Here is a 144179-nt window from a genome sequence, read left to right on the forward strand (position 1 = left end):
GCAACCAAACATGTTTTGGTTAGTTCTAAAGGGCTTGGGGAACAGACGTATTGGGTTGCCACGCCTGTTGCTCCCACATCTCCACTGTTTTCACGAGGCGTGGCCGCCTCTCAAGAAAGTGAGAAAATTTCTTAACTACACGCCTGATTTTAGCCGTGACTCCACAACAGCGTAAACCCCGCTTAAACATTGTAGTTCCAAAAGTCTGACATTGGACCCCTTTAAACCCTCTGGGGCAGAGCCCTTTTGACGTATCTGCGCCTAACTTCACACAATCCATCCTTGAATAATGCCTGAAAGTTTCATTTACTATCTGTTGAGCGTTACATACATACATACTTCCTCTTTTATACATTTTATATTATAGGCTTGACTTTCACAGTACTATTCATAAGCAGGTCAAATCGTATCAACATTCAATACCAAGAATTTATGGCTACCTAGCAAATACCACTTGTGTTTAGCTGCCGTGTTGATGTCAGACTCAAAGATCCGTAGCTACTTAGGACCAAATCACAATTCAAACCAGTTTCATTCAATCAACTAAATGTTTCAGAAACACACTTTTTTAAATTTTGTTTTCTTTGTAGATTTTTTTGCAGTTAGCATATGTTATTAGAAGTGATGGGCAGATCCAAGAAAATGTCGGTACCGGATCCGGATCTTGAAAAATTCGGATCCTGATCCAGATATACACTGTCATAAGGGCGGGTTAAAAAAACGTAATTAACAGAATGCCAATTTAAATCATTCTGTTTAAAATTAAATTGGTAATGTTTAAAGGTAAATATATCTTATGTATAGAGTAATCTCCAGTTGAGCCCATAATCCCTCATTTTTTGGGGACACTAACACTTTTCAAAATCTTAAAATGAAACTTATCTTAATGAAGTTTGCACGACCACCAAAAGGGTATCTGTGTATACTGTTTTTTTTAGGAGTAAATAAAAAAACACCCACAGGTTATTTATGTAGATATTAGCTTTAGTACTGGAGAAAATGTATAATCAATAGATACATTTTTGGAAAACTAAAATTTTGATTTAATACATATTAAGGATGAAATTTGTTAGTTACTTTTCAACCAATCGGACCTCGCCGACAAGTTTTGTAACTTGGCAAGGCCAAGCCTTTGAAATATTTTGAATAAATGTATTTCAAAGGATAGAATTGACAATTTCACTGCTCAGGGGCAAAACAGAGGAAGGTAACCAAGTTTTTTCTAGAGACCCAATATAATTATCACAGTCAATTAATTGTCATGTTAAGACAATTAACTTGGTATTGGTAACCCTGCAGCATTCTTTAAATGTAGACAGAAAGTTGATTACAACCACTTTCCTAACAATATGTTTTATACAATACCAACGGGAGCACGGAAGTAAATAAAACACCAAGTTTCTTAACTAGAATAATTTATTTCTCATGGTAGAAAAAGGAGATAGCATGCTTGCATGGACTATATATATTGTTTGCGTACAAAAAATGAATTCAACGATACAATTCTTCATTTTTTTACATTCAATATAATATAATCCTTATATAAACTGATTTATTATTGTATCTGAACGCCCAGTTGCCTCTGTATCTCGAGGCCTAGTAATAAGTCAGTTCTAAGCTATGCCAAACCAAGTCCAGGACGATGTGACAAGAAACATGCGACAGGCCAAAACATACACTTTTGAATTTCATCTCAGTTGTAGGTGGTTATAATTTTGTGTTTACTAAATGTCGATCTACAAGACACGGTCAGAAAGTTACCCTGTACCTGCACGGATAACAAGATGTAAGTTATTGTACCGTGTATAAGGCATATACTTACATATACAGTATCACACACTAGGCATACTATAATATACCGTATCAAAAATTGGTCACTAACCTTCAACTGGTTAACTTAATTAATTTAACAATCAACAAAAATTACAATAATCCGATAGGAACACTGGACCGAACAAATGTTAACAATCTTAACAACACCTCAGTCTCGCGTCGGAACCTCTCCCCTTCAACAAAACATTGTGACAAATCATTTTTATCGAGAGGATCTTTTCAAGTTCAGCGAAAATTCCCATTAACAAACCGGTCCGCGGACAACCTTGAAAAATACACTCCTTTAAGGCACGGCTGATATTTAACCTGCAATCTATAGTTTTGATACAAGATCGTTAAGCTAAAAATGATTTGTCTCTCGAAAGAAATAAAAAAATCCAGTGTTCCGATAATTTCAATACAATTCTTAAAAGAATACGATATATCATTCTATATCACATCGTCTAACTTATGAAAACATCATCCACACGGAAAACGGGTTGCAAACAAAAACATGTTGTGATTTGACGTTCCGGTGGAATCAGTTTATTAGTAATGCAGAAATGTGGTTATAGTGGGGTTGAAACGTGTGGTGGAAAACAAAACTGTTATACAGGTTATAACTTATAAGGAATGGCTTACAAAAGAAAAAGAATAAACTGTATAAATGAAACACCACTATTTTATGTTCACTACCCGATGTAACCCAAAAGTAAATATGATAATTGCCAAAATGGACCTTTTACATAACAATGAAACAAATATAATATGATCTATTTATTCTATTAACAGAACACATTGAAATCCATATAATATATATATATTTATATATTTATACCATGCATAATAAATCTTTAAATAAAATGTATTTCTTAACTGAAACGAATGCCCATTGATTTCACTAATTTAATACTTAAAAGTAAATAATTTCTCTTAACTTTTTCACAGATATCGAGGAAGGAAGTTTTCTTGTTAATGTTTTACAATCGTACACTTTTTACCTACACTAACTTCTGATTTCAACTCTTGCTATGAAATGAACAAACCTCTCAAAAGAAATAATGCCAAGGAATGTGCGCTGTTAATCTGCGATGCAAGGCAAAGAGTCGTGTAGGCAGTGTACACCTTCGGACGCATCAGTTAAAGGTACATTTTAGAGAAAGCCTCAAAAGATCTGGTTTCACCTGAGTCGTAAGTCACTAGTCCCTGAGACGTTACTTTGTACTACTGCTTTGTTGACGGGATAAGCGACTCTGCCGGTTTGTATCACTCGACCGAAGGGAACCGAGAACGTTTTGTAATGCGAAAGCTCCAGCGCTAATAAGAATACAACTTAGTAATACCCGAGGAAACCACAATTGAAAACATTTCAATGTCACAAGCTTAAACTGACTCCATGATTCATTAATGCCCTTTGATCCTTATTGTAAATAAGGCGGAAGTACCCGACGGGTACATGCTCGAATCTACTCTAAGACCAATTCTGTGAGGTAGAGGAGATATGATATCCGTTATAAAAAATAAAAAAACAAAAAACAGAACAATAAAAGGCAGCTAACAATGCGGTATAAACAATAATCCGTAGCATCGAAACAAAACACTATTAAAATCTACTATATTGTGGCTATCGTTAGTATAATGAAAACAAAATATTCTTTAAAACAACATATTGCTATGAGCCAGCAATGAAAGGCGTTTTCCGCTCCAGTGTAATATAAACAACGGGTCGAAGGACGTATGTCGGTTTACGAACAACGGCCGCAAGACCCAACGCCGCACTGAGGTAAAGAAGAACCTGTATATTGTATACTTAACTCTAACTGTGTATAACGTTAAATATATTGTACGAAAAAATAAAACATTACATATATAAAATACTCTCTGCAGCAATAACAATATGTAAAAAACAGCAAGTTGAAGGTGCGGAAGGGCCTTGAGAGCCGTTGCCCGGCGCCTGTAACAATAACACTCAGATAACCGACAAACAGCCCCACGCCCGGCACTGAGCGAAGCGAAAAACACTTAGAAAACTCAGACTATATATCTTGAGCATATTACAAGTTGTGTCAACAAAAAACAAACGTGAGAACCTCTGCACGGGTCCAGGCATCAGCAAGACGGAGTAAAGATTTGTCGGGTCGGTAAAAATACATCCCTGCCATCAAAAAAATAAAAAATCATTTCCAATGAATTACGCACACTTTTTAAAGTTCTCAATGACGTTATAAGGGCGGTTAGGAAGGGAAAATTCACAATATCGGTTTCAGTCCTAGTGCTTACATTTCAAAAAGGTTTAGTACTTAAATTGAGGGTATGCCATAGGTTACAGATGAGATCTTTAAATAGCACTCCAAGATTGTCTATGCGTAAACAGCTTATTTAGAAGGGATTTAATAAGTATTCGTACTAAATCCACCGTTCAGTTTGTTAAATTCTGACAAAGGGCTGACAGAGGCGTAAAGAGCGCAGACTAATTTATTTCACGAACGGTGTGTTAAAGTGCGAGAAATCCGAAACCGAATTCCCCGCTAATATATAATCCGATCTATTGTATTCACTTAGATAACATTCTGATAAGGAATCTCCATTTTCCACATAGCGAACAATGCTATGCGCCATATTTTAAAAAACTTTATCAATAAAATTTCATCGTAATAAAAAATCTAACAAAAAATTTAAAAATTCGACAACAATGTATCAAAAATAATCTCAAGTGGATTATCGCCACTTTTAAATAATTTTCTATAAAAGAAATGCCCTCAATTTGAAAAATTCTCTTACGATCGTTTTAATCCTAGATTACAAAATGAGATTCGGTTCGGCCGCCGCCCGATATAATCTACAACAAGTTGGGAGACGACCTAGCGATATCTCTTTGTACTTGCACTGACTGCTCCTAGCCCTAACCCACACTCCTAAGTCTTTGGTATAGGTGCGTTGCTGCGGTGTCGTGTTACTGCGGGTCTTGGCGAGGTCCTCGCGGCGTGCGACCACCCGAGCCTCCGGCCGCTACTACCATCGATCTGATGCGTCGTTGCGCCGACTGTAACAGAACAAGGAAACATTAAAACACCAACACATTAACAACAACCAATGAATTTTACCTATATAAATAATAAGTAAATAAATATATCTTACTATGTAATGGATACATTTTTGTTAGGGGTACGTTTTTGTTATTCCTATCCACGAAATTATCGAGCCTGTCGGTTACATCACGACTACAATGAACAACAATGAACGGCGTAAAACACTAGACATGTCCAGCGCTGACGTAGCGGTGGTGGGATAGAGCGGAGACCGGCCGGACAGTGAACTGAGTCAGTCGGTGATGAGCAAAAGGTTTGTCCACTACTAATCTCTCGAGACTGTGTGCATACGTTGTATGTACGCAAGCGATCGAGTATTAAATAAAACTCAAATAATTGAACAAATTCAACACGTAAGTACTGTATTAGCCTAATGCTTAAATTAGTGTACATCTATATCTAGTGCTAATATCGATATTGTGACCTTCCTCCTCTAACCTTGGCGAAATTAGATTATTTATTTCACGCAATAGAATATTTCTGAGTCCATGCTATAGTTTACTCGCCTTTTGTTCCTTATATTTTAAAACCACATTTAATTACTTCGAAGCCAAGAAGTACATGGCTTCAGACAGGAGGTCGATTAATTTTATTCCTAGGAGGTTGTATTATTTTAGTTAGTTTATTTTTCTATTTATTATTTTACTTCCCTTACAAGTGGATTCTTTTAGTTTATTCCCCGAATACCATCGTTTCATTAGCCTGAGGGATAGGCCGCGTACATTTAATTTCACAAAGAAAATTTGATTTATCAGTGTGACGGTGTGCTGACTCGGTGCGCGCAACCTAACAGTTATTGTTATTAGACTTTCATTGAAATTTGGAGTGTTAATGTGCCGACCTTCTTCGTGAGTGTGATAGTGCTAGTAGGTCGTTACCGTAACGCCACCCTAGGAGTGACAAAGATAGAGACATCACGATAGGGCCCTGGAGGTCTCGAGCTGTACGAGCGAACGGAGGTAAGTTTAGGCTAGGTAAACCTTAACACCGCACAACTAATATTACAAATGTGAAAGTTTGTGTGTTTGTTTGTTTAAAATTCAATCACACATTAACTACTGGTAGGATTGAGCAATTCCCTTGTTAACCTTATCATTATTCATATTTGAGATATATAGATTAAGAATTTTTCCAGCTGTTTCAACTACACAGGTTGGTTCTATGATATTCAATAGCATTAAAAAGTTATAGGGTTTCCCAATATAGGGTGCAGCATTATAATTTTTTTTTTTCATTTACGACAACATCTAATTTGAACCAAGCAGTAACAAAAAGCTGTGATACACAATAGGAACTGACAAAATAGGATTTTTTATAGTTATGCTTATGTTTTTGATTTATAAATAATTTGTGATATTGTGCCAATATTTGGTAATTTACTTTTTTCTGTTGTTTAGGTGCAGTGGTAGAACATTATTATGGCTATGGTAGATGTTTTATACTACCGCATACCGCAAATTAAAAGAACCAAATTTTCTTAAACCGTGTCCTTCCCCATTGCAAACACAAAGCACGAGTATAACTGCAATAAGCATTTTATACTTACATGCCAACCCAGTACGAAGGACAGGTACTCTGCTAGTAGGCCTATATATATATATAATCTAAATATGGATTTTTGGATTAGAGTCAAGTCTAACAACACTATTACACCGTACCTGGACAGAGAAGAAAGGGCCGATGATGTGGACAGTGGTCTCATCATCTTGCGAGGGTGGACTGGCCGATTGTTCCGGCAGTTTGATGATGCTGCCTGTGACTCTCTGCAGCTCACGCACATTCTGTCCTCCCTTGCCTATGATGCGGCCCACCTGACTGCTAGGTACCAGTATCTCTACTGTCAGACGCACGTCGTCACTCCCGCTCACGAACCCTTCTTCCCGCATCTTCTCAAAGATTAGGTACTGGGCCTGCACAACGCAACATATCTCTTTTACAGACTGGATCTTAATTATTCTAGGGTAATGTTTCTGTGTAAACTTGCCTAGGAATCCTCAACAAAAGAAACAGTCCTAGATGACTCAGATTGCACAGAGATATTACCATGATTGATGCTAGGCTAATAAACCAATACAGAATCAACATATCTGTGTAAAACTAACAATATTATAACAATAAAACCTCATATACAACGGGTTATTAAATAACAAGCAGAAATTATTTTTGTAAATAAATTCTCCAAACATGACTATTTCTATTTCATTATTCAAAGAACATAAAAATATTGAAACATATTCATTAAGATTTCAACAAACTAAAAAAAAATAATTGAAAATGAAACGCTAAACAGGCCTGTTTAACTAGCACATTTAAAGTATACTTCATAACTTTTCAATTGTTTAAAATTTTTTAGCTATATTTATGTATGGAAAATTGTGTATGTGAAATCTAAACTACCACACACATTTTAAATACTATACAAGAATTAATATGTACTGTAAAACTAACAATATTATAACAATAAAACCTCATATACAACGGGTTATTCAATAACAAGCAGAAATTATTTTTGTAAATAAATTCTCCAAACATGACTATTTCTATTTCATTATTCAAAGAACATAAAAATATTGAAACATATTCATTAAGATTTCAACAAACTAAAAAAAAATAATTGAAAATGAAACGCTAAACAGGCCTGTTTAACTAGCACATTTAAAGTATACTTCATAACTTTTCAATTGTTTAAAATTTTTTAGCTATATTTATGTATGGAAAATTGTGTATGTGAAATCTAAACTACCACACACATTTTAAATACTATACAAGAATTAATATGTACTGTAAAAACAAACACACAACTACCAAACACTACAGAATACTCCCTGATTTTATTAATTGCTGCTTTAATCACATTACACATTTTGAATTCTTAACCAGTTATTCTAATTTGACAATATCTTCATTCTTCACAAAGCTAATAGTTTATTCCTTTTTCATCTGCAATAACTCATTACTTTTTATTCCTCTCCCCTAAAAAAACTAAATGAAAAACAGTTAGATAACTAAGAAAACAGAGAAACACTTTTTTATAAATAAGAATAAATAAATGTAACTTAACTAAAGAAAAATGAATTTATACTTTGAAATTTAATAGTATCTGATCCTAAATACTTAAGGTAAGAACTAGAAGAAGCAATGTATTAAAGTAAAGGCCAGATAAAGGATCAGACAATAAATAAAGGGTGAAGACAAGAAAGGTAAATACAATTTAACTCAATTATCCTCAATATTTTAGTGTCTATAACATTCAACTAAAATAGACTCCCGATTACTCACAATAATGAGTAGCAGAGTGATCTAGAATAATCAATAATGCAAACCTAACCCAACTTTGATTCTGCACGCATTATTAAGCTTTAATACAAGTTTAGGTAGTAATAAACCGTTTTAAATGCAGTGTAAATAACATTCAACTAAAATAGACTCCCGATTACTCACAATAATGAGTAGCAGAGTGATCTAGAATAATCAATAATGCAAACCTAACCCAACTTTGATTCTGCACGCATTATTGAGCTTTAATACAAGTTTAGGTAGTAATAAACCGTTTTAAATGCAGTGTAAATAGCTTTTAAACTTTGTTTAACAATTGTCTAGTAACAAAATTAATAATTTTGGAGAGCTTATTTAGGCCTAACAAAAATTAAAACGCACACAAAATATTACTTTCAAACTCATTGGTTCTGTAATCACTAATCAGTGAATCATCAGTGGTCTGGCAGCTCTATAGTCTGGTTGTGAGATGATGTAGATTCTTAATCTAAACATCTAATATAGTAATAATCAGAAGTCTACTCTGCAGTATAAAGTGTTCATCCCCCCAAATTACATTGAAACTTGCTTTAGATTAGGGATGGACGGGATTGAATTTTTAGTTCGGGACGGGACGGGACGGGATTTTTATTTCCTTCCCGATTTTCGGGACGGGACGAGACGGGATTTTTTCTGTGCCTGAAAAGAAAGTACTGTATTGCAGTTACCAAAAAAGACATACGAAATCAATTTTTACCATTTGTGGCACTGATCTATAAAAACAAAAAAATGGGTAACAATTTACAGGTACCTATAGTAACTTGTAACTCGCGGATCACGGGGTGATCGTCTGTATGACTCACAGTCACGGCGCGATCGTCGTCATGACTCGCGACTCGCGGTCACGGCGCGATCGTCGGTATGACTCCGCGGTCACGGGGTTATCGTCGGTATGATTCGCGGTCACGGGGTTATCGTCGGTATGACTCGCGGTCATGGGGTTATCGTCGGTATGACTCCGCGGTCACGGGGTTATCGTCGGTATGACTCGCGGTCACGGCATGATCGTTGGTATGACTCGCGATCACGGCTCGATCGTCGACATGACTCCGCGGTCATGGCGCGATCGTCGTCATGACTCGCGGTCACGGCGCGATCGTCGTCATGACTCGCGGTCACGGGGCGATCGTCGTCATGACTCGCGGTCTCGGCGCGATCGTCGTCATGACTCGCGGTCACGGCGCGAACGTCGTCATGACTCGCGGTCACGGCGCGATCGTCGTCATGACTCGCGGTCACGGGGTTATCGTCGGTATGACTCCGCGGTCACGGGGTTATCGTCGGTATGACTCGCGGTCACGGCATGATCGTTGGTATGACTCGCGATCACGGCTCGATCGTCGGCATGACTCCGCGGTCATGGCGCGATCGTCGTCATGACTCGCGGTCACGGCGCGATCGTCGTCATGACTCGCGGTCACGGGGCGATCGTCGTCATGACTCGCGGTCTCGGCGCGATCGTCGTCATGACTCGCGGTCACGGCGCGAACGTCGTCATGACTCGCGGTCACGGCGCGATCGTCGTCATGACTCGCGGTCACGGCGCGATCGTCGGTAGGACTCCGCGGTCATGGCGCGATCGTCGGTATGACTCCGCGGTCACGGGGTTATCGTCGGTATGACTCGCGGTCACGGCAAGATCGTCGGTATGACTCGCGATCACGGCTCGGTCGTCGGTATGACTCGCGGTCACGGCGCGATCGTCGGTATGACTCACGGTCACGGCACGATCGTCGGTATGGCTCCGCGGTCACGGGGTTATCGTCGGTATGACTCGCGGTCACGGCGCGGTCGTCGGTAGGACTCCGCGGTCACGGCGCGATCGTCGGTATGACTCGCGGTCACGGCGCGATCGTCGGTAGGACTCCGCGGTCACGGCGCGATCGTCGGTATGACTTCGTCTCCTGCGTTCGTGGACCTATCGCTCGCAATAACGGCGTTATTGGCACTCGCGAAGCGGAAAAATCGCCGACGATCGGACCAAATCCCGTCCCGAAAAATTCCCGAGTCAAATGTAATCCCGTCCCGATAATCGGGAATATTTTTTTCCCGAAAAATTCCCGAAATTTCGGGACCCGTCCATCCCTACTTTAGATCTATATTTTGAAACCACTGGGTGAAATGAGACGTAGGAATTGGCTAACTCGGTTGTGTGGCGAAACTGACTAACTGTCCCAGACAGGAATTGGCTAACTCCGGAACCCGCAAACTCGAGTTTGTCCCGCGACGGAATTCGCTAACTCTGGAGTCGATTACCCGGCCGCGCCCACTGCACGGAACGTTGCCAACCTTGTACGACGAAATAATCGTACACTGCCACATTTCAAAATGACAGTGTCAATAAAGATACAGTAATAATTGTTATTGTTTTTATTATCAATTCTACTTATAACAGCTACCTAGCCTAAAGTATTTATAAGGCAATTAAAAAATCATTAAAACGTTATTTTTTGTATTTAACTGTACAACAGCCAATTAAATGTTTATGATTTAAATCTTAAATATAAATGCCAGTATTATAGGAAAATAACAGAATATGAAGAATATTGAGAATCCAGTTGTACTAATTAAACCGTTATAAAAGCTAAATACACGTATGTTCTCAAACACGGATAACAAATTGAATCGGGATGTCGTAATATACCATTGATAATACAGTCATTAACCATCGTGACATTTCATAACTAATTCATAGAATTAAAGGATCCTCGTTGATTCCTCCAACTTGTAAAAATATTACATATGTTTCATAACATTTTATAGAATAGCTGTAAACCTAGGCCTAATAGTAAAATCTAGTAGCCTAATCCTAAAACGTGTTGAATTTATGAGTAACAATGTTCCATGTTTTAATAACAGTTTTTAAGATTGTAAACCTAAGCCTACTAGTAAGTAATAGGAGAAGATATAATATTCTTATATTAAAACGTTACCTGGGGAGCGAGCTGGTCCAGTGGTTAGAGCGTGGGACTTCGGGCCCTGAGGTCCCGTGTTCAAATCCCACCAAATCACTAATGGATTTTATCTAAGTGATAATGCCGCAACCCCTAGGTCTAGCCTGAAGTAATGTGAAAACAAATCCCGGGCTCGTGCCTAGCGTCTTAGGACAAAAAAGTATGAAACGTGACAGGGTTAATTTCACGTTTCTGAATCAACCACTTGACGGATTTTCCTGATTTTCCCGGAATTTTACCCCTGTGCAGACATAGAAATTTTGAGGTTAATTAATTTTCTGATTTCTGTTGTACAATAACACAATATGCCTTTTAGTTTCTTCAGGCACAGACCATGGGTTTCCTTACAGTAGTCAACTCAACAATTGGTCGAATACTTTACCGGATGACTACAACTACATTTTACAACAGGTCTTTCGATGACCTTTTTTAGTACAAACTATCAATAGCTCATAGTTTGTGCCTGAAGAAACAATAAGGAAAATTTTGTTACTGTTACAAAACAAACGAGAGAAATTGTGTTTCCACGGTCGTAAAATAAATCGTTAAACAAATGTTCGAAACAATGATCGTTAATATGGGCTACTATGTTTGTTTACATACATATTACCCAACAGTTGGTCCCAAAAATTGAATCCCGAAACCCGAATCTCAAAATTAAAATGCAAAACCTGTTTTATTAGTTGAGGTTACAAATTCATAAAGATAGGCTACTTAATAATAACATGTTTACTTTTAAATTAAAACGAAAAATTAAATGAAAGAAGAAAATTAATTATTCTCACTAGTTTCTATATCTGGCCAGAGGGTTATTCCACCCCCCCCCCCTGAAGTATTATTGGTATTGATTAATTATTGGTGGAATTCCGGAGGGTAAAAATCCAAGCCGTACATTTTGAGCTGACCTCATGAAGGGAAAAGTCCGAGGGTAAAATGCCGGCCCGTACACTCTAGGTTTTATAATTTGACGTGTTCTGATTAAATTCACAACCGTGAAAATATACGTTTAATTCCACCTTAAATTTGTTGAACTGATGTTATGCAACTCAAAAGTTCGCTGCTGGAATTTTACCCTGGTTTGTGACGTTTTCTCAGGGGGTAAACTTTCAGGGGGATAAAATTCCGCTACCCTGATAATATAGGCCTAATATAAGTTAGGTGTATAAGTATGTGTAATAATATAAGTTTTCTGTGGGAATATGGACCCAAATTAGACATATTTTTTCAGAAAACTATCGCTTTAACTGTTTTGTAATTGATTAATCAATATTATAAGTGTTATAAGTGGTTTGCGTGTAGATAGTTCTCTTTATGTTCGAATGTCTGGTATTCCTTGCTCGATGGATACGACGTTATGGCACCGATACGATTGTAGGTACAACACTTTCGGCAACACTGGCCGACAATCTTCGTGCTTGGCTCCCCTTGGACGGAGCGCGAGGCTTCTGATTGGGAGTTAGCGAGTTCCACCGAGGGACCGAGTTAAACTTCCATAACAGGACAGAATTCGCTACCCGGATCTAGAGCGGGTTAGCGGGTTCCGGAGTTAGCCAGTTAGGGAGTTTCTCTCGTCAACAAAATTTGAAGATAAAGCATTTGACATGGGGTTTGACAAGCAAGTCCCACTGACTGTTTTGATAGGTGACGAAGAGATCTCTTCTTGCAACAATGCTAAGTTTCTTGGTTTGGTTTTAGACAGACAGCTCAACTTTCATGACCATATAGAGCTCATATCCAGATGAATTAGCACAAGAATTTTTGTGATCAGAGGTCTTTCGAGGTTTACCGATTCTCGTGTAACCTTGAGTGCCTATTATGGACTGATTTACCCATTATTGTCGTATTTGGTGGCAGTTTGGGGCTGTGAGAGCGTACGAACAAAGTTTGTCTTCCGTCTTCAGAAAAAGGCCCTAAGAGCAGCCTTCAGAATATCCCGTCGTACTTCTTGCAAGCCTCTCTTCAAGGAATACAATATCCTTACATTTCCATCCATATACATACTCAGTTGTCTATCGTTTTTAAAAAGAAATTATCATCTGTATCAACCGCAGTTCCATTCAATGCAGTACACTCTCAGACAAAAAAACAATATTAAGCTACCTAAGCACAGGACAAGTTTCTTTGAGAGACACCTATTTTATAATAGTATCAGGTTTTTCAATGTGTTGCCTGAACCCCTGAAAGAGGAGCAAGACAAAGACAAATTTGGGAGAGCGGTCAAACGCATACTCTTGGAACAAGCTCCCTACACTGTGAAAGATTTTTTAAGTTGCCGATCGAATTAAGATACTGTTCGGTTACGTTTTAGTTCTAACAGCATTTATAATTTAGTTTTATTATATAATAACATTCTTGTGACGCTATTATACAGTTTTTTTCTGTGCAAAAATAAAGATGATTTGATTTGATTTGGGTTAGTGAGTTTCAGAGTTAGCCAATTACGCGGACCCGGTGAAATTAATACATAAATATTTTTAAAAAGGGGTTGTAAGGTGGAACTAGTTTGGTTCCATCATTGTAAGACAGTTAAAATATGTGTACTACACAGCGTTTTAAAGCCTTCCCCCCCCCTTTTTTTCATTGGTTTTAGCTGTCATGCACTCCAACATTAGTTCAAAAGACATTAACAGGATTTATAACCCAAACTGATCCTACACAGACTAAATGTCCCACTTTTTCTTCTGTGATAAGCGCACCACATTTCAACCCCCTCCCACAAAGAGAAAATCACATTGAAACTACATCCACCGAAACTATTGACCAAGAAAAAAACTATTGATTTTTTACTTTAATTAGTTAACCACAGCGCTTTTTTTAGTTCCTAGTTTTTTTGTTCCTGCACAAATTTAAAACAAAGAAATACCCTTCTTTAGGTTAGTACAACATGTTAGTGTACTTCAAACCTTCTCTTGAAAAATAATCACATTGAAAATCCAAACAACAACAACATTGAATCAATTGAAACAATTGACTAAGAAAACAATTTCATCTTTTCTGCTCCGTGGTAAACCATCAAAATTTCATCAAAACTCAAACCCTCTACAGGAACATGATCGCAACACGTTTCTACACCCAACATATATTCCAAGGCAAAAAAACACAAGAATTACAAGGGCAGCTACCTTCCACTGGGATTCAGGAGATCCCACAATGGTAACCTTGCGCTCAGCCTGCTGAGAGTCCTTCTGGTTCTCATCCATCGGAGCTATCTTGACGGAGGCTCCGCTGAACCTGATCATGTTGCGGATATGCGATCCCTTGGTGCCGATGATGGCACCCACTGCATTGTTGGGGATGTAGAGGTACGTTGTCTCCTGCAACATCCACCACACAATCAACATCTCACATCCCAATCTTCTGGACAGGAATTTAAAGTGAAAGTTTAATATGAACTTGGCTGTTGTAGATTCCACGGAAGAAGAGTCTAGGTCATTGTGTGAAAGGCTCTCCATTTCTTAATATTTTGTGTTCTTGGACAGCAGAAATCAAATATAGGATACATGATATTAAAATTAACATTTATCTTACTTCAAAAATTTTTTAACCAATGAAGAACTTTATTTTACGACACAGTAGTTAACAGTAAATCATGTTTTCGGTATGAGTTTCAATTACTTAACAAAATTGAAATCAGACGATACTTATATTCTGGTGGTTACAACGAATTCATATTGGTTTTAGTTGTTCACAGTTAATTCAATGTTTTAGTTAAATTAAAATGTACTATGACCAAATCTAAAATATTCAGCAAAACATTTGTCAAATCTTTCAAATCGGCAAAATTAATTGTTGGTACAGTATCTGGTAATATTGTATCATAATGTTGTAATTATTCTCTTGGTAACTGTTGTTTGGATACTAAGACCTCAGATGTGGTTGCTTATTGAACTGATTAATATTTATTTAGTTTGGTGTCAGAGAGAATTCTTTCAGATTTGACTGATTGAATTTTCATTCAAAAATGTTTATCAGCCAAACCATGTTGCCATTTCAACTCTGCTTTTTAACAAAACTAGAAATGATGCTTCAAAATTTTGATGCGACTGATGGTTTTACTGCTGAAGGAAATGACTTGAGCTGACCATTATTTTAGTGACCGATATTGATATTACAAATAAAAAAATACAAAGTCATGGAATAGAGGTGAATCTCTCTTAAGGTCTAGATCTGATGTTTGTAAGAAGTAAAAGAAATAAAAACCCGTGTGAGAATCGCGTAAGTGTTTACAGAGAGATAAATTTATAATTACTGAAAATTAACATTCAATACCGTACGCTTTAGTGAATTTAATGTATGATTTCATAATTGAAACAAAAATGCTACCATCTCTGTCAAGAGTTAAAGATGAACAGACATCATCAAACATCCCAAGGTTTAGTAAGGGTTTCTACTGTATAGGTATAAAATTATATTTTCCTTCTACATGTAGGCTAATATCATCGATCTACTTTACGAATTACAAATTATACTTATGATGCTTATTTCTGCTACTAACTGCAGTACATGTAAAACATTTGTTGACAAGTCAAAAGATATCGAAGTTATAAAATTGATTGGACAAAATTTGTTAATGCATGAACAATTATTAAACATTTTTGTTTTTTATTTTAAGGCAAGAAACTAAGAGTTACCCAGTCATGTTGTGTCATGATAAAAATGGTAGTTGTAAAAATACTGTCTTTTAAAATATTCTTAAGAATTGTAAGTATTAAGGAAAAAACTTAAATTTTCATCATTAGATGAACGTTAGCTATGATTTACATTTGACCTAAATGTGTTTCAAGATTACAAGACAGTAATTAAAGAATTTCAGTGATAACAAAAACTGTACATTTCATTGAACTTCTACTATTTATTCTTTAATATTGCTGATAATTAAAAAAATATGTTAAATAAAAAAAAACTAAAGACATGGTACAGAAGAGAAAAGATGACACAAATCCAAAATTAAAACCACACGCAAACAACAACCAAGCGTAAAATACAAGCAAAAATGCACGCTAGTACACTATTTTACGGTATTTGGCTCGGCATAAATACGTTACGTCAAAATTGGCCCCCACCTAAAAAAAGTTCTAGAAGCTTTCAATTTTGAAAAATGCTTTATGTTTTCTGGTAACAAAAATAGATTTTCTAGCACAACAATAAGCTCAAGCCAATTAATAAAACAGCATGCTATCGCAACCTCGGAATGCTAACCTCAATGGCGCAGTAGGGGTCGTAGCCTTCTGTATCAGTGAGAAACGGAGGTTCATATCCGCCATACAATGGATCCTAGACAGCGACCACCATTCTTACAACCAACCCAACTCTCAACTACATACCACACTCCCTAGTATGGCATCATTAGGTTTACTAACCATAGACCTCGTCAACAATTGCTTCTTAGGAACAAATCATTTTGACTGGTTACGGTTCATCATCACAAAGGGCTATTTTGTAAAAATTAAGGATTATTTCAAATAAAAATTAAAGTGGTGATGGTATTCAGAGGGAATGTGTTGTTATTAAAAAGACACCACATGTTTGCAGATGGTAGCAGAAATCTACAACATAGTGTACCACAATCTCCTTTTTAGAAAATTATACTTTAGCAAAGCTAATTCTATCTTGTTTACTCACTATTCACTTTTTATCTAATTATCATCACCTGGTTGAAATTAATTCTTATAAAAAGACCAATAGGCTACTAAACTTGAAGAGTTTTAAAAACCAAAACTTTAATCAAGACAACAAAATTTCTAAAAACTTCTAAAAGGAGTTACAATAGTCACAATGCACACAAACGGGTTTAGGGCATAGAGTTAACAAGCGACATTCACAATAACAAAAAAACTGAAACGATAAGCTTAATTTGACAACATTAACATTGCAGTTTCAATTATAGATGTTTAACTCAGTGAGGACCACTATTGCTTGTAGAATTAGAGTATTAAGGTAGAGTACAGTGTGGTTTTTAATGAAGAATAGATGAAGCAGTGGATAAACTGAGAGTACCCACTACATTTTGTATGTTACTTTTGCTGTTATGATCAGTGTTTTCTGCACTCACCGAGGCGTCACCCCCCGGAGGTCCGCCAGCCAGAGGGGGAGGTCCACCCTGGTACATGGGAGGGTAGGGAGCGGGGTAGCCTCCCTGGTAGCCAACACCTCCGCGCCCGCTGTAGCCCATGCCAGAGGTCGCCATCATAGCCATCGGGTGTAGCCCGGGGAACATCATACTCTGGGGTGCCATCGCCTGTGAACCAACAATACATTTACTAACATCAACTGGTGCAAGTAATAAACAAATAATAAATTTACCAAAACTCATTTTGCATCTAATAGCTGTAGTAAGGTAAAAATTGGCTCTTTCATGCTGTTTTTCTATAATCTGGGGTGTACTGTCAAGTCATCCAGGATCAATGTGATCTCACCATTCTCGATTGTCAATAGGGAAGGATGGACATTGAGCAGCTATAGATCAAACAATCAAGGATCTCCTGTAGTGACAATGATGAGATATGAAATAAACTAACCATATAACGTTTCTGGCTTAAAATATAAGTACAGTAGAGCTCTAATCATCCAGATAAACCGGGACCTAACTATACTTATGATTGAAAATCCAGGTAGTTGGATGCACTAGCAACACATCCTATGAGAGAGTGGCACTAGACAAATGACTCATCTGCCGATCAATACAACACTACAATAGACTTATCATGTGATTAACAACACAATTGGCACTCAATAAAATATGAAACGAATTGCCGCAACTGCAACAACAGGGTTGCCACCAAAGTGAGATAAAAAAATTCATGCATAATTCAAGGTTTTCATTGGTAGTTTTGAAAAATTCATGGGGTATATGCTCGCACAATTTCACCATAAAAGAGTGTTGCCTAGTTCAGAATTGTACATTAATTTATCTACAATATATAGTTTTGTGTGCTACTATCAAATAAAACACATTTCATGCGTTTATTTTAGAGTTAAAAATAAGAATTTAATATAATTTATCCAGTCTAAAAAAAGTAAAATCGCAGATGAAAAAGGATATTAATAAAAATCTTGTGTGTGATAATACGATGTAATTATTTAAAAAATTGAAACATCTGATTTAACAACATCATAGGCCTAATGATAAATTCAAACGTTAGAAGAAATAATAAATAAAAAAATAAGTCGGATTGGTAGTTAGGTCTAGGCCTAACCTAAAAAACATTGCATCTAAACATAAAAGGTTTAACTTAGTTAAGTTAATCCAGCAATGGCCTACAACTTTACTGTCTAAACATCAAATTAAGATAATAGGCTACTATAAAAAGAAATGTTAAGAACATGATCAAGAAACGGTTATCTTAGTAATGGGCCATATCTAGGCCTACTAAAACGCACATGCAATTTATTACTTTATACAGTAACACAGTAGGCTAGCCTACAACATTGTAATCCAAAGCTGAATCTAGGCTAAGTTAGGCCTGAACCAACTTTTATTTATTGAGAAGATTAAAGGTTACTGACTGACTGATAATAACACTCTAAAAAGGTAAGATTATGTAAATAAATATTTAGTTAAAGCTAAGAACGAAACAAAAGTTATGGAATGTATGTAAGTTTAGACATAGGCTAACTTACATTAAGTAATAAAAAAATAATTAATTACATTACAGAAAAGGTTAAAATAAACTTAGTTAGGAGGATGTTTCTTCAGATTGGATCAGTTTATATATTATTATTTGCCTACACAGGTTTAAATCACAGTTAAAACAATTATTTAATTAAATTTACATCTCATTAGTTAGATTCGTATTGACTGAAAACACCTAGTTAATGCTTCAACAAAACATTTACATTTACCTTCCTCAGAACGAAATCACCATTTTTCAGCACAACATTGACTTCTTGCAACTTAGGCCCAAAAAAATAAACTTAATCTCACGTTGTAACACATTTACTAAACACTGACAGTAGTTTGAAATGACGACATATTTGACCAAAACAAACACAGCAGACGATTAAGTTCCAGCCGGCGCAAGCCATTTTGACCTTTATGGCAAGGCAAGGTACTTCTTATTTTAACGTTGTAAAGTATCGGAAGTATAATATATCAATAATAAAAAATATTTAATTTGAACACTTGTTCCACTGAGTGTTGGGTAATCAATTATAAGAAGCACAAAACGGAATCACGAGTGCAACAAGTGATCACTGTCCAGTGTCCACCACTACTTCAAACGTTTGACTCGTTTCTAAGTTTCAGATCACTCAGATCAGTTTAAAACTTTTAGGTTATGGTTACTCTGAATTTCCTTCCACACGAACACTAGAGTAGCAGTAGAGAGTAGAGAATGAGAGCGAGCATCAATCCCGATTGTCGATGTTTTCGAAACATCGATGTCTTTTCTATCGACGTTCGAAGTTATTTGTTTACATCGATGGTAGATTACCGAACCGATGATTTGATTTGTTACATCGGTCTTTTAGGCCAACAAAAGTAATGAAATATTGATGTTTTCCGTAACTGAATTGTATTGGTTTTAGGTTAATTGGCTGTTACAGTGCAGAGAACAGACGAGAAACTCGGAACAAACATCGATGTGATCGATGTTTTAGCTCCGAAAGCATCGATTTTATCGGTAGATCGGTACTCGGTAGAGATGGGCGTTATAACATAACAGGATGAATAACACGGCAACGGCAACGTTATCGCGGCAACCCGTTGCGGAGAACTCCCTGTTATTATAATAACGTATCTATCTACACAATGTTGCAGGAAAGCCGCGCGGACAACGAAAACGAAAACATGCATTGCCATTAGTGCCGTTGCCGCAACGCTACCAGAGCAACGATAACTTCTGAAACGAACTAGAATAACGCATCCTGTCTGGACAACGCGGTAACGCCCGACTCCCGACTACAACTGAAAACTGAACTGATCAACCGAGAACCGACAATGATAACTGAACGCCGCAACACCGACCGGCGGACAACGGTTTATAGCGGCAACGAGTGAGTTGGCAATCGTTATTGAAATAACAGGTTGCCGCAACACGTTATTGGGCAGTGCGTTATCGTTATAACCGTTGCCGGAAAACAACGATAATTCCCATCTCTAGACTACTCGGCAGACGTCGGTTACGATCGGATTTGACCTTGAATAAACTACGCAATCGTTTCTGTTCGTGGCATGGCAACAAAACTTTTTATCTCGACACTCCCACTTTGACGTTTTATCTCGGTGTTCATTTCGAGAATGGTTTTAATACGGAGTATTTGATTCAGCACATTTAGGGGTTTTGGCTGAATTGTTAATAATGATTTTGAGAATTCATGGTCCAATGACGAAATTCACGCATAATTCACGCACTTTTTCATGGTCCCCTAAATTCACGCATAATTCACGCTTTTCAAGGTTTTCATGGCTGGTGGCAACCCTGAACAAGCTAAATGTTTCTGCCTGTTTTTTTTTTTAAGATGAACTGGATAGTTGACATTCTGAATGATTGGAGTTGTACTGTAGGCCTAGTTTACAGTTTACTGGTGCATTTCTCAAGTTGTTTGGGTTTAACACTATATGGTGCAGCTACACCTACACAACAACAAAGTACTGTACAGAAGAAACTGGCCTTGTCAGTTACCTGAAGATCGTTCTCGTAGCTCTGTCTCAGCTTGGCGCTGATCATACTCTCAGCTCTCGACATGTTGTCTATGGTCCCCTTCACTGTGATGATCCTCTCCAGGTTGAAGCTGTTGATGTCGTTGATACTGCAACAATGTAACATTACCACAATGGCTAAACAGTTGGGCAACGTATTAACCACTTCCAAGCTATCAAATTTTAAAAACAACGCCAATGTCAAAACAATCGCACAGTACAGACCTAACCTGTAACTCTGGCTTAGCCAGTAAGATGTTAAAACATTTTAATCTGCTAGTGTCTACACCAGAATCTAAGAGCGCTGTTGCCGCTGTGAATCTTCGTAACCCTTGTGTATATCTTGTGTTGATCAGGTGTTGACAATGATGGAGTGACATGTACAACTACCACTACCAACACCACGATTGGCCTAGCCTGCCAGCCAGAGACAATTTTAGGAGCGCTCTTAGATTTTGGTGTAGACACAGATTCAACAGATTCAAACAATGTTTTCATTAACTGAGTCAGAGTTCTGGTTTAGGTTTTTTATTCTGTGGTTGAGAACAGAACATAAATTAATAGTAGTAAAATCACTATATAACATGCTTTGTTGCAAACTATGAAAATGTATCACTAGAAAACGCTCTTAGAATTCACACCAGTCCCTAAATGGAATTGAACATTTTATAAACCTTTCATGGGTTTCCTAAGATCACTGATTTCAGGATTAAAATGTAATTTCAATGTCATAAATTAAAAGTAGGACTTTAAACAAAAAATATTGCATAGTCTGATACAGATATATCTGGCACATGGTATATCAGTGATCTTTATAGATCCAAAACTATAGACATAGACATATTTTATTCATAAACTAAGTACAAATTATACATATGGAGTAGTCTTCTAAGCTTTTAAAACAAAACAAAAAAAATTAGTTGTCTATTTTATTCTTTTAAAAAAATTAACAAATAAGAGATCAGGCAGACAGGAATTCTTCGATACTATAAAACTCGCCCTCCACCAAATAATTGTTCAGCTCTTTCCCAAAACCTTTAGAACCCAACCATGCAATGCACTGCTTTACTTCTTCAGGAAGCTTATTATAGAAGAAGGGCCCCAAAAAATTTGCATTCCTTTCAGAGAGGGTCACATGATGACATGGAGTACGAAGATTTCCTCCATGCCTAGTGGCATATATATGACATTGACCAACCGATGGAATATCCTTCAGATGATTTACTACAGAGATTATTGCTCTGTAGACGAATATAGAAGACCAAGTTGAAATGTTGTTCCCCGGGAAGACTCCTCTGCATGAATGGAGTGGTGGTAAGCCATTGAGGATACGCACTGCCCTTTTAGCGAATTTCCCTATAGGGAAGTAGCTATTACCGTAGGTCTCATGGTAATTTAGTACGGCAAAGACCTTAGCAGCATGGAAATAACCACCCCAGACTTCAATACCATAAGTCATGACTGAGAAAAAACAACCATAGTAGACTGCAACTAACATTTTCCAGTTAAGAAGAGGTTGCAGCGCCCTAAGTGAATGGCACATGCAGTTCAACTTGCCACAAAGCTGTTATACATGATTGGACCATGAAAACATTTTATCCACAGTTATACCTGAAAATTTTTCAACAGAGCACTCTTCTATCTCAAACTTATTCAACGAGACGGATTCAGGGTCTTATTGAGAGTTAGGAATTGCATGAAAACATACTTATCCGAGTTCAGTCTAAGATTGTTCAGTGATAAACAACTTATAAGCGAACTAATTGACTCTTCAACTCGAGATGTTTCAAGAAGGGATTGCAAATTGGTACATGGACCTCCAAACAGTAAGATTGTGTCAAACGCAATATTGATTTAGCTAAATGAAGATGTGCTGATAGATCATTAATATACACAATAAAAAGCAATGGTCCGAGAATACTACCCTGAGGACCCCCGAACTTTCATTCAGCGAGATCCGACCGAATTCCTGAAATCTTAACAAATTTCATTCTATTTGAAAGATATGATCGGAACCAAGCTTGGTTTGGTTTATCCAGCCAAATCGTTATCCGGCCAGGGACTTGGTCCTGTGGTGGCCGGATATGAGGGTTTCTACTGTATTCAAAAAGAAAGATGCACTAATTTGATTCTTACCTAGATACTGTTATTTTTGTGTCGGTGTCTTGCATAATGCGTTTGATTGTGTTGCCGCCTTTTCCAATAATTCTACCAATAAGGTTATTGTGGGCTAAAATCTTCAATGTAATTTCTCTGAAAACAAAAAAGACAAAATTTATTTATTTATTCATTGCTTTTGACAATTATTACATTGTGTAGCATAGATATTCTAATATTTACAGTACCATACATTACATAGAAGTGTTAAACATATGACAATGTATATAGTTATATCAGTATCTCTATAGATATATATATACTATATACTACTTGGTATAGTATATAAACTACATATATATACTACATATACTATATCAGTTACATATAAGTATATTTAGTTTATTTTCTAAGGACTACCGAAATAAAACAATAGTTAAGGTATGAAAGTAAGGAGAAAGAAGAGCTAGACCAGGAATCAATTTAACTCTAGATCAAGAAGCGTAACCTAATAATATTCAAGTAAAAACAAGAGGCAACACAGCAGTAGCTAAACTATCTCTTTGAACAAATCTTACACCTTTGTTTTAGATGGCTAACTGAAATCACTCTCCAATAACACACATAATCCGTATTTATTATTTGATTTGAAACTCGCTTCTTCACAACATGGCATTTAGCACTGTTTAGTCATATGGATGTTATTTCTGTATTCCATTATTGTTTTGGCCTATTGGGCCAAAACTTCTGAGCATGCGAACGGTTCGCTACTAGCCGCACTAAAAACATATGGGTACCGGTTATTGGCAGTGCTGGGAGTAAGAGTGAGTGATTCACAATGAGTAGCAAGTCAAGGATGTTTTCACAAAAGAAACCAGGTCAATCCTCTCGCCAAGATCCGACCATTTCTGATCGCGCACAGAAGTTTTGGCCAACCTGTGCAGTTTATTAATTTACCATACATGATGCATGGTTTAGATGTTATTTATTTGTATTAACATCTTAAGGTTCATATTTTCCCTCTCAAGATGCTCGAACGAGGACCAGTTAATTATAATGATTCGACAGCAAGGAAGAACGGAGCCTTGTGTAGATTTACGATTGATAAGAAATACATACCCTTTATTCGTATTCGTTGCTTCTTGCTGCATAACCTCCAGGATCTTCTTGCAGGCATTTGTACAATTGTCAGGATTACCGTAGATAGTAATAGCTTTCTCTAATGAGCCTACGTTGTCTTTCCTATGAACGTCCACTCTGAAACAAGAAATTCAACACTATAGCGCACAAAGCAAACATTTCAGAGATTTATGTGAATACGTTTGTACACAACACCTATGATTTGTTTTTTTTTTCTGAATAGATCTATCTATATGTGTGCATTTAAAAATTTTCAACAGAAAAAACTTGGATAGGAAATTTATTTCATCATCTGTTTGAATTTCTTGTCATGATTCTCTCCAGCATTCGATTGCTATGAAGCCAACGTAAATAGTATCTTAGATAATCTAAACAAATCTATGAAGTTGGCGTAGCATTGTCATGTTTGGGTAGTGGCAGTTTTAGTTTTAAAAAGAAGTTATCCTCCTATTAAGCGAGTTGCTATTGAAAATCGCTTGCTGTCTGACACAAACCTTTTTCCAATTATGCCTGAATAAATTAAGATTTAAAAAAAATAATTTTTATGAAAAATTTATATAGGCTAGAATTTATAGACTTTTCCTGGTCCTCAAAATTCACATTTTCTCCAAATCGGCTGGAAAGCCTGGTAGTATTTAACAACCCATAGCTTTGTTATTTTAAAGTACAGTAACCTTTCTCTTCTGCAACAGGTGATTCAAATTAGCCAGATGTTCTTATTAGGGGGCTCTAGTAGAAGTACATGGTGTATAAAAGTATGTCAATAGCACATTCTGTTCAATTTTCCTACATCCTCTTTAAATTTTAAACTCGCTAGTCCATGTAACTAATAACATACCTTGCTCTTGTTTGCTGGGTAATCTGTCGGATGGTAGTTCCCTGGCGACCAATGATGGCCCCGACCATGTCACTCTGCACCAGTATCCTGAGAGGGAAGTCCGTCGGTCTGCCCCCGCCCCCCGCCATGCCAGGGTAGCCACCCGGGGGCCCTCGTGGCCGTGGTCCTCCTCTCCCCCGCCGCTCCATCGCCAACTCCACCTTCAGATTGCTTCCCTCAAACTGACATCCGTTCAACTCGCTGACAGCTCTGCAACAATACAGAATTCTTGCTTGGATCTCGTAGTACGGGTACAATTGTTAAAACACCGATATACCTCCTACTTTTAAAACTAGTAGGGTAGGTGTCAATTAATATGGAATATTGGGAGATATAGGCCTACCATGAAATCACGTAGTATAGTCCTCGCCACCCCAAGTTGAGGCAGCCCAAGGCCGCACGGCTGCTTGTATCTAGTGCAGCCTTTGGCTGCCTCAACTTAGGGTGGCGAGGACTATAGCTACGAGTACAGTAGTATTATTACTGTGCACCTTAGCAGGTAAATGGGTACCTTTTTTGAGAGGTTTTATACGAATCTCTGATAATCGTTCCAATGGAAATAATTGTTCACAATTATATTCCGATTATTCAAACGCTTTCCTCATCCAACCTTGCCGCTGTTGATTTAGGTCGGATAATCAAGAGCCTACTGTTTGTATTTAGCCTATTAATAATTTGTTATATTACTTGATGGAAATTATTACCAGCAAGAAACATATCTGATTTCTCTAGATCTTGTTAGAAAAAATTCACTAACAATGATTATAAGTGCATTTCATGGACTATCTATTTTGCTACTGATTAGCAAACAGAAAAACTAATCTAACCGTTGAGCTTTTTATTTAATTTTTAATATAATTTTAAATAGATTTCATGCTAAAGGTAGTCTGAGAACAAGGACCCCTCTAAACAACCATATTTTTCAACAAAATCTACTTCAGTCCAATAAGTTTGTTCCAAAAATAATTTTCTTGAAATTCCGAGCATCTTAGGATGTACAGTATACACATATAGTTCAAAAATCTGATCAATTACTAATCGATCACTACAATTATTTTAATTAATTGTAAAAAAATATTTTTCGCATACACACAAATTAAAAATAAATTACACTAGGGAACCTGTGCACGAACTGCACATTCTAATAGGGTTAAGACAGTATCTTGAACTTAACTGATGCATACAATCAATATCTCAAATAAAAGCCTTTATTTTAAAGAGTAATTAAGACAAGACATATAAAATAACTATAGTGTTAGCAAAACGGGAGTGCAGATGGAGACCTGTGGGGGTGCGTGCGTTTGTAGGGACTTGACCTGGTCTCCATCGGCACTCCCGTTTTGCAAACACTGTAAAATAAGAATGGAGATACACATCATTGATTGCAGATCAGTCCTAAACTCATTATAATTATGGTTGATTAGTGATTCAGCAGCGTGCTTCAGGTTCATCATTCAATAGCTCACATTTCGCTCAAAGTTCTTAGACCAAAACATAAAGGATAATGTGGACCTTTTCCGTTACTTCACTACCACAGATTAGTATATTAGGTTAGGTTAGGACCTTTTCTGTTAACATAGACCTAACCTAACCTAATATACTAATTAATTATTTGTAGTGAAAGGTTCGATGATGTAATTAGAACTGGTGCATCTTTAATTGAAGTAAGAATTTGAATAAAATCACTCATCCTACACTCATCCTTCACACATATTTGGGTTAAAATACGCACATAGTGGCGTCCCCATCTTAAATAATTGATAATTGATTGATAATTGATAATCTAATTTGTTTTTGGTCGTCTAATACAGTAGATAAGCTAATGATGATGCTTGATAGAAAATCTGAGAATATATGCGATTAATTTAAGACTAAAATCATCAAAATCAGTCAGGTAGAAGAGCCAAACAAATTCAGAAAAGAAAAACCAAATTTAACCTTCATGAGAAGTGTACAGGGAGAAAGTAGCTTTCGTGCCTAACGCAAAATATAAGTCAGATATACGAATGCCGATTCTTGGTGGCAAATCTGTATTTGCAAACCTTTAAATTTAGACAAAAAATTATGAAAATGGGTCAGGTGGAAGAGCCAAACCGACTAGGAAAAGAAAAACCTATACATATTTTATAATAGATTAGAAAATGTTTCAAAATTGTATATAGCCTATACGCATGCATTTAAATCTCAGCATTACTCTGTGGAGCTATATTTTAAATATCTTATACTAATTGAAAAGTGGACTTACTGTTGTGCTTGTTCCTGAGTTTCATAGCTAATCTGGACGACTTGTGGCTGACCTTCTCTTGAATTTAGTTTTTCACACTTTTGAATATTTCCATACGGTATTAACAGATGTTCTAAATCTTCGAATCTCACATGTGGAGGCAAATTACTAACAACGATTTTTGAGTTTGAACTGAAACAGAAAAAAAACTTTCAATTAGATTGTGAATTATCAGGTATTACAAGGTTCTCAGGATTTTAATTCAAAACTACATAATAATAAATATAAGCTACATTAAGTAAATCCAAATGGTTATATATATATATTGTTTTTATTGGCTAGAATTTTAAGATAAAGTGTCTCAGAACTTCTTGTTATGGAGAGGCAATATTTATTTTCAATGAACTGAACAAATTCCACGAGGTTTCAAGTTTCCTGAACAATCAAAATGAACCGAAGATAAACAAAATTTTAACAAGTACAGTGAAATTCAAATTTATTTTTAAATTCCATTAAGGGTTATGACTTAAAATATTTTTCTAGGTTATGTTACCTAGGACAAATAAAAGCAGTTAAAATTAAAATGAACAGATTTTTGTGATTTTGAGAAATCTTCACACAAACACATTTAGATTGAGATTACCTCGTAGAATGCATTTTACCAATTTCTATGAAAAATTATACTTTAAAATGAACAATTTAAGTATAGTCTTGGTTGGCTAGACTGTGGCTAGGTGCACCGGAGACTAAGGTGAATCAGCAGAACAATGCATTGCAGTAGCTACCTCAGCACCTCGCTATGTCTACGGTTACTGCCGAGTCAAGAGACATCGGATTACCTTCCGGCACCCGGCAACTCTACAGCCACATTCACAATACTTTGTGGAACATGCGTACCAACACACCACTACGTAGCCTACGACTAAACAGTATAATACTAGTCAGGTATTAGTGTGTAACCCGAGATAAAACTTTAAGTCAGGTTAAATTCTTCACTTAATATCCAGCTAAAAATTAAGTACGTGAGCTCTTAGGCCCATTTGTTCAAATTTAGTACTTCAGATTTACTTATTTAAAGCAATACCATTAGTGTGGATCCGTTTGTTGAATATTGAACACACATAAATAGTCGAAATAAAACGCAAAACATTTTATATGTGAGTAAATTATAATTCGTCATTAACTTCTTTGAGGATATAGCTAGTTTAAAAAACATAATCTTGTAGTGCAATTCCCGGTTCAAACAGCCGTGGCACCTGAGGGATTAGGAGACCCCATGGAAACCCTTGGAGTCTCCTAATCCCTCAGGTGCCACGGCTGTTTGAACCGGGTATAAGTATGAAAGAATAAGGGATAAAGGGTACAAAACAGTTAAAACGCAGAATTAAATGCAGTGTTTTGTTTGGAAAACCAAATTTTAGAATAAATTAACAATTTTATTAATAAGACCTTTCCAAAACACTTAAGCCATAGTAATCAAACATCTAGGTATATTTAGATAACCACCACCACTACGTAAAAATAACTCCGTTAAAAAAGTAAAATGTACAAAAACAGATTAATGAAGGATTGATCTACACAATAATATTATAAGATAGTATTTAGTACCGGTATCGATTTATTCTTTTTTTAAATATATTTCATGTTAGGGGTAAGTCAAATTTTAAATTATACTGTCGGCGAGGTGAAAAAATGTTATCTTCAGTTGAGAACAATATTTGAATGAATTTTTACTGGACAGATATATCTGTAAGACATGGGCATGAGCCTTTTTTCAATTTAATGTTGTTTTAAAACTAATTAAACATCCTGTTGTCAAATGTAATTTTAATGCACATTTGAAACATGTAAGTAAGGAAACCAACATCCACAACACAAATATTCAAAATAATCAAGCGAGAAAGGGTCATATAAATACAAAACCGAGCGGAAATTAGGATGTCTTTTTTTTTTTTTTTTTTGAATCAACCGTACGAGCAAGTAAATGTATATTAAGAAATTGATTCATTCTACATAAATATACTCGAGCATATTATTATAACTATAAGCTTATAGTTATACAACATGGTACTTTCGAATGAGTTGGTTTAGGTCAGTCATATCCGTTCAACGTACTATACTCAACTTCCTAACACACATTTAATAATTACTACTGTACGCCAATAACTACTTTAACACAATCGAGCTATCTGTATTGCTACCATGCCAGCTGTAGCACTGGGCGAGTTATTGACAAGCGAGGCAGTGCAGGTTATGAAAAATCTAAATGTTAACAAATTTCAAGTCTGCAACAGCTTGGAGAGTTAAATAGATAAAATTTGTAAATGGGGTACAGACCTGCGATTAATGAAAGTTTGCAAACTTCTCTGCACCCTAAAAAGAAAATCTCCCGTCAGTGATATTTGAGGGACAATGAGGTAAACCATGCATAACTAAAGAAACAAGATATTTATAATATGGTTATGACATACAGATTATTGTATAGTTATTGCTGGACAGACTAAGTAATTTTTTGTTTCATTGACAAACATTTGAGTGCCTTAATGAAAGGGCCTTGACCTTAATACAATCTCTGAATTTGAACACCAAACTCATTTTTCTGGACCTTTCACACAATCTGTAAAAGTTAACCATACAGCTTAGTTATCAATACACAGTAGCAAATTGTGTGTGTAGAATATCCTTCATTCTATGACTACATACTTTAGTTAGTGTACATTTTACCTGGAGTGTAATATAACGTTTCTGATTAAAAATGTCATTTAGTAGATTGGGTGGATTTCAACGGCGTCAACAAGAAATACAGGTTCTTTTCCGTTAATTCACTACCGGTACCACTACTTTTTAATTGTGCAATTCCGATATTTTTAACTTACCCTAGTCTATATATATATATTATAAAATGAAACTGTTCTTAAATAACCTAACCAACCAAACTTGCTGATTATGAAAACAATTCTTGTAGTGAATAAAGGGAATCAGAATTTAAAAAAAAAGTAATGGTAATGGTTTATTAACCATTAGTAGTTTTCAGTCATTAACGGAAAATTACCGAAATATTTCACATTAAACAAGTTTTTAAAAGTCAATAGTTACAAAAACATTAAAAAAACACTTTTACAGTAGATACTTTTAACGTAGAGCACACTACAGAGGTTATTAGACAAAAAGGATGAAGATTAGAGTATGTAAGAATGGAGTCTCATTTTCAGATCAATGAAGCACAGTTGTATTCAATGCTAAACCAACAATAAGTCATTTTTCAAGTTTATTTCACACTGCAGAGGCCTATCATTATCAGCAGTTTAGTGATATATTGACTGTTAGGCGCCTGTTATCACTATCTCTCACTAGTGATAAGTCTGGCTGTACCATCTACCCAGCTTGGTCATACCACATGTAACTTTTTTGTTCCGTTAGAAAATTATCTTTGATAGTTTTGATGCTTCATAAACCGCATCAATAATGTCAGGACAAACAAAAAACAGATAGATCAGGACAGCGTCTAAGGTCAAAAATATCAAAATACGTACTGTCACAAAATTGAAATCTTTTGAGAGAGACTTGTGAATTTAAACATTCCAGACGAATCTCTCAGTCAAGACCATTTACAGCAAAAATGTAATTCCACAAAACTGTCACGTCGACAGAAATTGCTACAATAAAACAGATTTCATCGGCGTATTACACAACTTCACCTGACTAAGAAAGGTATAAAGGATTGCATTGAAATAAAGGCTTTCCTATAGTAGGTAATCATATTCTACCAGAAAGTCCATTTTTAAACTCTTACACAATACACGCTGCTAAACTGAGGAATTCACAACTGAACAAACGTGGGGTCTGTTAATTCATTATGCAGTGTAGCGCCATCGAACACTGACGCGGACAGTAGCGGTCCCTACTAGAGTCTAGACATCATTAAAACTGTTTTAAAAATAGTGCTGGCCGGCGCCCCAAGCGCTGCACCGATGCACTTTTTACATTTCCGCCTCAGGTTCAAAGAACTCTGGTTTTATTGCACGCCACCAGCCCCCCCTCCTACTACGCGGCGCGTATTGACTTATTTATCAACGGGAAGTGATAAGCGATCCACTGCCGGCGCTGGTTGAGAACTACGACTCCACGAGTAGGAAATGCATCTTGACATAACAGAACAGGGAACAGAAAATTTGTCAATTACTTCAATTATGACTATCCATGACCTTTTACCACTAATTTCCATGACTCACGAATTAAATCGAAAATTATAATATAACATACAAACACTAATAATACTACCTAGACAATTATTTAACAGAAAATACTGAAATATGTATTAACAGATATCAATGGGGTAATACATTTTGCAAAAATATGGTATTCAAAATAAGGAAGAAAAAAACCAAGCCTACTTTGTCCCTATAGCCACAGAAAACATACTACCCTACTATATGTTTTCTGTGCTATAAGCTGGCCAAGTCCTCTCTCTACTTTATTTTTTTTTCTTTCCTATATACTTTTATAGTATATATGAACGATTTCCATGACTATCCCTGACTTTACAGAGCGGGGACACCCTGCGTAATATGTGATTATTTTGTCTTCGGCGCGGTGATTAAAACCCCTATCAAGATTAATTTGATTACAATCACAACTTTCGCGATACTTGAAGAGAGCTATTGCAATAAAAAAATTGAGAACATTGGTTTTAGTTATATTACAACTATATTATACGCTGTAGGCCTAATAACTCGAGAACAGAAAATCACACAATTTACCACAACTTCGCAAATTGGGAACACTAATTTGTTACGTCATGCTCAAGAATGGAGCGTTTCCACGTTGAAAAAATTGCCCCTTGGGTGGTAAGAGCCTTATTAAATTACTTGCTACATCCTTGGAAAATATTCTAAAAAGGGTTTATAGCACATTTCTATAATTTGTTTGATGAAACTCGGGCATTCAAAATCTGCGTGAGCAAACAAATTGCATCAACGAGACATCGTTAATTTATTGTTCCTTAATTATAACTCGAAACTAAAAAAGAGTACTTTTTCAGTATAACAATATTTTTTCAGCTAAACAAAATGTAGACAGTCCATCTAAAAAAATATTTAATACAAACATTTTTGGCTTAGGCCTAATTATCGGTTTACCCTATCAACCCAATTTGTTGCAAAAGATGTCAGCACATCTTTGTCAGCACAAACATGTCAGCACTAGTATGTTTTCTGTGGCACTACGTCGATAATACCGTCTCAGCTCCCAAAAACCACTAAGGCCCCGGGTACGATACGAGCGGCGAGCGGCATGAGCGGCGAGCGGTGAGCGGCATGAGCGGCGAGCGGCATGAGCGGCGAGCGGTGAGCGGTGAGCGGTGAGCGGCGAGTGGCGCCGCTCATGATTCCAAGTCAAAACCGATTTTCGCGGAAACGCCGCTCGCCGCTCAGGTGAGTCATGCTTCAGTTCGGCCTAAAATGACAGGGAAACAGCAGCAAACATGCGATACGGGTCGATACGTGAGGTGCAGTTCAGGGAATGTTTGTGGAATGACCATCACGGATGTTTTAAAACACTTCAGTCACCAGAAAATTATGGGAAAAAATTAGGGTTAAGGTTTTTCTAAAAACTAAGTTTTTCTTTAAAGGCGAACAATTGTCAGGTAGCAACAAAAGTTGCAATACGTCTTGCAGGTAAGCATAGTTTACCATTTTATACTAAACTGACTCATAAAACTGGGGAAATTTTATGAGCGTTATAAATGTGCCGCTTGTATCGTAGCCACCCCCGCCGCTTAGGCCCCGTTTATGCACCAAGAGCGGGAGCGGGGCGATAGCGGGCCGGCTCCCGCGGTGAATGGGTCTGTTTATGCACGAAGAGCGATAGCGGTAGCGGTTGGTTAAAGGAGAATGGAAGGGGGATACAGTCTTGCCAACTCAAACTCTGCCAAATAATTAACTCAACTATTTGTCCTAAGTGCACGTGCGCGTGGGTCAAGTTGGCAACCCTGGCTGCAACCGCTCCCGCTCCCGCCGTGCATAAACAGTCCCATTTGACTCAATGTAGTTGAAAACCGCTCTATTCCAGGCAACCGCTGCGATTTCTAACTACACAGCGGGCGAATTAGAAACGGGAGGTCAACCGCTATCGCTATCGCTCTTGGTGCATAAACAGCCCCATTTAACTCAATGGTGTTAGAAATCGCTCCCGCTGTCGCTACCGCTACCGCACTTGGTGCATAAACGGGGCCTTACGTGCCGCTCAGGTTGCCGCTCGCCGCTCGTATCGTACCCGAGGCCTAAAAAGCTATTTTTCACATTTTTATTTCTTAATAATCGTACAGTATTGATACTATCTACGTATCTACGACTAGTTGCATGTATGCAGTTACAGTACTCAGTATTCCCCCACTCTACAGGTTGTGTGTGTGTGTGTGCGTGGGAGAGGGGGGGGGGGTCGCTGGGCGCGGCGTTGCTAGGGTTTCCTCAACTGAGTGAACAGCAAATGTGGGCCAAGCAGGGTTGGGACGTTAACTCACCCCTCACTTTGTACACGTGGCCTTGCCCCCCACCACCCTCTCACCCTCACAACACAAATTACTTCCCCTCCATGTCGATATGAGCCTCTCGTCTACCTTTACCTTTTCAGCGTCTACCTTCAGTGAAACAGATTTTGATCAGAATTCGGCTACAATTTTATCAGACGGACACAAATACTGTAAGGTGAAAATGATTTTAAACCCATAACAAAACTACATTGTTCTGAACATACTAAAAACGCTCGTGTGAAAAAAAGCTGTATCTGGTTCAATTAATTAATGCTGTTGGACAACTAACTATTATCTCAAACTAAAGAAGTTGGACTAGCTGTAACTAATGTTTATTACAAGAAGAACATAGTTGAAATTATATATTCTATCTAGGTTTTCTTTACTGAGAATGTTGGCATTTGGCGTACATGAAATAGCCCTTTCAGCCTTGGATAAAGGATTCATTGGGTTTGACCTGTCGTTTGGCAAAGTTCAAATATACATTCATTTCCATCTTGAAACTGTTTACAACCTTAACCTTAATGGAATTTCCAGTTTAATAACATGTCAAAAGCAGTAGATAAGGCGAGGCAAAAATGTTTATCTTCTCTTAATATTAATCAAAGCCCCCATTCACAAACCACCAACCCCAAAATTTTATATTGATGTTCGTTTGTCCATAACGCCACAAAGGTTTTAGTCGGCGATTCATCGATTCACAAAACGCGGAACCAACTAACACAAAAACCAAACTGGTTTATTTGTCAATAAAAGGCCTTATTATTAATCTTTTCACTTCCGGGGTCCGGTGTAAGGGTGGTAAGGGTGAGGGGAGAGATGGGGACAAACCCTTGCACTACAATGTTACAAGTAACTATCACAAGACACGCGCGGCAAGACCATTGTAACTCCACGTGGGTCACAGGGTAGTGAGAATACAAATATTACAAAGGTTGTCGAAAGAGGTAAAGTAGTGATAATCAAACTTCAATTTATCGTTACACTCATCGCGTTAATTGCCAAATACCGTGAGGATTAAGTTCACAACCTTTATAGCAGACCAAAATGAACAATATTGAAATAACATTCAAGGGTGTGTTTTAATAGCAGCAATGACCATAAAAATTATATTTCAATTAAATGTTAAATGAAATAGTGCAAATAATGGCTTTTAAATCAGCTAAGCAGCAAGGGCCATAAAAATGACATTACAATTTTAATGTTTCATTCAGAAAGTTAATTATTAGACACATAAAAGTACAAGCTACATAAAAGTGCAAAGTGTGAGTATTATGGCTGCCAGAGATGTCAGTTTATGAGTACAGCATGTAAGGTTGCAATTGTCTTAGTGATCAAATTAGATCACAGTGAATAAAATATTAGGTTCTTTAACAGAGAAAAGCCTTTTGGTACTAGCAGCAAGGGCCATAAAAAGGTGGGACTTTTTACATTAAATTCTGTATTCCATATAATGTTTTGGAACAAAATTATCACAAATAACAAAATAAACAACATTCAACAATCATTAAACTCAACAATTCTTTCAAATTGCCTACTTCAACATCTCACTGAGTGGATTCGGTTTATACTGAGATTAATTAAAGAATCATTAAATTAATTAATTAAAGAATTAATTAAAGAATCATACATGGGAAGCGTTTGGCTGGTTTGGCTGATTCAAAAAGTACTGTATTTATATTCCTGCTTTTTAAGACCCAAAAGGGACACAACGAACCCATAAAAATAGAATTAAGGGTGGAAAAATTTAAACCTTGATGTCTTATGTAGTTGGGATATAATAATTTCATAATATTTATAGCTCTGTTATTTGGCTTGTTCAGTTGATGATTTTTGATGATATACTACCTAAGTTACAACAGTATTAGTGGTTATTCCAAATGTTTGTAAAAGAAACATTCAAAATCCCAGGCCTCATTACAAACTAGCTACCTTTAATTAAAGAATAATTAGCCCAACAAACCTTGAGAAACATTTTTTATCTAGTTCAACGAACTGTAATTTTATTGGTCCATTTTTTCATAAAAAAACTTGTCTCTATCCAACAGAATACAACAATTTATGCCATTTTAAGAAATGCATTTGAACAAGAGCGAGTTCAAAGATTTTATCCTATAGAACTTAGATTCTCCTTTATTAACAAAAACCTATACACCAAAATGAATGTTTTAGTAAATTCCCTAATGACAATATAGTTCTTTTATTCAATAAAACCTATGTATCATAAATAGTTCTGAAACAATAACAAATACAGCTTTCGAACATAAGTAAAACTAAGACTAAGAAAACATCTTTTTTATCCATGCAACATTTAGTTAATGAGATCCCAGAGATTTCTAAAACTACAGAGCCCTACTTAAAAATTACATTCGATGATAGAACCTCTATTCCACATTCTTTGCAGTTATGGGTTTTATGGTTACCATCCTGCTACAAACATAATTGGAATCATTCATGCTTAATATCTTCATCATCATGGGTTGCACTAACTGTTCTGGGGAGCCTCGTGAAAGCTCCAAAGACATTTTACTGGGTTTTCGATATTTACACATTTAGAAATTCATATTATGACTGAAGGAGGCATTCTTTGTTAACTAAACATTTATAAACAATTTACTGCTATTTCAATTTGTTATAAGACCTGTAATGGTTTGTCTATTTTTTTCTATTCGATGGGTTTCGATAGGTTTAAGATAGTCCATGTTTTTAGTTCGCTTAAAAACCTTTTACCAACTCAGCACCCTGTGCAGGCCGGGCCTACTTCTTGCACAGCCATCAGGCTATACTGTTTCAGATTAATAAAATTTAAATGTTGGTTATAAAAAGTAACGTTAATTAAGAACCAGCAAACGTTTTAAACTAAATTAGTTTAAAAGTTTTTAACTACTGTAACTTACTTTAAACTAAATACACTGATAGCTAGTAACAACTCATTATTGGGTGAGGCTGTGAAATAACAAGCAGCAATGTTGTTCACAAATTTATCAATAAGATCAATCAAATTTAAAAAAAATTGATGTTAAACAAGCAGACTACCAGCAAATCCTACCGAATAGACTGCTGTCGAGTAACAATCAATGTTAACAAGTTTTAGGCTTGGCACTTCATTGTTTGACATGGTGTAACAATACACTGTTTCCAATCCAACAATCGTCAGTATGTGGGATCCTGCCAAAACATTCTCACTAGCGAACAACACTGAGTTTTCAACAGCAAAAGTAAAATAAGGACTCCAAGTTCAAGGCAAAAGAATAACAATAATCATAGGTACTGGAGGTGAAATAAACTCAAGTTGTGAGTTTAAAAACATTTGTCAGTGACGCGGCATGAATTCATCAACGACAATGCAAGATCTACCTTACAACAGTAATATGTTGAAACCAACAATTATTTTCTATACCTTTGTTTATCTCAATATTCTACAATTCAGTAAGCACAATAAATGACTAATGGTATGCCTGATTATAGGATACCATTATAGCTATGAACAAAAAAATATCATAAACCAAAATATTTAATCATCTCAAAATTTAAACATTACCAGTAGACTATTTATGAAAACTAATGTTCTATCAGTGCAATATTTAAGAACAAAATACTATGTCACCCTTCTTTTTCTAATAAAACCTACTTGGACAAATAACTACGACACTAAATAAAAAAAAAAACTACCTTACATAGAAACTCATGCAAGATTTTTGCTTTTTGAGGAAAACATAAACTGTAGGTCATAAATTACAATTATATCGACTCACTTTTTACAATGTAATACATCTATGCAAAATTATTAAAAAGGAACTCTCTTGAAAAGAATGGGTTCGGTCCTTTCTTACGTAGACAACAACTGTACCTACACTGAAAACTTAATTAGTGTTCCTAGTAGGTTTGAACAAAAAATTTGTTTCTATGCACTCAATCCTTACTTGTAACAGCTTACTCCCAGATCAATGTTTATATATCTACCATCCACACCTGTCCATAAAAACTAAGCAACCTTTTAACAAAATATTTAGTCTGAAAGATTAAGTACCTAGAAGGAGGTAACAATTAGCCAAGTCTTCAAGTAAACTTTTCATTTATATCTCATTCCCTTACCCTTCAGTCTTGGTAAGATCTTCTCGTTCAGATCTTCCACGATTTCCAGGGCTAGTGGTAGCAGATTGCCTGGAATCACATTATACTCATTGGATTTTTGGCTCGCTGATTTTGGAAGGGATAAAATAATTTTAACAGGGTCCTGATCTGTCAAAATGTGTGATCTGAGTCTTAAACAAACATATTTGAAAATTTCTGTTGTAGACGAACAACAACATAGTCAAATAATACAACACTACCCTTACTGTAACAAGACTGACCAAAAAGCAGCCTAATATCTTGCAGGACGCAGAAGAAACAAAACTAAGAAAGCCTAAAAATGTAGTTTATTTATAGCTTGTTAAACCGTTTATATTTTGACCATAAGCTCAAGATCCTTCAACCCTAGGTAGGGCCTAATTGCAAAACATAATAAATAGAACCACCCCCCAAATAATATTACCTATCTGACTTTACAAAAAAATTGAAGAAAATAGGAGCAAAACACGGCTGAATTAGATACACCACGGGAATTACTCGACAGAGTGATATCCTACTAACGCACCATAATAATCTGCCTGAGCCTCTTCAGGCAGACAGCCTTTCTCTTCCTCTTTTTAAGTCAAAAATTTATAACTGGCTTGCAGCTAACCCATTCTACTCAGTTAAGGACTTCATGAAATATAAAATTAAAGCGGAATCTTTCATACTATAAATTAAGAATTCTCAATCGTTATTCTCATTCTTTGTTATGGTACCTATAGATATGAACATGTTTAGTAATAATATTTTATTTATGTAATTTGTTAATGCTTATTCCATGTACAACTTGGTCAATGGCAATAAACTTTCTTATTCTTATACAGCCAAATCTACGCATCTGTGGCTGCTAAATCCTAGTCTAAGCTTCGCCTCAGTCTAAGTTGGAGACATTGCTGTTAAGTTATCACTTTGACAATATTATTTTTAATTTCTCTTCAAAAGTTCTTCTCGATTCTGTAAAATTTACGAAACAAGATTCTAAACTTTATAGGCCCAGTTTGGATCTGGTTACCAACGGTGGTTGTAGTATAAATTAGTACGACAAAATACACAGCATATGACTATACTTTTACTGTTAAGATGACGTCAATTTATCTAAAAAATCTAAATAAATTTTCCTAAAAGTTTATCTAGTTCAAATAATGGATATCGCATAGTGCTTAAGTAAGGACTGAGCTAAAGCAATAATTTATATAGCCTATTTTACAGAATTTATTTTATCATAAAGCGTATCATAAAGTGGTACCCACAACCATTTTTCATTATCAATTACTGTACCTCTCGCCTTAGCCTTCCTAGTTATTTAACTCATAAACACAACAGAACCAAAATAAGCTTTTTAAAAAAATAAAAATTCAATGAAAACTTTATATAAAGGATTGCGCCATTTGTAGTCCATTCAGTACTTGGAAATATGTTCCCACCACAATTAACCCTATTTCCCCACCATTGTTGAAGAGGCTGTCAGGGGTACAGTTCCACCTAAAACCTACGCTAACTTATATTGACGGATGCCATTTTAATTCTATATAAATATCGACTTCACAATTTCATTCTATATGGATAATGATTTCCTGTTGTTACGAGTCTCCTCTCCTCAACTTTTAAGAAGAGGGCTGCCACTCTTTTAAAGTGTGCTGGGACATATACATATGTTAGGTTAATTTTTATTAGTTTACCTTCTTATGACAATGACAAACAAAATATCATTTACAAAATGTGGTCTTTTTATATTTAGGTCCTAAACTCATTAAAACTATAAACTAAGTTAAGCCAAACTGAACTTAACTTACCGTACTACTCTAGCCTAACCGCCGCAGAACAGTGTAAAAGACCCATAGAAGTTCATATTCCGTATTCGATACATACGAGAGATTATCTGTGAAAACGATAGATTTAGGCCTAGCGTATTGAACTAATATTTCATGTAATAATATATTGTAGGTTCACTGCCGAAGTGTACCCGCTGTGGGTTCTAGTTCCGCAGAGAATCCACAATACAAAATCAGATAGAATATTATTTTAATATATAGGCCTACCGTACCTTTAAAGTATAATTTGAATCCGATCAATTATTTTTATATGTAGGTAATATATAGGGTTATTAAGAAAGAATGGCGCAAACCATAACGGATGGTACATCTGTTTCCGTGATTTCAAACAGCTGATTGTTTGTTACACAAATGGAAAAGATGTGTTTATAAGTTTTTTTTTGACAAGGTTATGTTTTGTCCCAGTTGGTTAGTTGAGTACCACGAAGCCTGCCCAAATGGGTAACTACAAAATCAAGAAAAGGCTTTTATGTTTTACAATTTGCTTGTACTAATGCTATTGTTGGTGTTCAGTGGAACTTTCAGACCAAATTTAGGAGGGAGGCAGCTGATCAGAACTGCATAGCCTTTTGGAAGAGGAAATTCAAGACCACAAGTTTAAATTATTATAGGCTACTAAGATGTCTGGGTGCCGGGAAGAGTTTGGGCTTACCTAAGTTAAGACCTTGCCAGACGCTGTGGAGAGAATCAAAGCTAAGTTTGATTGAAATCACAAAACCTCGACAATCAAAGCTGCTAGGGTACTTCACATACCGGTACCACAGTCTACGGTTTTACGCAAGTGTTTGAGACGAAACCCGTACAAACTGCAGTTATTACAAGCATTGAAACTTACTGACAATGCAAAACAAATACATTTTAGTCATGATAGCTTCAGTTCTTGTTGATATTCTTCGATTTTGTTGACAGGCTTTGTCTGGTACTCAACCAAGCAAATGACACAAAATATACCTTAAGTAAAAACATACTTATACACACACCCTTTCCAATAAGCTATTTGAAATCACGGAAACAGAAGTACCGTATCGACCGTTTAGTTTTACGCCATTCTGTAATAACCCTGTATATACCGTAATACCGTAGCGATTTATTTATTGAATATGAATATTTTTAGCTAGGCCTATCTCTATAGGAGATTTTCAAGAAGACTCTTCTAACTTACACTGTTCTGCTGCAGTAACGCAGGCCTATGGTTAGTTCAGTTTATTTAATTAAGATTTATGGATAGGATAATTTATGATTAAAAACAGATTCCATGATATAAAGCTTAGGCCTACCTATTGTAACTTGCATAATTTTTTACACAAAGGCAATTTGTATTGTTTGTGTCCTGTTTCCATGAGCATAGAAATGGGAAATTTTCTAAATGGTAGCCTAGCCCACCTTGTTTGTCTTTAACTTAACTGATTTACTGGATATAACAAAAAAGTCGTAGGCCTACTGTAAAAGTGGCAGGCGGCCCTCTTTTTGAAAAGACCCATAACTTTTCAGAAAATCAAATTTACCATTCATTAAGTTTTTGGTGATTGAATGAAATATTTTTAAAAATTTTCCATATCAAACTACCATCCTATATGATAATAAATCGTATGTTCTCTGCGGAACTTATGTTAATCCATGTTTACTGTAATTTGTTATAACATAATACAGTACGTTAAGCCTAGATTCTAATCCTAATGATAAAAGAAGGTGAAGAATTGACTGAGACGGTGGAGTCGTCCTGTAATCCAGCTACTAGGAGGTCACGGATTGTAATCTTTATAGGCATGCACTGTGGATGTGATGTTCCCTGGTGTGGATTAATGTACGCACTACAGTAGTTAGAACTACCACTATCCGCAGTAGGCTACTATCCTGATAATTAGACCAATTTGTTAATTACAAGGAAAAATTTGGTTTGGATTGTGTTATAAAACTGCAGGTCCCTTAGTTGCCATTGGCTGTATGGGCAATTAATTAACAGCTGTGTCTAGGTAACATGTCGGCCTTAATCACTAACAAGACAACAAGATCACGCCACTCATCCTCCACTCATATTTGGGTTAAAATATGCACATAGAGGTGTCCCCATCTTAAATAATTGAAGCTGTCTTTCCTCCAAGCTGGGTTAAATTAGTTGTTGTTAAAGGTCTAAATCACACACATCAGCTCTGCCACGTCACAGTTCAGTCACATCAGTTAAACTAGTGAGTTTATGTCACAGTCAGAACATACAAGTACCTTATTTTTCAATGGATTTTCTTTCGCACTATCTAGGTAGGTACACTCATCCGGCACAGTTCTGAAGCAGGTCAGTCAGTCAATTTGACGGTGTCCATCAGTCGGTATCAGATTTCTTCCATCGATATTATTTTAAGATTGTTCAGACACCTGACAGTCATGCGATGTAGACCGATGTGTTTGACAATAACTGTGTTTAGGCCTATATTTAAAGTACCGCACCTAGGCCTAAGTTAAGTTAAGTTACTGTTTGTAACAATCATCAAGGATGATGACAGTTTGATGGAATATAATGTTCTAATAAAAGAATTCTAACAGTAACATCACTTTAAATAAAGTGACAGAAGACTGACTCAAATGACAGACAGTTGACCGAGGAGTTGTGGAGACAACCGAGGCTGAACTGTGGCGTAAACTTAACTATGACTGGACTGATGAATATGAATCGACATTAAGTTTACGTAATTGGGTACAGTTTCTTAACTGGGCTATGCTAATATCGATTGAAACTATCGATTCGATTAGTAAACCTTCATGCGATTTTTTCGCCATCAGCAAGTTTGGTTGGTTAGGTTAGGTTATGATGGTTTAATTTTATAATAGATATATTCAAAAATATCAATTATTAATCAATATTTTCAATTCAATAGTTTCAATCGATATTAGCATAAGTAACTTAGCCCAGTTAAGTTAAGAAACTGTACCCTCTAAAATCAATAATAGCCCAAGTTAAATGGTTTGGTAGGCCTTAGAAAAAAAATCCTGTGAAGTACCATAACCTACCGAAATTTTTAGGTTAGATTTCGTAAAGATACCTAACTTATTCTCATGTCTGAGCCTGAGTCTTTTAATTGTGGGGCTAGACATTGAGATAATTTATCTATATAACAACCAGGACACCACAAATAGGCTAAATAAGTACACAGAAGGATTAATGCCAATTCATATTCAGTTCAGCCATGATGCAAAGAATTGAGTTTTTATAGCCTAGTAGGTCTAATAAATAACCTTATTTGGACTAGGTACCTAACTTATGGGTAACAATTCTTAAGTATATTTAAATCAAATACTCACTGACAACAGCTTAGTGGTATCGTAGGTTAAGTGGTTAATAGGTTAACCAAAACAGAAAAAGTTAAAAAAAACACGATTTTTTAATAACGATCAAGAAAAAGCTGGGCGTTGCCTTGAATAACCACACACGTCACAAGTTCTCAAACAAGATAAGAGCAATTCAGAACTTGAGTTGAAAAATAACAAATAACAAACATTGATACTACTTATCAGGTACACATTAAAATAACAATAAAAACACCAATTTTGAATAGGCCTACACTGTAATAACAACGCCCTACATTTTTTAACGTCCGAGTTAATATGGAAGAAACACAGGTTTAGACGGAAAAGAGTACAAAAAGTAAAACCAGTTTTGGGCCAGCCACGCACAGGCCTATGCCGGCCGGCAACACTGCTGCCAACGTAACAAAATGAATTTGTCGTGCTCTCCTACAAAAACTGTCGTACTTTTTCTGGCGTCAGTTCAGAGATGCCAACATAACAACAACTAAATGTTAAATTGTAAAAATATGGATCAACAAGACATTGATTGGTGTAAAAGACGATGGATTTATGGTTTATAAGGAATAAGATGCATTACCGGTAGGTACCTACCTAATTTATGTGTAAGACGACAACAAGTATTTATTATTAATATACTCCGGCAACAATTCTTTCATTATAACGGTTTCATTCAACTACACCGCACGTGTAATTAGTTTGATTACAAAATAAACAAACTTTCCAGTGTTATTTCAAAAGTTTATAAAATTTTTATAATACGAAAATTACAAGCATGAAAACTGTTTTAACTACTAAATAACCAAAGTAAAATATAGTTTGTTCAAGATCCACAGCATGTTGGAAGAATAAAATTGAAGTCGTCAAAGTTTATTTGTCACTTTCACTTAGATCCAGTTCGGTTCATTTGACAAAAATTTAAAAAAAATATATATACGAACACTGCCGAGTACATTAATTATCAAAACGTGCGAATCTCAAGCACACTCTTATTTTAGTGAGTTATCAAAGCTATTTTTTTTTTCATACATAATATTATTGTTAATTAATTACTACTACTACTTAACACGAACGTGTGAACAACTACATGTTACAATATTTATGTTGCACACCCTCGAAGGTTATTTTTTATTTATTTATTTCCCTGAAGACGTATCCCCTATACATAAAAAAGAAAATACAGAGGCAGTAAGAAAGGAAAATACACCCGCCGTAGCAAACCTGCAGACTAAGCGAATTCCCATTTGTATGATTGGATTCAAACTAACATATCTTCTTTAAAATATCACATTTATTTTCTATTTAAATAGAATTAGTTTAACGAGTACTTAGGTTTGCTGCAACATAAAGGGTAAAAAAAATGTTTTTCGTAAAATGTGAATGGTGTAATAAAAATAAAGCATTTTACAAATGTTATCTAAATATATTCATAAACAAGCAAACTACAATAGTTGTTTACTTATACTGTACCGGTACTCCATAAAAATAACATAAGAATTTCATAAGAACATAAGACATTTTTTTTTTAATTTTCTTCATAAATATTAGGCCCATAACAACGCTTTAATATACTTAATTGTTTGTTTGTTTTTTTAGCTCTACAAAATGGTTTGGGAATAAATTGCAAAATTTTTTGTTTTAGGGTCAAAAATGGGGAAACAATTTTTTGCCCCATAAACCCCCGTTCCCATAGTCCAATCATGCTGGTTCGCGAATATTGAACGGAAGTGTTTTTGCATCTTGGGGCCTCAAAAAGAAAAATTAAATTGGTCCCGTGTCTTGGTCTTACCACGAGGCTTACGGTAATAGCTTATTCCCTGTATGGAAATTACAAGAAAACCAGCGATAGGGGATTTAAAGGGGAAATAATAAATATTTACAATATTATAAGGACAATGTAGTAGTATAACAAATTTGGTAGGCTAAATCAATAGTATTAATAGTGCGTACAAGAAGGGTGAGATCAAAACAAATACAATATGGAACTGTGTAATATTTAGAATTGTTAAAACAACAATACTCCCGCCGCAGCAAGCCTGCAGACGAAGCAAATTTACATTTGCATGAATTATTGACTTGAAATTAAATCTATTTAAATAACATTAGTTTTAACGAGTCAAGTACCTAGGATTGCTGCTACCGGGGGGGGGGGGGTAATGAAGTGGTTTTTAGTAAAAAAGCTTAGCGTAAAATAAAATAGATTTGCCAAGTTTGATCAGTATATATCCATAAACAAGCGACTAAAAGAGTTTACTTATTCTCCATAAGAATAACACGGAAATTTGAATATTTTTTAATTTCTCCGTAACTATTAGGCGCATAATAACGCTTCAATATACTAAATTATTTGTTTTTTAAGCTTTCAAAATGGTCTAGAAAGAAATTGGAAAATTTATTTTTTGAGGGTAAAAAACGGGAAATATTTTTTTTTTTTACTCCATAAATCCCCACATAAACCCTGTTCTAATTGCCCTATCATGCTTATTTTTAATTGTGTCAATCTATGACTATTCTAATTTCGAATCATAATAACACTTTCGTTTGTGGAGTAACCTACAGTATTAATGAAATTATTGTATACAAAAAGTAAAAAAAAACTACTAATTTGACCCAACCAAATAATAAAATAGCATTATTATTTAATTCAATTGTATCACAATTTTGTATGAAATCTAATAACAGTCCACCGCTGATTGATAATATCAATTAATATGGATATATCGATTTTAAATCGTTTAATCGTCGTATTTCAAAGTTCTGCAGTTGATTGTTACTCATTCAATGAATCGAATTTCGACTTCTAAAACTGAGTAAGAGATAACTGCAACTTCACTTTGGGAAAATTTCGGAAACATAATTTAAATTTTAGATTAAACATAAAAATGCAATTGGAAGTTCAAAGTTTGTGTAGAAAGCCGACGAGACTGAGACGATGACGTATATCCGTCCTGGACGACCTACAATGACGTGGACGAGTCATGTGATGAATACCCGGAATTTTACATACTCACTACTGTACTGCGAAACACTTACAGTTAACGGTATGAGTAGTTTTAGTCCTCGGAACTCCTAAATTTGTCACTGATTTTAATCATTATGATTTCGTTGGATAAAGTTGTACGCGACCAAGTGTATTCTATTAAAATTTAAAAAGTGTACCTCGTAGAGATTCGCACCATCTGTCCCAGAGATTATGCCTGGGGGTGATATTATTTAGCGAGTCCAAATTCTTTATTGTTCATTTTATTGTGTATACAGTTTATTTCACCGACTATAGTGGATTACTTGTGATTTAAGGTGAACTAAATGTGCTTTACTCGTTAAAATAAAACGCTTTAGGCTTGTAAAACATACAAATTATTAAACTAGGTAAAAACTCAATTATCTTACCCTCCAAGTAAGCCTGGAGTTGATGCGTGTTTTTAGCGAATTTTCCATAGGGAATAAGCTATTGCCGTAGTATTCATGGTAAGACCTTAACCGGGACCGATTTACTTTTTCGTGTTGAGGTCCCTGGATGACAAAAACACCATGCAAAAAGTAGTTTTCTAAGTTATAAGTTGATGTAAAAGGTTTGAGTTTTCTAATGGGTTTAGTTAAAAATATGTTAATCCGTTTCCAGACTTTTTTGTCACCCTGATTATGTGTGTGTGACCGTTAGCACGATATATTGAACAAAAATGATCCGATTTTGATTAAATTTAGTATGAAAGTGTAAATCTAGATCTATTCTAACGAGTTCGCGAACCAGCATGATCGGACCATGATAACGAGGTTTTACGGGGTGGTTTATGAGGTAAAAAATGTGTTTTTTATCCTCAAAACACAAAATTTCCCAATTTCTCTCTAGAAATGTTTAAAGAGCTTAAAAAAACAAATACTTTAGTATATCAAAGTGTTTTTGTACTGTTATTGGTAACGGAAAAAATAAAAAAATTGTAAATTTAAAACTCCCATGTTATTCTTATGGAGAATATTGTAAAATGTCGCAATTTGCTTGTTTATGGATAGATTTTGATCAAACTTGGCAAATTTATTTATTTGATACTAAGCTAATAATATTTTACTAAAAAACAAACTTTATTACTTAGTTTCCTTGTAGCGTTAAAAGTACTCGTTAAACCTAATGTTATTTAAATAGATTTGATTAAAAATCAATTCAGACAAATGGAAATTCGCTTAGTCGGCAGGTTTGCTGCGGCGGGGTATTTTAATTTTATCTCCAAAACATTAAAAAAATGTTTTCTCATTGTTACTATTACTTCCTTATTTATGAATTTTAATGTCTTTATATGTATAGGCTATTATTTATCTTACGCTTGTAACAGCGATCTACATTTGCATGTATTGTTTTTTATCATTGTATTTGATTGCATGTTGCCTGACAAGATCAATTGCACAGTTTTGTTTAAAGAATCTGAATCTGTATATTTACCATAGCTCAAAGGTTTGTTTAGAGTAAAAGTATTAACATATCGAGTAGTGCCGAAAGACAGCTTCTACATTCGTACAAGAGTACGCCATTTGATTTTAAGAATATTTCTAGGGCAGTAAGTTACCACGCTGGGCATTGAGCAGTATTGCTCTGTTACCTATTTTTATCGCTAAAGCTTCTACGCTCAACATAACTTGTAAATACAGTATTAAAATTATTTCGTGTTTTTGAGACCAACAAACGTTTCCGTAAAATAAAATAATTTAATTACTTACAGTTTCTTAAACGAAAAATATATACATTATATTCACTTTCTAACTACATTCGTAAAGACATGTTTGAGAGTTAGCTGTTTCTCCAGTAGATACCTAATTAGGTTTTGAGTTAATTGATCATCGGTCGCAGCTGCTGCTATGTGCAGGTGTTTGTGGCACGAGCAGGAATACACTGTACTCACTACTACACTGTAGCCGATGTATGCCTATATACTTTCAGACATTATGCGGACGTTTTCATTTCGATTAGTAAAACACAACTTACGCTAAAATTATGTAAAACATGTATTTTTTCGTCCTGTTTCAAGTCCAAAAATACACATTTCGTAGCATTTATCGAATGTCAAAGAATTACCGCATGCTGAGTGTGATATGCATATTCTGCATTTCTTTGCGTTGCTGCAAACAATCATAGTAAATAGGTATCATATAAATAGTTTAAATTGAGAATCGTGAATAGAAACCGGCGAGGATCATAATTATTGAGCCGAAATGAAAAATTAAATGAAAAATCCGTTATTTGTCCAGGCAAAATTAGAGCCACATGGTCCTTGCTTACACTACTTAACCTGAAATTGAATGTACCTGTAAAATCATAAAATTTACATAGCTAAGCTATTTTTTATTAACCATGAAACCTTGGAATTTGATAAAAGTAAAAAGTAATATAGTCACGATAAGTTACTAATAATTATAAGCTAATTAACCTAAAAACATGCCAGTTTCTTACCAGGAATGACAACGATTTTATTTAAAACCAAAATAAATCCAGACAAATCATAGATTCTAAAAATACATTAATGTGTTATAATTTAGATTGGATCTTACAGTAAAACTTACTCAAGGAAGTAGCCCATGTCACCTACCTGTAAAAAACAAAACATAATTATACTATATGATTCACTAAAAGTATAATTGATAACATAATTTTCCGTGGCACACAAAATATATATGTACTGTCGGGATTTCAACTCTTAAATTTTGTTACTTCCAAGTTGACGATTCAATTAACTATCAATTTCACAATTTTCCACGGACATTAATTTCATTTTGCCCTACAAGGGCAAAGCTAATCTATTTACTTACATTACTTTGGTTTTAGTGTGCATGCTTATTGACTAAATATATCTGAGCACAGTACAGATTGTTTGAAATAACATTCGTTAGACAAAACCCTAGATAGGCCCTAGTGAATTTTAATTTTTACGCTAAACGAATGTCCTTGAACATATCACTAAGTCGTTTCTATAAAAATCTAGGTTTACTTAAAAAACACTTGGCGATAGGGAAATGCCTATTCATTTAAAATTAAAATAAATATCGTCCTTAACAATCATTGACTTCCACCCATGAATTTTAATTCAAACTGTTATTTACATTAGGCCTATATCAAAATAAGCTTTGTTTATTTAGCAAAATATAATTAGGGGCCTTCAAAATAAAGAAAGGGAAAACGAATGTAATGTAACACAAGTGTGGTTCATATTTACGGTTTCAAAAAAGTTGTTAATAATTCCATAACTTGTTGTCTAGTCAGAAAACAAGGACTATAATAATATAGACTAATAATGAAACCAACACATGGCAATGCATCACGATTTAACCCCAAACTGCATCGTCATCGTGACAATCTTTCTACGAGAAAAACAAAAATATAGTACGATTCAGAAAAATGGTGAGTAGGTTGGCAGCAGTGAGCGCATGCGCGGTGGCTCGATGACGTAACGCGATCGATGGCGGCAAAGCGGGAAACTGCTTCCATGCGGCACGGCGCGACGACGAACTCACGGTGGCAGTGAAAAATATCGTATTACTCCCCGTTACAGGGACACGGGGATGACAGGGCAGAGGGAAATCGACATTCAGGGGCTCGGCGAAAACGAATTTCCAAATTTTAGACAGAATTCGACCACGAGACGAGGCGGGTGGTCGACCAGCCCTTTTTTATCGATTTCACCGGCATCTGAAAACAAATAGCATACTTGAAGGGGTCATTGGCCTTGCACACTTTTGGTCTCCTCCCACCCTCACCTTGACTTGCGACTTCGATTATCGGATGGTAAAAAATATACCTGGGCGTCAATGACAATTTTGGATAAAAATGAACGAGTTACAAATTGGAATTCTGAAATCTAGAGTACATTATTTATAGTCTAAAAAAGTAACAATATAAATCTGCATTTAACCTGATTACAGTTTTTTTTTTAGATATTAATGGGCAAATCATAACCAATCAACATTATTGAAAGTAAAACCTTTTCTAAGTTCAATAGTAAAACATACAGGATGTTTTGAGCACAAGCAAATTTTAACTACAATAGGCGAATTAATACATTTTACTTTCAGCTGTAAAGGATATCAACTCCAACGTGAAACGAAATCCACTTTAACCTCTAGGTAATTAATTAACTCGTATAACACGGTATGGTAAATAAACACGTGATCCTTATTAGTGAAGGCTTCATGTGATACGGTCAATGGGTTCTGCGGATTAAATACCACGTGATATGTATTGAAACCAAATACGACACTAACTTATTTGTGGGAAATCGTAGAAAAGAAAATCTGCGACTAAGCTTTCATATTATAGTTACAATTGTATTTTTCTTTTTCAACGAGAAAGTAAAATTACTGCAAGTTATTTCAAACATTCTGATGAAGAGCTTGATTATGGTACTTCCTAAAGTCACAGAGAATGATATTTTATCTTCCTAATTTTAATAACACCTCTTAACATATGTGCACGATTACGGAGAAATGTCCCCCAATATTTTTACAAACGTATAGAAAACCATAAAACAAAATTTCACTTTGCCATTTAAATATACATGTCACCCATCATCTCAGGAACTCCCTTTTTCGGATAATCGTGGTGGACGAGTCAACTAATATTCTCACATTGTTCAACTTGAATGCACTCTAGTAAACTTACACAAATCGTTTGTCGTACACCCAGTGGTGACACATGCAGTCGTGTTGTGAGCTACGCCTATATCGCCGTGTTCGTGTTCAATGCTGGGTCATATCCTGCACGTGTAGAACACGTGGTTCCCCACTAATGGATGAAAAAGTCCACGAGCGAATACCATAAGTGGCTTCTCGACGACATAAGTTGTCGAGACATAAGTTGTTGACATAAGTTGCGAATAGCATATCGGGCGACGCAGAGCAACGTTGAAAACTCACATGCCTTTTGTTTTTGTGTTTTATAACATGATTGGACAATTGCATTCCTTTGAGGTTCCCCGATATTGATTGTAGAACTTCGATAGCAAGGACACACTCAAACTCACGTCTCAATATAAAATAATTGTACATCATAATCTTATCTCTAACTAGTTAAAGCACTAACATAGCCTATAACCAAAAATACAGTATAAAGAAATCAGAAATCAGAAATATTTATTTGTCATTGGACATTACAAAAATGCATTGACAATTGTCATGTGTATATAGCATGGCTACAGTCAGGCTAGACATTACAACTAACATGTCCAATATGTTAATTTTTTTTTTGGTGTCAGCTCTGTGGATTACCAACAGTATGGAGTGTGATTTAACAATAAATACATTTTGTAAATAAATATGAAAATTTAACAAAGAATAAATTATATGAACCAACAACAAAATACAGATATTAAGATAAAAATTTATTAGACAACATTTCTATGTATTTCCAATGGTTATAAACTTTCTTGTACTAGTTTTAGACTGTACTGTACTGCTTTCACTTTAATTTAAAACCTATGTCTGATATTTTTAGTGTTCAATTGCATGCGACGATTATTAGTGGAATTACGTGTTTATACGATGATTTTTTACACGCCAGACCACTTGAAATTACATCTACACCATATCGCGTTGAATCATTTTGAATCATATTTTGTACCTTGGATCATGAAGGGTGATTTTATTTTGGATCTGTGACATCTAATCAATAGTCAAGTCATATTGATCACAAGACTTATTGTCGTCTGTCATTCGTTAGCTAATTTGTGTTTGTATCGGTTTTATCAATTGCATTATCAAAATGGTTTGCTTACGCGAAAGCTTGACATATTTTTGACATATAACTTTGAATCTGGCGATAACTCGGAGGCGAGTTGGCCAGAGCAGACAAAGAGGAAGGATCAGAACAGGTAAAGGTATGTTGCTTAGACGGGAATGTCTTTAAATGCCTCACATTCCTCTGAGGGCTTCCGAGAAAAACGGGAGGAACGGAGAGCGAAGAGCGAAGAGAAAGATGGAGGGGGAGAAGCGTACTCGACACGCTCAAGTTCGTTCAACTCCGCGTCATTCACAAAATAAGCGTTTATCAAAAATAACACGTGTCATGAATCAACTGCAGGTACCTGTACAAAGCCGACACGAAACTACACGAATAGGAGCAAATTTTTTCAACAAGGTGTATAAACTCTTAGATTACTTTCCCGTTGAGAACTGTGTTCGCTCTGACTTTTGCCAATAGAGAAATATGAATTAAAAAGTATTGTGTATGGAAAATTTAATCGTTGATCTATTATCCAGAGAATTTTAAAAGAATACATTTGTTAAAGAAAATCTTTTTGTGAACAGAAAGTTCAATAAAATTTGTGTGATCAGTTTTAAAACAATTTACAAATAAAGCCCTTTGTTAAATACTGTATCTTGTAACTTCTATGAAGCTATAAGCTTCTACAGAACAATAACTGTGCTTTTGAACACCCCTTTAAACAATCATTAACTATGTTAACGCCACATTGATACATAAATTATATCCAAATAAAGGCTAAACACATTTTATGGAAGCCTAATGTATGTTAAAAATGTAATAATATTTAAAAAAACTAAAGAAAAAAATCTTTAAACTTTGTTATTTTTTTAATCTATTGGCCCTCGCCGACAAGTTTTGTAAACTTGGCGAGGCCATGCATGTAATATATAGAATAAATATACTTGAATTTGAATGTAATAAATTGTAAAACACTAAACAACCCATTTATTTCGTCGCTAAACGTCCAGCCTTGAAAAGTAAAAATGTACCTAATCATTCACAATATTATTCAACTAAAAGTGATTTTTTTTTTATTAATAGTTAATGAGACAATGGCAACAATTTCACTACAATCTGATGCAGTGAAAAACCCATATATTGTGTATTTTTGTGAAGCACAGAGATGGTTCGGGCCACAGTAATAAGAATTCTTGTGTAGTGAGTATTGCGGTTTGCCGGCAGCCAAGTTCGCAGGCGTCACTGCACATGGTGCGTTTTTAAGTTTTTCACATTTCAGAAATAATACGTGAACTTCAGTTACTCCAACCGATAGGCCTATATCCTTAAACGTCCCTGGAAAGGAACCCCAACTTTGTATATACTAAATTAAATAAGGGGTTTCTCTGTAGCATCCTATTTTTACCTGTAATAATTAAGATTCGATTTACATTCTACGATTGATGTGTCATTTTGAAGCTTATGATCTAGCTCAGGGAAAAGTGGTCAAGTAATTTCCTGTAGAGCTTCATCCCGTAGCGTTTGGTATATTTCTAGAATGAGCTTTCAAAGTTACAACTATTTTTAAATGTGAACAGATGATCCTTCGGTTGAACTTTTAACCACAGTCAGTTTGGAAACAAGAGAAAAAACAATTCATTAAAATTATGTGTTGCATTGTTTGTTAGTTATTCCCCAATAAGTTTTGAACCTTATTAAAATGCAAAAATTTCTCACGGGTCTTTTAATCTTTGGGAATTGAACACATGGACCTAGAAAAAGGTTACTCTACCTCAACGACTATTCGGATGCATAGAAATCGATGCATTCCGATACAATGAACAAGAGCAATGTTCCCATCGGAAAAACACTTGGGAATTTCATCGACAGCATGCATTTGCGGAAGCATACGATAACAAATAAAGAAGGTGGTCGGTGCAACACGGGAATAAATTCGTAAAATACAAAAAATAATTCTGCGAGTACACACGAACTATTTCGACAACTACAACGCAGTGCCGAGTACCACTTTCGGTACTGTGGGTTAACTGCAAGAAAACGCTCAATACAGTGGTCAACTTAGAGGAATAATAATTATCTATCAAAAGCGACAATTGACAACATAAATCGGATAACATAAAGTGCTTTAACTATGATTAAAACAAGTTTGCTACAGTTAAAGTGAGGAAACGCTCTATCATCAAGAAGGATCAGATCTATTGATCAGATTGGTAGAAAACAAGATTGCCGTTTCACCCCGCATAAAATCAAAACGCCAAGGACAAAAACGTGGCTTAAACATCTAAATTGACAAGGACAAAAGGCAAGTAACTGACCCTCACAACCCTCTAGTAATTAGGATAGAAGCTCATTACAGCTTGAGAGGTAAAATGGAGCTGGAGGACCAATAAGGGGCGCAGCCTTCACCCCTTGTTGCGTCACTGGGCAGCCATTGTGACGAAGTACTACTGTACGGTGGGTGATCAGTTGGCGAGGTCCTACTGTAGGGCGTGTGATCAGTTGGCGAGGACCTTCTGTAGGGTAGGGTGAATGATCAGTTGGCGAGGTCCTACTGTAGGGTGCGTGATCAGATGGCGAGGACCTACTGTAGGGTGAGTGATGAGTTGGCTAGGACCTACTGTAGGGCGAATGATCAGTTGGCGAGGACCTACTGTCGGGTGAGTGATCAGTTGGTGAGGACCTACTGTAGGGTAAGTGATCAGTTGGCGAGGACCTACTGTAGGGTGTGTGATTATTTGGCGAGGACCTACTGTAGGGTATGTGATCAGTTGGGGAGGTCCTGCTCTACGATGTTATGATCAGTGCGAGACATTCTGATGAACGGTGTGTGATCAGTTGGAGAGATAACTAGAGGGTGCGTGATCACTTAAAGCAAGGTCCTACTGTAGGGTGAGTCTTCAGTTGGCAAGGTCCTACTGTAGTGTGTGTCTTCAGTTAGCAAGGGGATCCTGTGGTATGTGCTCAGTTGGCGATTCTTCTATACCATGTACGGTAAGGGATATCCAACAGTTGGCAAAGTCCTACAGTAGGCCTACCTAGTGTTTCTGATTAGTTGGCGATTCCGAAAGGCATGCGATCAGTTGGCTATACTATACTGTAAGGTGAGAAAAATTGATCAGGTGTAAGAGCGAAACTCCATATACCTCGGTTCCCAGTTCCCAGTCCGCCATGTCACGGCCGTGTCCTTGGAGGGAGAGATAGTTTATTGTAAAATGGAGTCGTAGCCAATGAGGTGAGCTAGGGGGGAGGGGATGCACCTCGTTGCAAGTGCAAGGTGGAGAATGCAGTTCCACCCCTTAGTTGCAGTTTGGGCGCCGAACGATGCACAATGCACATGCATTCGTCTGCAGTCCCCAGCCAGTGCATGATGGCCGGCGCACACGCTGGTTGGGACTAGTCCTGGTTTATGTTATTTTTATGTCCTGTTTTCATGTACTGTATAATTTTTTGGAGTCAGGCACATTAGTTTGTTGCCTATGCATTTAGACGATTTCCATTGTAATGAAGATGACGTTATGATGAGTCCTTGGAGGCTAGCGGCCATCTTGGTTAATTTCAAACAGCTACTGAAGAGATAATTATCATCAAAAAAAGTTTTTCATTCAAAAATAGTTTTTCAAACACCAAAGTGAAAATGATGTACTTATCTAGTATACTGCAAGATTAGAAATGTTGTTTGTTGTTTTGGATGCATTTCCAAGAGAGTCCATGGAGGCCACCGGCCATCTTGGATTTGCCCCCCATAAGAGCAATGTTAAATTTGTTATTTTCAACAGCCACTGTAGAGTTATTTACCACCTTAAAATATTTTTTTTCAAATACCTAAGTGATTGTAATTTAAATATCTAGTATACTGTGGGATTAGAAATTTTCATGGTTGTTTTTTAATTGTTTTGTGAGTTAGAACGTCTAGGCTCCAAGAACTCTTAGGTCAAATTCTAGATTTGTACACGGAAAATGGAAACCCCAATAATTTAGCGACAAATATTAACTTTCCATGCACTTAACCATAACATCTGCTTTGTATAATTCCACAGAGAGTTTAGAAGTGGAGGTCTTTTTCTACATAATTAATGGACTTTGGAGGAATCTTTTATTCGGCGAAGAGGAACATCTACAGTATGGTACAAGTAACGGTGTAGTTGGCACAATATAATGTCGCTTAGTTATTTACATGCTAGAAATAATACAACATAAAAAAGTTCAGTACCAAAAAACTAACTGTGTTCAACATAAACATTTTTACATAATTTCTATACCAAACATCGTAGAAACAGTCATTTGGACCACCGTGGCATGTGTTGTAATTTAAGCACTCTTTGAATTTTGAGTGGACCCTCAATTTCAACACCAACCCTTCAATAGCCGGGTCGTGTGCAAAATGACACCTGAAAAGTGTATACTCTAAACATATTTTATAAAAATTGTATACCTTAGTATTCCAATTTAAATTAAATATGTCAATCGTGTACTTTTTATATCTACCATTGTGACAATTAAATGATAATATAACAGCAGAAATTCTAAGTTTTTTTTTAATTTCCTCCACATTGAAAAATGAACCATGTGAATACGACCCCGAAGTTGTAAAATACAACATTCGCTATCTGTACACAGCATATCAGTTGAGAGGCTGATAACGGTATGTATAGCAAATATTTGACCAACAAACATAACTGTGAGTCCAACTTCGAAGATTTCTTCAAAGTTAGTGTGAAATCGTTGTGAAATAGTCAACACTTTGTGTCCTACTCAATTTAATCATAAGGATTAGTCGATAAATTGGTGAATTTCTCGAAATATTACAATTTTCAACATTCATCGAAGAGTATTTCGAAGAGTATTCGAAGAGTACAGTAACAAAATATACGTTGATGATTATGAAAATGTTTGCTTTCACAGGAACATTGTTCACTCCATAAACCACGATTCAATCGTGTTCGGTACTGTAGTGGAATGAGTGTATACCGGTGAATGGACCCCACCAAGGGAAGAGGGTGGGGGGAAATCAATAAGTATAGTGGGGGTCTTACACAGGCAGCAACCCTGACATCTTGACACAAGACACAAATTGGACGAACTTGAGGTTTAAGGAATTAAAGGAAAATCAGTAAACCTAGTGATCCTCTAGGTCAATAGTGTAAAACTAAGCCAAGTTGGCCTTGAAAAGTTTTGGAAGATTAAACTACAAAAATATGCAGTTTTTCCATTACATTATCAAAATATATTTTACAGTAATTTAGGCCATTAAAAGTTACCTATACCCTGCATTTCAAATGCAGTTGGTGACGCGACGAGGTTTGTGAGGGTTAGAATTTAAAACAATTAAAATTCATTCTTCATAACTTACAAACCGTACGTATACGTATGAAGAAGAACCGCATTTTGAAAAAAGGGGGTTCTGAAACGCCTGGTTGGTTAAAATTAGTAGTAAATCCTAATTTGTACTTTAGTATTTTCTACAAAATTTAATCAAGTCGATCAAGAACTCCCTTTTCAAGGGACAGTTTCTCGAATGAAGCTTTTTACAGCAATTCCCATTCTTTAATGGTTGTGTGGCTTACATCCACACTCTTAACACGCAAAAGGGTTTCGAAAGATATCAATGTAATTTTCAATTAAACGACAATATTTCTTATGGTGTTTGATTGATAGAACTTTACGACAGTTTGGAGGAACTGAACAGATACAAAACATTAACAAGTCTCTTACAGAGGTACCTTTGCTCTCTTATGCGAGAACTTTGGGGCTCCAAGAAGAGAAGTTTTAAGCCCAAATATTTGACTGGACTCAAGATCTTGTGAGGACAATGTCGAACTTTGGAGTCTGGTCAGCCGGCCCCAGCGTGATCAACTCTTATCATTGCGATCCACTGATAACAGGCCAAACTCGTGCCTACGTCAAGTAGCATAAAGTTTACGAGCCTTCCAATGTTATCGGTGTTATAAGAACAAAAGATTACATTCTAGATGGTCAAGTTATAAAATATTGTTGTTAATGAGGCGATTCCATGATTGGTGATTACCATTAGCATATTTACTACTGAGGCTTCTAACGTTACGTATTTAGCAGATAAATTATTGTGTTACAAGAAAAAACCAGTTAACTTTTAATTAGGGTTATCGTTAATAAGAGAGTAAGTCTGAGTGATGAGCAAGACAGTGGTTAGTACGTAAACGTATTGTTAGTGAGATAACTATATTTAAATAGATTTTGTTACAAGTAGATGTTGATTGGGGATGAACGACAAACGTGACATTTTGCAAAGACCAGAGATCCATAGATACACTACAACCTACAACTGTGGTACACAAGGATGTTGTAGGAGCTGTACAAGTATCTGAATGTCACACTGAACTACTGTGACTATCAGGATCTTCACGATATGCTGAGTCATTGTAAAGGCATTCTCACCAATCAATCTCGGAGCAACTGTATCATTGAACCAGTGATTCATAGATACACTACAACTGTGGTACACAAGGATGTTGTAGGAGCTGTACAAGTATCTGAATGTCACACTGAACTACTGTGACTATCAGGAACTTCACGATATGCTGAGTCATTGTAAAGGCATTCTCACCAATCAATCTCGGAGCAACTGTATCATTGAACCAGTGATTCATAGATAAACTACAACTATGGTACGCAAGGATGTTGTAGGAGCTGTAAAAGTATCTGAATGTCACACTGAACTACTGTGACTATCAGGAACTTCACGATATGCTGAGTCATTGTAAAGACATTCTCACCAATCAATCTCAGAGCAACTGTATCATTGAACCAGTGATTCATAGATAAACTACAACTATGGTACGCAAGGATGTTGTAGGAGCTGTAAAAGTATCTGAATGTCACACTGAACTACTGTGACTATCAGGAACTTCACGATATGCTGAGTCATTGTAAAGGCATTCTCACCAATCAATCTCGGAGCAACTGTATCATTGAACCAGTGATTCATAGATACACTACAACTGTGGTACACAAGGATGTTGTAGGAGCTGTACAAGTATCTGAATGTCACACTGAACTACTGTGACTATCAGGAACTTCACGATATGCTGAGTCATTGTAAAGGCATTCTCACCAATCAATCTCGGAGCAACTGTATCATTGAACCAGTGATTCATAGATACACTACAACTGTGGTACACAAGGATGTTGCAGGAGCTGTACAAGTATCTGAATGTCACACTGAACTACTGTGACTATCAGGAACTTCACGATATGCTGAGTCATTGTAAAAGCATTCTCTCTCAAATCAATCTCAGAGCAACTGTATCACTGAAGCATTGATTCAAAGATACACTACAACTGTGGTACACAAGGGTGTTGTAGGAGCTGTACAAGTGTCTGAATGTCACACTGAACTACTGTGACTATCGGGAACTTCACGATATGCTGAGTCATTGTAAAGGCATTCTCTCACCAATCAATCTCAGAGCAACTGTATCATTGAACCAGTGATTCAAAGATACACTACAACTGTGGTACACAAGGATGTTATAGGAGCTGTACAAGTGTCTGAATGTCACACTGAACTACTGTGACTATCGGGAACTTCACGATATGCTGAGTCATTGTAAAGGCATTCTCTCACCAATCAATCTCAGAGCAACTGTATCATTGAACCAGTGATTCAAAGATACACTACAACTGTGGTACACAAGGATGTTGTAGGGGCTGTACAAGTGTCTGAATGTCACACTGAACTATAGTGTGACTATCAGGAACTTCACGATATGCTGAGTCATTGTAAAAGCATTCTCTCTCAAATCAATCTCAGAGCAACTGTATCACTGAAGCATTGATTCAAAGATACACTACAACTGTGGTACACAAGGATGTTATAGGAGCTGTACAAGTGTCTGAATGTCACACTGAACTACTGTGACTATCGGGAACTTTACGATATGCTGAGTCATTGTAAAGGCATTCTCTCACCAATCAATCTCAGAGCAACTGTATCATTGAACCAGTGATTCAAAGATACACTACAACTGTGGTACACAAGGGTGTTGTAGGAGCTGTACAAGTGTCTGAATGTCACACTGAACTACTGTGACTATCGGGAACTTCACGATATGCTGAGTCATTGTAAAGGCATTCTCTCACCAATCAATCTCAGAGCAACTGTATCACTGAAGCATTGATTCAAAGATACACTACAACTGTGGTACACAAGGATGTTGTAGGAGCTGTACAAGTGTCTGAATGTCACACTGAACTACTGTGACTATCGGGAACTTCGCGATATGCTGAGTCATTGTAAAGACATTCTCTCACCAGATCAATCTCGGAGCAACTGTATCATTGAACCAGTGATTCATAGATACACTACAACTGTGGTAAACAAGGATGTTGTAGGAGCTGTACAAGTATCTGAATCGCACTGAACTATTGCGACTATCAGGAACTTCACGATGTGCTGAGTCATTGTAAAGGCATTCTCTCACCAGATCAATCTCGGAGCAACTGTATCATTGAACCAGTGATTCAAAGATACACTACAACTGTGGTACACAAGGATGTTGTAGGAGCTTTACAAGTATCTGAATGTCACACTGAACTACTGTGACTGTCAGGAACTTCACGATATGCTGAGTCATTGTAAAGACATTCTCTTACCAATCAATCTCGGAGCAACTGTATCATTGAACCAGTGATTCAAAGATACACTACAACTGTGGTACACAAGGATGTTGTAGGGGCTGTACAAGTATCTGAATGTCACACTGAACTACTGTGACTATCAGGAACTTCACGATATGCTGAGTCATTGTAAAGACATTCTCTCACCAATCAATCTCAGAGCAACTGTATCATTGAACCAGTGATTCATAGGTACACTACAACTGTGGTACACAAGGATGTTGTAGGGGCTGTACAAGTATCTGAATGTCACACTGAACTACTGTGACTATCAGGAACTTCACGATATGCTGAGTCATTGTAAAGACATTCTCTCACCAATCAATCTCAGAGCAGCCATCTCAGAATAGCCCAAACAGCTAATGGCAACTAAGGGACCTACAGTTTATAGTGGAATCCGAACCACATTTTTCCTTGGTATATACGAATTGGTCTAATTATCAGGATAGTACTGCGGATAGTCGTAATACTCACTAGTGCGGACGTTAATCCACACCAGGGAGTATCCCATCCACAGTGCATACCTATAAATATCCACAATCCGTGACCTCCTAGTAGCTGGATTACAGGACGGTATCATTGAACCAGTGATTCAAAGATACACTACAACTGTGGTACACAAGGATGTTGTAGGAGCTGTACAAGTATCTGAATCACACTGAACTACTGTGACTATCAGGAACTTCACGATATGCTGAGTCATTGTAAAGACATTCTCTCACCAGATCAATCTCGGAGCAACTGTATCATTGAACCAGTGATTCATCGATACACTACAACTGTGGTACACAAGGATGTTGTAGGAGCTGTACAAGTGTCTGAATGTCACACTGAACTATAGTGTGACTATCAGGAACTTCACGATATGCTGAGTCATTGTACAGACATTCTCTCTCTAACCAATTTCAGAGCAACTGTATCATTGAACCAGTGAATCAAAGATACACTACAACTGTGGTACACAAGGATGTTGTAGGAGCTGTACAAGTGTCTGAATGTCACACTGAACTACTGTGACTATCGGGAACTTCACGATATGCTGAGTCATTGTAAAGGCATTCTCTCACCAATCAATCTCAGAGCAACTGTATCATTGAACCAGTGATTCAAAGATACACTACAACTGTGGTACACAAGGGTGTTGTAGGAGCTGTACAAGTGTCTGAATGTCACACTGAACTACTGTGACTATCGGGAACTTCACGATATGCTGAGTCATTGTAAAGGCATTCTCTCACCAATCAATCTCAGAGCAACTGTATCACTGAAGCATTGATTCAAAGATACACTACAACTGTGGTACACAAGGATGTTGTAGGAGCTGTACAAGTGTCTGAATGTCACACTGAACTACTGTGACTATCGGGAACTTCGCGATATGCTGAGTCATTGTAAAGACATTCTCTCACCAGATCAATCTCGGAGCAACTGTATCATTGAACCAGTGATTCATAGATACACTACAACTGTGGTAAACAAGGATGTTGTAGGAGCTGTACAAGTATCTGAATCGCACTGAACTATTGCGACTATCAGGAACTTCACGATGTGCTGAGTCATTGTAAAGGCATTCTCTCACCAGATCAATCTCGGAGCAACTGTATCATTGAACCAGTGATTCAAAGATACACTACAACTGTGGTACACAAGGATGTTGTAGGAGCTTTACAAGTATCTGAATGTCACACTGAACTACTGTGACTGTCAGGAACTTCACGATATGCTGAGTCATTGTAAAGACATTCTCTTACCAATCAATCTCGGAGCAACTGTATCATTGAACCAGTGATTCAAAGATAGACTACAACTGTGGTACACAAGGATGTTGTAGGGGCTGTACAAGTATCTGAATGTCACACTGAACTACTGTGACTATCAGGAACTTCACGATATGCTGAGTCATTGTAAAGACATTCTCTCACCAATCAATCTCAGAGCAACTGTATCATTGAACCAGTGATTCATAGGTACACTACAACTGTGGTACACAAGGATGTTGTAGGGGCTGTACAAGTATCTGAATGTCACACTGAACTACTGTGACTATCAGGAACTTCACGATATGCTGAGTCATTGTAAAGACATTCTCTCACCAATCAATCTCAGAGCAGCCATCTCAGAATAGCCCAAACAGCTAATGGCAACTAAGGGACCTACAGTTTATAGTGGAATCCGAACCACATTTTTCCTTGGTATATACGAATTGGTCTAATTATCAGGATAGTACTGCGGATAGTCGTAATACTCACTAGTGCGGACTTTAATCCACACCAGGGAGTATCCCATCCACAGTGCATACCTATAAATATCCACAATCCGTGACCTCCTAGTAGCTGGATTACAGGACGGTATCATTGAACCAGTGATTCAAAGATACACTACAACTGTGGTACACAAGGATGTTGTAGGAGCTGTACAAGTATCTGAATCACACTGAACTACTGTGACTATCAGGAACTTCACGATATGCTGAGTCATTGTAAAGACATTCTCTCACCAGATCAATCTCGGAGCAACTGTATCATTGAACCAGTGATTCATCGATACACTACAACTGTGGTACACAAGGATGTTGTAGGAGCTGTACAAGTGTCTGAATGTCACACTGAACTATAGTGTGACTATCAGGAACTTCACGATATGCTGAGTCATTGTACAGACATTCTCTCTCTAACCAATTTCAGAGCAACTGTATCATTGAACCAGTGAATCAAAGATACACTACAACTGTGGTACACAAGGATGTTGTAGGAGCTGTACAAGTATCTGAATCACACTGAACTACTGCGACTATCCGGAACTTTACGATATGCTGAGTCATTGTAAAGACATTCTCTCAACAATCAATCTCGGAGCAACTGTATCATTGAACCAGTGATTCATAGATACACTACAACTTTGGTACACAAGGATGTTGTAGGAGCTGTACAAGTATCTGAATCACACTGAACTACTGTGACTATCAGGAACTTCATGATATGCTGAGTCATTTTAAAGGCATTTTCATTGTAAACTGAGAGCAAGTATATCAATGGACTTAGTTCCTTAGATTACGCTAAAACTGTTGTCCATAAATTTAATTGTCATTATTGAGTATTATTAAAATTATATACGCCATGCGCGTACAGTGTGACACACCTGCGCGTATTGCCAAATAGTATAATTAAAATACGTCAATTAAATTTTATACACGAACAAAATTGCGTTAATTTTAAATCAAATGTTTTACCTCAAACGTATTTAATTTTAAATATTTTACTAATTTTGTAATTTTCATACGGTGACCAACTAAGGTAAATCATACAAAACACATCAAATTACACAAAATAACACACAGAAACAACTACAACTCTAATTTAAAAGGCAATTAACCCAACTCTACTTACTATGTACACACTACGCGTTAACGACAATAGATTAACATTTATTTTATGGGTGTAAACAAGAACAAACAAAAGAATACGAATTACTAGTTGTCTACATAAAATAAACAGTAGCACTTGCAGATTTTACCTACAAAGATGTTTTATTAACAGAAGGTCAGAAATAGGGAATAAAATGTCTGTGCTACTTAACAATCAAAGTTACCCATTTAAGACTCAGAAATTCACAGTTATAGGTTACAGAATATACAAAAAGAATTAAATATAGACCACCAGCTGTGCTGCGGTTACCATAGGTTCTGGCGCACACCGCTGGGAGCGCCATGTAGCTACGGCGTACGCGCTACGTAACTACGCGGCGCTCCCAGCTGTGTGCGCCAGAACCTATGGTTAAATATGGTAACCGCAGCACGGCTGACAGTATATATTTAACTATTTTTGTCTATGGTAACAGTTAACAAAATGAATGATAACATCTATATACCATGCAGTAATAAGTTTCAAAGTTGCAACAGTATTTATTTCAATACACCATAGATTAACGATATACAAACGAGATAAATGACATCGAAACAGTGTTTAATGTTCTGTATTCATTACTGAACTGATTTATTCCTGATACAGTACATATCAATAATATACGATGTTTTCATTTGACTGTCCTCGTAAAAATGAAACTAGATTGATAATTAAACATATACATCGATGAACTAAACTTGATACGCCATAAATATTAATTGGAACTGTTCATCAATTCGACGTATTGAAAAATGTATCGATACTTTTACTCTATCATAAAACAGCTGATGTAAATAAAACAAATTCACTGTGATACGCAAGTAAACAAAATACATGAATGTGTAATGTATTGACACGTAGGCCTATATTTGACGATTCCCCAAAAATTTTCTAGGTGTCTCGATCCGATATTGTCATATCGATACAAATTCGATCCAATCCACCATATCGATACTTTCATTCGATTTAACGATTTAAGTAATTAGGAAGATCTGAAATATTACGTACATGTTATTATTGTTTAGTCTGACAGTTTCTTACCTGGAGTGGAAGCCGTTGTATTCCTCGGGCGTGATGGGGGCGGAACCGTCTTCTATCTCACTCGGCGAAGTCATTCTCACTCACTACGTCAATGTCTAAGTTGCACAATCACCACAAATTTACCACTCCCAACGGTCAAAAATCTATAGGAACATGCAGGTAAGTTACTACCTCGTACAAGGTATGTTACTACCTCAGACAAGGAATGTTACTACCTCGGAAAATACATGTTACTACCTCGGGTAAGGTATGCTATTACGTCGGATTAAGTATGTTACTACCTCGAGTAAAGTATCTTACTACCTCTGACAAGGAACGTTATTACGTCAAATTAAGTATGTTACTACGTCGGGTAAAGTATCTTACTACCTCTAACAAGGAACTTTATTACGTCAAATTAAGTATGTTACTACCTCGAGTAAAGTATCTTACTACCTCTGACAAGGAACGTTATTACGTCAAATTAAGTATGTTACTACGTCGGGTAAATTATCTTTCTACCTCGAATACGGTATGCTATTACGTCGGATAAGGTACGGTATGTTACTACCACGGGTAAAGTATCTTACTACCTCGGATAAGGTATGCTATTACGTCGGATAAGGTATGTTACTACCACGGGTAAAGTATCTTACTACCTCTGACACAAGGTATGTTATTACGCCGGAAAAGTATGTTACTACGTCTGGTAAAGTATCTTACTACCTCGGATAAGGTATGCTATTACGTCGGATAAGGTATGTTACTACCACGGGCAAAGTATCTTACTACCTCGTACAAGGTATGTTACAACCTCAGACAAGGAATGTTACTACCTCGGGTAAGGTAAGTTATTATAGCCTACGTTGAATATGGTATGTTCCTACGTCGGGTAAAAGTATCTTACTATCTCTGATAAGATATGCTATTACGTCGGATTAAGTATGTTACTACGTCGGGTAAAGTATCTTACTACCTATGACAAGGAATGTTATTACGTCGTTAAACATGTTACTTTATCGAGTAAAGTATCTTACTACCCGTATCTTACTTAATACTTAAGTACCGTATCTTGCTTAAGTATCTTACTTAATAATGTATGCTATTACGTCAGATTAATTATGTTACTACCACGGGTAAAGCATCTTACTACCTCGGATAAGGTATGTTACAACGTTGGACAAAGTATGTTACTACTTTATACAAGATATCTTACTACCTCGGCGAAGATTGGTACTACCTCCGATAAAGTATTTTACTACGTTCTACATGGCACACTACTATCATACAACGTAGTTAAATCAATACTTGTAGACGAATATAGTTGTTTCGCAGATATTTCAATCCCGACACAGGTCGTCAGTGTTTGACACGAATATTGTGATTAAACTCACGTCTACAAATAGTTGAAAAGGTCTTTGGATTTATGCGGACTGGAAGAGGTTGGGCTTCGCAATCGCAATTTTGTAAGTTTTTGAACGACTACAATAATAGACAAAAAGAATTAAATATGGAATGTCAGCCGTGTTGCGGTTACCATAGGTTTTGACGCACACCGCTGTGAGCGTTATGTAATTAAGGTGTACGCGCTAGGTAACTACACGGTGCTCCCGGCGGTGTGCGCCAGAACCTATGGTAACAGCACGGCTGACAGTCTATATCTAATTCTTTTTTTGTCTGTGCTACAATTTACGACGGTTGAATCTTCAACCTTTAAGTGTGTTCAAATGATCATAAACAAGTTCGAGAAATAATTTAACTGTTGGCAGCGTTTGATTTCATACTAACTATTAGTGCAAGTTATACATATAACAATTAAATACAAACAGTCTCGAAGCAACAATAAACGATTTAACATCGCCAGCATCAAAGGACAGTTTAAAGAAATTCCTGCAGTTGCAGATATACGATGTCGTAATATTTTGTTTACAAAGCGAATCACGAAGTAGTCTTTAAAGGTTATTAAATGTAACGTTTCATTGTATATTGCCATTGTCACACACGTGACGAGGAAACGTATTCGTTCAGGTATCCGATAATCGATTAGTATCAGCAATAAAACACGACAATGGCTTCGCTTTCTGTGGATTATTTTGCAATCGTGCATTTCCAGTGTAAACGCTGTGCGAAGAGTAATCAAAAACATTGGAAAATGATCATTTAAATCATAGAAAGTAGAATTAAATATAGACCGACAGCAGTGCTGCGGCTAGCATAAGCTCTGGCGTCCACCGCTAGGAGTGCCGTGTAGTTAGGCTACGTAGCACGTACGCCGAACTACACGGCACTCCTAGCGGTGTATGCCAGAACTTATACTAACCGCATCACTGCTGTTAGTAAACTATTGAATTATATTTGTCTATGTTTAAATACAATGCAAGGTCTCTTAAACGCCATCATTTTGGAAATTTATCTACTGTATATCCACAAAAATAGTAAAGGGCCCAAACATTTACGGGTACTCAATAAACGACCATGTTTTTTTCTGTTCATCAAGAGACATTTTAAATCAAAATATATTCTCCCATTACGAAATATATTTCAGAAAATACACTTCTCAAATTCAATTTGTTAAATTCTACATTGATGGCCCAGTTAATGAAAAAAAATCCGAAACAGAGAAATCATGTACAGTATAAATTAACTCTAATCCTGCAGCACTAAAGGGATGTGTAATTTTGATTAATTACTGATTAAGTAAGTAATCTTACTGTTTAGTGATTGAGTAATCTTTGATTACTCTTTGCTAATTTAATTTATCAGCTGATTTTTAAAATAAGTAAGTTAATTATTACGTTTGTTCTTTGTTGGTGTTTCGATTCATAACCAAATACAATGTTTCTTTAATGCTCTTGAATTTTGATTACTCTTTTTAACTGAATTAATCAGCTGATTTTTAAAATGAGTAAGTTAATTATTACGTTTGTTCTTTGTTGGTGTTTTGATTCATAACCAAATACAATGTTTGTTTAATGCTCTTGTTTAACTAGTGATTTTACAGTACGTAAACTGGCGGCCTGTGACGTGAAATCCTACAGGCTGGAGAGGACAGTTTCAGAACATCCCTCTGCTGGAGCCTCTGGTAACCTTGAGGTCGGATGAACTTGGCGACGTGGCGAGGCTCTCGAGGGTGGACCAAGGGAAAGTTGGGGAGGGCACGGGACAAACACTTGCGCAAACAGGAAACTCCAATGACTAATGAATGTGGCAACACCAAGCACACGATCATAATATGTAAACTTGTAATCCTGGGTAGGTAAACCATTGGATTGTGGATGGTGAAATAGATATCTAATTCCTATGTAAAAGCTGTTGTAAGTTTTATCGTTTTACAATTTGAGGCTGCTCTTTAGTGTACGTCCTATTCGAATGAAAAATATCAATATATTGATTATTCGATACATCGATTATTTCATTCTTGATGTATTGAATGAAATACCGGTAATCGATAAATCGAAAATTGTATTCGAATGAGTGTAGGACGTAAACTAAAGTGCAGCCCAATTTGGAACATTAGTATTAAAAAGTATATGGATGTTATCAATTTTGTACTGTTGTTGGTTGCTTGATTATTCATATTGTTAATATTTGTTATACACTTATTCCTATTGCTTGCTGACGTAGTTAAATTGTTGTTAATGCTTGTTTGCTTTTTTATCGTTTATCTCTGTCAATTGCCAGCCTCTCATAACGGTTTTCACATCTTGTTGGCCATCTGTAGTATACGAAATAATGTAAAATCGTGTATATCGTTGGTAGAAAATAAAATAAAATGTCTAACATTTCTTACCGTTGTGTATTTTAGTTGGTATTTTACTTCCAATAGCATTACTTTCATACGCCACTGCGATTGCCAAATAATGAAAGTTCCTGATGGCAAGACCTTCCTTCAGGCGTCGGCTCCTTCACAAACAAATACCTCAGACGTTCAGCTAAATATACACGAGTCTACTGTCATGGAATGACTAGACTAGGATCTTAGACCAAACGATTTGCACAAGTGGAATATTGGACTTGTTTGTACAATGTTGCAACACTGTGCAGACAAATCCTGGAGAATCCCTAGCCAAGCCCAAGTAACATTTGTGAATAGTTTAGATTTCCACGAGTATTCTCTGCCAAATGTTAGACTAGGAGGATTAACATTAATGTGTATCAAGTAAATGTCAAATCTTGGATTTTAACCATGTTGCTCTCTAGTGTGCTAATACATTTTGAAGAATACCACGCTGAATTCTCAACAGTCTGTTTTCAGGAGTCTTTTTGATAATGACGAAGCCTTATCTTTAAGAGAAGGTATAATCGAACCTTGGACTCATACAATGTACAATCCTGTGAGCTGGCAAATTTTAAAGAATTCCACATTAGGTAATGGTTATCGATAATTTTTATTAGTGTACTTGAAACGTAAAACCGTATTCCACTTTTCAAGAAATTATAAATATGCTTTATTTAACTCAAATAAAGTAATATTTTGAGACCACTGCCAGTAAATCACGCTTTTTACCTAAAACGCTTCAGGTTCTAGTCACTATGATAATGATTTCTTTCTGTATAAATATCCATCAATTGTCACAAATCCGGAATACATTTATTTGGCATTAGTATGATTTTGTTTCTCAACATTCATAACTACAAAGACTACCTAATTAATTTACAAAAGTCGAGATGTTCACGCAGTTTATCTATATATGACAACTTGATCGTAGCGAGTGCGACTGCTGTGTGTATTACTGTATTAACGTCGCATAATTTACACTTACAGATACGTCATTGGAGGCCGTACTGAGGAGATAAATGATACAGTAGGTAAATACCGTACGTCAAAATGCATTCGTACATATGTTTAAAATCTAGTATATACTTTTAGACTATATTTTCTATAGGTTTCTTTAGTTCTGCTCCTAAGGTATAACGATGAGCAATTAGAATTAGACGGATCGAAAGTCTAGTCTGAAATCTCGTCATAAAAACAATTCCACAGACAAATCAACTAAAGATATTACTGACTAAATACTACCTCGAACCGATTTGACATTAAGTTTTTAACTTCATGATTTAATCACATATAACATAACCTTCTTCCAGTTTGATTTATGACGACCAATCAAAACTATAACTCTATTTTTTATGAAGGACAAACAAATAGTAAGCAACAAGTAAAAAAACGGAGCAGCTTTAGCTTGGGAAATATTTTTATTTAATTGGCATAGTATACGTGATAGTTTGCAATACCATACCCAATTAATTCTGGGTTTAATTGAGTAAATCCAACACACATACACAGTACATTGGAAATACGCATGTCATGCAAGGGGCGTGATGATCATCATGCATTGGACTGTTCTACAGTTAGCTATCACAAGCTAAATCATACATAAAAAGCCACAGCCTGTACAATATTTACATGTAAATGATTTGCTGCTGAACCGTATATCAAGATTCGTTGGACAAATAATATATTTTTTAATATGAGTGGAAATGGTGGAACACGAAGGGTAGGGACGGATGAATAAAATTATGTTAATTGAAAGTTTGCTTAAAAACCTCACAACACGACAATAGGATAGTTAAATGTTGAATCAGATTCAACTTTTACAATCAGAGAAGTTTTTAAACCATATTTCCCATCCCATAGGCAAATGTAATGATCGAGATCGACAACTAACCATAGCCAGGATTAGCATCAATAGTACAATCACTAGAGAATATCAAGTGTAACACCTTCTAAAAAAATTGCGAGTGACGAGAGTTCACAAATAATAGTCTTAACTAGTGGACCTGTTGCTCGAGTTCGAGCAATTGCAAAGTATTACAGGCGTTATTTCAAAACGAATAATCCTAACAGTAATAATTTCCAATGTAAAAGAGTCAACTCCAAGATAATGTAATCAATCACTCTACTCTAGTTATCGAAACTGAAAACAAACGCTCTTGTGTGTATCATGTGTTTACAATGAACAGCTGTAATTAATACAAATTATTTGCCTGTTTAAGTAAACAAAATATTTTCTTCGTAAGAAATACATTGGGATTTTGATGGTCTGTAAGACAAAGCCAGAGGACTTTTATTACAGGAATTAGTGAAAGGGGGTGTCTAGACAAAAAATACTTTATTTTGACACGTCGTTTGTAAAAATCCGTTCATTATTAACGGAGTAGTAGTGTTTCGTAGAACTGCCTTCACGTATTATATATAAGGATGCCGCGCAGAGTCGGATCTGTAATAACTTTAACATATAACAAGTTTACAAAAATTAATGACTACTTCGACCGGTGAGGCTGATATTAAAATAATTCATTTGCATTGAATTGTATAACCGTATTGAACGAAGCTTTGCCTCTGGTCCAACCCAATGTAAAAACAATCCACGTGGTAAAATCGGCAATAATTTTCCCATCCCCACACACAAAGCATACTCATGTATCGAATACTCGACAAATGTAACGTTGTAATATTGGAAATAACCTTTCCACGAACCTTAACATAACATATCGAATGAGCAAGAATTTCACATGGTAAGGTTGGCACCGCTGTCCCGGTGAGTCATTGCGGAAGGTGGCGTCGTCGGCTCCTCAGCCAGGAGTGAGCACTGAGGAGTAGCAAATAAGTAACCTCTTGAGGTTACCGCTCGCCATGCCTCACCACTGAGATTTATTTATACCTACATCGCTCTCGTCTGTATTAGACACCGGACTCGCCATTGTCAAACTGTACAGAGGAGAGCGCGGTATAAATACAGGATGCGGATAGAAGACGCACCCTTATCAAATTTTGAACCGATAGACGGAAAACCATGTTCTGAAATATTTGCCCATAATCCAAGAGATATTTCGTAGCGAAATACAATCTTTTACCACCTTCAAATGTGCAATAAGAGGTGGATATGTAATAGAACTAGCTAAATTAGGGTTTTTAGAGTACGCCACTCGTTCCTGTAGCGTAGGAAAACGACTTGAAGAGATAAGGCGGAATACACGTCATGAGCTATGGCGTACCCCTGTCCACATAAAACACAATTAAGAGGGGAAGCGGTCGGACGATTGAAATAGTTCAAAATGTTCCAGAGAGTAGACTGGAGTAGAGTAGAGAGTAGGCAGAGGGAAGGAAGTTAGGAAGCAGAAGCGATAGAGCAGCGGCCATGCTGACTGAAGGGTGGGGGAGAGTTAGGGGTCATTACCCCCGACCTAGGCCTAGCCTACACATTCCAGCTTACATCCTCCCTAGTCCCTACATGTGCCTTACTATAGGTTCTGTGTTCAGTTGCCTATCCATAGCCTACTATTCCAGGCCTCACCCTACTGCGGTCTCAGTTTTGAGTTGCCTCTGCTTACATCTTCCCTACACGTGCCATACAGTAGGTTCTACGTTCCGTTGTCTAGCCCCACCTTATGTACATCTTCCCTACACGTACTATGCTGTAGGTTCTGTGTTTAGTTGCTTACATCTACCATACACGTGCCATACAGTAGGTTCTACGTTCCGTTGTCTAGTACAACCCTACACGTGCTGTGTTGTAGGTTATATGTTCAGTTGTCTAGAGCCAGGTTATACCTTCTCTATATTTCAGTGGGTTCGACATTCAGATGAGAGGGCATGTTTCTTATCTCCAAAAATTACTTATTCTGCAGGTTATCTTCAACCAACTTGTAATACATAGTACCATAGTTCAACGTGGAGTGGATAACATACTTGTTTACGTAATTTACCTACTCCGTTACTTTTCAATATAAGGAACAAACACAACCAATAGGGAAGGATTCTAGAAAAAAACAATAGGCCTATCTCTAGCAATACTTCCGAATTCACCGAAATAAGGTCCCAGTAACATAAAATCCATCACTTAGGCCTACAACCTGTAGTGTATGAGGGTAGTAACCAAAAGCTTGATAAAAATGGAAGATTCTATATAATTTTAGAAGTGAACAAGTCTAGCAAGCACAAAGTTCCTCACTTGCAGCATCGCAGTCGTCTTTATCAACGACAATAAAACAGTTATTGTCAATAAATAAGTCAAGCTCCTGATAGTGTCTGAAGCCCTCCACACTCGCACACCAACTCCCATTTCTCTTCCTCTCTCCAGCGGAGGACTTATGAATTGCAAAATACGCCCTTATAAACGGCACGATTCAAAACATATTTGGATACAATGAAATACAATGGGCAAATAAGGAAATACAAATAGCTTTTGTGATATCGGGGCACCAAAGGAGGGTGTCATAAAATATGCAACTCCATGCTTGAGGGGTGAGTTAGGAAGGACCACCGAGGGAAGAATAAGAATAACCTGTCCGACCGGATGTCCACCTGATGTCTCTGCTTCCGGTTCCATTTCCTTGTAATATTCGGAAACATTCTTGTCGCTAATGAATCAACTTTGTTAGCAGCAGAAGGAAACGGACCCAAGATTTGATTGAAAGAAATATGGCGGTTAAATTGCCTGATTGGTTTCACAAGATTTTTCTAGGTAATTGGAAAAAAATAAATATCAAATAAAAAACATACTTTAAACAGGAAAACACATCGTTACTGTATCAGTGGAAAATTTCAATTTAGCCTAGTGCAAGTTATCTCTATAATTCAAATGTTTAATCAATCTGATGATTCATAAGTGAAAACCCGCATATCTAAGTTGAGAATATAAGATAAGTTAATGCATCTATTAAAATTGATAAAATTGATTGAAATAAACAAAACCTGTTTCCTCCGCTATGCTAGTTTGAAAAAAACCACGTGCATTTCCATTCATTTTCCTAATATTCCCAATTCTCAAAAATATAAAAACAAATAAATTTATTCAAGACCTCACTAAAAATATTAAAAGATAAATAATCTTAGTATGAAAATATTATTTAAATGCCGAATATACAAATTAGAAATTAAAGGACGCATGCAAAAGTGGCAAGACAAGCCCCCAGTGAGTAAGACATTATACATCGAGTCCGAGTATAGTACGTGTCCATTATTGTAAAGAATACAAAACATTTCAAAACACGCGTTTATCATAATAAACATCAGGTGAAGGGAGCCTGCCTATCTCAACCGCTGAAAAACCTACCCTCTAGTACACTGGGGTGAGGGGCGCTAAGACGAGGGCTAGGGCTCGGCGGAACCAGTCTTACAATACAATATAGCAGGAAATGCAATACAATGGGGTGCACTTGCTCTTATGTATCCTAGGTGTTTACAAAATAAGCAGACGGACAGGCGATCATTAAGGCATTGAACTCTAGACCAACCACGTTGTAACGTCGACCGGAAATGAGCCAGCAACCGGAAGTATAGTGCATTTCAAACAATCGACAGGTGTTTCCGCGTAGACAGACGATTAGGTTGCATTTTACCAAATATGAGGGATAGCGATACTAAAAAAATAACTTAATTTACTGGGTGTAGGAGTGTACCTAGTATTCGTGTAAATGTACGGTTCAGAGGCAACCTTGAAATTTGTAACAAAACATAAATCCGTATTTATATGGTGAATCTATTGTAAAGCTAAAAATACTCATCGTATAACATAATGTACTATTATCTCGATTATGATTCATACTCTCTCAGATTGATCAGATTAACGTAACAAACAAGTGATGTAATATCCCTATATTCAGATAGCCTAACTTGTAGCAACTCGGAGTCGAGTTACACATAGGAATAAAACTATTACGTAACTACCATCGTCGTTCACCCGTACAAAGAGTGATGACAAGTCTAAAGTACGTAACAGAAAGTAATTGAATCAAGAACGAGTGAGCCGGAGCCGGCTTGATGCCGGACGTGGCCTACAGTTGTGCCACCAACACGGCACAACAGACCGGAGTGGGAAACTGTGGTGATGGCAACATCTTACCCGGACCGACACTCTAAACTAACTACGTAACTAGGTGAAACCAGTAGTGTAACAGTAAGTAAATACCTGTGAATAAAACAATAACAAAACACACTATTAAAAAGAGTCCACGCACAGTCTACGCACTAAACATGCTCGTATGAGACACCCGTGCACGAGAAAGGGCGAGCGAAGCCGAACACCGACTATCGCTTATCCCCTCCACCACCACAGCACTCCCCACCACCAACGGTGCTGCCCTCCCGCGGCGACCGGCGCAACCACACGCCGACGAGCCGCCATTTTGTAATGTGGAATTAAAATGGCGAAATTTTCGCAATACATTCTCCTATCAGTCTAGTCAACCCTTACATTTCCTGTATGCACCGAGTGCAGGAAGTAAGAGTCACCGAGATTTATGAAAAAATATAAAAAAAATTTCAACTTTTATAATTTGAAAGAGTAATTTATATTCACAATTACTTAGTCTTTAATCAAAGCTGTGTGTAATATAAATACAAATATATTTTAGATATGTTTTTTTCTATTCTCCCACAAACTAAACTTAACGTATTAAAAAAAAAAACGTAAAACTATAATCATACTTCAGGATTTAATTACAATTTGGTGCCATTATTTCATTATACTTTGTGTCAGAACATTATATATTATGTATCAGTACTCAAAATATTAATTAGTATACTGTGCAAATGCATGGCAAATAAATTTGATTTTATCCATGTAACCCGCACTGAAAATGAAAATAAGCACGCCAACAACTCAACCACTTTGAACAATTGTAATAGACAACTTCATTACATCCATTAACTTTTATCGTCCTATATTTCCATAACTAACGTCATAAAATAATTAATTGGATAATTTCACATTTTTATGTACAACGAAGTAATAAAGTCGTAAAAACTATTATCATCGGTTATTTATGCTCAATCTTTTTTTCTGAGTTTTAAATTTAATGAATAATTTATTTATTAGTACAGATTATCAAGTCGTAAACCTTTTATCACTAAAGTAGGTATACTATTCATTTCATCAATGATCGCAGTGTATAAAAAGCGGGTAAAAACCCACATAGTACTACAACTATAATGCATGAATACAGGAACCAAAGAACCTTGGGACAATAGATGCACTATCTTGACCGTTTTTCGTTCTTAAAGCTGCAGTATAATTATTAAACATACTCAATTTTTCAATTTATGGTTGAGTTTAAGAGTAAGTAAGCTATCGATGAGCTAACGTAGATAAATAAGGTAGTATGGGTACATTAAGGTATGTATCTGGGTACTATGTAAACTGCCATTTTATCTTTAGTATTTATTTTTTGTAGTAAAACTATTTTAGCCCAATAGAACAACGGTTTAAATAAACTATATAGCAAATTGTCTGGCAATTACAGTATCCTAATCAACGGTCTTGGCACACGTTGTTTTAAATAATATACAAACATTCAGTCAACACTCCTACGCAATTAAAATATATCAAAATAGTTATCGGCTTTGAAAGAAGGGTAGGAGGTATGGTTTCAGTATCCAAAGATATCACGAGTCCATATTCCAAAAAACGATGTCAGTCACCTGAACGTAAATATCGTCATTTCTATAGGTCACGATGTATTTAAGTACAAACATTTATTTGTAAGAATTATTAGGCAAACATGTTTCTTTAAAACATCTTTTCTCAGCTCGTGTGCATCGCAGGGAAAATCTACGGTTCTTCTGTTGGAAAGATATTTTCCTGTAGATGTGTATAATCACTTTTTAAATTAAAATATGCTAAAAAATAAACACAAAAAATTATTTAAAATGTTTAAAAAATAAAATAGGCTTTATGGGTTGCCATGCTGGTGACGAAATAACAACTACATATAAACAGAAAATAAAAAAGAAATGGAAGAAACACCAATCACACGTTTTATTCAAAGTGTTGGGTGAAAATAGAGAAGTCTGTTTCGTTGAGTTTTTGACCCGAGTCCATATTCCAAAAAACGACGTCAGTCACCTGAACGTAAATATCGTCATTTCTATAGGTCACGATGTATTTAAGTACAAACATTTATTTGTAATAATTATTAGGCAAGCATGTTTCTTTAAAACATTTTTTCTCAGCTCGTGTGCATCGCAGGGAAAATCTACGGTTCTTCTGTTGGAAAGATATTTTCCTGTAGATGTGTATAATCACTTTTTAAATTAAAATATGCTAAAAAATAAGCACAAAAAATTATTTAAAATGTTTAAAAAATAAAATAGGCTTTATGGGTTGCCATGCTGGTGACGAAATAACAACTACATATAAACAGAAAATAAAAAAGAAATGGAAGAAACACCAATCACACGTTTTATTCAAAGTGTTGGGTGAAAATAGAGAAGTCTGTGTTACATATTTTTCGTTGAGTTTTTGACCACTGGATGACCTCTACAGTGCATTCAAACAGCCGTGGCACCTGGCGGATTAGGAGACCCCATGGAAACCCTTTGGGTCTCCTAATCCCTCAGGTGCCACTGCTGTAAGAACGCACTATAGTTCATATTACAGTACTTAACTTACGTTTTAGCATACTAATCTTCATCCTTTTTCATTATCTTTAACCTTAATCTGGGTATCTATGTATTGCAATCATTCAGTTCCACTTTTCATTGTTTCCCCTAATTCTTGTTCCTTTTACTTAACATACAAGTAATCGACGATACAATACTGTTGATAACAAACGTTGTGCGCAATGATAATATGGAAGAATAACTGATAACATTCTCTTATAAACATGTCTCTTGCTTAAAGGCCAAAGGGTAAAGGGTATATTAGTTTCGTTAAAATCCTGTGAATAAATTAATCTATTCAACTAAATTAGGCTACTGTTTTACGTCGAAATAGTCTACATTATATTTTTTTGCTAGACTTAATATATCTAAATCGTAGAAGTTTGACCAATAGTTTGTTTACCTGACAATACAATTATCATTTTCGCTACGTCTTAAAATCGAATAAAGGAAATATATATTAAATTTTGTTTAATTTCCTGTAAAAACTATTGCATAGCTGATTTTTTTTCCCTTTGAAATAGTCTACAACAAACAGAGTGTATACGATTTTAGGGACATAAGTCCCTATAAAGCTCAAAATGTTATACAGCTATAATATTTAAACAAACTAAGAATCAAATTATTTATTTGTCTATATGGATATTCCTGTAGGCCCTTCACCATATATTTGTGTAAAAAGTATCTCTTTTTGCGTTGGTTATTGTTATTTATATATAAAATCAAATGTATATGTCGTATCTTTGTCCTTTATGCGTCACTAACCGACCGATCGTGATGAAACTTTATTGAAGTAAAAAATTACTATACAAAATCTACAGTTTTATTAGCCACATTGAGTAATATTTTATGGTTTTAGGGTTCCATTTCTCAGTTGTCAAAGCCAATCACAAATTGGCTTTCCATCAGAACTGACAGTTGACACGAAAACTTTTGGTTTGGTTTTTGGTTTTCAAAAAGCCTCAATTAATTATAGATAACGTTATCCCTGGTTTTAATATAGTAAACAGTATATTGCAGAGTTAGCTGGCTAAGAAGTAAACCAACTTCATATATTGAATACTGGCTTGGAGATATAACGCGAGCAACGAGCAACTAAACAAAAACCAGCTGTAAATGGCTTCTAGGGCTATTCTTATGGAGAACATTTTACGTTATATCTAATTTTGGGTAAAATTTTTGGAAACTTTAGTATTTTTTCCGCCATCACGGTATAGAGACCTTTAAATTGGGCCTTGAGCCCTCTCCCATCGTTCTACGACATCCCAGTCGTCCACAATTTTGACGCAAAGAATCGGCTTACGTAATAATTAATATATAGAATGTCAGACCGATTGCTTGCTTACCTAAGTGTAAAATGTTCACTAATGATTATTTTGATCCAAGCAAATTAATTTGAACAAAACTTATTATATAGTATCTATATATATAATACGCTAAGCCAATTTTTGTGAACAGAACTCCTCCCACATTTTTGGACCGATTTTGATGATTAAAGTGTCAAAAAAATTGCCCTTATCTGTAGTTTTGCAAAGTGTTTTTGGTTTTTTGAAATCTTTATTAGTTTGGGCAGGATCTTCCATCAAAGTTGGGTTTTCTCCCATAAGATTAACATGGGGAAATCTAAATATTTCATTGGAAACTTTGTCTCCTCTAATTTGAGAGAACGGCTGGGCGTAGAAACTTGGTAGAGGTCTCCAAAGAAAGGCCTTGGTCTGTAGATGAGTTATCAAAAGAAACACGAAGTAAATTCCCTTAGGGCTCTCCCCAGAAGCTTTTAAAAATACCTCGACAAATTTGTTTACATTTCGGCCATGTGGATAATACTTTTTAATGAAACAGCTGTTGATTTTTCAATTGTGTTTTAAACAACACACATTTATCAGGAGTTACTAAATTGTCCAAAAGAAGTATTTGCAATGCTATTTTATGATTTTAAAAAGTATTTTCTTCTGTATCATGTCATGTTTTGCAATATAATATTCCATTACGAAATCAGTGGAAATTCCTTTTATCACAGCACTCTTACAATAATTCCTTATTGAACTATCTTATATCTGCTGTACGGGTTGTTGTCTGCCTGTTCCCCCACTTTTGCCTATATTTTATCATATTATTCTACATATCATCATAGGTTCACGAGATTATTGTTATACATGTTTTCAATCATTGTAAAAATCTTCGATTGTGTAATACAATACAAAATTATACAAGTGCAGAAGGGCACGGTGCCCATTTGAGCAGTGTCCACATTCTGCTAAATTAATAGTAGTTTACAGCAACTGGATAAAACATGTTACAATATTTATGTAGAAATATGTGCATAATTTAGAAAGTCAAAACTGCAATTTACTATAGACTTTTCAGAGAGGTTACTTCGATGTTGTTAATTCAGCTTAGTGAAAACATAATATAGTAGTATACAAATAAGAATTTGAACTCTTAGAGAACCTTTGAATGTTATTAGAATAACAAAATGGGTTGCGCATGTTTACTAACGCTACTCAGCAACAAAAACCATTTAATTTATCTCTAAAAATATATTCTTAAAGCGCACTGAGCAGCAGCCTCGAAAATACTATGTAACTTACCTATATAGTTACAAAATGATCAAACTCACATTGTGACATTTATAATTCGGCTTATATTTCTCCAGCAGATTATTTATCTGCAGAAGAAGTTTATTGTGCTCTTATCATGTGTAATAACATCCAAACACAGAAACCTGGCCTAAAATGGTACCTATCTTGACAAATTATTTAAAGTGGTCTAAATTACGGACCGTGGCTCACTGGGTTGTTAACATGATTTAAAATAACACAAAATTTTGGCTGTAAAAAAGGCACAAAGAGTAAATACTATTTAAGCAGCTACTGTCATGACAGAAAGGTCATATTCCTTTTAAACTAGATCAGATCACCCTTTATAAGATACGTTGTTTAACAATGCATGTAAGCGTCAATATTTACGTAACAGCCAATTTACATTATTTATTGCTTTTTCCAAATGCCGCATTGTTATGTAATTTGAATTATTTGTTGCCAATGAAGCCGCACAACCATATAAACGAGGAGGTCCCTAACTAACAGTTCAAGAGTAAAAGCCAACTTCACTTCAAGTATATTCCACTACACCTAACTTTCCGTAGATGAATAATTAGCGTTAAGCCTTGACAGTGACCGTCGATTTCGACGGGTTTCACCTAGTATTTAATAACCGTTGATCCTCCTTAAGTACGCTATGCAGCTAAAACATATGCAGTATTAGAGTAGAATGGAGTTGGCCTGTGTCAATCAGCTGTTTCTAAGCGAGGACAATTTACTAAAATATAAATGATCAACCATTTCTGGCCCCAGCTCAGGAAAACAAAAATACTGGTTTAGTAGAGATTTAGTAAAGAACCTGTGACATAATGATTACCAAGTAACGAAGTACTTAAAGTACGAAGATACTAAACAAAGTACATTAAGCGATAACTAAAATCACCCTGCTATATATATATATATATATATAAAGAAAGCTTTACATTTTAATGATATTAATAGAATAAAAAACGCTCTCGTCATAACACCTTTAAATTATTCAAGTTTTTAACCCCCTGATGTAAGGGGTTGACTAACTAGTGTACAGCTCCGCAGAACACCTACGATATATAATCGGATTAATATAAGTATGTAATTGATTATGATTCAGTTCTATATAATTATAGCATTAAATTTAATTTTACAATTTATGCAATATAAATAAAAACTATAACAAACATTTGTAAGTTGTTAAATTTGTAAGTTGTTGTAAGTTGTTGTTGTTGTAAGTTGTTTCTTTACTTTCTCCTTAGTTTTATTTTTAATTTGTACAGCTGAAAATGAAAGAAACTAAATTTTTAAACCGTATGCCATATGTTCATAAGTTTTAGTTAATGTTTACTTTGTTGCCTTTCATAAAATATATGTTGTTTTACTGAATATTGATAGTGTAGTTTAAACATCAATAAAAACGTAAAGAGATTTCCTAATTCGGTGTTTACATAAAAGATTATATTGTAGAAACGATCAATTGAACCGATTCAAAATCGATGTATTGATATTTACACCGATTGTATTTCGCAAGTTTTCTGCGGAACTGTATCCAATATCTATGTACAATCATTGATTATAATGGTACAATGCAAACAGATAGTAAGTCACATTATCAGCATATTAAAAAAATATTGTATGCATAAGCAAATCCATCTACCAATCTTATTAGACCCTACATCATAATTTTTCGACTCAAAAAAATGTATAGGCCTATGAACAAGGAAATTTATAGTTTCTTCCATTTTTAGTCGTACAAATGTAAAACAAAACTAAGGGTAAAATAAAGCAACATCACACAAATGGTTTTGTTATATTTTTTATGTCATATGATAAAACTGAGTTCATTAAATTCAATGTGATAATTATATCGAACCGAATCATAATCAATTACATATTTATATTAATCCGATTTTGTATCGCAGGTTTTTTGCCGAACTGTACCCTAGATATTCAACCTCTTATATCAGGGGGTTAAAAACTTGAATAATCCAATGGTGTTATGACGAGAGCGTTTTTATTCTATATTATAGTTTTCAGTATTTACAAAATATTGTAGGCATAAGTAAATCTGTTTACCATCTGATTAGACCCTACGTCATAATTTTCCGACTCAACTAATATCGATCACTATTGTATTGTATTGTATTCCTAATGACATACCAAGTAAATAAAGTAACGTACTGTTTGATATGCACGCTATCCGTTTTCTTTTAAATTTAGATATCCAAATAATTAAAATAAAATTTTTCACTGTTTCATTTTTGTATATGCAATATTGATATCGTGAATAAAATAATCATGAAAATGAATTTGTAGTGTCTTAAAGTTAATATGAGAAATTTATAGTCCTGCACACTTTCATAAAAAAAAACTAAAAAATAGACGTGTCTTTGGTGTTCATTATTAAAAAACAATACGGATGAGAGAATATAAGGACGTATCTTTTTTGATTTCTCTTAAAGTGTATCCCAAATTGTATATTTTATCTGCGAATGCTAGAGAGCTACAATGAATATGATCAAACCTAAATAGATAGAATTCCATCTTTCAATGATGAGAAGATAAGTTGGAATTCAATCTATTTAGGTTGAATCACATTTATTGTAGCTTTATACCATTCGCAGATAAAATAAGAAAATTACTTTGCCATTTGGGAAACTCCGAGGCAGATAATTTAAATTTTCTTATTTATTCTTATTTGTCTTGTTTTTACTAACACCAACGACATATCTATTTTTTTTTCGTTTTCGATTGCATTTTTATGACATTCTGCAGAACTAACTATCCAATACAACCAAAATACAACAACAAATGTATTTTCACATATTTATATTACTAAACGATTTATTTAGATGCATGCTTCTTGGATACACTCATTGTTACATACACACGATACATGCATGTTGGATACATCCTTTTGTTAGTAACACAACACACATGTTAGATACACATTTTTGTTAGTAATAGAACACATGTTAGTAGCACATTTTTGTTAGTAATAGAACACATGTTAGTAGCACATTTTTGTTAGTAATAGAACACATTTTGTTAGAACAGAACACATATGTTAGAAACACATTTTGTCAGTAACATAACACATATGTTAGAAACACATTTTGTTAGTAACAGAACACATATGCTAGAAACACATGTTGATGTTGTTAGTAACACACACATACGGGTTAGATACACATTTTTGTTAGTAACAGAACACATATGTTAGTACCATATTTTTGTTAGTAACAGAACACATGCTATTAAAACATTTTTGTTAGTAACAGAACACATAACACACATGTTAGTAACACAGTTTTGTTAGCTACACACAATGTACATGCAAAAACGTTAAACGTTGCACACGTATAGTATGTTAAACGTGTACATTCATCAACTTGGAGTATCCAAAAATATAAACGATAGGCCTATATTATTATAATTGGTTGGATTCCTAAATTTGAAAGAAATTATGAAACTGCGTATATATAAAAAAAAAAATACGCTATACTGTATTACGTTATTTACTTATTATGTTACCAGAAAAAATACTGTTCGTTATTAATTCAGTAGAAATATTATGATATACAGTCTAAATAAGAAAGTGACGTGCCATCGAAGTTATTCCCATACGACATATTGTGAGATATTCGATTATTATCAAAAAATTACTGCAAAAATCGTCATTTGAGTGTCAAATCAAAAACAAATTGATAAATTACACATAATATCCTAGTTTTATACATAAATAACGCTTTATGACGTTTTGATATCTGTTTCTGGGTATATAATTTATTTAATTTTTCTTCTGGTTGTATTTTATATTTACTACAATATTAAACCTCCTAATTGATATACAGGGTGGCTGAAAAGTAACTTGCACCCCCCTTAACTTTTCAACCATTTGAGATATTTGAAATCGGTTTGCGGCAACCTTCTTAGATATGAGGGGCTACAATAATTATAGTCAATTTTGAAAATTTTGCCCTTAGGGGTAGCGGCGGTAGGGGGTAGCTCAAAATTTTCAAATGACAAGTATAGTCGAGTTTGGTATCATTTTACAGGTCTTGACGAAACATAAAATTTGACATAAAGAAAACCAAAATTGGCTCACTAATAACAAAATGGCGCCCTAAAACGTTTCAAATCCAAATAACCATGAGGGTGGCAAAAAAATTAACTTGCACCCTCATTAACTTTTTAACTATTTGAGATATTTGAAATCAGTTTGCGGCAACTTGTTTGGATATGAAGGGCTACAATAATTATGGTAAGTTTTGAAAATTTTGCCCTTAGGGGTAGTAGGGGGTAGCTCAAAATTTTCAAATAGCAAGTATAGTCGAGTTTGGTATCATTTTGTAGGTCTTGACGAAACATAACAATTAACATAAAGGAAATAGAAATCGGTCCATTAATAACAAAATGGCAGCTAAAAATGATTGAGACAATGGTTATTTAAAGTAATTTTGAACTGCCATTTTGTTAATAATGGTTCGATTTCTATTTCCTTTATGTTAATTGTTATGTTTCGTCAAGACCTACAAAATGATACCAAACTCGACTATACTTGCTATTTGAAAATTTTGAGCTACCCCCTACCCCCGCTACCCCTTAGGGCAAAATTTTCAAAACTTACCATAATAATTGTTGTAGCCTTTTTATATCCAAACAAGTTGCCGCAAACCGATTTCAAATATCTCAAATAGTTAAAAAGTTAATGAGGGTGCAAATTAATTTTTTTCCACCCTCATGGTTATTTGGATTTGAAACGTTTTAGGGCGCCATTTTGTTATTAGTGAGCCGATTTTGGTTTTCTTTATGTCAATTTTTATGTTTCGTCAAGACCTGTAAAATGATACCAAACTCGACTATACTTGTCATTTGAAAATTTTGAGCTACTCCCTACCACCGCTACCCCTAAGGGCAACATTTTCAAAATTGACCATAATTATTGTAGCCCCTCATATCTAAGAAGGTTGCCGCAAACCGATTTCAAATATCTCAAATGGTTGAAAAGTTAAGGGGGGGTGCAAGTTACTTTTCAGCCACCCTGTATATCACTCTTATGACAGCTCTTAGCCGAAGCCAATCTTAAAAGCCGATTATTGATGGCGATTTTATGTATTGTCTTTTAAACAAGCTTTATCACTAAATTTAAAATGGTTACGACCAGACAAAAGGTTTTTTCCTACAGTTAACTGACAAAGTGGACTTCCTTGCACTCATTATAGCACGCCAAGTAGTGTTTTAAGTCAGAACTGTACTCGCTGCATTTAGCCGGACAAGCTTCAAACCTTGATATATTATAATAAACATAAATAGTATCTATTGTGAATGGTTTAATGCTTTAAACTACTTTATTTTATTAATGGACATACAGTATAACAACACAAGCTAGGTTTTATTTTCTCTGTTCAGCGAAGAGATTTGTTAACAAATAATCACCTTATTGCAACAGAAAAACAAACATTTCTTAACACAATATTTGATTTCTCAGAGAGTTTTACACAACACTTAAACAGGATTTTCCATGGTAGATTTGACGAGTTCAGCAGGTGTAGAATGATTTGAGAAAGTTAAATAATCGTATAGAGAATGATAATTTGATAGTGAAATTGATGACGTACAGTAACCTCTGAACCTCTTATTCACTATGATTAATTTATTCCGACTTATGTATTACAAAGTATTATCATATTATGCCCTAATGTCAATATTTGTCTATGCAAGTCTAGAAATTAATACATAAAATACAATGAATGCTGAATGGTTTTCTCAATGCTATAAAACTGATAATTCCAGTCTTGGACACCAGTCAAGTGTAGATTTAAGTGTACAATTCTTATAGTCTTGATACGTATTCACGTGTCATTCGGCACCTACTAATTCAAATTTTGGATTTGTAATATTTTCCCGTACGGTTCTGACCAAACACTCAATACTAGCTAAATGTACCATAGCTATGTTAAAAGTTTCGAATTTTAAACCAAAGCGTTCCACTTGAGCTTTTTTAACATTTGGTGAAAAGATTACTAAAGAATATTAACTTAACTCACTCATTTTTCGACCTCGGCTTCGGCTCGTTCGTGAAACTTGAGCTCCAGTCGGGAAAAACCACTTTTACGCCCCAGGGATGTAATATACTATTTTATAATATTATGTAATCAATATTATCTTATATACGCATTTATTACAATATGTTTTTCTATTACTCGTCCACAGCGAAATATGGTTTAGAAAGCGTTTGATTTTAATAAGAATATAAATATTACTTTAGGTCACACAATAAAGCATCTGGCATATTTAAGACAGTTTTAAACAAATATAAGAGGAGTTTCAGATTTTAAGTCTTCTACAGACCTCGATTCAAAGTTAACAATTTGGTCTGGAACCTGCGGAGGCGGGCGTTCTCGGAAATTCGATTTGGTTGGAATTCGGAACTGGGATTTCCAACGCCTCTCTCTTACAAGAATCACAGTTTAGTCATGCTGTAAATCTGGCGGTAGAGATGGCATTGAGGCCATATGGTGGTCACCACATAACAATGTGTATATACTCATGTGTACATTGATTACAGTATACAAGTACATCGTTAGAAGACATTTAAATGACATATGCTTCCACACAAATGTTTATAAACCTTCAGTTAGTTGTTTATCATTGAATATAAAGGTTCACTAATGTTTAATCCTCCTAGGTTCACTATCTATTCTTTCTGTGTTATATCTTAATCTTTCACATACAGTTATGTAGAGTGTGTAAGGCATATCAAAGATATTGTACATAAGTAGAGAGTAAATATAAACGTGGAAAAAGTTAAACAGTTTCAATATTTAAAATCAACAATAAATATACGCTAAAAATAAAAAAAGTAAATATTTTTGTGAAGTTGATATAATCAATATTGAAATATATAAATAATCCCAAAATGTTATGAATGATCCTAGAGTATTATCTCAAACTATCTACAGTATAATTTCACTTGTAAATTATAATACAGTATAGGACTAACCCATGTTCCCACTATAGGAATCTTAAAAACTAATCAAGAGGTTTATTTGTTAATTATTTGCTAAAATATCAAATATTAAATAAAAAGGGTAAAAAATAATGTTAAGCTAAACCAGAAGCGAATAAAAAGGGGACAAGCCCCCCAAATAATGAACATAAAGAAAACATAAATACCGTAAACAGGTATATTTTTTATTTAATGTAACCGATGAAAACGCGTGATCTTGGTGAAGTAATAAATAAGTAATAATTTGACTCATAAGATAAATTACTAATCTTAAGAGTCAAATTATAGACAAGATAACAACTACAGTTTTTGTTCTTGAGGTGGTCAACAGCCTAATTTCGCAATGTGAGGTAGTAAATTGACTAAAATTAAAACTTCTCTTTTATCAAGATATGTTTTAAGTTTATACTAAACAACTACCTAGGTTAACAACAAAGGTTTCAATTTTATCGGTAGCAAACGGTTATCAATTTATCATTTTAATTTTAATCGAGTAATACCATGAATATTCCATAATGGTTTACCTCAATAACAGAGTCCTCTATTTGCAATTTGCCCTTGATAGCAAGTGTACTACAGTTTGTAAATCTTCTTTATTCGGCCATAATCTTTTTGTAGCTCAAACCTCTACAAGAACACGTTTGAAAAAATCGTTCCCTCGACGTTTTGCTGTAGAAATTTTATTTAGTTTAAATCAGTGGCAAATTTATAATTTTTTTTTTGGGGGGAGGGGGAGATTAATGTAAGGCTAAGTAATTTTAACTAGAAACTTACACTTTATTTTAGTTTCAATGCTCATATTCAAAGAATAATTTGTACAAAATGCAACTTTTACTCTACCAAGATCACGTGTTTTCATCGGTTACATTAAATAAAAAATATAGCTGTTTACGGTATTTATGTTTTCTTTATGTTCATTATTTGGGGGGCTTGTCCCCTTTTTATTCGCTTCTGGTTTAGATTAACATTATAGTCGTGTTCCAACCTTAGATAAAAGTGCCTTAAGCAAATAATGAGTGTAAATTAGTAATTGACAATGATATCTCGTTACCTTAACTTTGAAAACGCGTTGTTATGGATTTATACAACAAAATCAACAGCTTTAGAGAGTTTTGTGTAGGACGCCAATCAGTGATCGAAGAAATTCGTACGATGTAATCAAAATTATTAAATGCGATACTCGATGTTTCATAATACAGTGGATACAGGATTTGAAACATAACTAGAAAGATAATGAGAACAGTGAAATTTTCAAATTGTTGAAGGGTAAAATGATGGAACAAGAATATAAATCATATTACCAAAAGGGAATGGAAATTATTTATCTATTCTATGGTTTCGCGAACACAGTGTGTACATTCAATTTTGAAAATTGGTTGCCTATCAATACGTAAAAGGTATAATTTAATAAATTTAAAAAGGAGAGCACCCATACGCAAATCTCGTATCTTAATAGGGTTCAGAACATTACTCCATGGTGAATATAATAATGCCCTTTTACATTTTTACACTTTTTCATTTACAGCAGCTACCCTTCGAATATGTTGATTAAAAAATGGATGATGAAGAATAAAACTAATTCGCCATTCTGTAATCGGTTGAGATAGAGACCAATTTTTCGCTGATATTCTTTTAAACTAATAACTTTTCAAATGAGTCGTCACTTTATGGGGCTTTAGTTTTAAAAATTTTGAGGTTCCCCCTTTATAACCCATTTTGGGGTGTTAGGCGAAATTGGGATACCAACAAAAAAGTTCAATTTTATGCCATGTAGAGGTGCGCAGAGTATGGTTTTCCTGGAGTAACCCAAAGTTAATACGTGGTGTCCATACTTTTGCCCAACCCTGTAGACTGAATAGTGCTTTCCCCACCTCAACAAAGTTGCATTTATCAAAAAAGACGCCTATTGAAATCCGTTTTCATAATTTGTTTCAATCTGGCTATGGTTAAACATTCAACCTAAATGAACATCTGTTAAATAACACAATTCACATTTACACTCTTGTTAAGAAACTTTGTAACTGGATAACTGGATCTTTGAAAATGGACTCTAGCTAGAAGTAATTGAAACGCATGTGGGTCAAAGCCAAATACCCCCTTAAGGAAATTACCTTTTTCGTTACCATTCGTAGGTGCGCTAGATGTTAAGCGTTACAATTACACTTAAATCATGAAAACTGGTCAAGTGGGGCGAATGGAAAAGATATGTAACAGGGAAACCCCTTATTGTATTACATGTACGTATATAGATGATAAAAAGGCTGTAATAAAACACAAATTAACTAATTGTTGGGCAGGAAGAGGTTTTGGGCGAAGGCTGGAAAAGAAGTTGCAAATTATCCAAGGAGATTGAGGTGGAATTGGCTCTTAATAAAGGAGGAGAACGGAAATGAGTTACACATTTTCCAATAACTAGATGAAAGTGGACGAATTAAGAAGAATAGCTAGATATCGTTGAAGTAGGGTGATGGATTGGAGAGTTTACAAATTACTTTGAATGTCGTCCTTGAATAAGATGAAGGTGAAGAATAATGAAGAATACATAGATATCGTATATTAATGGAGGGAGGAGTGGAAGAAGAGTTATACATTTTTTAAGGCTAGTTGAAGGTGGAAGAAAGTCATGTATATGTTGAAATTCTTTGGTAAATGAGGTGGAGATATTGAGTAGTTTCGATTTGCCTATACAGTAACTAGATGGAGTGAAGAAACATATAAGTGGTAGAACCTATAAGGGAGGCTTACAAGACGCCTTCCTTTAGACGGCTGAAGGATATATCTAGAAATCTTCTATTAACGGAGGTGACTTGAATGAGGAGTTAGAAAACTGATAAATCATCAGATTACCTGGGGGCGTCCATGACCTAGGCTGAGGTAGAGGTGTACTGAGGGTGTGGGGGAGGAGGGGGTAGGTCTTGGACGAGGGGTAGTCCAGGAAGTGAACTTGAGTGAACATGAGTGAGTAGTGAGTACTTACAGTGAGTCGTCTGACGACCAGGACCAGCACTGAGCGAAAGTCGCGGACAAAGGGCGGACAAATTCCGAGGCTTTTTGTGAGGAATGCAGGTAGAGGGTCTTGCTAGGGGAGGCGAAGCTGACAGGTATAAAATTAAGGTAGGCCAGGGTCGCGCCAGATGTCCCGTTTTGGAAACATCCCCCCGCGGTACAATGGGCCGTAACGTACCGATGTATCGGCTAGACCCGCGCTTTCTATACCCCACTAAAAGTGGCGGGAAATGGAAATCTACTCCTGCATTCATTGGGAATGTGGGACCTCCTTTTGAGAAATCCGAATCCTTGGGTTATTTCTAGGGGGTTTCATAGGGGAGAACTAAAATTTACTAGTATTTAACACATTTTGTCAAATAAGTTAACTATTGAACATATTATTTTAGAAGGATATATGGAGCCCAAGCTTCAAGAATCCTGAATAAAATACGACCTAAATGCACAACATCAAACCCTTTCCTTGGTTTAAAATTATACCCAAGAAACCTATGATGTAGTTAATGTATTATATCCAGTTGCATTTCTCAACACACAACAAGACGACAGTGAAATAGTTAAATCTTATCTTCCATGGTCCACAACAAAAGTGATGAAAAGAGCACTATTGTGTAAAGTATTCATCGTATCGAATTGCTTGAAACAGATGAAGGCAAAATAAAAACGATTTGGTGAAAAGTTTAATTGTTTTTTAACTAGAGCGACACCGATAGTATGGATAAGAAAGTCTAAGGCGAGCCAAGCAAGTCGATGGGCGAGAGGTCGAGTTGAAGTAAAGCGTCTCCAAATACATGAAAAATTCTTCAAAAGGACGATCGTTGAAAGCAACTAAAATTGGAAAAATCGTTCAATGTATGATTTCGTAACAGACTGCAAGGAAACGAATGAGTCGAGCGTATCCATTGCAAATGAATTCGTATTACATTGGACGTATCAATATCAGTTTACAAATCGATTCAGTGGATATTTTAAATTTATGAATTCAAACATTTTGACTTCCAAAAACGTCGTCTATTCTTTTCGAATGAAATATGTGTCACGAACAACTGACAAAGGTACTACAGTGGTGATCCGTTGCCATTGATATAAAAATAGGGCGAAAATGACACTCTTTAAAGAACACCTTTGACATAATGGACATCTTTGTCGCCGTCATACATTAAATATAAATGCCTGAGGGACACTTTAATATTAGACTGAATACTGAGAAACACCTTTGACGTAGTGGGAACCTATGCCATAGTTATATACTAAATATGTATGCCTGAGGAACACTTAAATATACTGAATACAGTAATGAGAAAAACCTTTGACATAGTAAGCACCTTTGTCGTCGTTATAGACTGAATAACAATGTCTGACGAACACCTGAATCTTAACGATAATGTGGGTTGATCTGTGGATTGAATCGGGAAAAACAAGAGACTCCTTCGATGTGGTTGATGACTAGATTAGATTATTGATCCTTGAGGAACACATCTACCTACTAGTTTTTTAGTAGTCTACACCATGTGTGAAACTGAATAGACATGTTTTTTACCTTACTAGGATAAATACTGTAGTAACCTGCATTTAAATGCATAAACATGATTTGAATCTCACTGTTCCTCAAGTAAACCGTAAAAAGGAAGGTGGGACGAGTTGAGCAGTCTAAGGACCCTTAGCTAAGGGTCGTGTCCTGGAGAGCATAAACCAACCATTACACACCCTCCACCTCTGCTGCCTTATTTTAGCATTTGTCTTTACAAAGTTGTTGTCAGATAAGCATCTATGAGGTTTGATATTCAATATACACCTATAGTTACACAATATTCGTAAACAACATTTAATGTAAACATATCAGTGACAGCTAGAAAAAAGAATCTTTATACAAACAGCTGTTTGTAGTTTCATATCTGACGTATGCAGTGAACATAGGGAGAAAACTTGACAAAAATCGCACAAAATTGGGTTTTTGATCGTCTGTTATTTACTTTACAAAATAAAGAGGCCAAATTTAATGGCTTAAGATACTCTTGCCTATCCTTTGAATACCATTAAACTATTAGAATCATGGCTGGTACTCTAGTTTTCTTGGAGTAGGCCGCGTAAAATGCCTTCTCGGCCGTGACAGACAGACAGGCAGAAATTGATATAAGACTTGTTTCGGCTTCTCTAATGTAAAAAACGTAAAAATCCAAAAAAATTTATAATTCTGAGCAATGCACAGACAAAACTCTAATTTTATTAAATAGAAGATAGATGAAATAAGATCTGACCGTTATTGTCCTATTATTTATGGACACAATCTATTAAGTGGTAAGAAAGTCGACGATGTTATTAATGAAGGGGTGAATTAAATCAGTAAGCCTTGTTCTCACGATATATGTATTGCATCTAAATTGTTGGACGATCCTGGTCCTGGTCATTTAACTACAAAGTAACACTAGGCCCAGAGCTCGGCGATGTCGTTATAAAATCACGTTTGGATCCCGAAAGAAATTAACACCTCATTTATGTTCCCAAGTTATGATTCACTCACTTATCGTTGATCAGATACAGTGAAGTGAGGGCATTGCATTCTCATGATCAAATCATAGCCAATTTTAATTTTGCAATAAAAATGTCACTATTAAACTCATGAGCACCACTTGTATGATGACGTAACGTAGTATTTATTATTTACAAACCAGTTTTATGTTCATATTTTATAATGAGAAACTATAGAATCCTTTATTTCTCCATCATAATAATTCGAAGAAGTAACAGAAGGAGAAGGTACTGTAAGCTAAAGGAAATGCTCATTCTACTATGTTTTAGCAAGAAAAGCTGCTATATATGAATGAAATGTTTACTCAATTATCCAACACATTTTAGTATAAGCATCTACAGAAATCATTCTTTGATTATCCTTTTCCAATCGAATGACACTTATAACATCAGCTGATGGGATCAATAATTGTATCAATAATCAATAATTGGAATCAATCAATTATTGTGAAGAGTTGACACCCAAAATTCACATTCGATGCCAAAGGGCGAATATCAAGCAATGTAATGTTAATACACTGTATGTGTAGTATTGTAGTCACCCAATAAGCACACCAGACAACCAACGATCTACAACAATGACGAATATACGAAAAAGCTCACAGTAAAGCGCACATATCGATATGTGCGAATAACGCGCTCAAGAGCTAATACGTTATCAGGAAACTAATACTTTGGAGCTGGTTGGAGGAAATCCTTATGTAGATGAAGATAAAGCCGAATTGAGCTGAGAGAAATGGGAAGAACTGTGAAGAAAGAAGTATTAAGAAAATGGTAATACCAAAGCATGTTAAATAACAGTTTCATATCTACAAAAACTTGACTGGACCTTTGCATCAAGAAGAATGTAAATAGTAAACCGTTGAATTTACGCAGCTACATTAATGCTGATTTAAAAAAGCATAAGTATACGTTTAAAACTGTATATATATCTTTAGTGACCATTAACAAAGCAAAATTTTTGCTGGTTTTTAACAAGCCGAATTATAGAAAAGTATACTGATGAGACTGTATATACAAAAAAGTGAACATTGTAGAGGCTATACTCAAGCTGATTTTGAACATACCCAAATGATTAAAAACTATTCAGTATTTACTCATTTAGACAGTCAAAAGCCTGTATAAAGTGTGATAAGTGTGGGAATCAGAAACTAAGTTCAACTTTTATTTTCTGTGTGCATAAAATCATTGACTATATAACACTACAGTGTTATATAGTCAATGATAAAATTCCTCATTTCTAAAAATATTGGGCTGGGTTTCTTTTGTAAATCCAATAGTATTTACAAAAGATACGCAGAGCATAATAGTATTGGGAACATAAATTTATTAATTTATTACCCTTTAGATAATTAGGGTTTAGTGAGTCGGTGGCAGTCAGTAGCGTCGCGGACTTCGGGCCCAAGGCAGCGATGTCGTGGGTTCGGATCCTGGTCATTGCCGATAACATTTTATCAGTACAGTTCACCTTTGTACTGTACCGGCTCACTCCTTGCTTTGCTGCAAACGATCCACGCACGGGCGCTTAGTCTATGTGGACGGGCAAATGCAAGGTTAAAAGAAGCCGCCAACCTCTTTAAAAAAAAAAGAAAAAGAAGAAGAAAAACTGTGTGCTTTCTTCGCAATGCGCTTTTTCCACTGTGCGCTTTCGTCACGACACCAACAACGACAACCTATAGGCCAGAAGCGACGTTTGCCAGAAGCGGCTAGATCGCTAGAGCGATTGACGCGCGTGAGACACACCAGCCGCTTCTGACAACAGGCCTTATCTCCGCTAACCCCTAGCTCTAGGTGAAGATTCTTATTCTATCATAGATATATTAACCGGAACCAAAATTTGTATTGATGCAGAAATGCGATCACCCCTATGTTTCTTTGTTTAGTTTTATAATCACCCAATAAGTGTACCACACAAGCTATAGACATACCAAGAACAAAACAACCTGCGCAGAAACGAAAAGATCACGTGGTTCGCGCCGGTAGGTGTGGCGTACCATTCAAACCTGCGCGGCTCGAAACGGCCCAGGGTTCTTTTGTTTCTGGTATTACTATATCTCCGTCAACTCCATAGCGCTAGACACCGCTAAACAGAAGAAACGCTAGAAGGCGCTAAACATCCGTCGATGCAATTTATTGTTAAGATCTGACACCTACTTTCGATGCAATAAAGTGATCACACCACCTTTGGTTAGTTTTTTAGTCACCCAAAGCGCACCACAAAAGATATCTCCGTCAACCCCGTAACGCTAGACACGCAGGGGTGAAGAGTTGGAAGTTATCACAGTTACATAACCGGACCCGGAAATGACAATCATCGCCACAATTACTGACATCGATAACGCGTTATCTCGCCGTTATCAGCGGCTGATAGCTCAATATTTACGAGCGATATATCGTTTGTTGCCGTTTGTTCAGGAGCCTCTCACCTCTGCCCTAACTCAGACGAATGAGAGCATCGATATATCGACGAAACTATCGAACAGTCGTTGGTATTTTATATTCGGTTGTTTTTCACTCATCGGTCTAGCGTCAGTGTCATGATGAAAAATCGGATAAAACATACACTCTAGCAAATGTGTATAGATTTGTGTTGTATTGAACATTTTATTTAATCAACTATAAAAGCAAGTGGGACAAAGTGTACTGTTTTTCTAAAAAATTGAATTTGACCGAAATTTTACTGGGTCGAATTTTTACTACACCCTTGTATTTACTTGTTTCACGATCGGGAAATTTTAAAGTCTGTTATTGCCCTTAGTTCCAATCCATCGATACGACCACAATTGACACTGCATGTAGGATGTATTTAGGACAGTAAAGTTATTTTAATAGTTTATACTGATGCATTAATATACTATACTGTGATTATTTTTACACACAGTGAGCAAAAATGGTATGTTATTGAAACCTATAAACAATCGAATGAAAAAAGCTCGATGTCAAGTTTCAAAGGTAGAAAAAATAGATACAAATGATTTATTAACCTGAGTATTGATACAGATTTACAGATTGATACGGATTGTTTAGCTCCGTTACGACCAGGAGCTAACCCGCAGCTCTACACTACTACACTGCTTCTCAATGTTCATTTGAACGCTTGTTTCTAAGTGATAACGACACTTCAATAAAATGACAATCCTTAGAAGAATATGGGCGAGTCTAAAAAAATGCGAGGAACGAAACCTTTGTACGTACATCTTTGCATTCTGTTTGATCTATGACACGAAAAGCAACCACTTTATATGTGACCAATTTCATATAACTAACTTCGAAAAAATACTTAAACATAATGTACAATTGAAACATCATATTCCGCAGTTTATTTTGTAGTACAATGTTCTCAGTGAATTGTTTTTACTCACGCAGGTTAACATAGTTCTAAATCTGAACCTATTTCAACCATAAAAGTACCTACTACAACCTCTACTGAGAATACTACAATCGTCAATGCCCACCATTGTTAGCGGAAAGTAGCGTCCGAAACTGGAATTATGAATCGATATGCATAACACGCCCGAACATTACAATGGTCCGGTCGATCGTCATCAATTATCAAAAACACGCCGAGTATCTTGTGATAAGTGGCGGGAGACTGGCCGCGCGGCGGCGCAAAAGGCGGGAACTACTGGCCATTCGCTTTAGCGGGAAGGACCGAATGTCCTTGAAGCCCCAATAGGCCCCAAAGCTGCCGATCTTTTCAAAATGTTCAAACTGAGAGACGGGGCCGGCCAATTAGGCCTCCTAGGAGCGGGTTTCGCGGAAAAAGGAAATTTATGGATGTAGCCGTGCGGGTGGGAATCCGATGTTTTCCACTTCGGCAGAGGTAAAAGACTTGTCTGAGAGGTGTGCAAACAGTTTGGGAGCAATGAACGGTTTTGAATGTTTTTACAAAGGTTGTCTCTAACGCTTAGGGAATTTTCGGAAATATACAACAACTCGCCTAGGGATTTTTGATTTATAAAAGATTTTAGGTCAAATTCTGGTTTGCGAGTTTTGGCAAACAGTTGGGACCTTCGACCATTGAACGGTTTTGAAAGTTTTTACGTTTGTCTGTTATGCTTTGGTATTTTTTAGTAAAAATACCAAAGGTTTCTGTCCGGCCTCACATTACCATAGAATTTAAGAGAAGAGATTAGGCTGCATGATGGAATGGTTATATAATTTGTGTACAAACCATGATAACGCTTTAACCCAAACTTTGTTGGGGCATTCTCATTTGAACAACACTCGGACACACCCAAAAATCGGGACAGATATTGATTGTAAAGAGATTCATCTACCCGAATTTCTATACCTTGCCTGTTAATGTTTTTATTTATCTTTGTCAAAATATAAATTCACTTCTAATTACTTTGAATTTGAGGAGCTAACATTTTGTCGAAACATAAATAACAATGGCATTGTTTTCAATCAAGGCTAATTAAATAGCAAAGATTAATTAAATCAATGTTTCAAGTTGTTATGTAATGTCAGTAGATTTTTACTATCGACATACCATGCCAGTTCATTATAAACTGTGTCCGACTGATTTTCAAAGTTGACCTGTCCATAAAAAAGATAACGTGCTTAAACCTGAAATATTAACGAAAGGATAATACTTTATCCTTAAAAATTTGCATTGTGTCGACATTACAATTAATTAATTCTAAACGTATGGTCTATTCTCCGTTGTTCCATTCAATACGATTTTATGTCGGAGTCATATTATATTACTTATATTATTATATTACTTCATCTATGGTATTACTACTTTCTACTGTAGTATATCTATTAACGATATTATAGTACAGTTTAATTATAATACTATAATTTCCTGACAAGAGTTATTTTGTACACTGTTCAAACCTAATCTTCGCCCTGAAGACTTGATTATGGCAATTCTTTGCATTGTTTAAACCTATACTTCACCCTGAAGACTTGAATATAGCAATTTCAAACACTATTTAATCCTAAACTTCGCCCTGGAAGACTTGATTATAGCTATTGCAAACACTATTTAACCCTAAACTTCGCCCTGAAAGACTTGATTATAGCTATTGCAAACACTATTTAACCCTAAACTTCGCCCTGGAAGACTTGATTATAGCTATTGCAAACACTATTTAACCCTAAACTTCGTCCTGAAGACTTGATTATAGCTATTGCAAACACTATTTAACCCTAAACTTCGTCCTGAAGACTTGATTATAGCTATTACAAACACTATTTAACCCTAAACTTCGTCCTGAAGACTTGATTATAGCTATTGCAAACACTATTTAACCCTAAACTTCGTCCTGAAGACTTGATTATAGCTATTACAAACACTATTTAACCCTAAACTTCGTCCTGAAGACTTGATTATAGCTATTGCAAACACTATTTAACCCTAAACCTCGCCCTGAAGATTTGTTGATAAGGTGACCTACTAATGTTCCCTATAGCGCGGGGTTGTTATGCCAATTGCGCAATAGAACAATGCACTCATTGCAGCGAACCTGTGAATAACGCATAGTGGTGGAAGTAGGTCAACTAAAGCTTTCACAATGTACTACCCCACAGTTGGGCTTTAGAGGTGAAGAAGCTTACACAGAAGAGGTTACGACAATACGACATACAGCAAAATATATCATTGAAATGATTTAATTTACAAACTAAACATGCTCTTTTTCGGATTATACATCCCTTATAATCAGCTGAAAACAATTTCGATGCGGGTTTTTCTTTTGTTACATGAAGAGTGTTCGTTTTGATTCAAGTTATAGTTGATATCTCATGGTTTGGCCAACTTTTGAACTACAAACACCTTCACATATGTATCCTTCGATTCGTTGTTTCGCAGATTATCTTTTTGCTGCCTAAGAAAATCACAATTTTATATCTTGAAAAATAACTAATTAGAAAGACAACCTTTACCCAAATTTCTATAGCCTACTTACTTTTGGAAAGACTGTGAATTGTGGATATAACTATTACTCTAATAGTTTTTAATATACTTTATACTCTCTTATTAAATGGTGACCATACAAAGTAGGTATTTTAAGCTAAGTATGAATGGAGATGAGTGTAGGATGAGTGGCACGATCTTGTAGTATTCTTAGTGACTAAGGCCGTCATTCCTTAGACACAGCTGTTAATTAATAGCCCATACAGCTAATGGCAACTAAGGGACCTACAGTTTATAGTGGAATCCGAACCACATTTTTGCCTTGGTATATACCTACGAATTGGTCTAATTAATTAGCTATAGCTGTAAGATTTGAACGTACTTAAAGATTACGATTCTCTCATATTAAAATGTTCACTTTGAGAACGAGAACCTGATAATAAAACAAATCATAGAATCGTAGATTATAAATAGCTCGCCAGAAAAAAAAACTGTGCAACACCTATTATCTTTTGTAAGTTTAAGTTAAGAATCGTTCCTCTAACGACGCTCGATTTCGAGCATCGCTCCACGAACTGCTCTCCTTCCTCCCAGAAGGCCCGGCCCAGCCCACCGGCTCACCGGTCAATGGAATTTCACGTGGCGTCGCCACCACCAAGGCGGTGTCTTGGATCCGCTTCCAAACGGCTCCAGGAGTAAACAAACAAGAGTAACGAAGAGAAGAGGAAGAGGAGGAGTAGGAGGTGAGGATGAGGTGGGACCGGGACCGCGAGATTCCTACGGAACCAGTTGCCTGTGGGCCAGGAAATGCTTGAAATTCCAGGGGAAATTGTCCCACTTACCATAGATACTGTACCATTGTACAGTGCGTTGCACGCATCGATGTATTGTATAATACCCTACATCGATGTTATTATACATCGATGGTTGCACGTGGTTGTATGTCGATAGGTCTGAACACCGATTGTTTAACCGGGTAGTACCGTAGTCGAGTCGGCGAAAATCGAAAACTGTCGATATGAAGTGGTAATTTTTTATCATTACGACTGAGATAAATTGCATACCATTGTGCAGAGATATCTAATTTGTTAACTACTGATACGAGTGAAAACACACGAAAGATAAATTCTCTAACTAATGACACGAGTGAATATTGTCATTACTGAATTTTTTACCAGTTAGTTCCACAATTGAGTCAAATGTCGTGGACAATTAATTATAAACGTATCCTATATACAAAAAAATGTTCTAAATCGTCTAAATATAAGGAATTAAGTTCTTACTGTTACTGATATTTCATCGGTGGAATTTGTGTAATATATGAAGATCTAAATCAGTTTCGTTATGATTGTAAAAGAAACCTTTCGATATGTACTAAACTATCCTTACACCATAGTACTATAATACTGAACATACAAAGCTGGTAAAAAGAATTGTTAGTTTCGTGTATAGTTTATTTTATTGCTGTATTGCCGTCGTTGATTATAAAACCGGACTATTCATACAGATGGCCAATCTATAATATACTTATCTGGTTCCATTTATGGAGAAAGGAAAGATGCTATAAATTATATGAATACTGTATTTGCTAATCAATGTCAGTTTGAAATTTGTTTGAAGGGAATTCAAACACAACTGTTGGAATTCCCGAGTACCTGGTTTCAATTTTTAGTTTTTATCAAATTATGTTTTACAAAATAACACAGCAAACTTACCTAGTAGACGTTTCTTCCCTGCAAAATTTATAAATTGTTAATAGAGCAATGAATAAATTATGATGCCTTCTAAAAGGCAATTTTCACAAATAATCCCTACTTTAATCTACAATATAACTTTAATGCCTACAATATCTACGGTACAATATTATACATACTGCCACTTCCCATTATCAATGTCTACACAACTCAACGATATACTCATACTGCACCTACTGAAATGCTCAATATCTACAGTACTCAGTTAAAATGTACTATCCATATTCTATATTGTTAATACGCTACATAAAATCTTGTAAACAATAAGGCTTTTTTGTTTTAAGATTTAACCCCACATATCATATACCAAAATGTTCGTCTAGGTGTGTAGATGTGCAAACTGACCTTACATTTTTGAAAAAGTCCCTTGGGCTCTGCCCCAGTGGCTTTTAAATTTCCCATGTTATCCTTTTGAAAAACACATTTGTTTACAGTATGATTCATGATCAGCTGGATGATTTTATTGCTGTTAAATTTTAGTTGCAAGTTAAGGAAACGTGTCCTACAAACGACTTGGTTGAAGTGAAATATTTACTACTAGAGTACATGTTGCTTGAAATCGAGCAATTGCAAAGAAGGTATAGTAGGGTTTTAAAAACAAATAACTTATTTAAAAACGAATAAAAGTAATAATTTCCGATGAGTTTAAAAGACTCAACTCATAGATACGTACCTAACAGTTTCATATAATAAACATTCCTTGTAAATATTTTATCATTTTTCAAAAGCTGATCTGGTTTTTTGTTTAACACTTATAGCCGCATTAGGTTGTCCATAATGATCTTCATCAATGATATTGTAGTCAACACGAACATGGTACTACCCATTGTCGCCAGTACGTTTACAAATTTCAGTCATTTTTTATAGCGATAAAATTTTGTTTACATTACATTAAGAACTGCCTGATTTTCTGCATAACCTCTCTATCACAATTTTATTTGCTTCAATTGGCATTAATTTGGCTAGTTACTGTTATAACGTAAGTTGTATTTACCTGAAAAATTTGAGAATTGAAAGGCCTAATGTTGTTCAGGTGGTTTTTTGTTTCCCTTGAATGTGAATAATAATGATGTAAATAATAAGAATCCTTCAATGAAAGTTTTATCAAGGTTTCTTGGATGTAGTCATATTATTTTAAAATCACTTGACTTTTATGAAAACACATATTTAATGTCCTTGCCGTGCCAGTTTAATTCGGCCTTAGAGGGGTTTCCTTTGCCAATCATCATAAAGTTAAGTCCGTGTTTCCTACAAAATAGTAACACTTCGGCTGATATCATTGCTCATTGTTTGTGGGAATCTTCATATTGTAGGTGTTCTTCATTATTATGATGATAACGATGGTATTTTTTTTATCTCTATTTCTTCTACTTGGTGGCTATGGTGGCTTGGTGGGTTTTACTTATATAAATATACGTTCTACGACTTTCCTATGTTTCCATAGATAATAAATCGGTTCTGTCAATGATTGCTCAAGAATTATTACAGTACCCTGTCAATCCATTTTTCTTATTTGGTAAAATATATCAAATTGCCCAGGCTTTCTCGATTTTTTACATTGTAATATGTACGAATGTAAATTAAAATAGTAAATATTTAATTTCAACCAAAATCAGTAAATGTACCCAATGCGTTTCGTTGAATTGAAAAATAAATAACAGCAATTAAATTGTACAGCTGATCAAAATGTAAACAATTATGATCTTCATAAGGATACCATGGGAACTCTAAAAGCCACTGGAGCAGAGCCCAAGGGAAATTTTCAAAAATGTAAGGCCAGTAATCTACGTGTAGGCGCCTTAAAATAAGAAAATAAATAGCAAAACCTAGAAATAATTAGAACACAGATGAAACCATTGTTGTTCGATAGTGAAAAGTATTGTGAATAACATATCAAAAGTCTCAAAAAATATCATTGGTGGAACACCACCATTTTTCCAAAATGGCGGCCAAATCCAGTAGTTTTTGGCTTTTTATTGAAATTCTGACTTTCCAGTCAATCTTGGTGAAAAGTCGTCAATACATTTAATGTTCCTCCTGAAATTACCTTTAAAATGATACCAAATACATGTACCTACAACAAAAAATAAACCCCGTAGAAATATTAAAATATTTCAAATAAAAAAATTTGTTATAAACGCATGTAATAGTCCAAGCAAACTAAAAATAACGTACACGGGGATCGTATAAAAATTTGCAAGTAAACATTTTATGGTTTTATTTTTATTGTTGTGGTGTGCAGAGTGACATACCAAAAGTTGCAAAAATCTGTCCACGGGAAACCCCTAAATTAAGGAAAAAATGGCGGCTTTTCCCAAAATTGGACAAATTTTGCAACAAAAGATACCACATGTTTTTTTTGCACATTTTTCGAGATATTGACTTGGAACCACGACCGATATTTATTGGATGGTCCGTACTTAATTTCAATAGGGAACGCTTTTTGGGCCGCCATCTTGGATCAGCCATATTGGATCTGCCACATTGGATATAAATATTTTTTAATGTAATTATAGTGTTGTGACACATCATTATGAACTAGATTTCCACGCTGATTTCAATGCTGAAATCAGTTTTTTAAATAGCGTTTTACGATTTTAAGATATATAAAAACGAAAACTCTCCCCCATACATTTCTTAAGGACGTTTCGTACTTTGACAATTTAAAAACAAATTGAAAACTACCACAGTCTAAGGTTGTACTATCAGGTTCAAGTATGGCGTGGAAATAGTTCACCAGCAGATCCAACAGATTGGGAGTGGTGTTTGACTGATGGTACATATGACTAACTTACTTATAAATAACTGTACTTATAAATAACTGTAACTGTGTAACTTGGAAATTATATTTAGATAAATATAGGATATGGCCTTTAACAAATTTCAACAAAACGTTTTATGGTTTTATTTTGTAGTGTTGTGCAGAGTGAAAACGGGAAAAACTCGTCATAGCTATTCGTTCAAGTATTGACTTTTATTTTAGCTATGGATTCCTTATTGGGAGTTATTTAGAATTGTGGATAAATGTCTTTAACTAAAGACAAATTTCAAAATAACAATAATTCATTCAATAGTTCATTGAAGGTAGGCCTACATGATTCGTTTTAAATTTGTCATGTGCCATTTAATAATCAATAAAATTAAAGCCAAACATTTACTGCGTACTTTGATACCAGAATGAACTTGTTAACATATTAACAACCCGAGATATAAATCTTTTAACAAAAACTGATAAAAATAAGTTTAATTTAATTTTGTGTTGGGATTTGTACCTCGTCTATAACTAGTCTGTTTTAACCATAAATAAAACAAAATGGAAGCTAACTAAAATGAAAGATCTTTTATCACTGAATATTTTAAGGCTAGAACGAACTGCAAGCAATAATAATACCTGGAGAAAAATAATCCAAACACATTTTCAAAGTAACTTACGATACGTCCATAACTGATGTATAGGGGAGAGTTTTCGTTTTAATATATCTTAAGCAACGAAAAAACTTATTTAAAAACGGATTTCAGCATTGAAATCAGCGTGGAAATCTAGTTCATAATGATGTGTCACAACACTATAATTACATTAAAAAATATATATATCCAATATGGCAGATCCAAGATGGCGGCCCAAAAAGCGTTCCCTATTGAAATTAAGTACGGACCATCCAATAAATATCGGTCGTGGTTCCAAGTCAATATCTCGAAAAATGTGCAAAAAAACATGTGGTATCTTTTGTTGCAAAATTTGTCCAATTTTGGGAAAAGCCGCCATTTTTTCCTCAATTTAGGGGTTTCCCTTGGACAGATTTTTGCAACTTTTGGTATGTCACTCTGCACACCACAACAATAAAAATAAAACCATAAAATGTTTACTTGCAAATTTTTATTCGATCCCTGTGTACGTTATTTTTAGTTTGCTTGGACTATTACATTCATTTATAACAAATATTTTTATTTGAAATATTTTATTAATTCTACGGGGTTTATTTTTTGTTGTAGGTACAAGTATTTGGTATCATTTTAAAGGTAATTTCAGGAGGAACATTAAATGTCTTGACGACTTTTCACCAATATTGACTGGAAAGTCAGAATTTCAATAAAAAGCAAAAAACTACTGGATTTGGCCGCCATTTTGGAAAAATTGTGGTGTTCCACCAAAGATATTTTTGGAGACTTTTGATATGTTATTCACAATACTTTTCACTATCGAACAACAATGGTTTCATCTGTGTTCTAATTATTTCTAGGTCAAACCACATATTCAGGGGCCTAGTGACACGCTCTTTCCAATGAGACGAGAGACGTCAATGGATAAAATCGGTTTAGAAATGGCGGAGAAGTTCAACCGACAAACTTCGTGTTCGCGTATTAATTATATAGATATGCATTTGGATTGGCGTAAATATTACAATGGAAAAAAGTGAAAAAGCCTTGACAATTTGATATACTACAAAGTAAACTGAATTAACACTGTGCTGCATTTCTTGAGCAAATATAGGAAAGTCGTAGAACACCACCAAGTAGAAGAAATAGAATTTTTTTTAAATTTATAATCGTTATATGGACAACCTAATGCGGCTATAAGTGGGAAACATTTGTAGAAAAATAAAACACAGATCAGCTTTTGAAAAATGATAAGATATTTACAAGAAATGTTGATTATAGCGATCTGTTATGTACATCGTGAGTATTTCCACAATCTTTGAGTCGACTCTTTTAAGGTCATCGGAAATTATGACTGTTATTCGTTTTAAAATAACACATGTAATACTTCGCAATTGTTATAATTCGAGCGACAGGTACACTAATTTTAAGGAGTTACAGAAAGAAAACTTGTAGGATAAATGTATACGGCAAATTTCTGAAAAAATATGTCCAGTATCAAACTACGATCAAGAATCAGGATAACGTTTGTGTGAAACACACTTGATTCGTACATTTTCTATCAATATTCACGTTTATTTCGCAAATTGTGTTTCCTTATTCTTTATCGGATCGTCAATATTAAATATACGGGGTTTACAAGCTTTTTGGTAAAGTCCCTTACATGTACCCGTTGCCTTTTGATATTAAATGGTTCATCATACTTTTTTTATTACGATTTGGACGGGTGTTACAGTTTCTCATTTATTATAACCATTTAATCTATATATTTTAATAAATTATATACATACTAGAGATCATCCAGTGGTCGAAAACTCAACCAAAAATATCGAATGTACAGACTTCTCTATTTTCACCCCACGCTGTATATAAAACATATGATTGGAATTTCTTCCATTTGTTTTGCCTTTCTGTTTATATTTTGTTGTTATTTCGTTGTTTTGTTGTTATTTTAAATACATTTTTGTGCTTATTTTTAAGCCTTTTTTAATTTATTAAGTTTTTGCACACCTACATGTTGTATCTTTCCAACAGTATGCATAGATTTTCCCTACGATGCACGAAAGCTGAGAAAAAAACGTTTTAAAGAAACATGCTTGCCTATTAATATATCGATTGGTTGATCAAGAGGCAATTTTTTATTTATTTATGTTATTAATGTTTTTTTTTTGCTATTTGTTAATACAACCGTTAAAAATAAATTTTAAATTCGTTGTATCTTTATTATTATATAATCTATCTATTACTTATTTAATACGCAAGCAGGTTTTTTGTGACAATTACTCCTCCAAAACTACTGAACCAATTGACATGTTTTTGGTGTCATTGGAAAGAGCGTAACGTGAAGTTGTGCAGGAAACTTTCTTTTTAAGGAAATAATTAGAGAGTGAGGCCCTGGGGCCCTTTAAAGTTTCGTATCTATCCATAAGATTAACATGGGAAACAAAATTTGTTATGGAACTCCAGCTGTTGTCAGAAATTAAGAGTGAAATATTTATTGATGGTATCCATGGTAACAAAGAACAAACCTACAAAATTTAAAAATGTAAACAAGCAGAACTAACTGTCAAATTAAATTTGATTTCAAAATTCCACACAGCTGGTTCACACATATTCAATACTGCATGATTATTAGAACAGTAACGGCAGGGATCATAAACATTAATCAAATATGTCACTCGCCCATATCATTTTTGTCTATGCCCGAATGTAAACATTTAACATTGATTAAATGTAACTGTCAAACTATATGTTAATGTCATTAGTATGGAATTCTTTCAACATTATTTGTTGATCGAGTTTGTTTCAATATTTTTGAACTGCTGTAATAATATTTTACAGGAAATAATTGTTAGATAAATTCATGGATATAAGTAATAAGATTCGTCAATCTTTGCTGTTATTAAAATTGTGTATCCGCAGCAAACCTTCAGACTAAGCGAATTTCCATTTACCTGGCTTAATTAATACAAAGATTAATTATTCCCTTAAAATGGTAATTTTTTTCCTATTTCAATAACATTAAGTTAATTTTAATATGAGTACTTAGGTTTGCTGCTACAGGGAAGGTAGGTGTGGTTTTGTTGAAATGTTGATAGCTAAGTATGATTGTTATTGGTTTGCAAATCCTGTAATAGGTACTTTACAATTGCTCGAATTCGAGCAACATGTACACTAGTATACTTATTTAATACGCAAGCAGGATTTTTGTGACAATTACTCCTCCGAAACTACTGAACTGATTGACATGTTTTTGGTGTCATTGGAAAGAGCGTAACGTGAAGTTGTGCAGGAAATTTTTTTTTAGGAAAATAATTAGAGAGTGAGGCCCTGGGGCCCTTTAAAGTTTTGTATTTCTCCATAAGATAAACATGGGAAACAAACATTGTTTTGAAACTCCAGCTGTTGTCAGAAATTAAATATTAATAATTGGTCTCCATGGAAGCATGAGAAAATTCACAATGTTTACATTTGCTTTGACATTTAAATGTAAACAACCAGAACTAACTGTCAAATTAAATTTGATTTCAAAATTCCACACAGCTGGTTCACACATATTCAATACTGCATGATTATTAGAACAGTAACGGCAGGGATCATAAACATTAATCAAATATGTCACTCGCCCATATCATTTTTGTCTATGCCCGAATGTAAACATTTAACATTGATTAAATGTAACTGTCAAACTATATGTTAATGTCATTAGTATGGAATTCTTTCAACATTATTTGTTGATCGAGTTTGTTTCAATATTTTTGAACTGCTGTAATAATATTTTACAGGAAATAATTGTTAGATAAATTCATGGATATAAGTAATAAGATTCGTCAATCTTTGCTGTTATTAAAATTGTGTATCCGCAGCAAACCTTCAGACTAAGCGAATTTCCATTTACCTGGCTTAATTAATACAAAGATTAATTATTCCCTTAAAATGGTAATTTTTTTCCTATTTCAATAACATTAAGTTAATTTTAATATGAGTACTTAGGTTTGCTGCTACAGGGAAGGTAGGTGTGGTTTTGTTGAAATGTTGATAGCTAAGTATGATTGTTATTGGTTTGCAAATCCTGTAATAGGTACTTTACAATTGCTCGAATTCGAGCAACATGTACACTAGTACTTATTTAATACGCAAGCATGTTTTTTGTGACAATTACTCCTCCGAAACTACTGAACCGATTGACATGTTTTTGGTGTCATTGGAAAGAGCGTAACGTGAAGTTGTGCAGGAAACTTTCTTTTTAGAGAAATAATTAGAGAGTGAGGCCCTGGGGCCCTTTAAAGTTTCATATTTCTCCATAAGATTAACATGGGAAACAAAAATTGTTATGCAACTCCAGCTGTTGTCAGAAATTAAAAGTGAGAAGAAGAACATATGTTAACAGTCAATAAGTTTGCTAATTTTACAGTTTGCTACAAACATTTACTGACTTGGTTGAAATGAAATATTTAATACTTGAATTCGGGTTGGCGTAAATATTACAATGGAAAAAAGCGAGAGAGCCTGGATAAATTGATATATTCTGTTATGTACAGCTTGAATATTTCCATAATCTTTGGGTCGAATCTTTTTAAGTCATCAGAAATTATGAACGTTATTCCTTTTAAAATAACGCCTCTAATACTTAGAAATTGCTCGAATTCGAGCAACAGGGACACTAGTATGTGTTAAGGATTAAGGTTGTATACAACTTTAGATTAATTTATGTCAAATTCCGGTGGATCCTTCGGGTTTTTTTTATTCTTGGATCTTCAGTTATTGATTGTCTTTATTTTTCATAGTTGGTGACCTTTGTTCTTCTTTACCCGTTTAATCAACATAATAGTTGAGAGCATTGTTATCTCTGTATATTACTTACGTTTTTATATAATTCTGTAATTCGTTGAAACTTCCAAAAATTCTTTGTCGTATCTTTATGAATCATGATAATATATTAAGGATTAGGTTTCCTCACAGTTTTAGGTTTACTTCCACAAAATTATGTCTATTATCAACTTTTTAATTTAAGGACCCCTGATCCTTAACTTTGAGCCCACCTTATGGTATTTTCCCTTTTCTTTTCTTATAAATTTACATCATTGTTTGTGAAGGTTTTTCCGCCTGGTTTTTAATCTAAATTGTTTACATTAGAAATCAGCAACATTTTTATTTAGATTAGCTTTCTAAGTTTATGTTTTTTTGTGTACGTTGTGGAGTTCACGGTTTTTCCATAGCTCTTAACTATATTTGTGCCATTTTCTGGTATTTGTATGTAATACATACAATCCCTTGAATACAGCATTTTGTGCAGTCCTCTCAATACTTCCCTAGTCCCTAGTTATAAATATGTTAACCTAGTAAGCAACTATTTATATTTATTGTGTTTGTATGAACATAATTGCATTACATACAAATCTAATATATTGTTTTGACCAAAAATAACTGTTGGATTTCTTTGGTTACTACCGTATTTAATAACAAAAAATCTTGAAACGAACAAGACAAGTACTGTATCGGGGAAAAATATATTAAAACGAAGAACAAAATGCTAAAAGCTGTTTCAAAGATGAGCCCTCCGCTTGATTAGTTGTAGATTACAGACGTCACGACGTCAGTAATGGCGGGAAGCAGGGTGCCATTCTCCCGCCCTTCTGTAGCAGGGCTGCCAACTCACCAGGGCTGACAACGTCATGCTATTATTTTACAGCTATATTATATATGAAAATTCATTATTGTTTGAAACCTCATTTGTGAACAAACTAATTATCAGAGTATTTGAAGTCTATTGTTATGTACGTATTTTTTTATACTCCGATTTAAATTAATAAACATACTTTTCAGTGTTTAGTTATTATATTACAGCATATAAAATCTTCTGCTTTAAATTCACTGTTTGTTGAATTTAATTAAAGATGAGTTTTATGTATATACTTTTATGTATTTAATTTTACTACGGTTATTTCAATAATGTAGGCTATATATTAACCGACCTTTTACTATTGAAGGTTTTTACTATTTTTAGCCACGTATGTAAATAAAACAAATAAATAATTTTACTGAAATCTGTACATTTTTAACAGTATCTACATTATTTTAAACGATTGGATAGTTTTATACTAAAACCTGTGTAACAGAAACATAGTGCAAGTTATTTTATATTGTAGGTGCCTAAAGCATAGATTATCAATCTGGTAAAATAAATGCCAACATTTTTATGTTGATGTGCTTTCTATTTAGAAATATGATCTAAACTATATTTTACAATATAATGTCTCTGGGCATACTGTTTTTATATTTAATTTAAATCACTTGTTTAGAATTGTTTTACTATCTTTTGAAAAAATCGTATTACTGGGTCACTCTGTTGAAAATAAATGAGCTTGAAAACAAATGATTAGTTATCCATTTTGTCGAATGTCAAAATGTTTTAACATATAATTTTAATTACTGCTAAAATATTCTAATTGGGTTTACTTTTGTTCTGTATATGATGCTAATTTTTCTAATACATGACTGTTGTTAAATTAAAATGTTAAAATTAACATGGCAAGGTAACACATTGCAAGAGTTGGAGGGGACGCTAAAACAACATATGTTTATGAAAGATATTACGAGCTGAAACGTAGAACTGTAGAACATTCTACGGCACTGGCATTGTATGAAGATTATACAGCATAATATTCGCATGGTTAACATAGGTAAAGCATAGCAGAAGCATGTGGGGAGTGGGGACTACAGAAGCATTGGCGAAGCGCTGCCGATCTACAACTTGCCTCCTAGATGGTTGGGACATCCTGCTTTCTCGAATATCTGGACACCCCTTTTAGACACCCGCTAGTCACTAGTCACATTTCTTCCTGAACTCCATACCTGAAATTTCCGCTGAATTTGATATTGGATTGGTTCATGAATTATATTCCAACGGCCAAAACAACCATTGCAATAATTTGTTTTTCCATTGTCTACGGCTGTGGCATTTTCAACGATGAAAGCGGTCCAAACCTATGATTTGTGGGAATCGAACCCGTCACTTGGCTGACATATGTCAAGTGTTAGACGACCACAGAGTTATAAATTGAGTACTTTTCTGTAAATCTAATAGAAGGGTATAATAGTAACCTGATTTGTTATTGTATCTTGGTTACTAAATAGTTTAAAGGTTAACAAAAATTAGGTTGATTATTATTTATTCAAACTGAATTTTAGTATTTTGATTTTTGATAAATTCTCAGGAATGTACGTCATTACGCTTGACATAAAAGGTACCTATTAGCGATTAAAACTAACTAACAATTTATTTGCGATTCTTATGCTGTTACAATCGACAAATTACTTATTTATACATATGACAAATGATTTGCTATCAAGCACCACCGAGAGACAAACACATATTCACATATTCAACGTAATTATTGGTAAGTGTAATCTATACTATTATATAAAAATCTAATGGTCTGTCTGTATGTGTGTTACCAATAGGTGCAAAAACTACTGAACCAACAGGACTTACATTTTACAAAAATATAGTTACCATACCAAGGACCATTATAGGACTATTCACATTTCGATACTGACCGTAGGCTTTGCCCCTATGGCTTTAAAAGTTCTGAGGTGAACATTTTAAAAGTAAATATTGATTGGCCTCCATGGCTGCGATGAGAACACTAACAATGTTTGTTTACATTTGCTTTGACATTTAAATGTAAACAAGAAGAACTGCTAAACTGCATATTTCACAATTTCAGACAGCTGATACAAAGAAATTAAATATAATATTTTCCATAACTATGAGGTAGGTTTATTTTAATTTAACCTTTTATCATAAATTATTTATTCTAAAACTACGTCAATGATTATAGAAAAAAAAGATTCTATAACCGTTGCTGTATCAACTCCGGCTCTGCTTTGGATTTTTTAAAGCGTCTAAATTATGAAAATAATGTTATTGATATGCTTTCACGGAAACAGTATGAAAATTGCAACGTATAGATGTTTTGGATGAATTTGGAGGCTACACTTGAAATACATTCTAACTGCTTAACATGTGTTAGATTAACTTAACATAACTTGCACATCATATTGCTTTTTATATTTAGGTTAATTAAGTTATTGTGTTTTGGTAAATCTATGCTTAAATTAAACTAAAGAATATCATCAATAACTAAATTGTACGTCATTGACTTTTGTTTTCTAAAATCTGTTGTATATGTGTAACAATTTTGAATTATCATGGTACAGTAATACAAAATACTCTTATTTTATCATAACGTAGCTTTCAGTTCACATTTAGTTTATTTGATAAACTTATTATTTGTGTTTTGCCACACCATTGATTATACTAAACCAAGGAAAATATCATAAAACTAAGCAGTACACAGTGTTCTTTTGTTTCTAAAATCAATGACATATCTGTTACTATGTTTAATTAATGGTAAGTGTGAAAATGTAAAGGCAATGGACGATGGAACTGATTGAAAGAACTGGTTTGTATATTAAGTTGTTTGTTGATATTTTTGTAGAGTAGAATCAGAGGGGTAGCGGATTTTTATCCCCCTGGAATTTTACCCCCTGGGCAAACGTGACGTCACAAACCAGGGGGTAAAATTCCGGCCGCGAACTTTTGAGTTTCGCGACATCAGCTCGATGGATTAAACGCGGAATTAAACATATATTTTCACGGTTGTGAATTTAATCAGAACACATCAAATTATAAAAACCTAGAGTGTACGGCCCGGATTTTTACCCCCGGAATTTTACCCCCGGAATTTTACCCCCCGGAATTTTACCCCCGGAATTTTACCCCCTGGCTAGATATAAAAATTAGTGAGAATGATTAATTAGCTTCATTCTGTTTTAATTTAATAGTAAACATTTTATTATTAAGTAGCCTATCTTAATTTATTTGTGACATTAACTAATCGAACATGTTTTAATTTTAATTTTGAGATTCAAGTATTAGGATTCGATCTTTGAAGCCAACTTTTGGTAAATATGACGTATATACAATCAACTGAATGAGATTACAAAATAAATAAAAAGATAGGCCACTAAATAATGAAATGTTTACAATTAATTAAAAACAGAAATAAGAAAACCAATCATTCAATTTCTAAAATCGGCCAGGGGGTAAAATTCCGGGGGGTAAAAATCCGGGGGTAAAATTCCGGGGGGTAAAATTCCGGGGGGTAAAAATCCGGCCCGTACATTTCAGTTGTCTAAACTCTAGTTATATGGACAGGGGGTAAAATTCCGGTTTTTATCGCTAATTGAATTAATCACGCTCTGACTATTTTCATTAGACTTCGAAATCCGCGGGGGTAAAATTCCGGCCGCGAACAAACTTTTGGCCACTCAGGTTACTACGTCATAGTGACGTCAGCTTTGCCCAGGGGGTAAAATTCCAGGGGGATAAAATTGCGGCGACCCGAATCAAAGATGCAATGAAACATATACTGTATGTGCTATTACATTTTTTAGTCCTTGATGATTTGATAATCATATTAGTTTTGTCTGCTGTCTTTAATGCTAACTTATTTGTTTGAAATTTGTTATAGTACCTATAGATATAGTTTCTTTAATATTTCAAAAGACCGTATTGATAAGGCACAGCAATATTTCTTAAGTTTATAACAGCTGACTTAGTTTTGTTAATGATTTATTGTGAGTGAAGAAATTGAAGATGGAAGGATTTGTGATTTAATATAAAGAAGAGTGAAATTAAAAAATTTAAATTTAAATTTAATAATTAGTGTTTTTGCAACTTCAAAATAGAAATTTAAAATGTCAATAATAAATAAATTAAAAGATATGTAATTAAGGGAGATGAAGGTAAATAATTTATGTCAAAGTTTTATTCGAAGATTTGGTCAGTTTTGCTCATATCAGCCTACACAAGATTTAAAATTAATCAAAAGCAAAATGGTGGTATCCACTGCTTACCAGATAAGTCATAACTTAAACGTTTCTATTAAGGCTATAAAAGTTGAATTTTGTCTCTAAAAGCGTTGGCGGATGTGTAACTATTATATGCAACAGATGTAAAGATTAAAATGTTTATATTTTGTGTCTTCTTCCCGTTGCAAAGCACGGGTACAACAGCTAGTATGAAATATTAATTTATCATTTGATTTTTATAAGGCAAAGAGACCACAATCGATGAATATATTTGGTATGACTAAAAAAAAACTTCATACGAACAAAAGTTTACATTGTGTTACGTACAAAGTCAAAAGTAATTCTTGGTAAAATTCGTTTAGAGATATGTAATTAAAATGTAACCGAACAGTAAGAATATTAATAATATACTAATCACAAAAAATGAGTAATGACATTGTGAAACTGTCATTCGTGTAAGTATATAAGCGATTAACATTCTCATTGCATTTCGTTGTAAGTTTACATGAAATATATCACATATGAAGCGAAAATCTCCAAATACTTCCTCCAGAAAAGAAAATCCGACATAGAAGTTTTCAAACATTTAAAAACGTAAACAATAGTTAAGATATGTAAAAAATATCAAATTAATATCAGGAATATATATACTGCATATAAAAGATATCAATCAGATGTATTAAAAATAGATTAATAACGTTACTGACTACTTTATTATCACTATGAAAGATTGAAATAACCTATTGAGACAGTTTTGGGATTCATTTAGTTTTTACTTATCCCTACTTTGTGGTTTATCCCTTAAATTAACAATATGAGTTGTTGGAGGATAATCTTATATTAGTTTGACTTTTCCATGGATCAATTTTGAATGTTTAACACAATGCACGATCGTTAAGTGCTTGTGTGTGCAATAAATATTATAAAATTGCGAACTAAGGAAAACTAAAATAAAGTTTAATCAGCATTCCTTATTAAAAACTGCCATAATCCTGTTTAGCATTTAAATAACCATAAGGAATCGAGAGGGGTAAAAGTGGCTCGTGTATTAAAATTAAAGACGACATGACAACCTTTATACGGACACTATGATTGATTATTTTATAAAAATGCACTAAATAAACATTTGTAGCCTATTGGTTAAATCTCGGGCACGTGACTTCTTCACTACGCGGTCTTTGAAACATGGACAATATTATTATCTACTCTTCATTTGCTCTTCTTCTTTTTTGAAGTTAAGCTGCTATTACTCTCTGATGATTTTTTAGTAAACTAATTAGTAATTAGACGTGATTTAATTAGAAAGTTTTTTTTTTATTTTATGTCGTAGTTACGCATGTGCTAAGGTTATAGGTTAGGTATATATTATCTAGCCACGCACATACAATTCCTATGTGAGGAAGCTTGTTTGTTTGTTTTTAAAGTAGTATGTAATTTATATGTTTGAAATGAATCAATTCTGATGGTTTTATATGGAGAAATACCGAAGTTATTTTTTTCCTATATACCCGAATTTGAATACCTTTTGATTGAAATATATTGTATACCAATAAATTATGCATACTCTTTGTCAAACATCAAATTAGTGATTAGGAGTTAAAAAACAACAACATGATCATAACAAGACAATTACATTATGGTCAATTTAAAACATCTTACTATTTTTTTAATATTATAAGTGAGAAAGATTGGATGTATGGATGGATGGATGTTTGTGACAAGTAAAAGCGAAAAATACTAAACCGAAAGGTTGAAATTTGGTATGATGATAGCTTACATTACCGATTAAAATTAGACATATTCTCATCTCAAAATTCCTTTCGGGCTCCGCCCCAGTGGCTTCCCATGTTAACCTTATAAGTATTCATATTTAAAAGGAATTATATTAAATTGCATAAGCTAGAAGGTTTATGAACAGGGTGCAGCACTATTATTTTTTTACATTTATGAGAACACATAATTTGAACCAACTAGCAACAAAAAGTTGTGGTACACAATGATAACTTTACTTTTTTCTATGGTTTAGGTACAATGGTCGAACATTATGGCTATGGTAGATGTGCCATACTATAGCATACCGTATAAATTAAAAGAACCAAATTTTCTTAAACGTGTCCTCTCCCATAACTGCAATACGCATTTTATACTTCTATGCCAACCCCGTACGAAAGATGGGTACTCTGCTAGTGATTAACATAAATATTTAAACATAGGTTGTAATATAAATACAGCAGAACCCTCAACACTCCTACTAATTATACGTTTATTACTTTTACTACTTCTTTCATAAGCTCGTAGTTTATTGATATTCAAATGTAGGGTTTATATAAAATTATTCTTCCCATCGAAAGGTCCAAAACAAAGTATTTTATTGTACTCTCCTATTTTTATCCAACTGTAGGTTTTCTACACATTGCTCTTCGCTTTAAAAAGTTATGATTATCTTAAAGTTTATGGTAATATTCAGGTACAAAAAACATACATTAATCATTAAAATCTTTGGGTGACTAAACTTCGTTTATAATTTTTCATATCGTATTTGTCAAGTACCTATATATAAGTTTCATCGTCTTCAACAATAATAAGGAAAAATAAACACAACTACAGATATAATCTATGTATAATTTAGGTAGTGTGTGTTTTCATAATAGGGTTAATAGGGTTGTTAGTTTTACAAAGTCTATGAAAAATAAATAAGACAACTACATTAATCATTTAAAATCTTTGGGTGACTAAACCTCGTTCATAATTAATCATATTGAATATGGCAAGTATATATAAGTTTTATCGTCTTCAACAATAATAAATAAATTCAAACACAACAACGGATATAATCCATGTATAATTTAGGTAGTGTGTGTTATCTTAGTAGGGTTAATATTAAGTTTTAGAAACTCCATGAAAAATAAATAATACAACTATATGCAATTAATATCTATGAATCCAATTAATTGCTAGGTTTTTAAACTATTTTATACAGACTGCAATTTCGAGTTCGATGTTTTTTTTGTGGAATGTGTTAATCTTATAGTTTTTTTTTAAGAATAAACATTCATTTTTAACTTTTTTTTACCTAAAAATACCCTGGTGTGTTTAAATACAATTAATTTAAAAATCGTATGGCTATTTATGGATAGTTTAAGTTGTAAAAGTATATGACTATTATTTTAAAATCAAATAATTTGTTATGAATTTATTATATGATGTTTAAAATATTATTTATAATAAAAATAGATGTATTGTATAATATGCAACAATCATACACTGTATAAATTAGATGTAGGATATAAATTTTACATGATATAGCATAACATAAGATTAATTTTTACAAAAGATTTTGTAGTCAAAACAAAGCTATGCTGCTGAATTTCTGATACAATATCTGTATGACAGGACCCTGGACTCTATATCTTGAATCGAATGAATATAAATTACAATGCACAATAGTCAATTGAAATTAGGTAATTAACTAGATTAAGGTTTTGAACAATAAAATTAAAAATGTTCTATTCAAGCCGGTGATTAGACCGCAGAATATATATTTTGAACTGTTTTTACAATAATTATTCTAAAAAAATATTCCTATTGGAAGTGAGCTTTATCAGATTTTGGCTTATCTAATGGAACAAAATCAGTGTTAATCAGAAGACAGTTTGGCAAAAACACAATATTTTTTTATATGTTATGAAAAGATTTAATTACCTATATAAAGGTTGTATAGGTAATGCAGAAAATTCGTTATATATTGTTTTTTGAGATTATTTTGAAGTAGTTTACTTGCAAAAACTTTAAAATGTAATTCCTCTACTGTATATTAAAAGGCTATATAGGTACAGTATGAAAATCAATGTATTTATTTTTTGAGCGTATTTTTAAGTAGGTAGTTCACTTGCATACACGTATAAAATGCCATTCACTCTGATACCAAACAAGGGAAATTATAAATACCCGGTATGTGGGCCTCACCACTAAATAACCTCACATTCAAACTTGGTTTCGCTAAAAAAAAAAAATAAAAAATATTGATACATTATTTAAAGTATTTGATTTGTATTTAGATAATTTTGTTTAGTACATAAAATTGGAAAAATAACAATAAAAAAGTACTCAATGACAAGACGGCCATTTATCGTCTGCTAACCCTCCCAATTAACATAATCAACACCCGCATCAATTAAACTCAATTAGCACCGTCATAGTCAATTATAATCGATCTAGCATGCCAACTACATTCGCTACAAATAGGTAAACACAACATACATGTAACAAGTCGGTTTTTTTTTAGTGAGACACATCAGAAGCTACTTCCTGTCAGGAGGCACTTAATTTGAGACTAGCCGAAAATAGACAATATTTTACTATGTGTCCTAGGCTGCCTAGACAAAGCGGTCTAGGGTCTAGGATATGGCGGGAAGCGGCGCGAGAGGGGCCCCTTTTGGAGGGATGGGAGGGGCTTAGCGCGACAGTGGCGTTGATAGCGGCCACCGCCGGAACTAACCCCCTCCTTACCTCCCCTACCAGCCTACGTTGAGGAATTTTACTAGGATAATTAATTGGTGATTAATTAATAAAATAGTACTTGTAAAGTTGTTAGGATTGTGTAGAAAATGTATAAGAAATGCTAAATTATTTGGTTAAAGGTATATTGAGAACTTTTCATAGTTGTCCGGATTTTAGATGGGTAAAAAAAAACAATCATAAAATATGCAAAACAAAAGTTCTTGTCAGAGATGGCTATTTTATGAATCATCCATTTACACATTAGTGCATAAATAGGTAAATATAAGTGTTGAATAAATAATAAACAATTAATTGATAGTTGGTCAAACATCTATTCTCATTAACTGTTAACTGTAATACTTTGAGGCAATCAAAAACAATAAAATCTTTTAATTATAGCTGTTTGTTTTGTCCAATAAAAGGGGGGATATTTAAACATTTTTGAAAATAATACTGTGTTACATTACTGGTAACTAATGTTTAATTGAAAAACATTGACCTTTTTTTGGGACTTAGCCATTAGATGCAAACAATCCAGTTAATTATATCAATCTATGCTGTAAAGCTTAAATATTTATATGCAATAAAAATGGCAAATAGATCAAATGAAAACTTCTAAATCCCTATGACGATTGTTTACACATTGTTATAATGTTCATAAGTTTAACCAAGGCCCCACTATTATACTAGAGCCTTGGCTAAACCACCAAAACACCAAAAAAAAACACCAAAATAAACAAAAATTCAATAACAAAAAAATAAAAGCATAAATACCTCATCATGGTCCTTCGTATCAGCTAAGTTATTACTAAACACATCACTTCACTACAGTATATGTACAACTTATAATTAATGACTAGTAAAGGTAATACGGGACGACCGACTATCGGTCCATGGAGATGCGATGAACTGAGGGAAAAGTCAAATCCCGCGCGGGAGGGACAACCGGATATGATATAATAGAAATATTGACAAATGGTACAACTAGACAGCGGTTGCGAACCACACTAGTAGGCCTACTAAGTAGCCGCGTGTGGGCAAGACCGGGTCTAGGTCTAGTAGGGTCGAGTCGAAGTTGTTCCTACAAGTTGTCATGTCGCTTGTCACGCCCGAGTCTTCCTATGAATATTTTGTGTAGGAAACACCAGTGTTGTAGCTGTGGTGGCTTTAATTAATGTTCTACGATTTTTTTACGATATTGACATTTTTTGCATTATTTTTGTAAGAGAACAATACAAAAATGAACGTTCTAAGCTTTTTTGTTGTTTTGGTGTATTGACATTTTTCCGCTTTTTTGTGAGGAAGTGGTACAAGCCCAGGATGTTCTAAGTTGTTTTTGTGTTTTAAGAAATTGGCATCATTTGTTTATGTGTTTTTCTTAGGGAACTTTCCAAAAATTGGTTGTTCTCGGGTATTTTGCGTTTTCTGATGGCATTTATCAGTTATTTAGGCAATGGCTCAGAATATGGTCGGTCAAGGTATTTTTTTTATTTGTTATCAAATTGGCATTTTTTACGTCTTATTCTAAGGAAATGGTTTGAAACCTGGATATCCTAAGTTTCTCTAAGTTTTTTTTGTGTTTCACGAAATTGGCATGATTTATGTGTTTTTGTTAGGGAACTGTCCAAAAACTAATTGTTCTCGGGTCATGTGGGGTTATTATATTGGCATTTTTAAGTTATATAGGAAATGGCTCAAATCTGGTCGTTCAAAGTATTTTTGCGTTTTTACCAAATTGACATTTTACTTCTTTTCTAAGGGAATGGTTTAAACCCTGGATATTCTAAGTTTTTCTAAATGTTTTTTTTTGTTTTACGAAATTTACATTATTTAATATTTATATGTTTTTGTAAAGGCACTGTTCAAAAACTGGTCATCCTCGGGGTTTTTTTTTGCGTTTTTCGATATTTACATTTATAAGTTATTAAGAAAATGGCTCAAAATCTGGTCGTTCAAAGTCTTTTTGAGTTTTAACCAAATTAAAATTCTTTACGTCTTTTTCTAAGGGATAAGTTTTAATTCTGGGTGTTCTAAGTACTGTATTAGGATTATCTTTGTAAGTATTTGTATTTCAGAGTCTGTGTTTTGATTGTTTCTCCTATTTCTTAAAAATGTTCTCATTGTTATAGTTTACATACATTTCGTTTTACTTCCTAGATACTGTATTGGTGAATTTTCTTTTTCTTTTTTGTCTTTTCCACAACAATTACTGTACTAAAGGTTTAATTTATAATTCATTTTGTTATCCTTTTCTGATAAATTTTTTGTTGTTGTTAAGTTTTAGTTGATACTCCCGCCCACACACAGAAGTTTTGTTCTTCTCTTGTGTGTGTATATTTCTTCACAAGTTAAAAGGAAATTGTTTTTCATCAATTAACAATAAGTGATATAAACTTTGATGTACATAGTTATTTTATAAATAATTTGTTTCGTAGGTCGTTGAAATTATATTGTAATTTATTATACTACTTGTAAAGAAATAAAGATTTATTTATTTTATTTATTTAAGTTTTTCTTTTGTATTTTTACGATAATGTGCTTTTTCTTTAGGGAACAGGTCAAACCCTGACCTTGGTCCTGTAATAATATTGCAAGTTTAAGACATTTCATACATTAAGACTGTTCCTTCTTAAAAAACCTTCTTGTGAAAATCATGGCTCTTGGTGGTCAACGCAGTTTTTATTTAAAGTTAAGCAATTATGTTTGCGGTAAATTTAATAAATTTACAATGTCTTACTAGCATTTGACCAAATAAAATATGTTTGGAGGTCACAGAGACAACTTTTGTAGAGAACTGAAATCTATAGGGGAAATATTTGTAAAGAACTGAAGTTCATTGGGGGAATTCCCTTTGTTTTCATAGGATTCATTAAAATTGAATTATACTACGAAAATCCCCACTAACGGAAATTAATTTTCAAATCACAATAATCTTTAATTAGAGGTCGTCCATTGGTCGAAAACTCGACCACACAAAATATGTAATGTACAGACTCTATTTTCACCCCACAATGTAAATCAAACATGTGATTGGAATTTATTCTATTTGTTTTGATTTTCTGTTTATATTCCGTTGTTATTTCGTCACCAGCATGGCAACCCACAAGGCCCATGTCAATTCTTTAAAATTTTCAAGCCATTCTTTGTGCTTTTTTTAGCCTACTTTAATTTATAAATGGATTCTGCACATCTACAGGAAAATATCTCTCTAACAGTATGCGTAGATTTTCCCTGCGATGCACGCGAGCTTATAAAAAGGGTTAATGATATAGATGATATGTGCAATTTTATATTGATAAGTACAAGTTAGCCCAATGCTGAAAACCAATCACGGTTTCCCTATTTATATTGTTCGTATTTTATTCTTGAGTATATAAAAAATTGTTGTGCCACAATATAGGAACTTTGAAAGCATGTGGTTCAAAGCCTAAGAACGTAAGAGCTTCCATTTGATGCCACATAGGTACGTAATTCAGTTAAAAGGGTCGAAATGCATCTTTCTCAAAAAGCGTACATCCGAGAAATATAATAGATTACAATCCAGCATGATTGTTATTTATCATTAATAGAACAATCATGCTACTAATCCTACTAATATTATATACCCCCGCCGCAGCAAACCTGCAGACTAAGCGAATTTCCATTTGACTGATTGGATTTACACTGAAATGTCTACTTAAAAATATAACATTTAACTTATTCTTGATTTAAATAGAATTAGTTTAACAAGTACTTAGGTTTGCTGCATCAGGGAGGGTAAAACTGTTTTTTTTTTGTAAAATGTGAATAGTTAGTAAGAAATAAAAACATTTTCCAAATTTGATCAAAATATGTTCACAAACAAGCAAACTACAACAGTTTACTTATTCTCCATAAGAATAACATGGGAATTTTAAATTTACAATTTTTTGGAATTTTCTCCGTAACCATTAGGCGCATAATAACGCTTCAATATACTAAATTATTTGTTTTTTTAAGCTCTACAAAATGGTTTGGAAAGAAATTGCTAAATTTTATGTTTTTTGGGTCAAAAATGGGAAAAACCTATTTTTACCCCATAAAACCCCCCGTAAACCCCCGTTCCCATGGTCCGATCATGCTGGATCGCGAACTCGTTCGAATAAACGTACGTTTACACGTTTGTACCAAATTTCATCAAAATCGTTTCATTTTTGCTCGAGTTATCGTGCTGACGGACATATATATATATATATATATATATATATATATATATATATATATATATATATATATATATATATATATGAATTTGAACGGATGGTGTTTTTGGCCTCTAGGGACCTCAAAACGAAAAAAAAAATTGGTCCCGCGTCCAGGTCTTACCATGAGTACTACGGTAATAGCTTATTCCCTATATGGGAAATTCGCTAAAATGAGAAAGTTTGGATGTATGGATGTATGTATGTTTGTGACAAGTAAACACGAAAAATACTGGTCGGATTGAGCTGAAATTTGGCATGATGATAGCTCACATTCCCGATTAACATATAGGCATATTCTTATCTCAAAAATCCTTTTGGGCTCCGCCCCAGTGGCTCTGCAGTTCCCCATGTTAACCTTATGAGTATTCATATTTAAAGGGAATTAAAGAATTTAGCCAGCTGTTTCAACTAAAAGAGTTGGTTCTATGATATGCAAAAGCATTAAAAATTTATAAGATTTACCAACAGGATGCAGCACTATTATTTTTTTCATTATTTATGAAAACAGCTAATTTGAACTAAGCAGCAACAAAAAACTGTGATACACAATGAGAACTGTCAAAGTAGGATTGTTTACAGTTATGTTTATGTTTTTAATTTCATGAATAATTTATGATATTTTGCAAATTTTTAATAATCTCTCTCTCTCTCTATTGTGTATGTGAAGTAGTAGAACATTATGGCTATGGTAGATGTGTAATACTATCGCATACCGTAAATTTGAGGAAGCAAATTTTCTCAAACCGTGTTTTCTCACATCGCAAATGCAAAGATTGGGTATAACTGCAATAAGCATTTTATACTTATTTGCCAACCCCGTACGAAGGACGGGTACTCTGCTAGTTCTATATATATTGAATCAATACACAATACAGTATATCAAATTTAAACAAGTATAATTCATTAATTTTGTTTGGCGAATAGTCATCGTAATGTCGTGATTTTGCTGTAAGCGTTAACGACGTGAGCACACTTACTAAGTAGAATATCGCGGTGGTTTTCTAAAGTTAAAGCGTAACCCTGAAAATGTTGATTTTCTTCAAATTTCTCAAAGGAATAGACGGTTTCGAGCTATTTGATGACGTGTACACCAATTCCTTATCCACTAGAATATTGTTGGGGGGACATTATTACGAAATTTAAAAATTTCTAAAGTAACTTAAACATATACCTAATTATTTGAATACGTTTCAACAGTTATTTGAAAGTTTTGTTATAAAAAACAAATTTATTTCTGTTACTTAATGATTAATTAATTAACTGATGTTGATTGATTGGCAAACATTTTCTTGAATGTGTAAACTGATTTGTATAAATTACGGTCAATTTATTTAACACAGAAAATAGAGGATATGCATAACACTACTACATATCAGATTGATAATGCATATAAATACTACATATCAGATCGATAAAGCATAACAATACTACATATCAGATCGATAATATGTAACAATACTACATATAATATCGACAATGCATAACAATACTACATACATATAAGAACGATAGTACATAACACTACTACACACTAAATAACTAATTCAGTGAGCGTTACGAGTTTGAAGTGGTTAACTCACGGGGAGCTCATAATCGCATCACCCGTTAGTAAAAAATAAGTGAAATAAAAAAACCAAGACAATCGCTTGTTCATAACAGGTTCTGTGCTTGATAAATAAAACCATACAATCACAAGGTTTCACTATTACTACTATCTCTCTAACGAGTGTAGTTAAATAGTGAATGGAGGGTCTTACATATTGTGATAAACTGTTGAAATTTCCATTTCCATGAGGACAGTTCATCCTGTTCAATTTGAGGGATGAAATTCAGACTTTTAGGGCACAATAAGGCAGAGGGGGCAAAAAATGACCCAGTTTGTAGGCAAAGAAAGGTCCTTCCTCGAAGGTTACCAGGGGTTCCAAAGGCTGCTCTGGGGCAACAAAAACTGTCTGTGACATCAAAAGACGAGGCTTATTATACACGATATTTGACAATTCTCTTGAAATAATTTATCGACGAATATAAAATACTAGTGCACCTGTAGCTCGAATTCGAGCAATTGCAAAGCATTACAGGCGTTATTTCAATACAAATAACAGTCATCATTTCCGATTAGGCTACTTAAAAGTGTCAACTCAAAGATAATGTAATCAATCACGCCACTCTAGTCATCTTAACTAAAAACGAACTCACTCTGAAATCGGACGCTCTTGTGTGTATCATGTGTTTACTATGAACAGCTGTAATTAAGCTGTAACTAGTGCACCTCTTGCTCGAATTCGAGCAATTGCAAAATATTTAAGGCGTTATTTCAAATCGAATAAAAGACACAATTTCCTATTACTTAAAAGAGTCAACTAAAAGATGATGTAATCAATCACTCCACTCTAGTTATCGAAACTGGAAAAGAACTCGCTCTGAAAACGAAGGCTCACGCCACTCCAGTTATCGACACTGGAAACGAAATCAGACTGAAAACGAACACTCTTGGGTGTATCATGTGTTTACTATGAACAGCTGTAATTAATACAAATTATTTGTCAATTTAAGTAAACAAAGTCTTTTCTTCATAAGAAATTCATTGGGATTTTGATGGCCTGTGGGGCGAAGCCCGAAGACTTTTATTACAGGAATTGGTGAAAGGGGGCGTCTACACAAAAAATATTTCATTTTGACACCTCGTTTGTAAAAATCCGTCCATTATTAACGGAGGAGTAGTGTTTCATAGAAATTTCCTTCACGTATTATATATAAGGACTAGTGTTCCTGTTGCTCGAATTCGAGCAATTGCTAAGTATAACAGACGTTATTTAAAAAAAAATTTAACCAAGTTTGTAAATGTTTGTAGTAAACTTATTTACTGTTTACAATTAACATATGTTCTTATCACTTTAATTTCTGACAACAGCTGGAGTTTCATAACAACTTTTGTTTCCCATGTTAATCTTATGGAGAAACTAGCTGACCCGGCGAACTTCGTATCGCCTAAGTTATAGGTTTCCCCTAAGACAGACCGATGGAAAGAAAGTACCGTTACGTTTAATTTTCAAGATGATCTCGTTCGCATCGCTCAATCACGTCCTGGTTGAAGTTCGTTCGCTACGCTCACTCACCTTTGGGTTGGAGCTCGTTCGCTACGCTCACACACCTTTAGGTTGGAGCTCGTTCGCTGCGCTCACTTGCCTTCAGGTTAGCTCGTTCGCTACGCTCACTCGCCTCCAGGTTGAAGTTCGTTCGCTACGCTCACTCACCTTTTGGTTGCAAATTAGCTGTTGTCATAAATGTAAAAGAAATAATAGTGCTGCACCCTGTTGGTAATCCTTGTAACTTTAATGCTATTGAACATCATAGAACAGAACCAACTTGTTTAATTGAAACAGCTTTTAAGATTCATTAATTCCATTTCTCATAAGATTAACATGGGAAACTCCAGAGCCACTGGGGCGGAGCCCTTTTAAGAATTTCGAAACGGGAAATAGTTTACGTCCGATTCGCATACCTACAGAATTTACACACCAAATTTCATAACGATCGGTGAAGTCGTTCCGGAGGAGTTTGCAGACAAACACTGTGACACGAGAATTTTATATATTATAAGATATGAAACTTTAAAGGTCCCCAGGGCCTCACTCTCTAATTATTTCCCTAAAAAGAAAGTTTCCTGCACAACTTCACGTTACGCTCTTTCCAATGACACCAAAAACATGCCAATCGGTTCAGTAGTTTCGGAGGAGTAATTGTCACAAAAATCTTGCTTGCGTATTAAATAAGTACGAGAGGTCGTCCAGTGGTCGAAACTCGACCAAAAATACGTAATGTACTCACTTATCTATTTTCACCCTACACTGTAAATGAAACATATGATTTGAGTTTCTTCCATTTGTTTTGGTTTTCTGTTTATATTTCGTTGTTATTTCGTTTCCAGCATGGCAACGCATAAGATCCATGTTAATATTTTCAAATTTTTAAACTCATTTTTTGTGCTTATCTTTGAGCCTATTTAAATTTATAAAGGGATTCTGCACACCTACAGGAAAATAGTTTTCTAACGGTATGCGTAGATTTTCCCTACGATGAACACGAGCTGAGAAAAAAGGTTTTAAAGAAACATGCTTGCCTATTAATATATAGATAGATAGATTATTCGTCCGTTTAAGTAATCAAAATATCTATCTATCTATATATTAATAGGCAAGCATGTTTCTTTAAAACCTTTTTTCTCAGCTCGTGTTCATCGTAGGGAAAATCTACGCATACCGTTAGAAAACTATTTTCCTGTAGGTGTGCAGAATCCCTTTATAAATTTAAATAGGCTCAAAGATAAGCACAAAAAATGAGTTTAAAAATTTGAAAATATTAACATGGATCTTATGCGTTGCCATGCTGGTAACGAAAATAACAACGAAATATAAACAGAAAACCAAAACAAATGGAAGAAACTCAAATCACATGTTTTATTTACAGTGTGGGGTGAAAATAGATAAGTGAGTACATTACGTATTTTTGGTCGAGTTTCGACCACTGGACGACCTCTCGTATCTATAAAAGAGGAACTATGTATGTATGTGTGTGTGTGTGTGTGTGTGTGTATATACGTTATGGACTCCAAAACCGCTCGACAGATTGTAATGAAACTTTCAGGCATTGTTAAGCATCTTTCAAGGATGGTTCGAGTGAAGTTTGGTGCAGATCCGTCAAAAGGGCTCTGCCCTAGAGGGTTTTAAGTGGGCCAAAGTCAGACTTTTTGATCTACAATGTTTACAAATAAATATAATTTAAAAGCAGATGTTTACTTTCACCAACTGTGTTTTGTAGGTTTGAATAATCACAACATTCTGTATTAGCATTAGTCGTGATTTGATATTGTGCTTCTACAGTGTTTCTACAGAGTGCAGCACAGAAAACTATTTTACTTTTTAATAAGTCCAAATGTATTAAACCCCAATCGCAGCACACCTGTGCACTGAACAACGTTTAAATTCTCCAATGTTAAATATTAAAACATAAAAACCTTTATCAAAGTATTATAAACAATTAAAGGGATGACTTTTTTTAAATTTATGACAACAGCTAATTTGCAACCAAAAGGTGAGTGAGCGTAGCGAACGAACATCAACCTGGAGGCGAGTAAGCGTAGCGAACGAGCTAACCTGAAAACAAGTGAGCGCAGCGAACGATTTCCAACCTGAAGGTGAGTGAGCGTAGCGAACGAACTTCAACCAGGAAGTGATTGAGCCATGCGAATACTTATGAAGTTAAGCGGGGCAAAGCCCGCGGGTACAGCTAGTTTCTTTAATAAGAAATACATTAGGATTTTGATGGCCTGTGGGGCAAAGCCCTAGGACTTTTATCACAGGAATTGGTGAAAGGGGGCGTCTACACAAAAAATATTTAATTTTGACACATCGTTTGTAAAAATCCGTCCATTATTAACGGAGGAGTAGTGTTTCGTAGAAATCGCCTTCACGTATTATATATAAGGATAGTTTGTGCGAGAATAAAATGCTCTGAGTAGCTTCACTTCTCGTAGAAGATTCAATATGTAGAAACAAAATATAAAGATATCTGCATTTAAAGAGTATTTATCGGTTTCGGAAACTCAGCTTTACGTCTAGCCGCTGATGTGATAGCAGAAGTTTTAGCCAACTTTGGTTGTGGTCATAAAACTACCGGTGGCCATAATTTTATACGGTTAGTGTAAAGTATTATGCTGAATCAGCATACAGCCATATGGTTCGAAGGCTCAAGTCAATTGTTGATAATGATGTCTTGCTTTCAAAGTATTGTCAACTACGGAATCTTTTCTGGGGAAACAGTCCTCTCGCAAGCAGAATACTACTTCTTCAAAAAAGAATAATAAGAATAATTTATAATGCTCCATACCTTGCCCATTGTAAAACCCTTTTTGTCGAAGCAAAAGTCCTTACGGTGCCAGCAATATTTATTTTGGAATCTGCCCTAATAGTTAAGAAGAACCCGAACACGTTTCCACAAAACAATACAATTCACAAATACTCAACAAGGCAAAAAAACAACATTCATCTAAATCAAGTCAACTCAAGTTTAGTAAAGGATGGACCAAAGTTTTTATCAAGCTTAATCTACAACTTGATCCCTCTAAATATAAAAAACATTGAAGATCAAGATGAATTCAAGAGGAAATTTAAAGAATATTTATTGAAGAGGCCATATTATTCTGTTGAAGAATATCTAAAAGAAAAATAGGCCAAAAAAACTGACGACCACGGCGCAGCTGCGCTACCAGTGGGAGATCACCAAGTATCAAGTAAGTAAGTAAGTAACCGGAAATAGTTTTGTTACTACCAGAACCAGTCAAAGCTACTACTATGTATTTGTACACAAATAAATGTTATAAATGTTATAGTTACTACGTAAGAAAAAACAAAAGATTAGTACTGTAAAGAATTCAGATTTGAACATGAACTTGTAATTAATTTTGTCTTGAACATAAAAATATGAATACTTTTGAAACACTTTAACACAGTTTGTAAAAAGTTTAGACTATTGTAAAAAGTTGTTTAGCGAAATTGCATTTAGCTTATAGTTTTTAACATCAAATAGTTTTTTTTATTTTTTATTAGAATAAACGCATTTTATAACACAATCTCAACAATTAAGAAACTTAAACATTAAATAAATTATCTATTGATAGATTGAATATCTATATATTAATTTGAAACTGTTTTTCTTTGTCACAGCTATTTTGAGAGAACGGCTGGGCGTAGAAACTCGGTAGAGGTGTCTAAAGAATTGTCTTGGTCTGTAGATGAGCCATCAAAAGAGAAACATGGTGAATTCCCTTGGGGCTCTGCCCCCGTGGCCTTTAAATTCCCATCTCATGTTATTCTTATGGAGGAAAACGGGGTTTTTGTCACAGCTAATTTGAGAGAACGGCTGGGCGTAGAAACTTGGTAGGGGTCTCTAAAGAAAGGTCTTGGTCTGTAGATGAACCATCAAAAGAGGAAAGAGGTAAATTCCCTTGGGGCTCTGCCCCAGAAGCCCTTAAATTTTCCTCTTCAGATTTGTTTACATTACGACCATCTATCTATATATTAATAGGCAAGCATGTTTCTTTAAAACCTTTTTTCTCAGCTCGTGTGAATCGTAGGGAAAATCTACGCATACCGTTGGAAAGCTATTTTCCTGTAGGTGTGCAGAATCCCTTTATAAATTAAATAGGCTCAAAGATAAGCACAAAAAATGAGTTTAAAAATTTGAAAAAATTAACATGGATCTTATGCGTTGCTATGCTGGTTACGAAATAACAACGAAATATAAACAGAAAATCAAAACAAATGGAGGAAACTCCAATCACATGTTTTATTTACAGTGTGGGGTGGAAATAGATAAGTGAGTACATTACATATTTTTGGTCGAGTTTCGACCACTGGACGACCTCTCGTATGCATAATTCTACACTACTTTTTAATGCAACAGCTGTTAATATTTAAATTGTGATTTATTGAATTTGTCAAAATAAAGTACAGTATTTGCAATAGGTTTTTCTGATTTTAAAATTGATTTTCTTCTGCATTGTGTCATGTTTTGAAATATAATGTTCTATTACCAAATCAGGGGAAAATCCTAATATCACAGTAACTTTTAAAATTATTTCTTATGCAGTTAACTTATATCTATCGTTTGGGTTGGTTTATGCCTTTTTACCACTTCTTGGAGATTGTACGTAGGTGATTTTCTTTGGCATATATTGCATCTGTAAACGAAACTTGGGTTGGTGTAATTATTACAATGGAAAAGAGCGAGAAATCCTGGACAATATGGTATAGGCTAAAAATAAAACTGAATTAACACTGTGCTACATTTCTTGAGCTATCATTGAAATAACCTATTTGCAAACAATGGAAACATATAAAAAGTCATAGAACACAACCAAGTAGAAGAAATAGAAATAATGTTTTTTTCCCACTAAAAACACTCAAAAACAAGAGCAGTTTTTTGAAAAAAGATAAGATATTTACAAAAGATTTTGATTATATCTAACTGTTGTATAGATCGTGAGTATGACCATAATCTTTGAGTTGCCTGTAATGCTTCGCAATTGCTCGAATTCGAGCAACAGGTCCACTAGTTGTTTATTAATTGTGACAAAACAAAATAAATACGTGAAAATATAAACACGTATGATTTTTCTGGTCAAAATTTCAAATATTCGTTGAAGATAATAAAACCAATACTGCTTGGTCAAAAGAACAACTATTGACCTTTTTAAAGATATCAATTTCATCATCTTGATATTATATATTGTTGCATTGCTATTATGAAAATGTCCGCAAAAGCCCAATTTTTACTCTAAAAATGGTGTTATTAATAATTTATTGCATCAAAACTACAGTTTCCCAGTTTGATAAACATTTAATTTTCGTTACATTATATTTTGCTGCATTCTCAATGATGAAAATGTCTGCAAAACCCCATTTTTACCTCAAAGATGTTTATTTTAAAATAATATATAGCATCATAACTAAACACTAAACTAATCATTTTGATTTTTATATTACATAAACTTGTGATATTTAATTTAGACCACATACACAATCGTTTTTGTTGCCATAAGATATTTGAAATTACGTGAAATCTTACGTATTTAATGATGAGTACAAAGAAAAAGAAACGTTTAAGGACAGAGGATTAGACTTCTCGTATAAATGATGTTTTTCACGTCAATAATATTAATTACAATAATAAAAGATGATTTATACTTATGAAGAAAATCAAGTCACAATGGTTAACTTTTTATAAAGTTTTTTTTACGACAGTTTTTTTTATAGATTATACATTTTTTTATAGATGGCTAGCTGAAGGGATTAGGTGCTCGTTGGTAATAAAAAAGTCGCTTGTTCGATCATGAGGAAAGCGTAAAGTGTTTAGCTTTATGATGGTTAGAAATTGGACTCAGCTCTACTTTATCATTGGGCTTTTAACTTTTAATAAATAATCCTGGCTATTAAACTGCAAGTCAGTAAAAAGCTAAACAATGCATTATCATCTTTCTCCATTCTACACCAATCCTTCACTCATATCTGGGTTAAAATACTTACCTAGGTACAATCCCTAACATAATTTATAATAACGATTAAAAAAAATATTGTCATAGAAATAAATATTATTCAAAAACTGGAAACCTAGTAAATAAAATGAATCAAAATCTCTTTGCAATCTCTTCAATAGTTTTCAAGATGGAGTAATGGAAACATCGAAAAAATCAACCTAGCCTTGTTTATGATATAGTTTGTAATTAAAGTAATGAATAGTACCATCTTGGGAATAAATAACTGAGAAAATACGATATACAAGCAACTGGAAACGAGTAAAAAATGTAATCTCTTCAGTACTGTAGAATCGTTAATGTAGTAATACTAATGCTGACTAGATTTTTTAATGTCGCTTTCCTGTAAAGAATCAATGCTAATATTGTAGAAAATTCACATCCAATTGGTATTGTTGCAGGGATAAATTTAAAAGTAGGCATCTACGATATGTACTAAACTGGAAAAATCATTTTAAAAGTACAACAGTGCCACAAAGTCATCTCAATCTCTTCAGTTGTATCACTGACAAATAGTCAATGGAAGTATCCTCAATGGAGTGATGGAGATCGGGATCGACTTTGACTATAATATCGAGATTACGTTTTCATTGATGCTGTTATTAACCTATCAAAATAACTTAACCAAAATTTCCTGATGAAAAGTTCAGACTCTACTCCTTATATGTTTTTATGATCTTAGCAATCAACTTGTTTAGGTTTATATTTTCGCATTTATGTAAAGTGCTTCTGTTGATAATGACCTATAATTTGGAACATAAATATTTCAGGATACAGTCCAGGATACAGATTTTTACCTCTACCACGATGGTATTTACTTATATACCTTTACCAAATTTCTCTAAAGGACGGTTACAGGTATATTTTCGTGAACAAGTTCAGAATCTAGTATTTATGTTATCTTCTCATCCGCCAAACTACAATGACCTTCCACTACTTACACTAGTTCAAAACTACGAATATTCCCCTAGGCGAACGGTTTGGAAACGCGGGGTTTTCGCAGACGTTACAAAATTCGCACGTCCCGTCAACGGCTGCGTCCCCTTGGGCTAGGTCTAGGCACAAAAACCCGACAGATGGCCTAGGATAGACCCACCCCTGTCTAGGGCCTCTATTCTCCCCTTGTAGTTTGGGGTTGGTTAAAACATTTCCACCCTTTGTCTGTTCTTAAGCCCCGTCTACGGTAATTTCGCCATTACTGTAGTTTCTAAATTTAAATCCTTTGTTTCGAATTCAAATCTGCATTGTCATTCAACACTTAGGAGTACTAATTAAATCAAGGTTTATAGCAAAAAAAAAAATTACTAAACAAATTATATAATATTACTTTCTGCATTTTATATAAGTTATTTGTCTGCAAAATACAAAATTAAAAAAGGACCTACTACCAGCTCGCATTTTTCTTCCTTTTACAACAATATAGTGGTTATCTACTACACTTCAGCCGCTGTTGAAATTGCAAAAGAAATAATTGCTTAACAACTCGTTAAATAATTTAACTAGATTAATAATGATGTAATTGTTTAAACGGTATGTAATTAAATTAAACACACTAAGAGTCGTGTATGTACAACCATTTCCAATAGTGACCCGTTTATTTATTCAGATTTATTCATCTAGATTAATAATTTTCCTACAGTCACCCGACAAACTTCCTTGTACTGATTATTATAGTACAGAAAACTGTTAATAGCAGGCATTTACTTACTTTAACGCACACTTTCTACTTTGTCGCACAGTTTTTAATCTCGCACAGTTTATACTTTGTCGCACACCAGTATTCCAACCTAACAAGTAACAACACAAAACCTCGTTCTTTAACTATGCACGTAATCTGTGTACGCTTGGAAATAGGCAACACAGATAGGCCCTACTACGACTACGATTAGCTGGTGCAGCGTTTCCCATTTCGTTCAATGTTTGTTTTAAAACCTAAAAACGTGTTGTACAGTGTTTGAAAGAATAACTATTGATATGCTTTAAAGTAACTGTAGGAAAAATATAATGTGTAACGCGAGTGCAAACTACCTTTGCTGCACTCGAGAAACTTTACACACTCGCTTATGGCTCGTGCGTAAACATTTATTTCTCTCGTGTGCAGCAAAGTGCCCCTTCGCCCACTAGTTACACAAATAACTATTCTTTAGTCCATTCTCTACCAGTTTGTCCGTAATTCTAATGATTACAACGAGAAACACTCTTATACAGTAACAAGTAAATATTTTAGAATCCCCTTGAATTGAATATACATTGTAATTTCAATTAAATTATTCACAAATGATTATTTCATTTTAGAAATGATTAAAATTACATCTATGAAATTCAAGTGGATATTTAAGTATTTCGATGGTATGAACACCAATAATAAATGAATATGTTCAATAAGCGTAAAATAATCAATCCTCTGTGAAGCTTGTTGCATTTTTAATCGATTACCGTGCGTTTGTATGGTTTTTGACACAATATGGCATATTGAACATCAATCAAAATAAAACATTGTTGTGAAAGCTAGCTTAATCGTTTTACAGACATTTTCATATTTACAAATCTTATCTTACTAATATTATAAATCTGAAAGTTTGTGAGTTTGTGTGTGTGTTTGTTGCTCAATCACGCATAAACTACTGGACGGATTGGGCTGAAATTTGGCATGATGATAGCTTACATTCCCGATTAACATTAAAGCATATTCTTATCTCAAAAATCCTTTCGGGCTCCGCCCCAGTGGCTCTGTAGTTCCCCATGTTAACCTTATGATTTTTCATATTTAAAAGGAATTAATGAATCTTAACAGCTGTTTCAATTAAACAAGTTGGTTCTGTTCTATGATGTTCAATAGCAGCAAAGTTACAAGGATTACCAACAGGGTGCAGCACTATTATTTTTTTTTTTATGACAACAGCTAATTTCCAACCAAAAGGTGAGTGAGCGTAGCGAACGAACTTCAACCTGGAGGTGAGTTAGCGTAGCGAACGAGCTAACCTGAAGGCAAGTGAGCGCAGCGAACGAGCTCCAACCTAAAGGTGGGTGAGCGTAGCGAACGAACTTCAACCAGGACGTGAATGAGCCATGCGAATACTTATGAAGTTAAACGGGGCGAAGCCCGCGGGTACAGCTAGTAATTGATAGTTTCGAATACATCTGACAATGAAAATTTTTTTTCTTTAATTAATTTGGTTTAACAGAAGATTTATCCTCAGATACATACAGTACCATGTACACTTACATTGGAGATCCTACATCTTAATAGTAAACCTGTATTAAAAATAAAATAAAAGAATAATACCTAGTGGTTATTGAGCTATATAATATTGATTATACTGTTTTCAAAATCCTACTAATATTATAAATGAGAAAGTTTTGGGCTCCGCCCCAGTGGCTCCGGCGTTTCCCATGTTAACCTTATGAGTTATCGTATTTAAAAGGAATAAAAGAATTTTGTCAGCTGTTTCAACTACAAAAGTTGGTTCTATCGTTCTATGATATTGAATAGCATTAAAAAGTTACAAGGCTTACCAACAGGGTGCAGTACTATTATTTTTTTACATTTATGACAACAGCTATCCTATTAAGGCCATAAAGGTAAAATTTTGTTTTTAAAAGGCTTATGTGTAACTATTTTATCAACAGATGTAAAGATCAAAATGTTTCTATTTCGTGTTCTCTTCCCGTTGCAAAGCACGGGTACAACAGCTAGTACTGCATATTGTAAACTCCATGATGTTCAACACTTTAAAAAAAAAAAAAAAATTGGTATTTTTAATGTAAACAAAAAAAAACGACAAAAGGAGAACAAAGTCCGCTACTGAGGTGTAAGTGCCCAAACTCAGATCTCCATTTGATGGGTCTAGTTTGAGTAAACCAAATTTTTCTAAAGGTAGAGAAATTGATCTCTTTCGACACCTAGTAAGCATCGGTCCTCCCATCGTCTTGTTCTACAGCGCCTGTATATATCGCGACACGCTTCCACAATTTTCCTGCGAGAACCAAACTTATGGAACCACGATTTACTATGAATATAGCATTAATAACATGATAAAATGTTACAAATGAAATATGAGTAGCCTACCCTTCTCAAATGACAGCTTTGTGCACGATTGCAAATTTTTATGTATTGTGTTGTCTCACGGAACGGCCTTGCCATTTAAAATGAAATGTTTTTCTTAAACCCTTATAAAGTTTAGTGGGATTTAAAACTGTCTGCTTGTTTATATTTTTTTTTAAACCAGATAATGTATAGTGACAATAAAGTCCATAATATATGTTAAACGTGCGTGCACAAAAGGGGTTGTTCTTGGATGTTTTGGGTTGCATTTTTTACTTCCGTATAACCATTGACTTAGATAGTAAGACAAATCATCCAAAGGAATTGAACCGATATAAAAATAGTTTTGTAAATTATCCTATTTACTTTCAGTACATATTGTAAACTCGTTCGCCACACTAGACTTCGCTTCTTTGAAAATCTACAAAGTAGTTTAAGATTGTATGTTTTTTGATTTGATATAATGTAATTCGCGCTTTCAAATGGCGTTTACAATAATATAAAATTGCCAAAACACATTGTTGAATTACCTTTTATAGCAAAAATATGGTGTGTTAACAATTACAAATGAGGATTAATAAACGCTCAAACTAAAAATATTGCAATAAAAATAAAAGTATACAGTTTTATAAAAAGTACAAATAAATATTAGGAAAAAGTTGTTTTAGATGAGTTAGATTAAACATTTACTTGTTCATATGTATAATAAAACAAATCTAAAAATAAAAAAACTTCGGTGTTCAAATAAAACTTTTTCCTCGAAAACATCCAATATTTACAAAGAAAAATCCCTTCCAATATTGCAGGTCCGAGTAAAACGTGAAACGCAAAACCTTTCATACATAAACCCTCCCCTCAACAAACTCATTTGCTACCAATACATCGGATGGGAAAAATAAAAACAAAAGTGAATTATTTATTTCGCTTATGAGTCGATCGCGATCGGACTTTTCAATTGCAGAAATCGCAGCCATGATTGGGGTGCCAGGGTATGTGCTAAATAATAAACGAGGGGTCGGCTAGACCTATGCGAGCATTTCCCCATTTGAAATTAGCATGGGGAAGAGACGTAAGCCAATGGGGTAGCGCACAAGACCCGCCATTGGCTAGGCTAGGGTAGTTCTACACGCGCACGTACAGTACTTACTAATCAATACGTCATCTCTATTTGATGCGCTTCCGCGAGGGATTTCATCCCGGAAAAGGGATTTTATCCCTGAAAAGAATGGTTTTGGAGTTCTTAGTGCACAAAATCTTTCGGCATCAGCTGAATATTTATATTTTAGAAGGAAATTGAATAAATAAACGGTCACTATTGGAAATGGTTGCACATACACGACTCTTAGTATGTTTAATTTGATTACATACCTTTTAAACAATTATATAATTATTTTTATGAATTTAAACACAACAAGGTACTCATGGCACATTATTTGTAATTTTTGCGTTGTAATTGTGTAAACTGAAAAAAATATCACTCGAGTTTGTTAGAATTGTGTTTCCACCCTCATTACATTACATACTGTTAATACTGTTCAATGAAATGGCGACCATACAAAGTAGGTATTTTAAGCCAAGTATGGATGGAGATGAGTGTAGGATGAGTGGTGCGATCCTGTAGTGACTAAGGCCGACACATTCCTTAGACACAGCTGTTAATTACTAGCCCATACAACTAATGGCAACTAAGGGACCTAGTTTATAGTGGAATTCGAACCACATTTTTGCCTAGGTATATACTAATTGGTCTAATTATCAGGATAGTACTGCGGATAGTCGTAGTACTCACTAGTGCGGACGTTAATCATATACGTACGTTCTTCATATACCATTTTTACTAATACCAATTATCAAACACGGTCAACAGAGAATATTTGGTTGATGAGTTTCGCCAGTTTTGAATTCTCCAGTAAATCGTGATACGCATGCCCACAACAGAGAGCACCTGTTCAAGAACGGAAGCATCGAGTTTGAAAATTGTATATTTCCCCCTGAACCTCTCCCTGTGACAATCAATACGTTAACTTGGCTGCGATGACAAATAAACAGAACAAGCGAAACGTCCGATAACCGATACAGGATATTACGGCGTGACGCGATGGTATTTAATGAAACTTTACCTGTAAGGTGAGTTTTGGGAAAAGTAGACATCCTGTCTATATTGACCAGCTGTACCCAATATTTTGTTGAAATAAGCGGTATCAGCAATCTGACACATACTTTCTCCCATTAGCTTGTCAACAACTGTTATGATCGAACTCTAAGCGATGAGAATAACTATGATATTGAATATGTAAAATCACAAAAATTGCATTAACTGTTGAGCCGTAATTTTAACGGGGTTGCACTGTTTTGTTTGGAATTATAAGGACCATAACAGACGAATTTCAATTAGAAGATTATTTTTTTTTTCGAAATTTTCCCGTTTTTTAATGGGGTTTTATGTGAAAATAACATAAGTTACAATAGATTTTTACCCGTATTTTTTACAGAAATGGGAGTTCTAGCATTTTGTTCGAAATGTAAAGGGCTACAACATAACATTTTATCAAAATCGTTGGAGCCTTTTTCGAGAAAATTCAACTTTTCTGTTATTTTATGGGTTTTTATGGGAAAATAACCATAAAAAATCAAAATTTCTAAAAAAATTTTAAAAAGCCTGAAGATTCTATGGATTATTACCAACCAAATTTTAACAAAATCGGATCCTAGGTGTGGTCTGTACCTCTGTACTCATAAACACATACAGACAGACACACACGGACAGACATCACTTCGAGAACCACTTTTTTGGCTTCAGAGGTACCCGAAACGGAAACATCCACTCAAAACTCAAACCAAAAATGTTGACGAAAACAATACTTTCTTTATATTCTATGAATAGGGGGGAAAATTAAACGAACATATAAGTATAATGAGCCATCACAGAGTGTGCTATTGTCTAAAATTCTACTCCCTTAGTTTTTAACTCAATAGTTCGTGTGATATAAAATATGCTACAGTGTACGAAGTTGAGAACCACTTTTTTGGCTTCAGAGGTACCCGAAACGGAAACATCCACTCAAAACTCAAACCAAAAATGTTGACGAAAACAATACTTTCTTTATATTCTATGTATAGGGGGGAAAATTAAACGAACATATAAGTATAATGAGCCATCACAGAGTGTGCTATTGTCTAAAATTCTACTCCCTTAGTTTTTAACTCAATAGTTCGTGTGATATAAAATATGCTACAGTGTACGAAGTTCTTGCATGTACTGATTCATTTAAACTGTTAGTTATATACACACGCATTAGTAAATGTTTTAATTACCTAATTGTAATACCCAGTTACAAAAATGATGATGGATTAAAAACAGTGGATAAACTAAATCTCTCAATAGTTATTAAAATGAATTACATGCATTAATAAGAATCATCGCCCACGGATTAATGAGCCATCACAGAGTGTGCTATTGTCTAAAATTCTACTCCCTTAGTTTTTCACTCAATAGTTCGTGTGATGCTACAGAGTACGAAGTTGACCTAAGATAGCTTGGTTAAAATTTGTTGTATAAAACAAATATTTGCGATTGACAAACACAACAAGAACTAGTTACAACAAGAGTTGTAGATAGGAGCTGTCTGTATAAAAGAAACTATTGTAGTTTGAGAAAGTGGTAATTGGAGAACATGGGCAACGTCTGATACATCAAAACGTGTCTATAGTAGCTCAGTAGCTGTAACCAGTTTTTTTTCAAGCTGTTTCGTCATACTACAGCAAAAACAGCGGGTTTTAATCCATGCGTTGCGGGTCAAAAATAGTATTTTTTGTTTTTGGCCCCTAGAGAGTAAAAATCAGCTGTTGTAAATTTCCATTGTAAACAAATGCATTATCAAAAACGTGTATCGATTGTTTAATCGGTTGTAGTTAATTGTTGCCTTATTGTATATAGTTCGACATGTCGATAGTATAATGTACACTAACACAATCGTAATAGACGAAACGATTAAATCTCACACTTAACAGCTGCTTGTTTCCATTAGCAAAATTAAATTGAATACAAGCTACAAGTGGTTTTGAGAGGTTTTAACTAAAAATTATTTCGGTTTTGTAACATAGTTTGTTCAAATAATGGTACAATATGACCAAAAATATAGTTAAACACACGGGCAAAAATGTTTTTTCAACCCTCGCTCATTTTCCGACCTCGGCGAACAGAAGCTATTATAAAAGTAGTTCATTTTGATGAGTATTGAACATTATTTCCGGCAGGGAGGGGAAAAAAGAAAAACTGACAAAAGGAACTTTTGGTTGAAGAATAAAAAAAATAAAAAAAACTATTGCAAAGATGTAGCACGTCAACGTAAGCGCAATCTCAGCCGGGTCGTTTGCAGGTGTTTTTATTTTTTAATTGTTTCTTTTGAATAAAAGGGTTTGAACCATAAAGGTAATAAACCAAACAGATTCAAACGGACACGCAGAAGATTTAATAATTCATATATTGCAATGTTGCGAACAAACGCAATTTCTACTTATGAACCGTAAAAGATGACACGAACTATCTACTGTATAGCAAATGTAAAACAACCTACTCGGCATACGAAGTAAATTATCCCTGAAATCTGAAACTATAATAGACGAACGTATGAAATTATCCCTCTGGCTAGACGAACATCCAAATCCATAACTGGCGTTACGAATATTGAAATGTTATAGTTGTAGTTTATATGACCAACTCTTTGGAGTTTATTAAAATCTAATTCTTTTGGTTTGTATTGTTTCCATTTATTGGATAAAAGATATTTGGAAGAATGGGATATCAAACAAATAAGGTGTTGTATTTTATTTTTTTCATTGTTTAAGAAGCATTCAAAACTTTTAGAAATCCCGAAAGGTAGTTTAAAATTCAAGGGACAAGCAACACATTATTTGTGAGCGACATCAAGGAACAAGTTTGACTGAACTGCAAAAAGTCATCTGTGGTTGACTACTAAAATGAACATTACTATTCTGTATTGAATTGGACGTTTTGAGAGTCTAGAGTTGCTATAAGGCAACCTTTTAGTTAAGTAATGACGTATAATATAACCGTCAAAATTTGTTTTATGAACTCAATAAGCTGTGAAGCACCGCAGATTACGAAAAAGACTCTTACCTTATTGAGGGTAAACCTAAAATACACAGGAATACATGTGTAAAGTAATCTGAAATTTTTTATATTCCAAGTATTTTCAGGTCTCAAACCTATCACCATATTGATCGCACAAATTCATAAAAAGGTCCAACTTCCAAGGACTACTGCTTTACCCTTCCTCGCAGGAAGGCCTCCAGGGCCTTGACCGAAGGCCCCAGGGTGGCTGGCGAGGCCCGGGTGGACCATGCCACGACACCCGGAGGCCCGCAGGAGTCTGACTGATGACCTGTCACCAGTTGACACTGATCTGATGCTGATGACTCCACATTACCTCTATGTAGACAATCACTCAGTCTGTCTGCTGACTGATATTGACTGTATTATCATCTGACTGCCAATGAGCCTTGTGCTGTGTAGAATAGTCTCGTAAGTTCAGCTTTTGTGAAAGAAAGCTACAGCTAAACACAGCTGACACACTTGGGGCAAACTGTCTAATAGATGGATGTAGTTTAAATAATATTTAACTTTTTCAGAAACTTGGAGTAATTAATTAAGCTGGTAAATATTGCTGAACCTTGAATGAATACTACGACATCGAGCATTCTTGGCCTTTTGCTGGGGAAAAGGTTGGCAACAGTCATTGTTGTAAAGTACTAGATAAAGTTGGTTTGAACGTATTTACGTCATCAATTTATCTCGATCTTCCGATCGACATGGACGGGCATTAATTGCGCAAACTGACGTAAGTCATGTAGTATGGCATTCCTGAATTGCGCAAACTACTCCACGGAGCCACCCGATAAGTTAATTAACTGGGCCGCAAGTGGCAGACCTCTTTGATTGTATAGGTGAGTAGGTTTGGTTAAGTTTGGTTAGGTTAGAGGATAGGCTAGGATGACACAACAAGGACATTCCTTCTGCCGGTAACTTAACCCTACCTAGCTTGGGATTGGCGCAACTAAGGAAATTTTTAGGACCCTTTGAGGGCTTGGCGCAATTAAGAAACTCTTTGGCTCAATCAATGCACGACCGCTGACCCGTTTTGCCTTTGACCGTAATCATGTTTTGCAAGTAGAAGGTCAAACAGATACATTTTTAATCGCACTGCCAATGAGCCTGGACTCTGTATAGATGCTAGGCAAATTCTACAAGTCCTGGACGTTAAGGAATGTGGATACAGAAACGTTGAGTTTGCTTGAAGCAAAACTAATAATCAACACGTAATCAAGCATTCGTCGTCTCTCAAGTTTGTCAAGAGGAAATTCAGCGTATTGCTGTGGTTGGCTGTGGTAGAGACACAGTGGATATTCGAATGTAGGCTATTTAAGGGTCTATTATCTTATTTACCTCTTCAATTACTCGATCTTCCGACAGACAAGATTTCCTGCCTCTGCTTTTGGACGCATCATCTTCCTGTAAGCGGGTTTTGAGATTAATTACATACACAAAGTAGGCTGCAGTGGAAAAAAATCTTGCAAAATACATAAAAAAGAGCCAAAAGAAAAAAAACTCCAACTGCTCCAGAGTTTGGTATTGCCCTGAATGTTTTCAATAAATTTCCCTTCTGTTTAAGGTAAAAAAATACGACAAAACCACAGATTCCATCTTTTGACGATACATTTTCCGCTCTTTTAAACACATTGTCACATAACAAGAGGACAATTTATGCTGTTATTTATGTAATCATTATGAATAAAAATTAAAAGGGACAGGAAAGTCACAATACTTCTGTTATATTAACTTCCTGTGCAATCAAACCACTACGAAATCACATACCGTAGGCTACGTGTCATATTATATCAAATGCATTATTTCAGATGAAATCGCGTAAGTAGATGAGTTAATTAATTTCCACAAGAATTCATTAGAGTGGGAAAGAAATTATGCGCATCAATTGATACATACTCAACTACCAGAAATGTTTACAGATCGAATGATTTACGGATTCATTCGATGTGAATAGTTTGAGTTTTACTGCAATTAACATTGCTGGTTGCAATCAATGGCTAATTTAATTGACTTTGTTGACATTTGAATCAGAACACGGTGTACTATTTTTGTAGTCCTATGGCGTGTTTTACAATAATCTACTAAATGCTTAGAGTCACGTAAACAAACTAAATATCCTCTAAATTACTATTTTACGCGTTTCCACTACAGTATTATTTGTACTTTAAGAAAACACTACATCGCAGTTTCACTTATTTTTTCAGTTATTTGTATTGTCATCACAGTACTTCATTACTTGTTGCATTTGAACCAGAGGTTCAGAATATTTTTGGTATATTCCATATTTTATTTGAATTACTAGATACTGTACTAATTAATATACTTAAGTCAGTAGCAAGATAATTATTAGTTTTACCATCTTACTTCCTATTTGAAACGGCCTGTTCGAGACATGGAAATATTTGGAGACCGTGAAATAAAAGTAACCCCCCCCCCACAGTAAACCTTCAGACTAAGGTTTAAAGGCTTAAATCTATTTAAATGACATTAGGTTAAACAAGTACCTAGGTTTGCTGCTACAGGGAGGCTAATAATCTCATACTGAAATGTCGACATGATGTTCAATGCAGAAATAGATTAGATATAGTCATACTGAAGTTTTGACATGATACCCAATCCCTAAATAGATGAGGTATTCTCATACTGAAATGTTGACACGAGGTCAAATACAGAAATAGATGAGATAATCTCATACTGAAATGTTGACATGATGTTCAATGTAGAAATAGATGAGATAATCTTTTATCACACGAACTATTGGGTTAAAAACTATGAGATAATCTCATACTGAAATGTTGACGTGATGTTCAATGTAGAAATAGATGAGATAATCTTATATCACACGAACTATTGGGTTAAAAACTATGAGATAATCTCATACTGAAATGTTGACGTGATGTTCAATGCAGAAATAGATGAGATAATCTTATATCACACGAACTATTGGGTTAAAAACTATGAGATAATCTCATACTGAAATGTTGACGTGATGTTCAATGCAGAAATAGATGAGATAATCTTATATCACACGAACTATTGGGTTAAAAACTATGAGATAATCTCATACTGAAATGTTGACGTGATGTTCAATGCAGAAATAGATGGGGGATTCTCGTACTGAAATTTTAAATTGATGTTCAATGCAGAAATAGATTAGGTATTCTCATACTTAAATTTTGAAATGAGGTTCGGTTGCAGATTGATATGAGGGATTCTCGTACTCTCTCAATGTTGAGATAAGGTTCCGTAGCAGAATGAAATTAGGTAATCTTTTTAGATTACATTTTTCGTAGATGAAATAGTAAACTATTATAGCGATGTTTAATCCGCTATCATAACTATTGAAATTACATGACATGTTTCCAAGATTATCTACGGATTGCAGTTTTTTTGTCGACATCATCTACAACACACGCCTGTGTGTGTACAGCTGTAGCAGCCCCACAGACAGACTTGTTGGGTCGAGGCAAGTTTGTCGCAAGGCCTGAGTGCCCGGTCTTGTTCATTATAAATGACATTATAAATTCGCAATACAAGAGGGGTAAGGCAGGGTGCCACGCGTCGCCGCCGCATCGTGTGTCCCGTACAATGACTACCTACTCCCCTCTCGCTCACACTCATGGGGCAGATGGGGTTTTCTCTCTTTGTCGCACCTATGTAAGATGCCGAGGTAGTTTGTGTTTTTTACTATGAATACAATGTTGTGTTCAATGATGATACTTGTGTTGTCTACTCACTCCCCTCTCGCTCGCACTCATGGGGCAGATTGAGTTTTCTCTCTTTGTCGCACATATGCAAGATGTCGTGGTATTTTAACCTTTTTTAAATGTCGTGGTAGTTTGTGCGTTTAGGACTACTATGAATAGTAGTTTGTCCCAAGATTGATAGTTGCTACGCATACTAAACGTTAGCCTCTACTATCAGTGTTTAGTATTCTTAATTACTCATCGATGTCAACTGAAGTTTGACAATCCGCTGTGACTGTGGAAGCCCATCATCTACATTAAATTTTAAATTAATTTAGAATTATAAAGCAAAAAATACTTTTTTTTCGAAATAATTGTTATTAAAATTAAAAGTGTGAAAGTATATCCCTTTCTGTCGCACC

The 144179-nt window shown here is 34.9% G+C and overlaps 1 protein-coding gene across 15 annotated transcripts; it reads right to left on the reverse strand.

The window, feature by feature from the left end:
* Window positions 1-1398: 1398 nt before the first annotated feature.
* Window positions 1399-74739, reverse strand: LOC128991400 (insulin-like growth factor 2 mRNA-binding protein 1). Of its 15 annotated transcripts, none has more exons than XM_054414231.1 (14): window positions 74614-74739; window positions 64721-64815; window positions 37773-37841; window positions 29486-29521; window positions 27170-27340; window positions 24886-25134; window positions 24027-24164; window positions 22947-23063; window positions 20782-20920; window positions 17223-17408; window positions 16370-16444; window positions 14293-14484; window positions 6560-6811; window positions 1399-4855 (listed from the first exon to the last, which is right to left on the reverse strand). In XM_054414231.1, the coding sequence occupies exons 2-14, from the start codon at window positions 64792-64794 to the stop codon at window positions 4766-4768; spliced, it is 1788 nt and encodes a 595-aa protein (XP_054270206.1). In that variant the 5' UTR covers window positions 64795-64815; window positions 74614-74739; the 3' UTR covers window positions 1399-4765. The 15 variants fall into 15 exon arrangements, with proteins under 15 accessions (XP_054270206.1, XP_054270210.1, XP_054270208.1 ...); XM_054414235.1 differs by having other exon boundaries at window positions 20794-20902; window positions 64721-64863; window positions 74614-74733; XM_054414233.1 differs by having other exon boundaries at window positions 20782-20902; window positions 64721-64863; window positions 74614-74733.
* Window positions 74740-144179: the final 69440 nt, after the last annotated feature.

This window comes from Macrosteles quadrilineatus, unplaced genomic scaffold, assembly GCF_028750875.1.
Source record: "Macrosteles quadrilineatus isolate MER2022 unplaced genomic scaffold, UCM_ALF_1.0 Scaffold_4__1_contigs__length_99947679, whole genome shotgun sequence".
Lineage (NCBI taxonomy): Eukaryota > Metazoa > Arthropoda > Insecta > Hemiptera > Cicadellidae > Macrosteles > Macrosteles quadrilineatus.

Coding starts and splice junctions, on each gene's coding strand:
- LOC128991400 (XM_054414231.1), bottom strand. CDS start 64,794: ATGACTTCGCCGAGTGAGATAGAAGACGGTTCCGCCCCCATCACGCCC. Junction 20,921..22,946: donor ACAAAAATAACAGTATCTAG/GTAAGAATCAAA, acceptor ACATTGTTGCAG/TATCAACGACATCAACAGCT. Junction 6,812..14,292: donor CTCCTGAATCCCAGTGGAAG/GTAGCTGCCCTT, acceptor TGCGTTGTGCAG/GCCCAGTACCTAATCTTTGA.